The sequence below is a fragment of the Ixodes scapularis genome, unplaced genomic scaffold (assembly GCF_016920785.2).
Source record: "Ixodes scapularis isolate PalLabHiFi unplaced genomic scaffold, ASM1692078v2 PGA_scaffold3__209_contigs__length_174095766, whole genome shotgun sequence".
Taxonomy (NCBI): Eukaryota; Metazoa; Arthropoda; class Arachnida; order Ixodida; family Ixodidae; genus Ixodes; species Ixodes scapularis.
The window spans coordinates 115,350,378-115,494,556 of record NW_024609868.1 but is presented as its reverse complement, the minus strand read 5'-3'; the positions used below and the strand labels follow the sequence as shown (position 1 = coordinate 115,494,556).

General features: G+C 46.9%; 2 protein-coding genes across 2 annotated transcripts; both read left to right on the top strand.

The window, feature by feature from the left end:
- The first annotated feature begins 9,730 nt into the window (after nucleotides 1-9,730).
- Nucleotides 9,731-11,071, top strand: LOC121837271 (52 kDa repressor of the inhibitor of the protein kinase-like). Its single transcript, XM_042292855.1, has one exon. The coding sequence runs from the start codon at nucleotides 9,731-9,733 to the stop codon at nucleotides 11,069-11,071; it is 1,341 nt and encodes a 446-aa protein (XP_042148789.1).
- A 25,021-nt stretch (nucleotides 11,072-36,092) lies between these two features.
- Nucleotides 36,093-111,171, top strand: LOC120845349 (arylsulfatase B-like). Its single transcript, XM_042292854.1, has 9 exons — nucleotides 36,093-36,140; nucleotides 36,253-36,412; nucleotides 57,035-57,147; nucleotides 57,238-57,348; nucleotides 61,463-61,600; nucleotides 62,504-62,630; nucleotides 95,359-95,652; nucleotides 97,018-97,463; nucleotides 111,046-111,171. The coding sequence occupies exons 1-9, from the start codon at nucleotides 36,093-36,095 to the stop codon at nucleotides 111,169-111,171; spliced, it is 1,563 nt and encodes a 520-aa protein (XP_042148788.1).
- Nucleotides 111,172-144,179: the final 33,008 nt, after the last annotated feature.

Here is a 144,179-nt window from a genome sequence, read left to right as displayed (position 1 = left end):
CACACACTAATAACACGCAGAGTCGCTGCAACGGCAGATTTTGCGGTCACCATAGTCACGGGCTCACCGTCGTGACACTTAAATAGGCTCAAGCAGACTCGGGCAACCCTTGCGAATCCACTGCGACCGGTGTACGTAGCACCATTTTAGAACTTGGCGGTTAATGACGGCTTCGTTTACTTATTTGACAAAATGAAGGGCAGAAACCAGCATACTGCTCTGCGTTCTTGACAGAATATACTATGGACGCCCTGTGGTTGACATACAAAGGTTCACAATTTCAGGTAACTTATCGGGCTGCGTGGGCATGCGTGGTTGCACAAATACTGCTTATCAAACTGCACATTCGGCGTGTCTGAAAGAAAATAATAAAGAAGTCACAAAGCCTAGAGCAGCTTACGAAGAGAGGGTGGAACAACTTTCCTCCAGTCAGCCTCAAAAAGGAGCAAGACGTCTTGTTCCTTTCTGCTTCTCGGATCTGCTCGGCGGCGTTAGTGAAATGAATGAAAACACGCTGTTGCTATCTTTCTCCTCCCTTTTGTTTTAGAGTGTGCAGTCACAACCTGTGAAACGAAGAGCTCAATGCTGTATGCAGAAGACGCAGCTAGAGCGAGGACCTCGGCGTCTCTAGACGACATGTTGGCAGTGGCGAGGCACTTGCCAGGAACATACTGTACCATGAACCGGTAGCGAAGCAGCTGGATGCGGAACCGCTGGACGTGACGAGGCGTGAGGTCGATGTCGGTGGAGCCCAGCAACCGGACCAGCGGCTGGTGGTTGGTTTCGAAAAAAAAGCTCAGATTGTGCAGCTTTATGAACCTCTGGATGGCCCACAGGACTCCCAGCGCTTCCTTCTCGATTTTGCTGTACCGCTGTTCGGCGGTAGTCAGTGAGCGCAACACAAAGGCAACCGCTTGTCGCTCACCAGATGTTGCGCCCACAGAAGGACGGTACCCAGGCCGTACGAGCTGGTGCCTCCAGAAACGGTTGCTGAATATCCTGGGCTCTTTTAAGCCACGCTGGTGCTGGATACCACCATCTTTACTGAGTGGAAGGCTGAAGCTTAGCCAGTTCCAGGTCCAGACCGTGCCCTTGTTTAGGACGAGCGTGATTGGCGCAGTGGCGGTGGACAGGCACAGCAAGAAATATCCAATGTGGTTCAGCATTTCCAGGAGGCGCTGCATGCCCCGCGCGTCTGTCGGAGATCGCATACCCGTGATGGCGGGGTGCCTTGTCGGGGTTTGGTGCTATGCCGTTGGTGCTCAACACCACACCGAGAAACTTGAAGGAGACACCCCGAGGCGGCACTTGGAGGCATTCAGTATAACTCCTGCTTGCTGCAGCCTCTCCAGGGCAACTTGTAGTCCGTTGTCGGGTTTAGACCGGTCTCTGCCAAACACCAGGATGTTGCCTACCATGTTGACGCATCCTTTAATTCCCTCAAGAATCAGTGACATCGGGCTTAGGAACACCTTTGGGGCCGACTTAATTGCGAAGGGCAGGCAGCGATAATAGAATCGCCCGAAGGGTTAATGAACGTCATGTACACGTGGCAGCTTTTGAAGAGGTGCACCTGGCGAAACCCAGACATTGCGCCCAGTGTCGAAAAAATGGTAGGGCTTCCCGGAAACCCGAACGCCTGGTCGACAGTCGGCATTATATGCTGCTCTCGGACAATGACCTGGTTCAGCTTGATTAAGCCGACGCACAGTCGATAGCCTCCCGCTGCTTTGGGAGCTCCGACAAGGCCGGCGCACCATGCCGTAGCAGTCTCGACTACTAAGAAACGCCATTGTTTAAAGACAAGGACACGTCTCCTTTCTGCAATATTTCAATGCTGTTCAGCCTTCTTTTTCGGAGAGTACCCAAAGTGCGGCCAGCATGACATTGCATACAGACGACAGCAATATTGGCCATAGTATGATCGAAGTCACGGTCTAGATCAGCGTCAGAACATGACTATCTGCAGGCTAATCCGTTATACCATAGTCGCACAAACGGTTCCCTAAAACACTGAAATCTTAAATAGATTAGCAACCAGAGAGCATATGTCATCTTGCCGTGAAACACAGGGAGATTTGAGCGACCAGTCGCGTCTTCGTTCACAACCAGTTCCAGGATAGACAGCACTGTTTTAGCGATACTGATGATGCACAGAGACACGAACCAAGATGATCCTCAGATGATCGTCGGTTGACACTCGGACACATGGCAACATCGGGGACCAATCGCATAGTCGTTCATGACCACTTTCACAAACAGAGAGCAGTGCCTAAGCATGTTGGTTACGCGCAGGAAACAAAAACATGGCGATCAACGGTTGCCGCATTCGGAAAGAATGTAGTACATTAGGCGCATAGACAAGTAATCGGCATAAAAGTCAGTTATGCGGATTTCGCAGTCTCATTTGTCACAGGCAGGCAGCAGCTCTCGTGTTTTGAATGTCCTCGTATCGTCGGGCTTACAACTGCCTGAAACCACTCGCACGCTACTAATGACTGACGACTCTGAAGAAGAACTAGCTTTGATCTGTCATGACGGACATGACTTTGCGAGATGTGCTAAAGACGGAAACGAGTGCGATAACACCTGATATCGGAGGCCTCACCGAAACCGAAATGTGGAACACGTCCCACTAGGTGCGGCCTGCACGGTTTTTAATAAATATAATTTTGGCCTGCCAAATTTTTTAGTTGTGCACCCTTGGTCTAGCACTTCCCAGTAGATAATAGGGTTGGTAGGAGTCGTACCCATACTCCCAACGTACATTTCCATGAGTTTCCAGAGAGCTGCCAGGTGACGCAGTGTATATAAAGAACCACATATTCTGCCGTTCGCATTTAATCATTCTACCGGTAGTACCTTGTACTTGGTTATGCAAACGAAACAAAATAATTAAGGGCAAAAAATGCAGAGCAAGAAACGACAATAAGGGGGTTCCTCTTAAATCCTCTGAAGCCTACCAAACAAACTGGTTTGCGACTAGTTGGTATCTGCAAATTGGCCTATGATGGAGTGGCCTATTCTACGAGTTGTCTATCGACAAATTGGCCTTTTACCAACTGGCTTTCAGCAAGTTGGCCGGATACCACGACACACAGGCATGAGCGCTCACAGAAATATCCCCGGAGGGAGGAGAGGGGCAGGAGTAGAAATGAACACCCTCTCGTTTTCTTGCGTCTTTTCCAGAAGCAGAAAGCTGCAACTTCCACACACCCCTCCTTGCACCAACACCTCCGGGCGCCCTTGCACACTTGGGACGTCGGCGACCGTTCGCGCCTTCGTTCGCAACCAGGGATGGGCAAAATACATGCAAATATGTATCGAAATACAAATACAAAATACTTCGTCAAAAATGTATTTAATTACAGATCTAATTACATTTCCAAAAAAGGATTTAAGAACAAGATACAAATACAACCAAATGTATTTGGTCTCCTCCAAATACTTTTCCAAATACATTCCTCAAAATTTGCGTCAGCGACTTCAGGGCACCTGCAACGGGTTTTTGGGTATCTCAGTTTAATTTTGCATCACACACTCGGGAGTTAGTGTGCGAGGCTCTAGTAACGTAATAGAAATATAATCACAAAAAATGTAATCAGCTTGGACATAATAGCTGAAAAAAGTACAGAGCTTCAAGAAGCTCTTTTCGTCGATTATATTTTGGTATAGACCAACAAAGAACCGACGACCAAGACGCGCAGCACTAGCTAGAGAAATTTTTATTGTTGCAACTCGCACCAGTTACGAAAATCTGGACGACCCGCACATTCAGAATGTTCCAGGCAAAAATATGGATGGAAATCAGGCTGCAAAGCATCACAAGTTGTCACAGGCACTCATTTAGCCAGTCTGCCTGAGAACGTCGATTTCATCACTATATTCTTGCCCTGGATTAGCACCGTAATCACAAAGTCACTAAACGCTCGTGCTTGATTGAGAGACACTGTATTCGGTGCAGAACATATTTTCTTCCTGCTCTGGACAGTGACAATAAATTTGAGGGATGTATTTTCGCCCACAAAATTGTATTTAATTACAATTGTATTTGAAATACCCACGTTTTAGTATTTAAATACGCACGTCAAATACATTACCCAATTTGTAATTAAATACAAATGCAAAATACACAAAGTATTTGAAATACGTATTTCAAATACTTGTATTTAAAATACTGCCCATCCCTGTTCGCAACAGCAGCTCTGCTATCTGCAGCTCCAGAAACACAAAATTAATGTGATTGTCGGTTGACACGATAAGGGGTAACAAGAACGAACGGGCGCTTATGCACACAGAGAACGTCGGCGACCGTTCCCGTCTTCGTACACAACAGCAGCACGGCCATCTGCAGCTCCGGAAACACAGAATTAAGGTGATGGTCGGTTGGCAAACGGTAAGGGCTGACGATACCAAACGATGTACAGAAGACGCACCGATAAACCACACATCACAGTCGCTACACAGCGGTCGCGAGAACAAGGGACCTCAAAGGGCCACAACTCGCTTGCAGTCCTCGTAGCGTCACAGCGTTGTAGTCTTTGCACCGTTGGTTGCAGTGGTCGCAGCCAGGGTCAGGGCCCGGCAGTCGAGGCGGCCGAGGCAGCCGAGTTACGATATGTGGCCGAAGTGGCCGAAGCCCGCCGCCATCGCAGCTGATCGCAGCCGCCCAGTATACGTAGCAGCAGTGTCGGCATCGTTTCAGAGCTTAGCGGTTTATGACGGATGTTTAAACTTCTTTCTTTATGAATGTCAAAAACGCCACAGCAAAATAAACGATTGAAGGACCGACCTCGTCGTCTTGGCCCCTGCGTAAACGGCTTAGATTCAACCTGGCTGCCCAAATCTTGCTTATCAAACAGAGTGCTGATGAAGCTTGTAGCAATGATATTTGTATAGCTTTCCTTGGCGTCGGTGGATAATAAGGACTTTAATTTTCCTTTCATCGGTCTAGGTTTGTTTATGTGTGTTTTGCTAAATAAAAAAAAACTAAAAAAAACCCCGCTCCTTCAGGGATCGAACCTTTGACCACTTGGTCAGTAGTGCGATGTTTCACACCTGCGCCAACTGAACAAGGAGGAACTCGGCCTCCTCCTTTCATCTAAACTTCCGTTGCTTCCTTCTCTGGGCAACTTGTCCGCAACAAGGAGGAACAGTCGCTGTTACTACATTTCTCCTCCTTTTTTTTTTCTAAGAGTTTGTGAACTTAGGTATTTACCGAAGGTACAGGCCACTGCAACGCGATTGTAGTGTCCTTATTGGTGTGAGAAGGCACACCGCTTCCCTCAGCGTCCAATTACTATGCAGCCTGGAGCTCACTTGTGTTTACCTTTGTTCTACTACAAATAACACTATAATTGCCGAGTGTTAAAGGCCGCCTAATATTGATCCCACTTTTGCGAGGGAATTTCATTTAGCCCTCGTAAAGATCACTAACTGGTTCCCAAAAGCCAACATCTTGTTATTTTGGGACTTCAAAACTTTCCCAATATATGCTGGTCGAGTCTTACAACAACCGCATCACAAGACTCCAGTGAATTTCCGGAACTATGTTTGCTGTTTAACCTCACTCAAGTAGTTCAGAACCCTACCCGTTGTGAAAATATACTTGACCTTGTTCTTACATCCTCACCCGACCTTCTTCAGTCAGTTTGCTACAGCGATGCTTTCAGCGACCATGAGCTTTTAGCATCATGCTGTCCTTGCCAATCGCAGTCAAAATGACTGTTAAAAAGGTAATAGGAGACTTCAATAAACCTTATTTTGTACCAATAAATAACTACTTGATAACCTTTTCGAACTCGTATCAAATCGACTTTAGTTGAATTTATATAAAAATAAACTGAATGAGCTTATAAAAGTATTTGTGTCCACCGTCCGTATTCGAAGCGATGGTAGTCAGTCTTGGTACAATAAAACGCTTAAGTCACTCGACAATATAAAAATTACTCTTTCAAAAAGCAAATATCGCCAATTCTCCGAATAATTGGCAAAGGTGCCACGCCTCTCTTAAAGAATATACCAATCTGATCGGATCATCTAAAAGAAAACATCTCACCCAGGACGTGCCACTCATCCTTCAGAATAACCCAAAAACGTTTTGCAATCTAATTTCACAAAAAAAAACCAACAACCGCTTAGTTTAATCCATCAATGAGAGCGAAAATCCAAGTGACAAACAGCTATGTTCGGAGGTAATGAACAAATATTTCACTTCCAGATTTACAAATGAGGTTTTTTTAGATATACCCGAGTTGCCAACTTCCCCCTAAGACTCTATGCCCCATCTCAGTTCTTCGCCGGTGTTGCCACCCTAATCAAAGGGCTAAAACTTTCATCGCCCTCAGGACCAGATGATGTATCATTCGAGATACTAAAGAATACCTAGGCAATATCCAGTTCCATATTACACTTCATATTCTAGCAGTCACTGTCCAAAGGCTGCCTCCCGTCTGATTGGAAAGTGGGCAAGATTTCTCCGGCCCACAAAAGTGACAATAGCTCCATGCCCTCAAACTATGGTCCTAACTCACTAACCTCTATCCCATCGAAGCTTTTTGAACATATAATCACTCCCATTTAATGTCTTATCTTGACAGCAACGACTTCTTCTAGCAACACCAGCATAGATCTTGCAAATGTTATTCTTGCGAAACGCAACATTTTTAATTCACTCATGACCTTTACCGTAACCCTTTATCTCGCAGTGACACAGATGCCACACATTTGGACTTTTCCAAAGCATTTGACCGCGTTACTTTTCTTCGTTTAATTTCAAAAAATTTCCAGTATTCATCTAGATCCCCAAGTCCTCAAATGGATACGCTTATTTTTTACCTCGCGAGTTCAGTACACTGTCTTAAACAAGCATAAATCTAAACGTACTAATATCACGTCCGGTGTGCCCAAAGGAATAGTCCTTGGTACGCTTCCTTATTCAATATTCATTAATGATCTTCCGGACCATATTGCCTCTAACATAGGCATTTTCCCAGATGACTGCGTACTATATCGCGAAATCACCTCACCTAATGAATTAGGCTCTTCCTCAAAAGCAGGGGCGGATCCAGGGGGGGGGTCCTGGGGTCCGGACCCCCCCCCCCCCCCTTTTTTTTTTTTTTTTTTTTTTAGCTAGTTAGCTAAGCTCTTCGGACACCAGTGAAAAAGACGACGGTCCGTTTCTCAGCTTACGCGACCGCAACTATGGTTTCTTACCCAAGGGTCGTGCAAGCACGCTTGCACGACCCTTGGGTAAACAAAACCACGCGACACCTCCGTCCGCCGTTACGAAGTTTCAAATTTGGGCGAGGGGAGCAGCGGCGCCTTCCAAGGCCCAGGGCGCCGGCGAGGCGAGCGGGTCAGTTTAGAGTTTTGGTTTCAGACCGAAAACGGAACAAACAGAAATAATTATATCAAATAGATTACAATTGATTTTCATGGCGTGGTGAAAACGTTTTGTTGAAATTACTGTTAGCAAACAAAGCTTTTAATTTGTATTTTTATATTAATGAGAGCCCCCACCACCCAAGCGCGGCTGTCGGTGGCGACGTAGAGTTGCAGAGCCAGAGTATCGCGTCCCTTTTCCTTTCGCCGCCATCTCCGCATTGGCGGAGGAGTGGTCACGTGGGCAGAACTGGATCCGACCTTCGTGCGGGAAAGCGGCCTTCCAGAGCGCCGCGTTTTGGGGGCAACGTATTTTCCGCTTTGCGCTCGCAAAATATAGATCCTAGACCAAAATCGAACGAACCCAAAGCTTCCTAAATCATTGAACATTATGTGTATCAACTGGGTACAGTACAATCCCGTTTTTTGTAGCGCGAGCGATGTTTTGGGACATCCGTTTTCAAGGTATGCGGAGCAGACGACACGGTCGACGATCGCGTTCTTCGCGTCTGCGGCTCTCGCGGAGTGATACGCGATACCGATACGCGACCGGCACATCCGGCCATCTTGGCTAGTCGGCGAGCGCAATCGAGAGGGAAACAGGAAACGACGGGACAACGATCACGGCGCATACGCGGCTCGTCGCCGCACTATTTTCCTTCCGCAGCGCGCCGCAGCACGACAGCACGCCGCCTCGCGTCTGCGCCTTCGTGCCCCTGCAAAAACCGACCGTGGCTTCCCGCAGTGCTTGGCTCCAGAATGGCACCATTGCGGTACTCTGCTCCGCAAGCGGAGCATATACAGTTACTCTAGCGACGCTATACACAGCGCCACTGACAGTGGCGACGCTATTGTCAGCGCCGCGAAACTTGGACTGTGACCGGGGGTTGGCGCGTTGACTCGCCTCCGCAAGGGAGATCTGAGGCCCAACAGTTCGCAGACAGCTCCCCAGACGGCGCCAGTTACTCGAAGAGGTCCATTCTAAAAAGCTGTAAAAAGTCTCCGTCTCTGCACACGTCCAGACTCCAGCCTTCAGACACAGCTGCCGTACAAAAAGCAATGGGTCCTCGCGTCCACGGTGTATCTCTTCCAATAATGCATATTTTCGGATAGTCTTGTTTGAGTGTGTCCAGCTCCAGTGATGCAGCGTAAAGTGACGTCTTATTTTGCGCTAAGTGTCGGCAATTGTGAGGATTCCCAACTATCGAGTGCCTCAACCAGCCGTCTGGCGACTTCGGAGACAAGGCCCGACACACCGGACCAGTCCGAAGAACAGCTTTGGCCGGAACCACCGAAACGACAACGCACGGAGGTAGTTCCATCAAGTAAGGAAACATCCGTAGACTGTGGTTTTATTGCTGATGGGAGCGTGCCCTTGGTAGCGCTGGAAGGCACTGAAAAGCTTCACTACATCTCAAACCACTTCGTGCCTCCTTTGAACTACAGCGCATTTGTAAAGCAAACTGTTACAAAAGGAACAGCGAAAAGAGAAAAAACTTTGACATTTCAGCACTCGTGGCTGGAAAAATACCGATGGCTAGTGTACAGCCCCCACCTGCGTGGCGGGTTATGCAAATATTGTGTACTCTTCCCTCCCCGAGATCCACGTGTCGCCAAAGCGGGTGTTTTAGTCAGCAAGCCACTAAATAACTTGTCCAAGGCCGGTGGCAAAGATGGCTTTCTTGAATGCCATCAACGCCTTCGCTACCACAGCGATGCGATGGCTCAGGCTATGACGCTAAGGTCAAGTTTGGACAGGCCAGATGCCACTATTCCTGTCATGATCTCTAACAAAAACAAGGAGCTGTATGAAAAGAACTTGTGCATCCTTGAGGTGCTTGTGAAGGCTGTTCTACTTTGCGGACGACAAAATATCCCTCTTCGTGGCCATCGCGACGACGAGACGAATGCGTCAACCAACCGAGGCAATTTTATTGCCATTGTCAACTTAATAGCCGAGCATGACTCGCGCTTGAGGACGCACCTCGATACAGCAGCACGAAATGCGAAGGGCACATCAAAGACAACCCAGAATGACCTGATTGATGTCATAAAAACTCACATCCAAGCATCGATTGCTGAAAAGATAGCTGGCGAGTCGCGAGTGTTTTCAATAATCGCTGACGAGGTTACCGACCGGCACTCGAACCAAGAAATTTTGTGTGTCTGTTTACGTTATCTCGTCTTTGAGAACCAGCGAGTTCATATAAAGGAAAGCGTGATTGACTTCGTGCACATGGAGAGAACCACGGGGGCATCACTGGCTTCCTCAATCATCCGAAGCTTGGCTGCTTGCAACGTGGACATTACAAAAGCAAGGGGACAGTCGTATGATGGAGCGGCAGCGATGTCATCGTCCCGGGTTGGTGTCCAAGCTAGAATCAAAGAGGCGTCCCCAAAAGCTCTCTACACTCACTGCAGCAATCACAGGTTAAACCTAAGCATCGCAACAGCCTGCAAGATTCCGCAAGTGCGCCTCACCGTTGACGTCATCAATGAGGTGTTTTTCTTCTTTGACATGTCTCCGAAGAGGCAACGTTTCTTGGAACGAGTGCTAGAGGCATACGGTTCAGAACAAGCGAAGAGGAGGCTTTGCGGTTTGTGTCGCACAAGATGGGTAGAACGACACACAGCACTGGATACGTTTTATAACCTGTACCACTACGTGTGCCTCTGCTTAGAAGCTATGACTGTGCCCGACCAACACCGCCATGTTTACGCGCGAACTGACATCGAAGCTAGCACCGATGACTCACGTGACCTTCCGCCCGCCGAGCAGTGGTCCTGGGACCGCGACACCAAGATGAGGGCGGCCGGCCTACTCGTCAATCTGAAGTCATCGGATACGATCGTATCTTTTATGATTGTAAAAAATGCCCTGGAGGTCGTGAAGCCCCTTGCCACGAAGCTTCAGAAACGGGATCGGGACGTCATCGACGCGTATGGTATGATTGATTCTACCATCTCTAGACTTCGGGCGTTGCGGTGTGAAGTCGAGCAAGAGTTTAAATCGTGGTTCAACGACTCCGTCAAGCTGGCAGATCTTGTTGGGACCGAAATTCAAACTCCAAGAGTAGTTGCTCGTCAAGCTCACCGTTCGAACAATCCGTCCTCATCTCCAGAAGAGCATTACAGAACCAACACGGCAGTTCCTTTTATTGACCCCATGCTCCAAGAGATGGATACGCGATTTGCTCAGGAGGAAAGGGTAGGCAAGGCAATATTTTGCTTACTACCATCGTACATATTGAGTGATGGCCCGGACACTCTAGAGCGGTCTCTTCACGAAGAGCTTCTGTTCTGGGAAGAGGATCTCCCGTCTCCGTCATCGCTGCGGCACGAGCTCCAGGAGTGGTGTAGATTCTGGAGGACTCAGACTCTGCACAGCGTTCCTGAGGATCTTCGTGATACCTTGTGCAGCACCGACGGCGACGTGTTCCCGAACATTCGTCAGCTATTAATAATTGGATGCACGCTTCCCATTTCAAGCGCCGAGGCAGAGCGGAGTTTTTCTGCTCTACGAAGAGTCAAGTCCTACACGCGAAGCACAATGACAGAAGAACGTTTCACTGGACTTGCTCTAATGCATGTCCATCAAGACATTCCGATAGACACCAAAGCGATTTGTCTGGCGTTCATCAGAAAGCATCAGCGTCGGATGTTTAGTGCATGCGTGATGTACGACTGAAGTACGACAGCATTACCATAACAGAACTGTACATTGTTTCCATTAATCCCGTCATGTTTTTAATAAAACGCAAATATTCATTGTTCCTCTCTCAAAAAAGGCAAAGGTTTGATACAATTTATCACAACATAATTGTGGTCAATCTGTGTCGGCGCCTGTAGCACTTTCCCCAGCCAATAAGCATTTGATGGGTGAGGGAAGTAGGAGGAGAGGGGGGGGGGGGGGAGAGAGAGCAGGGAGTCATGCCCGGCTTCCGCGGTCGAATGATGGGTCTATCCCCCCCCCCCCTCCCCCTTTCCCGGGCGCTTGCTGGACCCCCCCCCCTTAAACAAAACCTGGATCCGCCCCTGAAAAGGACCGAATTTGCGTCACCAAGTTGTGTACTTACTGGTTAATGCCATTAAGCAAATCAAGGTGCAAATTAATTCGCTTTTTTTCGAAAGAGAGTCCCATTCTCGTTTCATTAGAAGCTGGATAACGAGATCATTGAAGAAGTAATCAAACTCAAGTATCTTGGTATGGTTCTAACTTCTGACATGTCGTGGATCAACCACATTTACGCCATCTTATCGTACGCAGCAAAGACCCTTGACTAGATCCGGCGCTGCCGAAGCGCTGCTCACTCGAAACTCAAGAAACTTAGGTACAAAGCTTTCATTCGGCCAAAATTCGAATACGGCACTACAATTTGGAATCCCCACTAAACGTATTTGATCACTCAACTTGAAGCAGTACAGAACCGAGCAGGCCGCTACATCTCATCAAAGTATACAGCTAGTGTGTCTACAAGAGAAGCAAACTTTAATTTCTCTACCCTTGTGTCACGCCAGAAGCTTTATGATTGTTATCTCGCTATTAGTGGTTTGTTCCTGCATACTCCCGCACGGTGGTCACCTGCCTCGCGCATCGACGCACCTTGCGCTACTTTTAAAACATAAAGCGGCTTTACTCAAACTCACGAACGTCCCTCGATTCTTGGAAAAGTGGCGCCATTCATTGTTGTGGAAACGCGTTAGTATACGCCGCCGCCGGCGGGCAAGTCCCTCTGCTCCGGGACGTCGCCGACTATCACGTCTGTTTGCTCCATTTCAGGAGCTTCCTTTCGGCTCTAAAAGTCACTTATTAATCTTCGTTTTCTGTTGCAGTTCAAACTAAGATGTACATGTAACGTTTAGAGACCACACGAAGCTTCCGGTACAGCGCAATGCGATGAACGAGGAAATGAAATGAAACCTGTTTCCTGTCTCACAGCTGGAAAGTATCGAATTAAACTAGAGCAAATGATGTCTCTTGGATGTTCGATTCGAGCTATGACGTTTTACGGTAGGTGTGAGAAATGTTTCTCGCTTTTTCAAAACGCGAAATTTCCTGGATACCTCAACATATTAACAATCAAGCCAATATGAGTAGCCTGAAGAGAAGTATTTGGCGGTAAGATATTTGTCTTTCCTTTGACGTCCGTTTAGGTAACGACATTGATGATCTTATATAAACGTGTAACGTTCGCAAATGATGCTCATCTGTGAATTTATAACCTCTATGTTTCGAGTTTTTTTAGACGACTTCGCGAACAGCAGCGCTAGTCAGATCTTTTTTGTCATTGGCCATTTTTTTTTAAAATATCTCTCAGTAAGGAACTTTCATAGGTAATAATGTAATGACCATAGCTCACACTCAACATGCTGGCAGTAATTTTTTTTTTCCGCAGAAACATAACAGCAACAATTTAGTTTGCCTCAGAGAGCGCATGATTTCTTACCTGTATATGAGCAATTTAGCCCCTGCGGCGCCACAGGTGCCCTGTGGTTCTTAACGCGAATGGCGCAAAATATATGTACAGAAAAAAGAAAACGCAAGCCGGTACGTTGATTGTTCGTTACTTTGCAATTAAAATCGAACTATTTGAAATTAAAAATACGAATTCGCACGTGCTGATGAATTTGACTTGCAGATTTCGTCAATGAAAGATGCAGAGACGCGAAGCATAAAAATAGTTCTGAAAAAAAAAAAAACTGTATTAATATTTGTATGTAAGTGTCTTCAATGCCTTCACAAATAATTTTTGATGTCTTAACATTCATTAAAAGCCTTCACGGTTGATTCCTGGTTCTCCAGGATGTTAGCTGGAATCTGCTCTATTAATTGCCCAGTTTTTTTTTTCCACGGAACTGAGTTGATAGTTGCTTTTCTCCTTATTGTACTTACTTTGTATTAATTTTTAATTCACAACAAAATGTCACACAACCGACATTATCCCACTCACGCTTATGATGCAGCCTCAAAATGGTTGTTGGTACTCCAGTAGTATAATTAGCTTGTTTTAGGCTAGGTCTTTTAGTGTGGCTCTAATGAAGCTCATTCTAAAGCAGAGGTCTCCAAACGTTTTGGCTTAGGGGCTGATCTACCGATCTGTCGCAGTCTTCAGGGCCGAAGATAAAAGAGTGATCACAAACGAAAAAAGAAGCTAAATTAATAAACCTTGGTAATTTTTAAACACACAAATAATGTTAGGTTATGAATTAAAAATCGTGTAAGGTGGATATGCTTCATTTTTTGAATATTTAGCTAAATATGACGATACACAACAATTGTAGCCCCCCCTCCCCCCCCCCCCCCCCCCCCCCCCAAAGAAAAAAAAAAAAAAATTTTTTTGTGATGCGAAGCGAATTGCGAGGATTCGCCTCACGACTTCGGTTCTCTTGATGAAGTTTTGCCTGCATTCCTAGAAGATATGTTCTTCTGTGGCTTCTACTTTGCAGTGCGCGCATTGAACCGCATCTGTATCATATGCGGAGTATGTGCTGTCTTTTCTCCGCCCAGTTGCCAGGGCCGATCTTTCTCTCTTGGAGCGCTCGTACTTAGCTTTCCTTTTGGAACCATGGCGGTGCCTGTGCGTAGCCTGCTAGGCAGACCTTATCCCAGCGGGAGTAGGTGCCTTCTGGCACAGGTTGCGGGTCATTCTTGTGGAGTGCTTGCGCTCTCTCCCGGCGTGCTCTCCGCTCAGCGTCCTTGAGTGCTGCTGGGTCTTGCATTTCTAAGGAGCGTGACAAAGGGCAACCGTGGCCAAGTTTATAAGCGGGCGACGAAAGAATTCCTCGTGCTGCAGCGTTTGCTACCTTGTTCTGAGGTATTTCCTGGTGGCCTGGTACCCACCTCTCTTGTACTTTGCCTTGTATGTTCGTGACTTTAGCCTTGATGGCCTTGAGAGTTTCGTTGCAGATGGATAAGTTTTTTCACTTCTCAAACGCCGATTTCGAGGCTGTGTATATGAGGCAGTCCTTTTGCGGATCGGCGTTATCCACGACCATAAGGATAGCCGTGACCTCTGCTCCTCTGGGGCGAAAGTTTCTTTCAGTTTGTAGACTACCAGATTCCCGTTGATGGTGGTGATCGTCGCTAGACCACTGGCTCCTGATGTTGCGGCGTAGGTGTAATTGAGAGCCTCGCCGCAGGGTTGGCCAGTATCGCGATACAAATGTATCGCGATAGTATTTTAGAAATACATTTCGTATCTGTATTTCTGTATCGCAATACATTTTTTTCACCGGTATCTGTATTCCTGTAACGAAATGGTTTGGAATGTTTCTTGGTATCGCGATACAATCAAGATGAAATGTAGTTCGTTACATTTCTTAAGAAATACTCCTCCCCCCTCTCCCTCAAAAAAAAATCCGGACGTTTCTTCTTTTTTTTTTTATTTTTACTTCTGAGGGCACGACGATCAAGGAGATGCTGGAGCATTCTTACTACGCTGACCAAGGTTCCTTCAGATTCTCCAAACTATTGTTCTATATGTCCTCTTCTCTCTTCTGAGAAGTGTTGCGTAGTCGGGGACTCGAACCAGGTGGCGTGCCAGGAGTGGAGTCAGTCATGATGTAGAAAACCTGAAACTGTGGTAAAAGAAGGGAAACTGTAAAGTTGTTTGTGGGCACGTAAAATAAAGATGTATTATTATTATTATTAATATTATTATTAGGAAGAAAGACAAGGGAAAGGAACGTCTCAAACTCGGCTGAGTTTGAGACGTTCTTTTCCCCTGTTTTTCTTCTTCGACCAAGTTTCCCTGCTTTTACCACAGTCACGGGATTTCTACATCATGATCAACTTCCACCAGCTCGGCTGCGCACTCTCTGTTTTTTCGGTGGAGTCAGAGCATCTTCTGCCGCAGGTCCTTAGGTAGATATTTCTTGAGCCATTGTTTGCTGGCATCCAACGCCGCTGCTAACCGTCTCTCTTGCCTTAGCCTACACAGTACACCCAGCCGGCCAAGCTAAGTCACAGTCCGTTGCAGCACGAGCCTGGTGGTGGTTGACTTGAAATAGTAAGATGACTCACTCAGTGAAGTTCAACAGATATTTGAATGCGGCTGCGGCTGCGCCCGTAATATTGCAAGGCTCAAGGATACGTCATCAGCCGACGTGAAAGTAATCCGCTGCTTTTGTGATCCGAAAGCCAGGAAGGAGGTCAGACGTGGCCTCGCTGTGCCGACCCAGACTTCGTACACCTGCGACTCGTCTCGAGCGCGCTGTTTCTCGGAGAGCTCGCACCTGTGCCGGCAATATCAGATCAGCACGAGGTCGCTATTTGGAATATGCAATACGAAACTTGAGGACTGCAATCCATGCTTCGATGGCGGAGGGTCGGCAGGAAGGACCTTCACAACGGGGATGCCCCCGCATCGTTTGTTGAACCGTGACAGAACATAAGACACGTGTTCCAGGATACTTCAGGTGGTCCACTATTCTCTAAAATTCCAAATGACGCTGCCTGCACGATCTTCAACGAGGTAACCTACAACGAAACTACGTATTGTCCTTTCATACAGCAGCGTGGTAAAGTTTTATGTTCAAGACCACACCTACAGATAAGGAATACCAATTCATTCCACCGTGACGTCATCTGATAAATGTTGACAGGGGCGTCCTTATTGTACAGGGGAGAAGTGACGCTTTGATGGGATTTAGTAGGACATAGAATTTATTTAGAGGTCGAAGTATTTTCGCATCCCTCGTCAGAGAGACAAGATGTCAGGTAAGGGACCGGGATCAGTCCTTGGTGGAACGTGTTTTTGAGCCCTTTGAAGACTCCTCGTCGTCCGAAATCACTACCTTCAAGGCAAAGTGCCAAGCCAACGGGAAAGTCATTTCAGGATCAAAAACTTCCACTTCCAACTTCAAGCTTCATCTCATTTGGCGACTCAAACAAATTTGAAAAATGTATTGCAGTATTAGTATTTCTGTATTTGTATTTCTGCCCTCGTTAAAATGTATTTCTTTATTTTGTATTTCCAAATACGTTTTGCCTCTATTTGAAATGTATTTCCGATACATATCGCGATACATTTTTGCAAATATACTTTAGTATCAGTATTTTCGCTACTATTTTGATGTATCCCAGTATTTGTATTTCCAAATACAATTTTGAGTACTTCTGCCCATCCCTGCCTCGCCGGAGTCTTCCTCCGACTACCCTTCTATGACGTGACTTCTTTCGCTAGTGTCCCAGTGTTTAGTGTGTTGTTTTCTCATGTTTTTCGGAATGAGTCTCGAGTATGTGATTCTGTGTCAATGTTGAGCCTACATGGCCTTTAATGTAGGTTAAAAATTAACTCTGCTTGAGCTCTGCAGCTATTTTCTTAAGTTTGTTAATGCCGGCAATTACTTCTAGATTGTCCACCTTGGTACACTACACACTTGTAGAACACGGTTATGACGCTGTTGTTGAGCCAATCTAGCCTACACTTGTGCTCTAGAAAATAGAAGGCGATTCGAGCCATATAGTTTTGGACACCAGTAGCGCCCCTACCAGTTTCCAGCGGACTTGCTCCTCGGCCCCTCCTGACTTCTTTGTGACCATGCCCATGTTGTTGATGGTGCTCTTCCAAAATTTCCTTGTTGTCTCGTACCACTTCCTGGCCCTGCCATCTTCTTGGAAAACCAAGCCAGAATTTTTACTTCCGGCGTCCTCTGGATAGTGTTCCCTGCTACCTCTAGTCGCATGGTGTCTCACTTCGCTCTTTTTTTTTATATGGACAATCATTGTGTAGTTTTTTTTTTTTTTGCGCAGTCATCTTCATGTTGATGCTTTCCAAAATATTGTAAATTGTATACAGTCCGTTTCATGGCCAGTTGTTCTTCCACTGTGCACCTCGCTGACCACAGTGAAATGTCGTCCGCGTAGATGCTGCAACCGAGGTGCTTCTGCTTGTCGGCTTTAAAGCTGATGTCCGCCATTGCCGTCTTAAAGGATGTCCATGATATTGTGCCACCTGCGGCACTCCTCTGGTGAGGCTTCGTCTGGCGCCCTCTGTGGTTCCCACTCGGATCGAGAAGGTTCGGTTGTTCCTGTAGGATCTGATGAAGCGGGAACAACTTCCTCGGAGGCCTCTGTTGATTGCACCTTAAATTACGGACCAGTGGGGAACGGAATCGAAGGCCGTTTTGGCGTCTATTTTATGAGTGTTTATGGTACGGTGTAGGAGGGTTGTCTGGAAAGCATGTCCTTGTGGATGAGAGCGATGGTGTCCTTAGTGCTGAGGCCGGGACGGAACCCATCTGGAATGTAAAAAGCTCGGGCGACTTGTTTGCTTAATTGTCCTCCAGCTGCCAGTTGATGATGGTAAGCACCATCCGTTCCATAATTTTCCACATGCTACATGTTAGTGATATTGGCCTGATATTTTGCAGCGAATGTAATAGCTTGCCGGGCTTCAGTATGGGAATAACTGATCAGTGTGTCCATTGTTGTGCGTTTTCCCCGCTCCCTCATATATTGTTGACGTCTTGGAACTCTTGTTGCTTACCTTTCTCTAGTGGGTTAAGTAGGGCAGTGAGAGTTACCTTATTTGGGCCCGATGTAGTCTCTTGCCTGGGTCAAGGCTTGGATCAGTTCTCCCATATTGAAGGAAGCGTCCTATGGGGGTTGCCTAATAAAACTCAGAACTGTCCACAAGCTCTCTTCCGTGGTGGTCTGGGGGAAACAACAAGGCTCCGGCGCTGTTGGCGAATTCTTTTTCTGTAATCCCTAGTTTGAGGGCAATGCTTTCGTCTGTCTCCTTTGCTTTATATTTGCTGGTTAAGCTCCGTAACGTCATTCGCCTCTTTAAGGCCGGTCTTCCTTCTGAAGCTCTGACAGATATTTTTTTTCTGTTTTGCTGTGTCAGTTGGATAGTGTATCGTTTAGGTTCAGTACTTGCAGCATGGAACTTGGCGCGCAGGACCTCCTGTACTTCATCTTTTCTCTTCAATAAGTTTGTTTTACCTGCAGGCAGCTCGTCGAGAGATTAAGTGTAGGTCAGGTTCCGGAGAGCCTGTCTCAATATTCAAAATCTCGGTAGAGATCTTCAGGGCTGTTGCGATGTTTTGTTGGATGCTTTGATCTGTCACTCCTCTCAAAGGCTTGTCAGAACAAATCCCATAGTATATAGTATAATTTTTGTGTCCCTCCGGTCAGGCTTTTTGGCCACTAGGGATTTTTTTTTTTGCATATTGGTCGCTACCCATGTCTTCTGAAAGAATTCTTTCGATGTGTTTTGATGTTGTGCGAGCAGAAGGCTAACTCGGGTGATGTTTTCTTTGTTTGCGAGCCAAATCTTGCGGTTGGTTCTGCCTTGTTGAGAAGTCGAAGTTTGGTTGCTTTGATGTTCTCTATGAGGCTTAGGTTTCTAGTGGTAGCGTACCGGTACGCCCAAGGTTTGTCCAAGCTTGAAAATTTACACCTACGATGGGTTGCTCCTTGCTGCGTTCTTGAGCTAGCTTGAAGATCCAACCCATGTTGTCCGCGTCTCTGTTGGCCGGTCTTAGGTAGGTTTCGGCTATAATGTATGATTTCGTCTTGAATTCTGATCCGTACCGCGATGACTTCTCGCGACTCTGTGCAAAACGCGAAATATCAAAGTGATTCTGTGCAACGGCCTCCCTGACAAACGCGACCGCTGCACCCCACGGCCGGGCTTGCACTAGCGTGCCCATTTTGTGGACGATGGTGGGGTGTTTGTATTTCCTATGTCCTGAGAGCTTGGGTTGTAGCATGCCAACCTTCTTCAGAATGATGACTATAGTAGTGTCAGCCGAGTGCAGCTCCAGGCTCCACCGTGGTAAGGAGGAACTAGCGCCACAAGGGGCTGGTGGCAGAAAAGCGAACTTACGTAGGGTGGGAGACGGAAGTTTCTCGATCTTGAAAGACGGCCAGATGGCGCCACCAATGTCGTTGGCGTGCGCCCTCCTAGCCTCCTCCTCCTTCCTCTTTTTTTTTCGGTTTGTTTGCTAGGTCGGTGCAGTGCTGGCCGCTGCGGGCGGCCGCCACGGCACCGGTCTAGCAGACAAGCCGCGCGCGATATACTTCACAACTGCGCTTCTCGCGATATTACCAGTGCAATAAAACAGAAACAACACGTTCATTGAAAAGTATTTTCTATTGAACACCGTTCAAATGAGTTGCGGTATTTCAAATACAACTCCCTGTAACGCCGAATTGGAGCGCAGCTCTTGAGGAGGAGGAGGGAAGGGCACTGGGGGGGGTTAAACTAACCAGGGGGGTCACGTGACCTTGGGGGTCACGTGACCCCCAATGCCGATGATGTCATCACTGACGTCACTGATGACGTCATCAGTGACGATGACGATGCGGGTACCGATGACGTCATTAGTGACGTCACTGATGACTTCACCAGTGATGATGACGATGACGATGCGATTGTCGGTGACGTCATCAGTGACATCGCTGATGACGTCATCAGTGATGATGACGATGCGGATGCCGGTGACGACATCAGTGACGTCACTGATGACGTCATCAGTGATGATGACGATGACGATGACGATGCGGATGTCGGTAACGTCATCAGTGATGATGACGATGACGATGCGGATGCCGGTGACGTCATCAGTGATGATGACGATGACGATGTGGATGCCGGTGACATCAGTGATGATGACGATGACGATGTGGATGCCGGTGACGTCATCAGTGATGATGACGATGACGATGTGGATGCCGGTGACGTCATCAGTGATGATGACGATGACGATGTGGATGCCGGTGACGTCATCAGTGATGATGACGATGACGATGTGGATGCCGGTGACGTCATCAGTGATGATGACGCTGACAATATGGATGCCGGTGACGTCATCAGTGATGATGACGATGATGATGTGGATGCCGGTGACGTCATCAGTGATGATGACGATGTGGATGCCGGTGACGTCATCAGTGATGATGACGATGACGATGCGGATGCCGGTGACGTCATCAGTGATGATGACGATGACGATGTGGATGCCGGTGACGTCATCAGTGATGACGATGACGATGTGGATGCCGATGACGTCATCAGTGATGATGACGATGACGATGTGGATGCCGGTGACGTCATCAGTGACGATGACGTCATCGGGGGGTCACGCGACATCGGCGGGGGTCACGTGACCTCGGGGGGTCACGTGACCTCGAGGAGGGGGTCACGTGACCTCAGGGGGGTCACGTGACTTCGGGGGGTCACGTGACCCCCCACGAGGTCACGTGACCCCGGTGGGGGGCTCGCGCGGTGCATTATGGGACATTTCCCATGATGCACCGCGCGGTTACGCCGACGGCGACGGCGACGGCGACGGCGACGGCGACGCCGCTCAAGCCGGAAACGGGCCCCTAAGAGCTGCGCTCTAACACGTATTTACAAACTCCGTTGGCAGTCCACCGCCCTCCAAGAGAAACCACGAACTGCAGTAGGCGGTAACAGCAGTAAACATTGTCAGATATGTAAAACGAAATTAATTAAACTGACAGAACATCATTTATCATCAAATTATCTAAATGGCTCTATAAACAACTCCCACAAACAAACATTCTGAATAGCGAAACAAACAAATCAAACAAATCAACACCAAAATAAAGCAAAAGGCTTGCAGGCGAGCTGTATACGAATAAACGATGCATAAACCATAAACAAACTCGCTAGTTGGCAACGCAAAGGAAAATAAAAACAACAACTAGTGTTTTGGAGTGACCATGTTTTTTGACTGTGGGTGAATTTCCGTACTCTATCTTAAGATATAAACACGAAGCTGTCAAATTCACTGAAGATTGCTCTGACAGCAACTCACCTGGAGGAACCAGTCCTTGGAGCAGCGGATTCGTAACACGAACGATGGGGCGTGCGTTTTCCCGCAAACGAATCTTCCTATAGCTTGCAAACGCGGTAGCGCCGAAGTTCACGCTGCGCCAACGACGCTGACGAAGGTTGCCCGTTGGCAGGCCGAGCAGGCTTCCAAAGTATTGGCGATTTGCATACACAATCCATTTCCATGCTCTAATGGAAACATCGAAGGTGATATAGTTCAATGGCTTCCAGTTTCGAACGCTGACAAAACTTTTGATATACAGGTTCACGTGCCATCTGTTGGAAGCCGGCAGAATGAGCACTCCCGAGTTCTTCTGAAGAATTGTTACATGACTTCGCCGCTCTGTAGACTCCGTAATACGCCGTCGTGAGTCGTTCAACACACTCGGCGCAATCTCTGTCAAATTAGAGACGTCTCTAATTATTATATGCGCACAACAGCGCAGCTCCGTCTTCCATACTACCGTATAAAATCTGCACTAATCAATTTCAGCAGGCGCGGAACGGTTTGAAATGCTAAAATAACGAGAGGCGCAAAAAAAAAAAAAAAAATAGACAAAAACGGTCGTTTGATTTCGCCCTCACTGAGAATTGGTCGGAAGGGCACAGAGTGCTTCAGTTTCGGTAGCGAAAATCATATACATGTCGCCAGCGCTCAAAATCACAGCGGCGAATATAAGCATAACAGTCTGGTGGGAGTCGATTAGGTAGATCAACGAATCTCTGCTCTTTGGATGGACCTACGAGAGAGAAGCCAGCGACGCGGCGCCAACTATCGGCCCAACGGGGAACTCCGTTAACTGCGTTCGGCTGATAGTGTTCTCTTAGAGACCTTCATACCCATGTTTGATTTCCGCTGCTTTCCTCTTAGTCCCACAAAATTCAGTTATAGGACACGGTTTGAGGTTGTTCTCTTGTTTACTTTTTTTCTGACTAGCACCCTGCAGAGTGAGTTAGGACGGTCTCGGCCAGGGAGTTAGCACTCTCGATCCGCTCGTGAATCATTGCTTTAATTTCGCGGATTTCGGGCTCGCTGGTTGGAAATCTTGCTTCTAATGCTGGATGGATTCCCAGCATGACGGGTTTCTCCAGGGTAAGCACGCCATGGTGTTTTCCGGCCGCTATGCATACGCAGGAGCAATTGCCGGTGGCTTGTTTCTCTTCCTTTCCCTCCTGAGACAGCCTAGGTCATGCCTGTTTGTCGTCCCTTCCACGGAGCTGTTTCTTGTTGCCCATCTTCGGTGGTGCGCTCTTTTCTGTCGGGGGTGGAATTGCTATTTTTGGACGTTTTCTGTCGATGGCTGGGTGTTTTCCACCACAATTCCTGCACTTCGTCGCCTGGTGCATTCTTCGTCCTCTTCGTGTTCGTGGCCACAGATCGCGCAGCAGCTCTTCTCGCTGGGGTACATGTCAGCGCGGTGTCCGATGCGATGGCAGTTAAAGAATATCATAGGTTAGGGCGGTACTCGTGCACCTTGCATGTCAGCATGCACCCGCGTACGTACCTTGGCATCGCTGTGCCCTCAAATGTGATCAGAACTGTCCTTTTATTAGGGCGGATGATGCGAGCGTTGAGGATATTGTGGGTCCCAGAGGTAAGACACTGCACGATTTTTCCATCGGTCTCAAATGGGTCGAGCTTAAAATAAGCGATGCCATGGCACTGGTTTGAGTCCTGCTCCTTCGCGGCCTGATATTCCATGGGTCCGTCTGGTGTGTGGGCGTTGGTGACTCGCATGAGCCTTTCGACTGCGGCAGGATCCGATGTCAGTGCAGCGATGGTGTTTGTCTTCATGTTGAATACGACCGCTATGTTTTTGGGGTGGGCCACACCGGCTTTGGCGGCAGCCACCTTGATCTGCTTGGCGGTGAAATCCTTTTCGTTTCTTCTGCACGTTGGCCAAAAGACGATCGGCTGTTTTCTAGGACTTGATCCAGCTGGAAGCGCCGCCCCACCGTTCCCGTTCTAACTGTCTCGAGGTTTCTGTGCTTTTGTCTTGCTGCTCACGTCCAGTAGTGGTTTCTATTCCCGCTCTCTGTTACTGTTGACGCTCTGCCGTGTGTCCAGTCGCCGATTGTTTGACTTGTTTCTTCTTGTACGAGACATGACATATTTCTGAAGTTCCAGCGATTTCGAAGACTTCAATCAACTCCCCTCTTTTTCTTGAGAGGCGGTTCCTGGTTCGCATGCCGCCTCACTCATAGCGTTGGCCCCGCAGTGCTGCTTCCTTTCATGGCTCTGTTCTTGCTTAAAAGCGTCAAGCGCGTTTAATCAAAGTTCTTGAAAGTCTCCCTCGTAAAGTATAATTCGTGCTTGTGTTGCATAAAATGCTCAAATTCTCCTTACTTGCTTATGAAGCTCGAAATTTTTCCTTTATGTGCATGGCAGCCTTGCAGAAAATCATTATCGCGTACTGTCAGAGCATAGGCTCCCACGCTGCTCGTCGCTTCCGGGGAGCCTGGGCTATGCTGCCTCAGGCCATCCGGTCCTCTCCGATTTCGGGTTTTCGGAAAGCTGTGGATGTCGAGTCCCTAGCTTCGCCCGCAGCGGTAACACCGGGCGGAGTTAGCGGCTGCTCAATGTGCGGTGCTGCTTTGACTTCCATCACCAAACTCTCTTGCCTCAGAGTCCTCAGCATGCGGGTGTTGTCTCCGGTTGGCGTGATCACGAACTGCTAGATTCCTCGATACTACCGGGTAAATAGGTGGGACGGACTTGCAGTCGCGGGAACCGTACAGTTTTGAAAACGTATACGTCGTCCGGCGGAGGAGCAGGCACCGTACACGCACACAACGAAACGATATGCGAATATTATCTGGTCGGAAGCGCATTTTGTTTGCATCACTAGAATGCTCCAGATGACTGGAGGATCTCGTTGTTTGTTCGAGCTTGGAAACTTCTAGATACCCTGGGGCTTACAAAAGCAGCTTGCATTGCTGCTTGAGTCAGTCGTCGTTCCTTTGCAGCTTAATGCTTTTGTTTTACTTTGTGTGTCTTGGCAAGAGTTCGCGGCATTAGACGTCCATTTTAGTTGTTTAATAATTAAGTTTATTCGTTTATTCATGGCAGTATGGCGAGATGACCCGCGTTAAAATGCAGTTTATCTCGTTCTTTCTGGTATCTTACGGGGCATTCGCGGGGTTCCTTCTGCGCGGTTTCGAGCGCTATTTCCAGAGCGCTCGAGATGAGGTTGTGGAGAGGAGGTGCGGTGGTCTCATCGGCTGGCTCTTCCCGATCGCTCCCCTCCCTCCTAGTGCTCCTAGCACTCTGTCTCGAGCCGTCTCGTGGTACGTGGACAGGGAACACGTGGTTTGGTTGACGATGGCGGCGGGAGTGGTCTGCTGTGCTTGAGAGAAGAGCGTGTTGGTTTGAGTCATGGATGAAGAAAGAATAAAACAATTGTTTGATTGAAAGTTGAAAGATGTGGTTGTGTTGTCCCTGTTTTAATTGTTTTATTCTTTCTTCATCCATGGTCTGCTGTGTTCTGCGGGGTACGGCGTGACGGCGATGGATATCTGGTTCTACAAAGTGATTGTGCGTTCCACGTTGCGAGGGTTACAACGAACGGAACGACATCCACATGGGAATGTGACGGGAAACCTCAACGTGGGAAGTGTACCCAGTGCTTTTACGAGATCGTTTATCTTAAGGCGGCTAAGCCGCAAAGGTGATGCTTACACAACATTCCGCCGAGAGCAAAATGCAGTTTATTAACCATTTTATATTTGCTTGTTCTGCCGTACGCATGACCACTATCGCACCACGTTCACTGTCGAAAACGTCATTAGTTGCCAACTATTTTCAAACCTTGGCCTTCGTTGCGTTCAGCGAAGATCTATGCGTACGCAGCTAAATGTTTTTTTTTTTTTAATACGTTGCGAGCATTATTTTGATCAATCGTCCATCGTACGCTCTAAAATACTTTTTTTTTATTTATTACCAATGCAAAAGACGTTTTACTTCTTTGACTGGTCCGGGAATGCCAAAGCGGTCCGAGCCTAGCAGTTGTGATTGGCTGAAATTGATCCTTAGAAGCCGTGGCGGCGTGGAGGGCGCGCTCTGATGAATCAAGGTCAGAGGAGAAAAGCGACCACCCAAATTCGCCATTCATTTGCGTATTCGGAACGCGTTCCGGCTACCTTCCTTTGCACACAATTATTTTTGCGCCGCTAGCGAAGCTTGGTTGCGGGTTGGGCTTCATTGAAAAGACGGTGGTCAGGCGCGGGCCCGTCGGAAGACTTCCGTGGGTGCCCGCGGGAGTAGGTTTGGAGAGCCCTCATCTAGGGGAGTAACTGTGATTGAAACTTTAAAATGTCTGGAAGTTTTTATTTTATTTTATTAACTTTAGAATAATATCTACTACCCATTTGGTTAACCTGAATCGCCTATAAAATTACGCCGCTGAAATGAAAAGATCGAGAGGATATGAAAGCTATCAGCCAGCAAGTATTAAAAGGAAACTCAATGGGTCTAGATACTTAAAGTGAGCGCTTCTTTCGTTGCACTGTGTGATATGTGAGTTGGAGATGCGTACACAGTTTCTTTAATATTCGCTTCTCGATCATAACGCCTTATGCTGGATCTCTTTCAGAGTGCTCGCCGTCATCCTTCTTCAAGCATCAGTGCCCACCTCGTGCAGATCGCCACCACCAAACATAATTTTCTTTTTATCCGATGATTTGGTTCGTACCCAAACTTTTTTTTCACTCAAGCTCGTAGTTTTTAAAACAAAATATGGTAAAAAATAAAGCGAGCTGCTAACATAAGGCAGTTTTCACCAGCTTTTAATCCTATCGACTTTCCTAGAAATCAGGATATATTTTTCATTGTGTGTTTTGTGGCTGCAACGATAAAAGTGTATTCAAGTGATCTAATTGGTTTAATAGGAAAAACAAAATTGCATGTTAGGACCTTCTTTGTTTCTTACATATCTAGCCTCTGGGTGGCGCCTTTAGTATCCTGTTTGCCATTAACTAAAACGCAAAAACAAAAAAAAAACCTGCCTACGTGATTTTAATTTTACGGTGTGATTTCATTGCATCCTATTTTGCAGTAGTTTGTGAATATTTTCTAATGCGTATTCAATAGATGTTGGCGATAATGTGGCGCTTCATTGATGGCGTGCGTAGGAAATGCCCAGCTCTATCGCATCAGCTTGGGCACTCTAATCCACACGAGTATTTAATATAAGGGACTAAAGTCTTGATTCGCAAATTTATTTGAGTACTAGTAAAGTTCTTTTCACCGCGCATAGTAGAATAGAGTAGAGACATCTAGAAATGATATTCAATTCCTTTCGAAGGTACTTCTGCATCGCATAATTTGTACCGACTTCAGTGAAAAAGTTTTGACTACTGTAGCGCAAATTTAGTTTTCCAAGGTCTTCTAATGCTAGCAACAGAGACAAAGAAAACAAAATCGCAGTGCTATTTTTTCAGTCTTAGCGCAATGAATGGCATTAATGTGGCGCATGCAACAATCTATCTTTTATGAAGAAAATGAAAGACGATTCCAAATATCTGGAATTCCCAACTAGAGCGCAGCTCTTGAGGAGGAAGAGGCGAGGGTATGGAGGGGAGGGTATGGTCTCCCTCCTCCTCTCATCTTGCCGCTGAATTTATTTTTGGATGACGTCAAAGATCAATACACTAAATAAATTTCCGTTAAATTTAGCGAAGAAACCGAATTGGCGTGTAGGTCTGTGACGTCCCAAATTGCAACTCTGCGAATTCAGCTTCCCCTCTAAATTTAGCGGTAACACTGACGTCACATTCCTTCAACACCAATTTAGTTTCGCCCTTAAATCTAGCAGAGAAACTGAATTTGTTCATAGGTGATGTGACACGAAGTCATGTGACGTCATTTTGCCGCTAAACGAAGCGGGGAAGCTGAGTTGGTGTGGAGATCACGTGACTTCAATTTCCCAGCAAAATTTAGCGGGGAAACTGTGGGAGGGGGGAGGGTATGGAGGAGGATGAGGGAAGGGTACGGAGGTCGAGGGAAAGGTATGGAGGAGCAGGGTGGCAGGGTAGGAGGAGGAGGACGGGAGTGTACGGAGGACGAGGATGGGAAGATACGGAGGACGAGGATGGGAGGATACGGAGAAGGTGGGCTCGAAGGAGTAAGAGGACACGGAAGAGGAGGAGGTTGCAGAACAAGTAGGCGAGGAGAGTCATCTATGTTTGTACATGTATATATTTCATTTTCAAATGGTTTAGCAAGGTATATTGCAAAATCAAAATACCTCAAGAGCAGCGCTCTAATTCCGTATTAGAGAGCTTTGTAACCGTCTTTAATTTTTTTTTGGACGGATTTTCGCTTTGGTATTGTTACACCGTTCGCGTTTGAGCGAGAAATGGTCTGTTTGAAAAAAGGAAAAAAAAAACAGGAATTTTTGAAATTGGTCGCGTCAAAGATGTTGTCTACATAAGTTCGTTTGATTGTGGGCTCTGCTGTGTGGGCCAGTGGGTTATTCTCTAAATGACCGCCTCTTGGAACATAAAAGAAACGTGAAAAATGTTTTTCTGTCGTCTGTACTATCCAATATATTGTTGAGTGTAAGGCGCGCTCGCCGTTGTGGAAATGTGCTCCAATCTTGCGCAAAGAAAGCGATTATTTCAAAAGAACCTTTAAGCTAAGCTTGAGCATGACCACAGAAATGGTGTGCGCTAGCCGCCTATAGCTTTGAAGGAACGCGTGAGAAATGTCCTTCGGTTGCAAGGTTTTTCTGTTTGTTGTCGAGGGATGGGTGGTGCAGTGTTGGACGAAATACTCGACTAAAGTATTTAAGATAGGTTACTACAGAAAGGCTTTAAAAAGGTATTAAGAGTGCTACTCAATATACTTTCCGTGCAGACTGACCCGAGTAGGCTATACAAATACTTCGAAAAATAAATCTATAACTTTCGTAGATATTTCAGCATTGCGTAATTTGCATTCCCAACTTCAGTTAATTTACAATTTTTTATCTGCAAGAAACAGAAACTAACAGAACAAAATCGCAGTGCTATGTTACGCATTGCAGCCCCATTACAAGGAGTAGCATCACTGGTGCATGCTACAAGATGAAATGTTTGAGATAAACGAGCCGAAAGAGGTTACTCTGTCTATAGTGTCAACGCTGAAATCCACACTTTCTTGTGAATTTATAATGTACCCCTTGGAGCGCTCTGTCCTGTCTATTCATTATTTCTGTGTTCGGCCTTTGCGCTAATTTTATGTACTATGCTTAACCAACTAGGCTATCAAATTATTTTGTTGGAGTCACTGTTTTACTAAGCGCCGAAGTCGCCATATCCGGAGTTAACGTGAAATAAAATTTAGATACGTAAAATATTCACTGAATAACAACGTATTATAGGCATGGCACTTGCTGCGCTTTCTTCGAGAGGGGTACGTCAAGCGCTGCATTCAGAAATGACTAAACATAAAGAAAAAGCACAGGGGACACAGAAAATCACTGCAGTCTCCATTGCGGTTGTAGATATCTTTATAATTTTTTACGTACTGAGCTGCAGGAGCCCATTTAGAGAGGCATGCAACTTCGGGAGGATTATTCGTCTGCATTTTGAGAAGTTATCCTGTTCCTGGCTTGTTTACTTCCTTGTTGGACCCTCTGTCCTCAGGAGAGCGTCAGGCTAGACCGGTTCTTGCCGTGCGATCAAACCTAGAATTTAAAAAACAAAACAAAAAAACATTGTATTGTTTTTTTCTGTCCTCTCGTCATTTCCTTTGATATGTTCATTTGTGAGCATTTCGAGTCTGCACCTTGTGGGGGACAATGAGCCGCGACGCACGTGGAGGGACGGCGCCATGGGCGAGGAAGAGAAGGAGGCTCGGGGCAGAGAGAGAACACAGACAGTTCCAAGGGCATTGACGAACGGAAGAGACGGTGCTCAGCAAGCCCAGGGAAGACCCGGACCACAAGGCCGCCTCGGCCCTCCGCAGCACCCGACTCACACATTTGAGTATCGATAAAGTATTCCTCCATGATAGCGCTCCCCGTGTGACTTCCTCGGAGCGAGTAGAGCTCGGCCTGATCGAGCGGTATTGATAGGCGACCCACAGTATTTGGCCCTGGCTTGTTACTTGTTCAGTGTTAATTACACTTCGCACTATGTTCTCAATGTGTTGAATTTGGGCTACGCTGTCCCGGTTGCTATTTCCGCATAACATTCTCGCGACAAATATTTTCAAAGCTCTCATATATTTAAGATAGTGGATACAAGTTACTGCGAAGTGTAATTAAGATAGCGTAGCAAATACCCTCGACCAAATGCATTTCCGAGATACCGAATCACTATCAAAAGCGATTGAAATACAGTATCCTGAGTAGAGTAATTTAGATAGGCACAAGTCTGTGGTGCAGTCTTTCTTTCGGTTCACATAGCCTAAGTGGGGATTGTTATGTCGGGCAGCTTGACGGCGGGTGCCAGCTGGTGCTATGGTATCTGGGTGTAGGTCAGTCTTTCTGGCACAGTTCCGCCACCTGTGCGGTGGCCTGTCTTTTTGATTTCCATCTTTCCTGCGTCTGTGGACGGCTATAAATTGATATTGTCTTTCGAATAAACTCAGTGACGTTTTAGATATTCCGTCGGATTGTCCGGTATTTTATTTCTACTTTTGTCAGGGTTTACGTTATAATGTTCTCTAACCAACCCACCCAGATTCTTCCACTCCTTGAAGTAGGTTATGTTGACAATTTCGTCGTAAGAAACGCAAAATCAAAAAGACTACAAATTACTTTTGCTTCTGATATATAACATATATAAACCAAGTTCGTACAAATTACATAGAGGTATCACATTCAGACTTCTAAGGAGAGGACAACAAGGGTGATCGCGTGCTATATTACATATAATACGCAATATTTCTAAAACACAAGTAATCAAATGTATTTGGAAATAAGGAGTAGAGGAGTAAGAATATAGTAATTAAGATGATTAAGATAGAATACGAAATGTTCCAGATAAAATGTATATTGAAGAGACCGAAACTCTACCAAAATTATTTGAAATAGAGTATTGCTGGTACCGTGTTAGAGATAGGTGCACGTAGGCTTCTGACTAAGAAAAATTTCGAAATGAATTCTGGGCAGGCTCTTAATGTTTGAAATCTATGTAGAATATTACCACTTTAGGTTTTCATAAGTCCGAAAGTTTCAGTTAAAGATAGGAGTGTCAAGTAGTTTCCTAGAATGATCATGGAGCATAGATTTGATTGGAGGAGCTCTTGTGGAGCCTTAATACAGACTGAAGAATCGGTTATCCAAAATATTTCGGTGGATTTGTGTCCGTTGAATGTCCGTCAACAGGTCTTACTTGAATATTCATAAATACTTAAAAATTATAAGTGCCAAAAAGAAGTAACAAACAGAGAGCATATAGAGCTTGATAATGGTTTGAATTATTCGGCAGGATTAGCATGACCTTAATTACGTAAACAATACACGGTACTTTCAACCTATACGAAAATGGTGTATGGTCGGCTATAGAAAACCTTTTGTATGGCCGGCTATAGAAAAACTTTTGTATGGCCGGCTATAGACAATTGGCCCAATTAGCTATAGCCGCTTCTATGGCTGTCTATAGCTTTTCCTATGGTCTCCCCTATGGTTGTCTATAGCTTTTTCAATAAAAATTTCTCTATCAAATTTTGTATGGTTTAGTCAATGAATGTCTTTAGAAGGGATATGCTATAGCCACCTATGGCTTTTCTTTTGGATCCTTTGGCCGTCTATAGCTTATTGTATGGTCAGCTATAAAGATCTCTATTGCTTACTCTATGGATCTTTTTAGACACCGTGCTACAGCTGCCTACGGCCTTTTTTGCGGTTTCTTTAGCCGCCTGTTGCTCTTTGTATGGTCCGCTATAGCTCATTTTATAGTTCGTCCTATGGTTCTTTATACCCATCGTGCTAAAGCTGCCTGTACCATTTACTATGGTTCCTTTAGCCGTATATAGCATTTTGTATGGTCTGCTATAGAGATCTCTATTGCTCACTCTATGGATATTTTTAGAGAGTGTGCTATCGCAGCCTATAGTTTTTCTATTGTTTCTTTAGCCGCCTATAGCTCTCTGTACGGTTTGCTATAGCTTCTTTTATACCTCGTCTTATGGGTCTCTTTACCATCGTGCTATACCTTCCTGTAGTCTTTTTTTTACCGCAATCGTATGAAATGCGAAACAAGTTATTTGTTGTCGCTGCACATCTTTAAAAAACCTTGTAATACGTGTCGAACTTCATAACCCAATTAAAAAAAGAGCTAACGCTTCAACAAAAAAAAGATAACAACAAAAAAACAAATGCACTCACCCATGTGTTTGCAGAAGCACAGGCAGACAGACACAAGGAATTGTTTTCGAACCTCCTAGTAGGTTACTATACTTCGTTTCAGCTTCGGTCCGAGCGCGGCCGATGTTATGAGCCGAAGGGTCAATAAAACAGCGTAAAAAGCGCAGCGTCATGGTGTCCTCTCAGCGCTTGATAGGACTAGCCGGCGGAGGAGCGCGCGGAGAGAAACGGCGAACACCGGTTGGTCCTATCAACTGCAGAGAGCACGCCATGACGTTGTGCCTTTTTCGCTGTTTGATTGGCCCTTCGGCTCATAACATCGGCCGCGCTCGGACCGAAGCTGAAACGAAGTATACACACAGCCCATTCTGTAGACAAGCACAAACTAAGCAATCTGTAATATGTGAAGAGGTACCACTGAGGCTATTATACAACTGAGAATATTGCAAAGCAAACGAGATCCAAAGGCCATTCCTGGGTAGTGTCTACTCTCCCGGCAGCCGGTCAAATCCCCCCCCCCCCCGCCCAAAATTCTACTGCCAGTAGCCACTTATTGGCGCTGCAATCAGTTCATCGAACGACGTTTCATCGACAGATCGTTTCATCAACACGTGATGTTTATAAACAATCCAAAATATGTTTTTTTTTTTTTTGTGATGGGTTGCTGCAGACTCGCCAAGAAGTGGCGTGAACGGGTGGGCTGGGTCGGTGAGCACGCGTCTCAGGAATACAGGCGCGACGAAATGTCCCTGCAGCGTGCAATTCGCGTAACGAGTGTCGACGAACCGTTAGTGTCGACTAAACGTGTGTCCAGGAAACGTGTATCCACCAAAAAGGTGTCCATGAAACGTGTTTTCACAAAACGCAGGGAGAATAAGAAAGTCAGTAATCTAACTGCAATTTTCACTTGATTTCAGACAGCTAATGGCAGGGGACTGTGGTAGAATTTCGGAGAAATTATTCTCCCAGCTGTCAGAAGATAGGCACTGCAAGGAGATAGACACTACAGAACGATCAATTGTCGCCGAGTAGGTTGCAGCGCACTTAGGTTGAAAATACCGGACTTGAAAGATGTAATCCGAGATATATGTCGACACGGGGATTGCAGAACAACCACTCAAACACAAAACTGAGAAGGAAGGGATCCGTAAAGATTCGCAACGATGTAGCACAAGCTGTCATTTGGCAAAGCAAACACTGAACGCATCACAAGAGTGTCTTGGGCTTCTTTGAAGAAATCGCTTGTTGCCGACTTACGGGCAGAACTTTTCGATCGAGATACCATTTACCATAAAAGCGAAATCCACAGCAGCCCCGCGGGCTGCACGGCACGCGAAACTAGGTCCGCATAGGGTGCCTGCATGTTTCCGCCGCTCCGCTGTTTAGGGTGGCGACGCCGACAAACCAGTGTTGCCTACCTCGTTACCATGGCAACCTCCGCTGTTTTCGTTGACCATTTTGTCACACCCGCCGGTAGTGCGCTCGGACTACGCCGCTAGTCCTCGTTAGGGCTAGGGAATGCTCACCGCTCTCGTTCCGACGGCGAGGTTTCGGCTTTCAATGCCGGTTTGTGGCGTTCCATTTTGTCGCGGGAACTCGCGTTTCGATAAAAGCAACGCACACTTCCTGCTCGCAACTGCGAAATATTAAACACCCGAATAAAGAGAGCGACGTAAATAAATAAGAGAGCGACAGCCACCACGACCGCCATCCCGCTGCGTTTCCGACTCCTCTTATGAACGAAAACAGAAGTGGCCTCACAGTTGTCAGTGTGTCGAGACTACAGAAACTCAACGTTGTGTACGTTTAGCGAAACTAAGAAGTGGGAAAAAATGGCGGTGGGAGAGGATCTGGGAAAGGGTAACAAGAAGTTGGCGCCACCCTAAAGCGGAGCGGAAACATGTAGGCACCCTAGGCCCGCAAGCAGGCATTCCGGGATTGGCAACGGCTCATCCTTCATCCTTCAAAAAACGTGATCACGCTCCTTCCGTTACATGCGCACAGAGAGTGGCGTCAAGCGATGAAAAGTCCACAGTTGATTGGTCCGCCGAGTGCGCACCTTCTACAAGGGTTTCAGCTTAGGGAGACAGAGAAAACAGAGGAGTTGAAAAGCAGAGCTCCTTCAAGGCCAAAACGAGGGTGCGATCACAAAGACTAATCTTCTGGTGCATACCAACAAGGAACACAACGAGAGAATGTGTCACTTATATCCTGTTGACAGTTCGACCCAAGGTTGATAGTGCAGTGGATGGTATATGAGGCCTTGGGCTTAAGGCAGGTGGTGCCGTGTTCAGCGTTATCACCTGCTTTGAGACTGTTGTCACGTGACCATAACCGGAGACACGATTGGCATCAAGCACGCATAGCGTGTACTCTGTGAGCAGGACAGCTCCATGAAGGCCAGCTTTTGGACTTCCAAAGATGCACTTTCCAGAAGTGACCCTAAACGGGGCAGGTATGAAGATATATTTTACGCCGTGTAACCCACATAATATTTTGAAATGAAGAATTAATGGCGAATACTTTTTTGTGCAGGATGTCCAGAAGTAAATAAATAAATAAATATATATATATATATATTTATTTATTTATTCTTTTTTACCAAGCACTTTCGAATTATGTGTCAATTGTTAGGTTCGCATTTTTTAACTTAAATTTTGGGAATCTTTGCATCGTTGTGGCATTTTTGATTGCATGGTGTAAGAAATTTTTGCCGTTATACGTTTTTCATCCGTGAGTTCAGTCAGAGCAACGACGGAGCAACCGCGAAGCGAGAGACAGCTGCGGCTCGATCTGGCTGTCCGCGTTCGCTCTGATAGAATGTGAGCATGGGACTCTCGAGCAGCGCTAGCTTGCTGATGATGCAGGACGCCGCTTGCCGTTGAGAATCTTTGCCCTGTGAATGCCGGCGAAAATGTTCCCGTGCTCTGCGTTGCCTAGGCTGCAGCGCCTGTCAGAGACCGCCCGCGCAGCATGGCAACCTGTCTGGAGCCTCTTGGCCATCTGCGACCGCCGACGATTTATCGTCGCGACTTGAATGGGAGCATTTTATGGACCCCGCGAACATGAAACACCGCGAACATGAAATCCCGCAAAGATGAACTCCCGCAAACATGATCCCCGTGAACATGATCCCCGCGAAGATGATCCCCGCGAACATGATTCCCGCGACGACCGACCGCCAGCGCTCGCAGACGGAAGGTTCCGGTGCTGTGCGAACGGTTGTTGGAGGACGCTGCGTAGGGTACACCGGGTGCTGGAACGGCTTCGCAACCATTCGAAGGGCAAAGGATTCGCGACGACAAAATAGCGTCGTGCATCTTCAGTAAGCTAACGCTGCTTTAGAGTCTCAAGCTTACATTTCCCAGAGCGAGCGCGGCCGGCCAGATTGAGGCGCAGTTGGCTCTCCCGTCGCGATTGCTACGTCGTTGCTCTACCTACACTGATGACATGTGCACCGGCATTCGAAACAGCCCTCTTCGAGACTTTATTCGAGTCCAATAGACGACTTTATAGCGCGATAGACCATCGTGACAAGAGTAGAGCTCACCTCCGTAGTGGCGTAAGCAGTGGCTTTATGTTCGTTGACGCCGCGTAAAGAACGACGAAATATACACAAAAAACATTAAATATATTTATTACAACAGCCAGAAAGAAATAAAAACATGACAGGAACACGGACAAAGTAGAAAGCGCGCTACGAAATACATATACTTACCAAATACACTGGAAAAGACAGATAATTAGAGATAAAAAACGGAAGACTGAGATGACGTCATCGCCGAAACAAGGCAATGCGCAGTGAAAGCGGCCGTAAAAACTGCAATAGTCCTATAGGCAGCTAAGGACGCTTTTGTGATCGCGGTGTATAGCCGCGGCGACGCACGCCCCGTTAACCTGGCTAAAGAAACTTCTCGCCCCGATAGAGCGCATGAATGACTGACTGTCTTCTACTTTCCTACATCCACAGTAAAAAAAGAACAAAAGAAAAAAAGGTCGCGGGCCTATAGTTTAAGAAATATAGAACACCATTGAGCCCGCTAAAAAAATTTAACGGTCGCGAGTCTATAGCTTGAGAGGCATACATACCTGTACAGCCGGCTAAAGCACATTGAAATGTCGGAGGGTATAGTCAGCTAAAGAAAATTAAATGGTGCAATTCTATAGATTTACGGACATACACTACTCTATTGTCGGCTAAAGCACATTCAAAGGTCGGAGGTTCATAGCTTTGGTGACGTAAAACGCTATAGGGTTCGCTAAAGAAAATTCAATGGTCGCGAGTCTATAAATTTACTGACATACATTACTCTATAGCCGGCTAAAGCACGTTCAATAGTCGCGGATTTATAGTATTAAGGATATACATATTTTTATACTTCGCTTAAGAATATCGAACTGTCGCGAGTCTATAGCCGCGTAGCCATAAGTTGTTCTACAGCCAGCTATAGAAATCGGTATGGTCTAGATTCTATAGCTTCGAAGACAGATTTTTCTGTAGGTGGCTATTGCGAGTTTTATGGTTTCTTATGGCTGACCACAGAGGACCATAGAAGGTGATAGCTCACCATAGGATTTTTCATAGACGTCCACAGACCATTTTCGTATGGGGAACTACCAAGGACAAACTTTTCGAAATCAACTCACAGCGCCTGTGCGTATTACGAGAGCAAACAATGGTTGAGCGCCTGAGACATGATTTACCCAGATACGCAATATGTTGAAATGTCAATAGCCTTAATAATCTGAAAATAATAATCACGCAGGGATGGGCGGACGCAAGCTTTCGCGGAAATCCCCAGATACCAACCCCAAACTTGGATGTTTTGGCATCATCGGGAGTTATCCTGAACAACTACTATGTGCAGCACCTCTGCACGCCTTCAAGAGGAGCTCTCATGACTGGCCTCTACCCCATACACACAGGTGGGAAATTACGCTGTATCGACCACACCGGCCGCGTGTTTTGGTTCCAGCTTTCTGATACAGTTGTCGTATAACTGTTTAATGCCGTCCGTCTTATGAGGTTTGAATTTGAGAGAGTTGAAATTTGTCAAAAAGTCCAACTTACTGCTTACGCAATTCGTTGTCAACGTGGCGTCATTGTCGTTCCCGCGCTGCCTTCTACCACGATTCTTGTGATTTTCCCGCTTTCTCTATTAATTCGTTCTTGCGCCTGACCCGTATTCCGTCTGAGACGAGCCTCTGCAGCGCGCTGTAACTGAAAGTCGCATTTTTCGAACCAGCAACGAACGTTCCGAGGTCTATATCATACGACGTGAAAGTTTGTTTGGTCGGACGGTTGTGCGCATGCGCCGGCACAACGGGGTATCGACCAAAGCCAAGACTCCCAAGAAGACGAGGTACACGCATGAGGTCATCGTTGGCAGACCTCCGTCCCGCCCCTAGCGGCGAACACATTGAAGCTTTACGAGAGCCGCCGCAATACTTTAACATATAACTTTAAAAATATGTGCATTTGTGTCTTAAGCGGAGTAAAACGTATTTTGCTCCGCAACAAAGCTTGCCGCTTTAAACGCCCATCTGACAAGGTTCATGCTTTAATTGCTCTCCTATGAACGAAATACTAGATATATTTATATTTTCTAATGAAAAACTATTATAGCTTGCAACTAATAAAAACGAAGCAATTAAAATGCGTTTTCCAAGAAAATCAAATTCGACCATGCTAGATGTTTGAAACGTTCCGTCATTCAAATGTATATAACAAATTGTATTTTCTACATATAATGTGGACTTTGTACTCATTACAAGAACTAGATTTGATCTGTTTAATGACTTAAAGATGATTAAAATATCTTAAATAAATAACACATAGAAAGTTGCCCTACTTTTCTGAAAATATTCAAAGGAAAACCGTTCGACATCGATTTTTTAAACAGACTAAAATATAAGTTATTAGCTATTAAGCTTCATAAATTCTACTTTAAAAGTGTCACAATTAGTTTTAGTGTTTTCTTTCGAGACATTAGAATATAGCTATCGGTGAAGCCTGCAATCCGGACCCGGTGCGAGAAACTTCAGTTTTCGCACGGCCACTTCAAAAACCAGAAACTAAAAAAAAAAAAAAAAATCCGCCAAGTGTGCCGTTTGACTTCTATTTTATATTAAGAATGCTCAAAGAATATTAAAAAAAAATCCACTTCCAAGACGGTGTTTGATTTGTGACGAAAACAGCCATAAATATTTTGCGCTGCCGTTTTCTGATGATGGCGCTAAATCGTTCCTATTGCGTTTCCGTGCAAAACGCGAGTGCGAAACGCTGTGTTTCAGGCTGACATTTCTCACCGGCAGGCTGATACAAAGCGCGAGATAACCTTGGACGTTTTATGGAATCTTATGTTGGATGGCGAGGGTTATCTAAGATTTTGTAGCCATATGCCATACTTGGATATTGGGGTCTTTTATCCAACGAAAATTTGTTGGACTCGTCATATAAACTCAGAATGGGGAATGTACGGAAACAACCAGTGGCGAGTCGTAATCCAAGATGGTGCACTGGATGTAACATTTTCAAAGCCGATTGCCGTGCTGTTCCATACACCATAGCAACCTAGTCAAGACGGAATCGCACAAGAGAATTGTGTAGGCGCAGGAAACATCTTTTATCTGATCACCAAGTCTTCTTAGCCACGACCTTTAACGGCTTCATATTTTTAAGGTATTTTTTCTAAAACACTTCAAGTGAAAAAAAAAGTAAACCTTTTGTCAAGGATCAAACCCACAAATTTGTGCTCATCTTTAAAGGGATTGTCCGGTCAAGTTTCGTATTTGAGAAAACAATTGAATATCATTGTTATTGGATCGAGACGCATCGTACGCGCAATATCTGAATTTCGTAAGCCCCTCTGCATGAGTAATTTAATTTATACTGCTCCAATCGCACTCTAGCGTAAACGGTGCTTTCCGTGGCAACATTGGAGCTCTGACGTCACACAACACAAAGCGAGTATTTCTGTCTCGTTAGTTTTGTCGTTTACCTGCAAGTGAATGCCTCATCCTGCTTCGTTTTTGTTGATGTGCTCGACTTGTTTCGTGGTTGGGTGAGATTTTTGTTGCGCGGTTGGGTGCCACAACCACTGGGCAGCACATGCGAGCCAAGACATGACGTTCCACACTTTTCCGCGAGGCGTGCAGTGACGAGCAAAATGGATCGTCGCCGTGCGTAGGGACTGGGTTCCCGTCAAGATCAAGATCCCGCTTATGCAGCAATCATCTCACAGAACAGAGCCACGAGCCGAGTTCAGCGGACAGAAGGCTCGTAAGCTGAGGTGTGTTGCCGTGCCAACGATATTAAACTACGTCCATACAGTCCTCGCCCAGATCGGATCAATCATTTTGTTTATGCAGCGAAACCGAAACCAACCGCTAGACCACCTGGAAACAATACCAGAAGTTCTATTTAGCACGCGTGCCGTCAAATTCTGTTTGACCCGCATGTGCAAATAGAGCGTGGCTACGATTCACCGAGCTCGTCCAAGTCAAGTGACGACATGCAGTTGAACGATTCGCCGGTTGCCTTCGACCCGCGGTCATCGCCTCTGAGGGAAAGACCCGCAGCCTCATCACCGATCCAGAGGAACCGCCAATATGTGTACCCAGATACTCTTCGTCTACCTAGTTGCCGCTTCAGAGGCGAAATCTGCATCCTTTGCTTTGCAAGCTCTCCTGATTCGTTCGGTGGCCGTCGCAGTTGTGCTTGCACGAAACGGCATACGTTGACTCGAAGCTTATGGCAGTTTTCGAGTAATATCCTGCTAAAAGGCGTGACTTTTTTTTGCACACACTTGGGAACTGCAAGAAAAGAACTTTATTTCAGTAGGGTACAGCCTAGGAGAGTGAATCTAAACCATCGATGTTTCGCGGACCCCTTGTGGATCGGCGGAGATGATGGAGGACCCCGTTCGTAGTGAGAGGAGAGAAAAGGTCTAGGTTAAATATAATAATCATTTATTAAATGATTATAACTAAGGGCTAGCGTGAAGTAGACCTCTCTTATTGACGTTCACACGAAAAAACTCGCCCGAAAACTAAAACATTTCTTTTCGACCTAAAAAAAAAGAACTTTTATTGTTGGACTTGACTGATGAGGCACAGCTTCAAGGACCCCCATCTGAGAACCACTGGCCTAGGAGACTATATAATTTGAAACAAAACACAAGACATCCATCGACCAACGCTTGTTATCCCGACCATCCGACAAACCTTTGCGTTTTGTGACGTCACGCAGCAGCTACGGATGTCAGTCATACACACTGGCGAAATTCGGGGTGCAGTTTCGTACATATGCTCATGAAAGGTTTAGTTAATAACGGGATGTCATATATAAAAAATAAAGATGTTGTTTGTCGAATTGAAGGCTCCCTCGACGTATCGGGTGCGAAAACTTAAGTACTTCCGGTTTCGACCGGACAATCCCTTTAACAGGCAACCGGGTGGCTTTCAGTTCGAGGTCTGCAATCAAAGGTAGCTTACAGGGCAAGGAAAACGGCACACAAACCGTTTCCTCTGGGGAAAACCTAAAATCATTTCCGTCGGCCAGACTAGCAACTTTATTTAGGGCTAACTGAAGCTGGCGTTCACAGGTGAAACTGTTACGAGAGGAACACGAGATTTGAAGATCGTCTATGTAAATTGAGTATGAGATGGAAGACGGGAGTGCAAATCCCGACTGGTGTGTGCAGGTGTTTACCGGCGGTCCGTATCTTCGGACCGTCTCACGGTGTTGTCACTGTCTGAAGGTGTTGGGAGAGCCTCCCACTCATAACGCAGTAGTCTGCTCCGGTGTCGACGAGTGCCGTCGCGTCGTGGCCGCCTATCATAACGTTTAGGTTATTCGGCACTGTTGCGCAAACATCGCATTGGGGCATTGCGGCGCTAGAGTGGGAGAACGTCGACGATCTTGGAGGATCTTGGCATCGTTCGTCTTCGGCAACACCACCTCCGGGCATTGCTGCGCCTAGATTTCCCGACGGAAAGCGATGGGTGACAGGCTGTCTCGGCGAGACCGGCGGAAGGGCCATGGCGAGCGTAAGGAAAACGGTGAACGGAATGCTTAGCGGAGAGACGACTCAGCAGGTGAGCGCCGAAGGTAGTTCTCGATATTCCGAGCCCGCTCTCCAAGACGTGATCGAGAGTCGTGGGGCCCAAATTAACCGCCGTAGGCCCAGCTGGCGGTAGGATCATCGACGGTAGATGTGGTCCGCTTCACCGCTGTGTTAGCAAAGCGTGCGTCGATCGGCCGCGCGCCACACATCCGTCTTCTTAGGCTCCGTTTGTTCAGTACGAACGAGCTGGGGCTGCCCTTCCCGGCTTCGGAAAGCCTTCGGCTCTGGGCGACGTCGCGGCTGCGTGAAGCACTGCCAGGCAGCTGGCGCCAGTCTTCGAGCTACTGCCGCGTAGGTCGGGGAAGGCTCATCGGGTGCTGCTACGCTAGTAGAAGCCTTAAATTTGAATGCCCGTTGAACTTCGTCGCGGACGACTTCGGCTATCGACAGCGAAGCAGGCTGGGGGGCAGCAGGCAGGATCTCCCATATTTGCTCCCGGATGATTTCGCAGATGTCCTGGATGTTGCAGCTGGACGGCGAGAGGGAAGCGAAGCCGGGAGGTCTCTGGTAGTGTGAGGCCCGTGCTTGAAGGGCAGGTTCGATGTTGGTGGCCTCAATGATGAAACCTTCGATGGTAGTAGGCGGGCTCTACACGAGGCTCTCGAAGATGTTTTATTTCACACCCCGCATTAGGACCTTCAGCTTCTTTTCTACGGGGGCGTCAGGATCCGCGCGGTTGCCCAGTCGAAGAACATTTTCGACAAAGCTAACGACGCTCTCGTTAGCGTCCTGAACCTTCGCTTGAGCAAGGCTTCGGCGCGTTCTCTGCGGTGTTGGTGAATGTTCTTCGTAACTTAGCCTTGAGAGCCTTCCAGGGGGTGATCAATGCTTCGTCGTTCTCGAACCAGTACCGCTTGGTTGCTTCCAAGGCGAAGTAAACATTCCGAAGACACTGTTCCGGTGTCCACCTGTTATGGCAAGCCACTCGTTCGTACTGTTGAACCCAGTCGTCGATGTCTTCGTGGCTTTTGCCGTGGAAGGGAGCCGGTGTCCGAGGAGCGACGGCAGGTAGACGACGGAAGAACGGCCGGGTATGCTGGGACATCATCGTCGTCTTGGTCTTCGAGTTCTCGGGTAAAAGTCCTAATTCCGGTGGCGGGCCTCGGTTGCGGTGACTTGATCGGGTCTTGGTCTGGTCTTTGTTGGGTTTGTTGTGCTTGGTGTCTAGAGGTACAGCAAGCCGACTACAAAACAGGACCAGCCAGGTTGAGTACGAGCCAGTCTCGCTTTTATTCCTCGTCTTCTACTTATATAGCTACAGGCGGTGCTTCTCTCTTGGAGCTGCTAGAACATCTTCCCCTTCAAATATCTAGTAACCTAGCCGGTCGGCAGGTTTCACAGCAAGCCCACTCCGCGTGGTTGGAAGGCCTGTAGTTGTTGTAGGCAAGGAAGCCGTAGATGTTGTAGACAAGGAAGCCGTAGATGTCGTAAGCAAGGAAGCCATGTTAATGGTAGCGAGGGGTGATCCGTCACGTGCGTATTGTTAATGTGACGTGGGAATGGGAATTGAAATCAAGTGTCCTCGATTTCTCCTCACAACTCCCTGGTCGGTCTCAACTATATATGAACGGGCCCTCCTGAAGGCTCGGTGACGTCACTACTTTGTCTTTGGTCTGAGGCCAACATGCGTTGTCCAATATGCAGTGGCTTAGGTGCGTGTAGTTCATGCCTTTTGTCAAAGTTTATTTTCTCTTTGTTCCTGCCCTGTTTCTCCCGATTATTAAGGAGATCGGGATACGGAGTCTGTATTTCGGCGAGATCCGTCCGTGGGTAGTGAAGTCCTTTTGCGTCTTCGAATCAGGAGCTCTGCGGGGCTGTAGCCGTTTTCCAGAGGTGTGGCTCGGTACGACTGAAGTGCGCGATAGGCGTCATCGGTCTTATTCATACTGCGCTTGATTATTTCGGCAGCAGACTCTGCAAAACCGCTACTTTGCGGAAACTTCGGGCTGGAAGTTTTGTGGTGGAAGCCCCAGTCTTGTGAAAACTTAAAAAATTCTGACGACTCGATGTTTTGGAACTGTGGGCCTTTGTCACTGAGCACAGTTTCTGGTGTGCCATGTCTGGCGAAGATAGATTTGAGGTGGCCGATTACGGATGTTGTTGGACAGGCTCGTGAGTGGCGCAACTTCTGGGAATCTAGAATAATAATCGGTGACAAACAAAAACCATTTTCTTGCTAAGTAAAACAGGTCCCTACCAACTGGTTGCCACGATTTTTCATGGAAAGGTTTTGTTATTAACGGCTCTTGTCTGCTGCTCGTTTTTTGGATGCACTAGTGACATTCTCGGACAAAGTTTTCGATTTCAGTCGATATGCCAGGCCACCAGACAAGTCCTGCGTGCGCGTGTGCGGCATTTAGTAATGCCTTGATGTCAGTTGGTGTATTTCACTGAAGATGTATTCTCTCGAGGATTGGGGTACAAGAATCCTTGAGCCTTTCATTAGAAGCCCCCCATTCAAAGAAATAACAGTTCCGCATTGACAAAAGTGATTACACGTTTGATCTACATTGCTCTTGATAGCAATGTAGATGTTTTGTGTTTTCAGTGCCCTGACTGCCATGAGCTTGCCTTCATCAGGGTGGACCCCAGTTTGGTCTATGATGTGGCCTAGGAACTTCACTCGGGTTGCCTCAAAAACGCACTTAGAGTCGTTCAGTGTGATTCCCACTTGTTGTAGCCTTGCAAGGACTTCTCTCAGTCTTTTGTTGTGTTCTTCCTTGGAAGAGCCGTAGGCGAGGATGTCGTTCGTGTTGCATACATGGCCCTCAATGCCGCTCAATAGCTGGCTGATCTTCTTCTGGTAAAACTCTGGTGCGAACGTGATACCAAATGGAAGCATTTTGAACTTGTACTTCCCGAAAGGAGTGATGAAGGTTGTCAGAATCTGTGGCTCTGGTGCTAGTTGAAACTGCCAGAAGCCGGAATTGGCGTCAAGCTTGGAGAAGAATCTCGCATTCCCCAGCTGTGCAAGAAAGTGATCCGTGGTAGGGCGATGATGAAGTTCTCTCTCAACTTACTTACTTGTTCAATGATGTGAAATCCACGCAAATTCGATAGCTTCCATTTGGTTTCCGCACCACTATCATAGCGGAACACCAGGGGCGGATCCAGACCTCCATTTTAGGGGGGGCGGTTCCTCGGTGTAAAACAGCGGGGGGGGGGGGGGGGTGTTTTTATTTTTTGTGGAGTTATCGTTTTTACTAAACTCTGATAACATAATATAGATCTTGAAAGCTTTTGTATCGGTTTACCTGTCGGGGATGAACTCTGAATAGTATCTAGAAAATTGTGGTAGCACTATCCTTTCTGAACACCATAACGGAAGGAATTTTTTAGTTCATAGGAAACGGGATTACTCCATTCGCGTGGCAGCGCGCTAGAAAGAGAAAAAGAAGTTTAACTACTGGGTATGAATGTTTGGTGCTACAGCGGCTGTGACATTTGCAGACAGTGTAACTTGATGGCTCAGATATCCCCGGCGGGCCTACAACTTTTGGGCTACTTTTGCTTGAATATTTATATATTCTCGTTACACCCACAGAGCATGTATGGAGAGCCAAACTTTGCCAACTATACGGAGGAAGCTCATGCAGCTAATGACCACGCGAAAAACGTTTTAATCTAAAACTCGGCTGTTCTTTGAGATTAAGCTTCGCGTTGTAGTTAGAACTTTATATTCAGTGCCAAAATGCAGAACGTTGTTTTAAAACATACTTTTCATTGTCGCCGGTTGCTTCAATGGAGCGAGTACGTTGCAACAAGCGACAAAATTGCCCGGCGGCTTCGACGCTGCTCGCGGCGTCAAAACCCTGTTGACGCAGCGAGCGAAACGAACGCTGCCAGGCAAGTTTGTCGGTTGTTCGCCGTATATTTGGAATGTCCAGAGCGCAGCACATGCGGCATTGCCAACCCAAACTCTTGTTTTCACGTGTTCTGGATGCAACTCGAGAGAACGAAAGCGAATAATTGTTGAATATTTTTGAAAGCATGTTGCAGTTCGGCAACTATAACTTTTAAATTTAGATGGATCCTTCCAAATTATATTGAATTGCACTTCGTCTGGATATTTTCTGTATGAAAGGAACACTTACTTGTTTCTGGGTAGTTAGCTCATTCGTCGCGGTCAAGAGGACAGGTGCAGAGATATAATGAGGCAGAGCGGTTGTCCGGTCGGCGAATCTCAACTGGGCTAAAGGCCGATCGCGACTGCAGCATGGATGTTTGGGAGTCGGTGTTCACTCGAACGGGCACAGGCACTGTCTATTTTTTTTATGTATAGTCGCATCTTTGAAAGGGCTCGTTTTCCCCAAGTCCCTAGTTAGGGAATTCGAAGCCGCAGTTGCAAACCAGCAAGCCCCGCCTCTGTTCCGTTCGACATACACATATTCGCTCCTGCAAAGCCGCGCGAAAGCCCTGCCATCAATCCACAGAAGCCGCGTTTAACTCGAAAAGTAAAGACGGTGCCAAGGGAAGACAAGGGGTAGCGGGCGCCTTTCCTAAAATATGTCCCGCCAGCCTAAGTTGAAACGGCATTGTATACAAAGAAATGCCCACGGCGTCGGCTTGAGGACCCCGTGTAAGCAGCCTCCAGCCTTTAGAGTGCTCGTACCGTTTATCTTTCTTTTATTAGCTTCCCGCCACGAGAAGTCGTACTGCAGGCAGTATGAAGCCCATTAGGGGAAACATCTCCCCCTTCTGGCGCTCGTCGGCTTCTTTCTGTATACCGCACTGCGGCGCTGATCCTCATTGAGGGGTAGAGGCGAGGACGAAAGCGGGCTTATGTTTAAGCCAAGGTCGTGGGGAAGTCTGGAGTGTCTTCAGGGGAAGCTCAGACCCAGACTACACTGTGCCCAGAGCATCACCTGGTTGTACAAGCTGCATCCCCCCCCCCCCCCCCCCGCCCCCGCTTCCTGGAACGTCTCATCCTGGTACGTCCCCTCCGCACTTCCCTTGGCAATGAGCACACACCTTTAGTGAGCCCGTGAGCGACAGCATCTCAAAGCAAGCCAAAAAAGACATGCCAAAAGACAAGCCCAGAACCAAGAAGAAACCATCAAACGAAAAGTGATGAAAAGGCGGCCGCTAGAGAGGAAGGATAATCCGCTGTGTATAGGATCGTACCCATGAGGAAGGCTGCTTGGCGTCCGCGTTTGGGAGCTTTCAGGGCACAAACTTTTCGCAGACAACCTCCAAAGAAAGTGAGAGAAAGGGGACTAGATATATTGAAGGTATTTTCCCCCCGTGCTTGACGTGCTAGCCTTTTTTGGAAGTGTGCCTGCAGTCGAGGACCCTGATATTTGGTGCGCCTCCCCACTGTGTCTCCACTTCGAAACTCCTGGCGCCGTCCCTGTCGGGAAGACGTACCGTGACTTTGACGGAGGTAAACCCCACTTTGGAAGCGCCCAGCAGGCGCGTCCACCCACCGCTGTTTTAGTCTTTTGTCCCTCGCGTCGACTGCTTACGCTGACGAAGAACCCTGGGGGGGGGGGGGTTGCCTGGCGAGGCGTTTGGGGGGGGGGCGATCGCCCCCACCGCCCCCCCCCCCCCTTGGATCCGCCACTGCGGAACACCAGTCGGTGGGTTCGTCTACCGGTCCCATAACGTCAAGCAGAATCCTGTTTTCGAGCTCTTTCTTTATTTCTTGCATGAGAAGTATTGGGATCCTTCTCAGGGAGGCTAAAGAAAAGGGCACAGCGTCTTGATTCAATCTTATCGTGTATGGCATGTTCACGCAACCAAGACCTGTAAAGAGCGAAGGTAACTCAGCTTTAGCGTTCACTGTATTGGAGTTTAAAAGGGACACGAGAAAGTCTCCCTTTTATTCCTCGCCTTCCACTTACACAGCTGCAGCCTGTGTGTCTCTCTAAGAGCTACTAGAGCAAGGTCCTCTGGGGCTTGGGGTCGGACTTGCACTGCGAGCCCTCGGAGAGGTGCGCTGAACGGGCATTGGCTACCCCGCACCTCCACCAATATATCACGAATGACGAGGTGACGAGCAAGAAATAACTGAGGAAACTGAAACATTTAATGGGGCGAACTTGTGCCCGAAAGAAAAAGGAAACAGAAGATAACAACAGAGCGTCGCGGACGGCTAAGTCGACGTAACAGCAGGATCGAGCGCTGGGGCGAAACTGACTCCGGCTCGTTAAGTGGAGGCCCTTATGTACACGCGTGGGCCTCTGGAACGTTTGAAGTAAAACATTCGGCGACTAGAACATTTAGACCTGGAATCAGCAACACAGTTCTAGAAATTACCAGAACATCACATTCCACAGTCAACAAATTGTGTACCTGCGGCCAGGACTGGAACCTTGGCTTTTTTCGTGGAAGGCAAGCGTGCTAACCGTTAGGCCGCGAGCGCGCTGCCTGCTTGGCCAGCGGCACTCGCGGCAATATGCGTGTTTTTTGCGGGGATCCAATCCTCGTCGCCATTGTGATGTACAAGTTAATTTGGGATAATGGAAGGATATATTTATTTATCTGTTTATGTAACAATCGACGGGTGTTACGGGAAGCGCCTTTTCTGGTCTGCGACCGCACCCAGTTTGTCGCTTCCAGATGTCACGTGTTTCTCTGTAGCTTGCCACTCGGCTTCCCCCTCCCGGTGCCTCGAGTTGCATCTGCCGTTGTTTGTGCTCAATAGATCGTGTTCGCTATGCACCACGAACACGCACGTAATACCACGCCAACACACAAAAACCAATTCGACTCACGAGGAAAATCTCAAGGTAGCTCAAAAGCTGCATTGACAGTTCGGGGGAAATTGCTGAGTATTTCCTCAGTCGAGTGGAGTTTTAAGTCGAATTTGATATATGAAGCGCAAAACCGTTGTCAACTGGAATTTGAGAGGGGTTTCAAGTCAAGCAGCCTTTGCACATGAACTAGTGCCGCCGAGGCGCGTTCCACAGATATCTCGGGCAGAAAGAAACAAGTGAAGGGCTAGCACTGTCAAATTCAGATTATACAAATAATACCCCACTGTATCCAAGCGCCACGAAACATGAATGAATGAATGAATGAATTTGGAGTTTTCTGGCGCAGCAGCAACATAGGCCATAGTGCGCCACACAAAGGGTGAGTAAATACCACGTCTAAAGGTTTATTACTGCACTAGATCAAAATATCAAATATCACTTAAAAAATGTAGTTTCAAGTCTATGTAAAATATTCATGTTTTCTAAAAAGATAAAAACTTGTGTGTACGTAATAAGCTGCTCGTCTCCAAGCAAAATGGCTAAGTGAAAAAATATTTGTTTTTTGAAGAAGATAGGAAAGTAGGAGCGGCGTTCATCATTAAATTGTGGACATACTAAAAGGATGTGAAGTACAATTAGGATTTCAGAGCAGTAGCCACACATCTGTGGGTCGTCGCTTCTTGGAAAATACGCATAAGTCAAGTGTGTATGGCCTATCATCAGTCGGCATAAGATGACCTCATAAAATTTTTCTGATCTCTGGCACTGCGCCATTAACTTAAAAGAGGCTTAGCTCTATGGAGTTTATTATGAGTATCCTAGTCCCACTCTACTTGCCAGGAATGTTTTATTTTATTTCGAAGTGTAGTTTTATAGTCTGTCACTGGGAGGGTGTGAATTGGAATGGGCCTCTTTACACATGCACCTGCGGCTCGGTCGGCTTCTTCGTTGACGTGTATTCCTGCATGGCAAAAGTGAATAGTGATGTTTTGCATTGTAGCGTTTGTTACTTTAGCACGAAGCAGAGAAACGAGGGGATGCTTCCAGGATGTTGCAGAGTTAAGGGCAAGAAAGGAACTGAGCGAGTCTGAAATATCACAGATAATCTGTATTTTTGCTTGATTTTTTCATCTACCATCAATAAGATTCCAAGAAGTTCAGCAGTAAATGCAGATGTATTGGCATTAATTCGTCTAACACGTTGAAAGGACTGCCCAACCGCAGCGCAGCCAGCATAGCAGTACCTTTTGTCCCATCAGTAAAAAACTTTTCTCCGTTTCGTAGTGACTAGCAATCTCAAAAAAAATCTTGCGTTATAGCACTGGCCGCGGGAACTTTCTTGTTGTATTTTTTCAAAGAGAGGTCGCGTGTTATTGCTGGGCAATCCGAATGAGCAAGTCTGTGTTTGGTTTTAATGACGGAATAGGCTACATCAAAACTTTAGGTCGCTGCGGCATCCTACATCCGAAGTGCGAAGGAAACCGTTAGGAATGACTTGTTTTAAAAGGCCTGGTCGTATTTTATGCTTTTAATAAAAGAAAAATTCGGATGCTGCGGAAAAGTATAGAGTCTTGAAAAGCACTGCGTGCTAAGATAAAACCTACCTTTATCAAGCGACCGCTCATTTGACTCGGCATACAAGCTGGGCACGGGGGTGTTCGGAAGGCACTGGTTGCCAGTCGGATCTTCTGGTGATGAATAGGGTCTAACATTTTGAGTGTAGAGGGTTTGGCAGGGCCGTAAATAGTGCCTCCATAATCCAACACTGAGCGAACACAGGCCCTGTAGATTCGCAAAAGGCAGACATGGTGGGAGCCTCAAGAACGGTGTGCAAGGACCTTAAGAAGATTCGACTTTCTCTAATATCTTAGTCTTAGTTCCTTTATATGTGTGTCATAAGTTAACTTACTATCGAATACTAGGCCTAAAAACTTATGCTCCGATTTAACAGGAATGGGTGTACCTTTAATGAAAAATAATGGCTCGAGAGACGTTCCTAGTTACATACAGCCACAGTCTTCTCGGCAGAAAACCGAACGCCATTCTGGTCAGCCCATCTACTTACCCTGCTTACCGTAGGCAGTACTTGACGCTCACTGATAGCAAAGTTACATGAGGAAAAACAACCCTGGACATCGTCGACGTAAAGAGAATGAGAGATCGCGGGCGAAATTACTTGAGATAGGGAATTTATTTTTATAATAAACAAAGTGACGCTCAAGCCACAGCCCTGCAGCACTCCATTTTTCTGAGGGAAAGGGTCGGAGATTGTAGCTCTTAGGCGTGCCTGAAAGCTACGATCCTGCAGAAAGTCAACAATGCAGTTGAACATTCCCTTCCTTATGCCCATCGAGATAAGGTCCTGGAGTATGCCGCATCGACAGGCGGTTTCGTAAGCTTTTTTAAAGGTCGAAAAATACAGACAGACAAAATTGCTTATTTATGAAAGCCTCGCGGACCGTCGTCCCAAGGCGTACCAGGTGGTCAACAGTAGGCCTGGCAGGGCGGAAACCACATTGAAATGTGTTTAGGAGTTTGTTTCGTTCTAACATGTAAATAAACCTACTGTTAACCAGCCGCTCAAAAGTTTTCCCTAGACATCTAGTAAGGGCGATTGGCCTGTAGCTCGTGGCTTTACTTCGGTTTTTATCTTGTTTTAAGATCGTGAAGACAATAGCCTGCTTCCAGGTGCTAGGAAATTTCTCTTTCGCCCAGATGATGTTAAAAAACTGGCGGACAATGACTAGAAAGATTTCAGGGAGATGCAAAAGCATGCTAGGGTGAATTGCGTCAAGTCCAGGGGATGTAGGCTTTGCTGCAGCCAGAGCTCGACGAAGCTCGACAAAGAAAAAAGGAGAATTATATTCTTTAGTGCAAAGTTCTGACCTACGAATCCGTGTTCTCTCGCGGTTTGACTTAAACTGTAGAAACTCTGGAGTGTAAATTTAAGAGCTAGTGACTTGTGCGAAGTGCCTACCCAGTGCGTTGGCTTGTTCATAACGATCAAAATGCCTCTCCATTGTCGTCTGGCACCAAGGGGATTGAGAAAGCATGGTAGTCACCATCCATTCAACCTACTCTGCCCCGGATAATCTTCGCTGGCGTGAAACTATTAATAGAAGATGCACACGAGCAAAATGACATCCCTTTTGACTGTTTCCTAATATAGCGGGCTTTTGCGCGGAATTGCTTAAATGCCAAGAGGTTTTTGGAAATGGGATACCTCATAAGTCTTGTCCAAGAACAGTTTTGGCGGCTTCAAGATTTTTCACACTCATCATCCCACAATGGTTTTTGACGTCTCAGCAGCTTGCCGGATGTCTGTGGGATCGACAAACCGGCTGCCTCAACAATTGCTGCTGTTATGAGAGCATTTCCTTCGTCCACAGAGGCCATTTGCGAAAGATTCAAGGAGGAAGGAATATCTGACTGAAAAAAGTCCCGATCTGTTGAAGTGATCTTCCAACGGGGAAGACGACAAGGAAGCCTGGGCAGGGCTTTTAGGGGAGCAAGATACACCGGAAAGTGGTCGCTTCCGTAAGGGTTATCCAATGCATTTCAATAAAATCTGTAAAAAGTGCAGCGGAACAAATAGTGAGGTCAATGCAAGAGAAAAAGTAATTCGCAGAACTAGAAAATGTTGACTCTCCAACATTTAGGACACATACTTCTCCGAGAGATAAAAACCGCGCCACAACTGAGCCTCGGCTGTCAGTTCATACATTGTCCCAGAGGGGGTTGTGTGCATCAAAATCGCCCATTAAAATGAAAGGTTCCGGTAGTTGATCGACTAAATTGGGCGAGTTCCAGGGTAAATGAAAGGGGGATATGTAAACGAAGCAGATTGTAAGCAGGCGATGCTGTAGCAACATCGCTGCGACGACGTCCAGAGGCGTGTCTAAGAGGACCACACAGGCAGGCGTGCCACTTTCTACAATAATAGAGACTTCCCCGGAAGCGCCAGAGGTGGTCACACGGTCCTTCCTCTAGACCTGATATGACCTAAGAAAGTTGCGGTTGGGCGGTTTAAGATAAATCTCTTATATGCAAAATGCAGAGAATTCATGCCTCTGTAACAAGAGCCTCACGTCTTCTATATCAAAAAAAAACTCTGCTGTTCCACTGCGTAATGAAGGCCATAATTTAAAAGAGTGATATCTAAAACGCCAAAAAATCAAAAATTAAGGAAAGCTTAAATACAAACAAGGAATATATGTTCAGGTCTTAAAATCAATCTTCAAACGAGGTGCTTTTTTTTAGTGGCACCTTTCTGTTCACTGCCGGATTCGCCAGTGGCAGGAAGGGAACACTCGGACCCTGACGTGGGCCTGTCCTCGTCGGACTTGAGCCCACCTTGATCCATTGGTTGGTCGATGGTTGTCGCCAATGGCTGACTCTTAGACGGCGCTGGCTTGCTTGGCAGGCCAGGGTTCCTCTGGGTACCAGAAGGACGGGGTGGCTTAACCGTCACCTGTGGGACAGGCAGTGGGAGGAGCAAGAATTACCAAGCCCCGCACCTTGCTGGGTATGGGCATGCCCACATCTTTCTTAGAGCTCGGAGGCGGTGTTTGCCTCACCGCTCCCGAAGTGGAGGGGGACCCTGACGGGACACGCAGGTCATGCGCAGATGTCTACGTCCCCGTGGAGACAATTGGTCGTGCAGGTCCCCTGTGCACAGCCTCTGAATACGAACCACGTAAGGCAAACAAGACCCCCTTTTTGCCTCGTGGAATGAAATGTTCTCTTGGACCTTCAGTGTAAGTATTTATTTTTCTTGCTTCCAGAGAGAGCAAGAACGAGAGTATGCAGTGTTAGGTTTACTGAGCACATGAGCAGGCGCGGAGAATGCGACGAAGCGAAGATATATTTGTTGGGAATGTGTGAGGTCTCCCGGAGCACACGAGTAGGCGCGGAGGATTCCAAGAAGCGGGTCCCGCGTGAGTTCGTTATCTGTTGTGTTTCTCCCCGCGCCTGGTCGTCGGCGACTTGTTAATGGAAGTCGGGACGAGAGGGGGACGCGCGTCCGCACTTCCTAATGTGCGCCGCCCGTTCGTAACCTCGGTCAGGGACTGCTCAAGCGGCTGTACTTCCGACGCGCTGAGTACGTTTTGTGTTTGTGTTTTGTTTCGCGTCCCCTTCCCAGATGTGAAGAGCCACTGACCAAGGGTTTCTGGTGGTGCCTTCGGGAGTCGGGTTCGCGGCCCGGGGGGTCTCACCTTCCAGTCGCTGACGGAGACTGCCGGGTCGCCGACATATATGTGTGTGCCTGTGTGTATGTGTGTTTCTGTGTGAGTCTTTTTGGAGTGCTTTTGTTGGTTTTATGAGTGGTCTCCTTGATTGGCCGCGAGAGGACCTTTTGTGATTGGTCGGTAAACCCGCGGGGCAATGAGGGAGCTTATATAAGCGACAGAAGAGGGGCCGAAGGGTCTCGGCCTAACAAAAGCGTCTTGTAACTTTCAACTGATTTGTCTTGTAAATATATTCATCCTTCTCATCATCGACCGTTGAGTCCCGTCCAGAAACCCTTCGTCGCTGCGATCTGGCGACCTGCCGCCTCCGGCTTTGAACATCATCACCGACGCAATCCTCACGGAAGGGAAACAAAAAGACTTCACTTGCAGCATGCTTTCCTTCGCAATGTTGGTTCATTCTCACAGTGATCTGCGAGATGCTCTTTGCTAGAGCACCTCCACACGTGTCAGATCCGCGACAGCTCCGCGAGCCGTGGCCGAATTGCTGGCACTTGAAGCAGAGCAGCGGGCTCGGTGTGTATGGCCGGACGCGGCAATGCAGGTAACCTGCCTTGACAGCTTGTGGAAGGCTGGTCGTTGCAAAAGTCAGTACAATATGTTTTGTTTTGTGTTCTATGCGATCACTTCGAAGTGTGATGCGCCGTACGGCGATCACACATTGGCTGGAAAGGCCCTCTACAATTTCTGTTTCTGAAGTTTCGAGCAAATAATCTTTGGAAATTACACCTTGTAGCGTATTTATTGTGAGGTGGGGGTTACGTTGACTTTGTAATCGGAGACTGAGTTCAATGCTAGAAGAGCATCACTCTGGATATTTGTGTGAATCTCTACGAGGAGGTCACCTGATGTCATCTTATTAGCCTGAAAAGTCTTTCCCACAACACCCTCTAGTGTTTTCGCGACAAGAAAAGGGACAGTTTACTTAGTGGTTTCTCAGTTTCGGAGTGCATCACCAAAAACTTACTATACTGCGCAGTAATTACTGCTGAAATATCAAGTGTGCGAGCTTCGGTGCGTACTCTTTTTAGACGCCAATCAAGGAAGGGTTTGTTGTGCAGACCCATAACGATGGGAAAGACAATTCTGTGCCCGGGTGCATCACCCGCCACGGAGCCCAACAAGGGGGTAGTTAATGTGCCATAGCAAGGAAGGCTTCGCTGACGCAATTGCTCTACCAGTGCTGTCCGGGCACTATACTCTGGTGTGGTCGCAGGGAAAGGTCCTGTTTCCCCTCAGGGTTGGCCCTTGGCGCCTAAGAAAATGAAAAAGGAGGGAAGAGAGTGTAGGAGAAAAGAAAAAGAGTTAGAAGGAATAGTGAAAGAACGAAGAAGAGTGTAGAAGAGGCGACTGACTGAATCATCCTAGTCGGGCCAAGCCAGGACACCCGTCTGCGAGAAGCAGGGGCCAAAGCGGTATATTGCCTCGACCGGGGTGCCCCGAAGCGTCCAAACGTACACTAAGCTCAGCTCAACCACCAGGATTCCCTTCTCCCCTGACACGGTTAAGCCACGCACAGTCAGGCGTGGGTGAGCAAACCTACACGGCTCGGGGTTCGTAGTGACCCCACTCACCAAGCATCTATTAAAGTAGGTGCCGCCTTTGTACACTCTTAGAAAAAAGGGGGCCAAAAGCAGGTAACAGACCGCCTTTACCACCCTCCTCCCGGCTAGAAGGGGGGGGGGGGGGGGGAGCGCTCCGCTTGTTACCTCCACAGGCGCAGCAGACACTAGGAATGCGTTGCTACAAGGTGAAGTTCGCCACGAAGGAGCAGCAACGAGGGAAATAATACCTTCCAGAGGATGCATCTGTTTGGGCGTTGGCAGAGCCTGGGCGCTGCGATTCGCTGTGGAAAGCCGCAACCGAGTTCGTTAATTGGTATCCTCGTATGACACGTCATTCTTCGCGCATGCGTAGGCGAGCGCCTGCCCGGTGCCGAGCGCGTTCCCCGCCGACGCTCCCCTCCAGTCATAACGGTCTTTCTTCTCGTACGTTCGACGGAAGCATCGCAGCTCAGGAACGTTCTTTATTCTTCTGTTCGGCTCAGTCTCTTCTTACGAAGTCACCGAAAGCACTGCATTGGCTTCAGTCGAAGATCCATGTCGTGTGCACCGTATGCAGGTAGGAAAATGTTCTGCCCAGGGCGACGCTTGGCTTCGGTTATGACAAACCCGGGAAGGCGAACCCCCTAGACAAAGGAGTGGCGGACATGTTTTCACGTTTGAAGGCGTCGAGCGTTCGAGGAAATTGTGTGGTGCGAACGAAGGCACGGTTTAGACCATCGACGCTCATAAAAAGCAAGAACTAGAATGACTGTCGCTTCCCCTAACGCATATTTAGAAGATTGACATATGCTAACCAGTGGCGTAGCCACGAGCTTTTCCCAATGTATGTGTGTGCGGGTGGAGGAAGGGGGAGAGCGGCTGCCCGGCGAACCGGGAGCAGGGCGGCCGGGCGAATAGACGCCTTGTGAATCGGGGGTCGTATTTTATTTTTAATGCCTTCTTGTGAAGGTTTACGAATTTTTTTATGTCGTCTGTTTAATGCTTTGTTTTGTCTGACATAAGTTGATGGTTGATTTCGAGAGTTGCAGAGGGGTAATGATATTGCTTTATAGTCACATTTTTGTGATTTCTAGAATCACAGCTTTTTGCTTTCTGCAGCATTGGCATACTTGATTTATTCTAGTCTACTTAATACTTGGCGCCTGAAAGCATTTGAGGGTTGTGGTTTTATGTTCACATAGATTTGTGCTTGCAAGGTTTAAATACAAGATGGATTTTGATGGCTTGCAGGGTTTAAATACAAGATGGTCAAAATTGATTTTTACAATTCATCTGAAGTGGGTTAGATCCTTTTGGCCCTCTCGCTAGTCGGTTGTAGCTCATTTGCAGCAGGATATACGACCCCTTTCTTCTTTCTATATTAGAAGAGCATATCCCAGAGTCTACTTTTATATACTCGAGCATTCATTCCACTACTGTGAATAGGACGGGCATAGTGTACTGCTGTGCTTGAGTGGCAACGCACTAGCCATTACTAGTCATGTCTTGGTTTCTATTGCTTTTTGCATAATGTGTGATAATTAATGTATGTTATATCACAGTGCGTTCACTTTGATACTGGTTTGTACAAGACTCCGTCATTTGAGCTCACCCTGATCAAGCTTCGCTTTTCCAAGCAGTGTTCAAAGCATTCACTTTTATTTGCCGGATATACGCTAATTGTTTATGCACCTTTTTGTGATTATTTTATTGACTCTCACGGACTAAAGTCCCGAAAGTGTTGTTCCAAAGGCCTTTATTGCGCTTATAACTTTTATAAGATGTCTAGTCGTGCTATTGATTCTTATTCCATTTTGTTGGTGACAGCCGCAATAAAACATTGTCATTTACTTTCAGTACTAGTGCCGTCTTCATCTACTATAAGCGTCACTCTTGAAGCATGTACTATCACACCCACAAAGGGTCATAGTACCTTCCTTTAGGGGGGAAAAGAGATTCCATCAAGTGTACACTGAGCCTGCAATAAGGTGGTGAACTGGATCAGTTGGTTGATGTGATGGGGAAAACAGCTCAGAAAGCGCGGACTATTCGTTAATCGTAGTCCGCGTTTTTTTAGCTATTTTCCTCATCGTGTACATATCACCCTAAAGTTGATCATAGTTCCCTCCATAAGGGGGAAAAATTAAAACTAGGGGCGTTTACAATTGCCCCGTAAATGGGCCAACTGTTGTCTCTATATGGAGCGAAAACCAGCATCCCAAAGCAGGTGCTGTTGACCCCAAAAGGAGGGAAAAGCAGCCCTCTCACATATGTCGTCTTACCTCTCAAGGGGTTGAAGTTTCCTCCTAAAGGAGGTGAAAGCTGACCTTGAAAGTATGCACTTCGAACACTAAAAGGAACTAAGGTTCCCTCCAAAAGGCGGCAATGTTGCACTCTAACCCTGGGGGTAAGTTTGCATCCTCGTTGAAGGGGGTAACGTTACCTCCAAAAGGGGTTGCCCTGTGTGCAAGTCGGTTACCCCCTCAAGGAGGGTACTACAGTGCCTTTATTTTTTTTAAGAGTGTACTGGTATAGTGACCCGCGTGGCTGGGGTCCGTGGTGACGCTACTCACCAAGCACCTACCACCAAATGTGCAGACGCGCCCTGGAGACGGCACTCTCCAAAAACCTGCTTTCACAGGTGCCCCCTGCTGGGGCCACGACACATGATATGTTGCATTGATGTAAAGGTCTGGAAGGCTATCCCATCGCCATGTGTTGGTTTAGAGTGACATTAACCAAAGGTAAGGTTTCCTACTAAGCATAGATCTGAGGAAATACCTTTCTGTCTTCTGTTTTTCTAGTTATATTCATGTCTAACATCTCAATTACATGAACCGACTAGTGTTGATGTTCCACGAAGGTTTGTCGACTGCTAATTTATCGCCAAAATTCCATGAATCATAACCAATGATCTCACCGTACACAGGTTTGCAGCATGGTATTCATCACGTGGCGGAACCATGGGGCTTGTCGCCCAATTTCACCATCATGCCTCAGTACCTGAGTGAGCTCGGCTACATAAGTCACATTATTGGAAAAGTAACTTTACTTCTTTTTGTATTTTGCGTCTTTCTCAATCGTTGCAGGAATGGCAATAGAAGAAATGTGTAATGTTTACTTTGTTTGCAGTGGCATCTAGGATATTACAAGAAAATTTACACGCCAACGTACAGGGGATTTGATTCCTTCTATGGCTTCTACAACAATGGTGAAGACTATTACAGGCACGAAATCTACTTGGTGAGCACAGCCGCACTAGATACGTAACGTATCTGAAAGTGGTGGGCAGCCACAGAGTTACCTATAGCTCAGAGCAGGCACGTAGCCATGATTTGTTCACGAGGAGAGGGGAAGAGGCAAAATAATTTCTTGCTCTCTAGGTGCTCTCTGCCAGCACCAGTGTTAATTATATGCTGTACATTTAAGCATATTGGGGTCAAATTCTCACAATTGAAGTGTACCTGTAAAATTTATGATACCGAGTGAGATCATCCAGTATGCCTCATTGTAATTACCTTTTCTACAAATGCACATGTTAGCTTTTTAAATTGCTTATCTATTCACGAATTCCCAGTATCTCCACTCGAAAATAGATAAATCAGGTATCAAATCATTACAACCAAAAACAAGCGAATCCCCGATTATTCAGCGCATACCTTTGCACTTTAGAAAAAGGCCTGTCTACTTCAGTGTTGATACTTGTCGCTTGCTGGCTCTCGAGCAATTGCTGGCTCCGTCCTCGTTCATGCCCCTCTTGTCGCAACGTTTTGCCTTCCGTCACGGAACATCTCGTAGACAAGGTTGTCGCACTACGAACTTTGCACACTTGCGGGATTGCAAGGAGAGTCTGCTTTTAAAACTAACACTTGTCTTACCAGAGGTATAAAAGGAGAGACTTTGGGGCACGAGGGGATACAGGATTAGCCACTCGACTCATCTCAAAGGTCTGAAAAGATCACGTTGGCGAACTTCAAACACACGTGCACACCCTTGCCCCACGGAGATGACTGCGCGGCGCCATTCACAAGCAAGGGTCATGGGGGCCCTATAACAAATACAGAAGTTGTTGTGGGGGAGACTGGAATTTCTAATTTTTGACTTGCATCTGTTGCGCTACGCCGTAAAGTGCACCCTGTACTACGGGCGCTTCCGTTTGGCACCGTAAAAAGGTACGAAGATGAGCCCAGTGGAGTGCGCTGCTCATGTTCAAGTCCTTTCCCTATTCTTTTTTTAAAGGGTGATGACCCAATTGAATTTTTGTTCGGGGGGGGGGGGGGGGGGAGGGCTAGCCCAGACGACACCCCCTCTGGTTACGTACCTGGCTCAGAGGGTCAGTGTCGCAAAAGACAGCACACGAAATCCTGTCTAGGATTTGAAGCCTTTTTTTCTCAAATATTGTTTATGGCTGTGGCTACGCGACGGACAGATCGGGTTAAGGATATTCGTTGACGATGTTTATTGACCCATGATTAGGTAATGGTAGCGTTGGTCAGTCCCATTTTGTGTCCACCTCGCGAGTATGCTGGTCCCTATTATATAACCACTGTGATGCGACGATATTGCGCCACCGGCGGGTCCCGGCGTGATTGGTGGTGGCAGTTGGCCTCGATCAAGAGGAGGTTGAGCAGCCTCTGTAAGTTTATGTCGTCGCAGCAGCAGCTCTGCTTGTCGTTAAAAGACGAGGAATACGAAGACCCATTTACGTTGCTAGCTTTGGCCGATGTTCGAAAGCTTTGGTTCCGGGTCTTCGAAGAGGTCTCTGTCGATCCATGTTGTTTCTGACCGTCCCTGAAAGTGCGCCGTGATTCGAGCACGTTCTCGTCGGGGTAAACATGTCAGTATTTATAGCGGCTTCAGAATGTAATCTCAGCGTGCGCTTGTAGTAAAAAAGGAGAAATAACAGCATCAAATGTTGACAAATTCACATTTAGCAGCCACACCACCAATAAAAGCCTTGCAAAACGGCTCTGCAGTTATCTTATTATGATTATTAATTGGGACATTCACCACTTATTCCACCATGGTACCGCTCGAGTAAAAAAAAGGCCAGTTTAAGCATGAGGATTATAATCTCTGTCGAAGGGGAACAAGGGGGACAAAGGGCATACACAAATCTCCAAACACAGCTAGGCGACTGGTGCGCGACCAAACCGCACCTGCAGTCACCTAGCTGTATTTGGAGAATTGTGTTTGTTTTTTGTCCCTATTATTCCCCCTCTCCAGGGATTATTATTGCCATACTTGTCCAGCTCGCTCGCACATTTGTATTAATTTTATTAACATGATAACCTTAATATGCAGGTCGTTCACCTTTGTTGGTGTTAGACAGGTGGCAGCTGATAAAACCCGTTTGCTCTACTGACGTCTAACTCCTTTTTAGCCCAGTTGGTAGAACGCTCCACTGGAAATAAAGAGATCCCTGGTTCGTAAACAGAATCAGGCGTATTTTTTCGGTCGCGCAGCAGTCACTTAGCTGTGTTTGAAGACTTATGTACGTCCTTTGTCCTTCTTGTTCCCCTTCTTCAGTGATTATATAGTCACCCTTGTACTGCTCGCATGCACCTTTGCTTCAATTGCATTATCATCGCTTCAAACATATCGCAAATACCCTCTTTAATCTGTTCGACAAGGTGCGTCCTATAAATACTGAAAGACCTCCCCAGGGTTACTATATCTACTTTACTTTCGGAATACATTCTAGTATGCTGGTTTGCTTGGGTAGTAAGCCTACAGTGCCAGTCTTCCCCTAACGGTGCAGACACCACTTGTTCTAGAGAACACATACGAATCGCGCTGTCTATGCGGTTTCGCTTAGGCTCTACGCCGAGGAAGAGGGCCACTACCCACGCATTAAGACACCGGATTCGCCAGCACAGCAGAGACGGCTCTCTGCGCTGTTTTGAGAAATGCTTACATCGATAGAAGAAGGCAGTCACTCCACCCTGTTCAAAGAGGAAAATCGCGAGGCTGTGCGCAACCAGACATTCCAACTACACAAGAGCTGTCGGTCACAAGGTCATAGGAGTTTCGCGAAGTAAGATCTATTGATATGTAGAGTATTTGGCTGCCATGTCACTCTAAAATCAACTCTGATGTGCTTTCGCTTTAAAGAAACTACGGCAACGTTTACATGGACCAAAAAGACTGTAACGAGGAGGCGGTGATGTTCAAGTGCTGTGATGCAAGCAGACGACGAGCCGCCACGACGTCACGCTTCTTAGAATCACATGAACCACAGTCATTGTTACATAGTTGCGCTTCCTGTTCCGCGACGTCACCCCGAAATTTTGGCTTTCAGCAATCAAAACCGAAGTCCCTTAGTAAAAATAACGCAATAAGTAATTTTCTACAGCACTAATATAATTAGATCTGCTAACTAATGATGATGCCATACTAAGCCTCTAGGGTAAGAGGCAACTCAAAACATTGAGGTCGTTACTTCTTTAAGTTTAATGCATTGGGTTTGCATTATAAGATTAAGTCTCCGATCAACGAGGACTTTGAAAGGTGTAAAAGAAGTTGAAGTAAGCTTCGGTTAACGCCTAATGTAAAATAAGGTATAAGTCTATTAAAATATCAGTTTCTAAACGCAAAATTGCTGACAAATTAACAACAAAAAAACAACATCCGAATTTTACACAAAAAAAATGCGAAACCAAAAATGTATTAAAATAAAGAGAAAACTCATGAAACTCCTTAAATATAAGGTGCTTGACAGCTTCTCTTTAAGAAGACGCATCATGAGCTTAATAAAAAGGGGGAACGTTCAACCTAGCCCTCATGAGGGACGCGATATTTCGAGGTGTCTTTGGCCAACTTTGCGTGGGTGATTATGAAGATGGCCTTTGATTTAGGTGGATGATAAAGCGCCGAGGGACCAATTGATGTCTTCTGGCGTAGTTTGAATGCTCCATAATTCTAAGATTCTTTGTCGGTTGTTATTCTCAATGTTGATTGATGATGCGGGTGTTCTTTAAGTTGGCGAGGTGCGGTGGCCCTTGATGGCGGAACGTCCAGCGACCGCGCTGAGCTCAAAATTGAAATTTCGAGCGTCTGGTTCTGGCAGATTCTTTCCCGAAAGTTCTTGATCAGAACTCCTTAAGTTCTCGCTTTAGAGGTCCATCTTTCGGTTGTGGCATTAGGCATCCAAGTGTTAATGTTGGCTTGTGGGCAATTTGGATCCCTTCTCTAGCCAGAAAAACGTGCTCCCTCTTTCTGGCATGTGCAAAAGAGAGGTCCGCCTTGCCCCAGTCTGAAACGCCTCAGTCAAATGTTCACGTTCAAATCATTGGCTTAGCACGTTTATAGCTTGGTTCGTTAACTTTACCAGCTGCTCTAAGCATTTGTGTTTCAGGAATATAAAAACGAAAGCTTCGTTGGGCTAGACTTTTGGGATGACACAACGCCCGTTCGTGACAAAGGGGGCGTTTACTCAACAAGGCTATACACGAAGAGAGCGATTTCCCTGATCAAGGATCACGATAAAAACAAGGTAAGTCGCGTTTTATCGCACCATTTCTACACACGGTGATCCGAATGCAGTTAATTCTCGTTAAAGGGAAGCCGGGAAAATTCTTGAAAAAAAAGTTTAGAAATAAATTTCATTATGTTGTTCTTTTGTGTGTTTGAAGATCACAAGCATATGACTCGAACGTGAAAGTAAAAGTGTAAAGAACAAAACAAAACCCACTAGGTGTGACGTCATCACCAGAGGTATCAACTGGCTTGCGACTGTATTTCCTCAACTTGATTTTGTGGAAACGCGTGCAGCATTTTGACTGCTCGAAAAGGCTTGTAGAACGCGCGAAAATGGGGAGATCACTGTATAATACGCCAGATTATGATGCGTCCTAATTATCTCGGCTGCACACTTTCGCTCTTGACGATTCTCTCCTCCCACCGAAGAGGCCGGGGAGAAGGAGCTTCAGCACTGCTTTGAAAGCGTTGTTGTGGAGCATCAATCTAAAATATCACCTTTATATTTGTGATCCTGGAGGTCAAAATGAAGACGACATTAGTGGATTTTTTCTTGCAAATATAGAACTTGCGTGTTGTCCCCCTTTTTCGTCCGTCGTCTCTGGTTTTCAAAAATCTGTAAACGCTTTAGCTTTTTTTTTTCACTGCTCAAAACTCAGTTGGTTCATACATTTTTAGTATTGGAGTGTACTAAAATATTTTCGACTTTAAACACTGGTATTTAAGCGAATTAGACATACTGTTACGGTGAAAGATGCTTTCTTTACAGATGATTAAAGGGGGTTGTAGGAGAAGGAAGAGGTGGGTGCTTCGAGCAGGAGGGATCGAGAGATCGGGCACTTCTTCCTTTTTTTCCTGCCTGGTTGCCCGTCTTCGTTTTCTTTATCTTGGTTAGAATATTTTCTTCTTTGTTTTACAGCCCTTATTCTTGTACATGCCACACCAGGCCGTCAACGGTGGGGACTCCGAGTTTGGGTACAAAACTCCCGCGTCCGCCATGGAACATTTTCCCTACATTCAAGACTTGAACAGGACCATGCTTGCAGGTGAATATAGGCCTAAATATAGTGCCTTTCCGTATATTTTTTAATGCCCGGGTCGAATTAGTACACACTCATATCTTCCAATTCCCGAGTGTAATTTTTTAATATTAACGTATAGTTGAGGGAGTCCTTGTTGAATGGTAGAAAATCCCCTTTTCTTCTCCTAACTGAGTGTCCTCTTTTTTTTTTTCGCTGTTCCTTCCTAAGAGTCTGTCCGTCCCGGGAAGCAACGATGCAGTCACCGCATGAAAAATAGAGTTTTCGGTTGCCGACATGAGCGGGGAGAGTCCAGTGTTTTGCTCATTTAGGTATAACTTTGTATTTACTGGACGCGATATGTGTGAGGTCCCCGCCGCTTGCTTATTTTGAAAGGCACGCAATAGCTTTAAAGTATTTGCCCTGTTTACTGTGTACATCTAAGATGACTTCAAAGGAGCACAGATACCCTTGCTTAAACAACATCCCAGAGGTTCCTCTTTTTAACGTGAAACATGTTTATGCTGGGTTTTCATATCAGGCGGAGCCACAAAAAGCGTAACCGGAAGTTAGTGGAGTTGTCACCGCTAACTCAACTAATTCTATTAACACAAGCTCTAAATAAGTCTATATCTAGCTCTATCTACCTCTAACTAACCCAAACTATCTCTAACTCTAACTAACTCTAACTAGCTCTAACTTTAATTCTAACACTAACTCACCACTAACGCTACTCCTATTACTTCGAATAGACTTACTGGTAAAGGTTTTGCATGACTTCCGGTTCTCTTAGATTTGGTAGTATTTAGCGCATTAGGCAAGTGATACATGGAGCAACATACTGCCGAGCATAAGCTCTCAGCCACTACCAGAACTTTTCGGATCCGTCCATCTTTTAACCGAAACAACAGGTCATGACCAGTGACTATAAGACTTTGATATGATGGTCTTTGAAGCATTTCGCCAACTTTCGTTTTGATCTATTTTCCCTTTGCCATAAAAATATGGCTTGGTTTCTTCTGACATATCGCCTCGGAACGCATTTGTAAAAATGTGTTTATTTATTGAAGGACACCAACAGCAACCTGCTTTCCTGGTGGTACATCACAACACATACGAACAAAATTGTATGGCAAATTGCTCGGCCATTGTAGGAGGTCGGTGAAACGTTCTTAAATCACAAACGTTTATCGATACTCTGACCCCAGGTCCACAGTGTTTGGGGAATGACAAGTCGCGGCCGGTCAGGTGTCAATTTTTCCGCTAGCGGGTAAACTGAATTTGAGTCTGGATCGCGTGACGCTAATTTTTCCGCTAAATCTAGCGGGCAAACTGCACTTAAGTATAGGTCCCGTGACATCATGTAACGTGACGTTAATTTTTCTAATAAATATAGCGGAGAAACGCTTAAAAAAACTGTCGTCGCAGCTCACGTGGTGCAAAAGGCCTGGGTGTTCTCGTTGACAGGTCGCAAACCACGATGGGGCCTTCTGGAAAGCTTACATCGCGCCTTATTAGTGACGTCGATGAATTTCGAAGACCATGCATGCTATTCTTGCTATGAGGTCTGTAGACGGGCCAAAAATGTCCAAGTTTAGAGCAGAAGAAGTTCGATTGATGACGTTGTCAATCCGGCTGAGAACGTCACCGTGGACGTTGTCAACTTCTTTGACGTGACGAATCTCAGTTGTGATTTCGGCCAGGAAGGCTAGCTGGCCAATTTTACCTGGTGTGTAATGAGACCTGGAATTTCAGATGGTGTAAGTTAGAGGCTTTTGTTTAGTCCATAGGGTAAATGGCCGTCTCTCCAAGAAATGCCGAAACTGTCGCACAGCCAAGTAGGCAGCCAATAGCTCACATCCGAAAGCGCTGTCGCGTGTTAGCGGTTGCTCGCGCTTGTTGGAAAAAGAAACCAATCGGCCGCCACTCTCCGTCGACCTATTGTTGAAGCACCGCTCCTACGGCTGTGCGAGATGCGTCAGTCATCAGCGATGTTGAGGCGTCATGCTTAGGATGTACTAGCATTGCTGCTTCTGCAAGTGAGTTCTTCACCTCGCCGAAAGCGCGTTCTGCATCTTCGTTCCAAGGAAGGGACGACGTTTGTCGTTCCTGTCTTGTTAGGAGCATCTCGAGATGCTCGAGCAGTTCTGCGAAGTTCACAACGAAGCTTCGGTAACAAATTACCGAACCGGGAAACTGTCGAAGCTTGGTGTTTGAGGTCGCTCTCGGAAAATCTTAGATGGCTAGTAGCTTCGAAGGCAATAGACAAATGCACGAGACGTCGAGACGATGACCAAGGAAGTCCGATTTCGGAACCCCGAACACGTTTTTCGCGCCTTTAACGACAATGCTGTGGCAGCGTAGTCGTTCGAAGAGGAGGTCTAAGCGGGTCGTGTGATCTCCATGTGCCTTGCTGGATATGAGCAAATCGTCTACGTATGCGAAGACGAAAGGTAACCCTGGCATTAAAGCGTCCATGAACCGTTGGAATGACTCAGCCGTGTTTTTGGGGACGAAGGCCATGCGGAGAAATTAAAAAAGTCCAAACGGTGTTGTGATCGCTGTTTTCGGGATGTCTTCGGCCGCGCAAATTTGGTGGTAGACCGGTGTCAGATCAATCTTTGAGAAGATCTTCGTGCCTTGAAGGCTCGCCGTGAATTACTGGATGTTGGGTACAGCGTATTTGTCCGGTACAGGTTTTTTATGAAGGGCAATATAATCGCAACATGACCGCCAGTTTCCACCTTTCTTCGACACCATGTGCAACAGACACGCCCAGCTGCTAGGCGAGGGTAAGACGATGCCAACCTCTGTAGTCAGTTACAGGTTAAGAAAAGTTTTCGAGGGAAAGACGACTCGAGAGGAGGAAGCAGACGGAACGCTGAAGAGAGTCGTGGTATTTCCTCTTCTCCTCTCCAGCATTCCGTGAGCTTCCTCCTCCCCAGCCCTCCTTTCCCTTGGAAACGTTTCTTAATGTGTAACTGACCATAACGTGTCCTCAAACTCTTGGCGAGCATTGCAGAGTTTCTCTGGGGCAAGATGGCAGGGCCGACAGTAAACAGGTGGTCTTGACGTCAGGATATGGTGGTGTAGGTTGCGCGAGACTGGTTTTGTTCCATCAGGTGAGAAAGTAAGGCTCGGAAAATTACTCAGCGAGGTCTTGAACGTTTTTTCCTGATCGTGCAGGCAGAGGTGTAGACTGAATCGCCGTCCTTGGGAGACCATGGATGGAAAGTTGCGTGGTAGGAAGAGGAAGAAAGGGAAGGAAGGAAGACAAAGAAGTTAACCTGGGGTATTTTGTCCCGGTTTGCTACTTTGTTTGGGGGGAGGGGGATGAGGGGATTAAAGGAGAGAAAAAAGAACAGAAAGATAAAATAATATTTAAAAAACATCGTAAGAGCTACAAAGTTTGAACACTGTAACAATGCGCTATTCACTAACAATGAATGTCATCTTCTTAAGCAAAAGTCCAGGCGTGTTGTTTTTTTAAGAATCTAACAAGTGTTATTGTAGCCTTGGCTTCTTTGTGTTGTTTGTCCCAACTACCAAGCAGGTTGTCACGGAGAAAGGTCGGTTGTATCGGCATGCTAGCGTGCTTTTGAGTTGTGTCCTTTCTGCGCCGTAGATGACACAATCATAGAAAATGTGATGAATTGTTTCAATGGAGTCACAACTTGGGCACTTAGGTGTTGTGACCTAAGTGGTAGAGTCTATCAATTGCCTGCTTCTAACAGCCACGAGGAGCTTGTAGTGGTTGAGAAAGTCCGCGCCGAAAATTCCTTGACTTACACCGGCCACTAGGGAAATCCACCAGAATACCCACTGGAAGCCGAGGTTAGGGGTGATTGCCCGTTTTCGGTATACAGGGATTGTGCTGTTGGGTACTGGGTGCAGAAAATAGATCGGTGTTAAAGGACGGTCGGTACGCGTTGTTGGAACTGCGCTGATCTACGCTCCGGTGTCGACAAGGTAACGGTTCTTGCTGACTCGGTCACTCACGTAGAACAGGCGACTTTCGTCGAGGCCCTCACCACTCGTGGTCTCTATACGTCGGGCGGCCTGCTTCCCTGCCATGAACAGGGGTGGAGGCAATGACGGGCGTTGGCTCCGAAGCGGCGGTGGTAGTAGCAGGCTCTTGAAGGGCTCGGTGACCACTTGTTGTTGCCGCGTGTCTGACGAGACGCCGGACGTCTGCGACGTGACTGATGAGGGGGGGGGGGGGGGGGGGGAGGGCAAGCCATTGTGTAGCTGTACCAAATAATTTACTAGGGGGAATACATTCCACTCTGCTCATTTGCATTAGACAGAACGCCTACAGCGCCGAGTCCAGCCCTGACGGATCGGAGGTCCGCGTCAATCCACGCGCAAGTGCACGCGGACGTTCGCGGTGGCCGCGGCGGTGTTGTCTCCGATTCCACCTAAAGGCCGGTTCAGACACTTGCGTTTGAGTGCGTTTGACTGCGTTGCGTCGAGTACCGAAAGCGAGTCACCGGAACATCTGTGCTTCGTACGAGGCGTGGAATCCAATTCAAGGAATCACCTTGGCACGCGATATAAGCAGCAGTTAAGTCCTGGTTTCTCGCAGCCGCAACACAGTCAAACGCAGTCAAACGCAACTGTCTGAACCAGGCTTAAAGCCCCTTCATGTTTCAAAAGTAGCGCAAGGTGCGTCGATGCACGAGGCACGTGCAACGTGCGATTCTTATGAACATCATGGCGGCACAGCGCAGCAAAGTATTTATCGCGCCACTGAGCTAGAGTTTAGACGCCATGTTGTTCTTAGAAGTGGCGCGCGGCACATGTCTCGCGTATTTCCGCAACAATGAATTTGGTATGTAGAACATCAATATCATCGATAGCGGAGACCTCCCCGACGATAGATGGCTCTCGCCAAGCTCAGAAAACCTGTCCGCGCCGAGGCTATTGTATTTGAGAGGAGTGGAATGTATTCCCCCTGGTAAAGTATTTGGCTGCACTCTCGGGAAAAAGGTGTCTATTCTTACACCCCTTGAGCCATATTGTCACGAATGACGAGTTACGAGGCGGCGCATGACTGAGTAAACTGAACGTTTAATAGGGCGAACTTGTGCCAGAAATAAAATGAAAAAGAAAGATAACAGAGCGTCGCGGACGTCGAAGGCGGCGAAGCAGCAGGATCGAACGCTGAGGCGAAACTGAGTCCGGCTGGCCACGCGGAGCCCCTTTTGTACACGCATGGTATTTCTTGAACAATCGGCGCGGAAGGTTTGGCATGTACGACATTCTAACCTCGAATCTGCAACACGGTTCTCGAATTCACCAGAACATTACGTGAGAGTCAACAAAAATGCGTACCCGCGGCCAGGAATCGAACCCTGGCTTACGGCGTGGAAGGCACGCGCGATAACCGTTAGGCCACGAGCGCGCTGCCTACTTAGTCAGCTGCGCTCGTGGCATTATTCCCCCCTTCAAAAGGTGCATCGTTCCGATGCAGCAAAAAGCGAAAACACAAGTGCACAACAAAAGGATAGCAGAGTCGCGAGCCACAGCTAGTTCACATATCACTCTTTGACGAGAGTTCGAAGAGAGTTCAAAGTTGTATCGTTCGTAATACGGCTTGAGCCGGACGACGTGCACCACCTCGGGTCGTGGCTGGCGTCTTGAAGATGGGCGCGTTCCGTCGGGTAGAACTTGGTAGTTCAGATCGGCGAGGCGTCAGATGATCGTTAGGGTCCTAAATAGCGTTTGAGAAGCTTCTCGCAGTGACCGCGGCGCCGTTACTGGTGTCCAAACCCATACCCGGTCTCGGAATTGAAAGCGGACGTCCCGGCGACGAAGTTTATACCGGCGTGCGTCGAATCGTTGCTGATCTTGAAACTTGATTCTTGCCGGTTGACGAGCTTCCTCCACGCGCTGGGAGATCAGCGGAGCGTCCTCGTTGCCATCAACAGTTGGCACGTGAGGCTGCATGGCGTCCAGCATCGTGGTAACCGTTCGGCCGTATACCAGTTGGAACGGCGTCGTTCCTGTGGTTTCTTCTACCGCTGTCTTGTACGCAAATGTAATGTACGGCAACACCTCGTCCCACGTCTTGTGCTCTACGTCGACGTACATGGAGACCATGTCGGCGATGGTCTTGTTCAGCCGCTCTTTTAGCCCGTTTGTGTGTGGGTGATAAGCGGTGGTTCGTCGATAGCTAGTGTGACTGAGCCGAAGTACCTCTTGAGTCAGCTGTGCCAGGAAAGATGACCCTCTATCTGTGATCAGCACTTCAGGTGCATCGTGTCGAGGGAGAATGGATTCGACAAAAAGCTTGGCGACTTCCACCATTGTTCCCGATGGAAGGGCTTTTATCTCGGCATATCGTGTAAGATAATCGGTCGCGACGATAATCCACCGGTTTACTTGCGTCGATGTTGGGAACGGCCCAAGCAAATCCATTCTGACCTGCTGGAAGGGCGTAGTCAGGGCAGATATCCGATGCAGGAGTCCTGCTGACTTTGTCGGAGGCTTCTTACGTCGTTGGGCACTCATGGCACGACCCTGTGTAAAGATGAATTGTTTTCGGAAGTCTCGGCCAGTAGTACTTGTCACGAATCCGGGCGAGCGTCTTGCTGTAGCCAAGGTGTCCAGACGTCGGGTCGTCGTGGCATGCTTGAAAAATTTCTTCTCGCAGGCTGGCAGGCACAACCAGCAGCGTGGCAGGGTTGCTGGTTCCGAAGTTCTTCTTGAAGTGCACGCCTCGCCGCAGAACGAAGCTTGACAGTCTCGGGCCAAGACTCGCGGAACGGAACTTCCTTGACCTTCGAGGTGGTCGATCACGGCGCGAAGTTCCGGGTCGTCTCGTTGAAGTGCTCCCATGTCGGTATCTGTAACAGCTCCGAGGAAACGGGCGTCATCGACGTCGTCAGTGTTGTCGGGAGGAGATTCGACTGGGCAGTCGAAGACTCCAGCGAGAGAGGCGTCCTGACGGGTCCTCGAGGTTTGCGAGCCAACAGAGGGCTATGTGGTTTGTGACAAAGCGGAACGGGAGCCCGTACAGGTACGGTCGGAACTTGGTTAACGCCCAGATGACAGCGAGGCATTCCTTGTCGGTCGTTGAGTATTTTTTCTCTGCAGTGTACAGTGCCCGGCTTCCGTAACCGATCACCCTCTCTGGTCCATCTTGCCTTTGGACGAGTACCGCGCCGAGTCCGGCGTTGCTGGCGTCCGTGTGAACTTCCGTTTCCGCTGATGTATCGAAGTGTCCGAGAATAGGGTGGCGACTGGAGTCTTTCCTTCAGTTCGTTGAACAACTGTTCTTGCTCCTCCCCCCACTGGAAGTTCACTTCGTCCTTCGTCAGATGCGTGAGCGGTGCAGAAATCTTGGCGAAATCGCGAACGAAACGTCTGTGGTAAGCGCATAGTCCAAGAAATCTTCTTACGGCTTTCTTGTCTGATGGCTTGGGAAATTCGGCAGCAGCGGATGTCTTTGCAGGATTAGTGCTTACACCCTGAGCGCTCACGACATGACCCAGGAATGTAAGCCCGCCGTGAGCGAACCAGCATTTCGACGGCTTTAGTGTCAGTCCAGCATTCTGGATAGCCTGTAGCACGGCTCGCAAACGTCTCAGGTGCTCGTCGAAGTCGCTTGCGAATACTACGACGTCGTCGAGATAGACGAGGCAGCTTTCTCATTTCAAGCCGGAAAGAACGGTGTCCATTACGCGCTGGAACGTCGCCGGTGTTGCGCAAAGTCCGAACGGCATCACTTTAAATTCGTGCAGTCCTTCCGGCGTGACAAAAGCAGTCTTCTCACGATCCCGTTCGTCGACCTCGATCTGCAAGTACCCACTCTTCAGGTTCATCGACTAAAAGTATCGGACATGGCGCAGCCGGTCCAGACTGCCGTCGATGCGTGGCAGCGGGTAGACGTTCTCTTTCGTTACGGTGTTTAGTCGACGATAGCTCACGCAGAACCGAAGAGTCCCGTCTTTCTTTTTCACCAGGACTACCGATGAAGCCCACGGACTCTTTTAGGGCTGGACGGTGTCGTCGTCGAGCATTTCTTGGACCTGCTTTTGGATGACTTCTCTCTCTTTCACAGATACACGATGCGGCGACCGATGAACAGGAAGGGCGTCGTCTTCAGTAACAATTCTGGGTTTCGCAACGGTCGTTTGGCGCACCTTTGACGACGTGGAGAAGCACTCATTGGACTCGGCTAGAAGGTCACTGAGTTGTTGTCATTGTCGCCTTCGAACTGCGAAGGCGGCGTTGTCTTGGGTCGCAACAAAGAGAGGTCTTCTAATATTCCGGCAATTGCGACTGAGTCCGGGAGTTCTTCGGCGTAACCCGAGGTGGTGCGTTTCGTAAGGTGCCGAGCCTCTTGTCGGACGTTTGTTACGGGTGCAACAGAGTGTTCGTTTTGGAGCTCCGCGATGCCTCTTGTGACGCCGATACCTCTTTCTAGAAGCAATTGCAGGCTTCCCTCAAGCAGAACGTCGTCGCAGAAATCCCAATCGATCCCGACGGGTATGAAGACACTCGACCGCGGCGGTAAGCTCACGTGGTTTGCGAGGAATCGTACTGCGGATGACGTCGCTCTGTGTTCTTCATGCAGTGGAGCAGGTTTTTCGTAGCGTCAGCCGCTTTGCTCCGAGGTCGATGACGGCGCCATACTCGCAGAGAAAGTTCATTACGAGGATAAAGTCCCTCGCACAGTCTTGCAGAACGACGAACTTGACAGGGCACGTCTCCCCATGGATCTCGACGCGAGCAGTGCGGATCCCGACTGGTGTGATGAGATGTCCGCCGGCGGTTCGTATCTGCGGTCCGTCCCACGACGTCATAACTTTCCGAAGGGGACGAGAGAGTCTCCCACTCAAAACGGAATAGTCTGCTTCGGTGTCGACGAGCACCGTCGCGTCGTGGCCGTCGATGGTAATGTTGAGGTTATTCGACAGAGTTGCAGAAACGTCGCTTCGGGGCGTTGCGGCGTTAGATTGGGAGAGCTCCGACGATCTTGGAGGATCTTGGCATCGTTCGTCCTCGGCAACACCATCTCCCGGCATTGCCGCGCCTAGTTTTTGTTATAACTTCGCCTCGGTGGTCGTCGACCGAGATCCAGACAAAAGACACCCGGCTTCGATCGCACCCGCGTTTTAACCGTCACGGGGCGTTTATTTGTAAGACAAAGAAGAAAAAGACCAAAACACGCGACGCCCTTCTAGTGGAGGTAAATCAGTTACTACATTTCCCCACACTAATCCAAAACACACGTTACATAGTACAACAGCAACACTTCAACTTGGTCTGCCAACCAGGTAATAAGTAAGCCTGTCGGGTTGCCTACTTATTCGCGCGCTGTGCCTTAGAAAAGGAGCGGGCACACCAGGTTCGTCATCGAAGTGGTTCTCAGGCTCCGAGTTCGAGTCATCTGAATCCGTGGATGCTGCCGGCTCACTGCGGTCCACTGGCGAGCTCCGTTCTGTATCAATTCCATTTTGGGATCTTGGCCTCAGGTGATCACAGTGTACAAAACGAATCCTATTAAAGACTTGCACCAAGTATGTAAGAGCACTAATTTTCTTCGTCACCTTTCCTCTTGCACATCCCGTTTCCTCCCCTCTCACGTTTCGCACCTACACATTGTCTCTGACATTGAACTCCCTCGGCCCTGCCTGTTGGGTGTCAACGGTCTTCTTGGCTTCATTTTGTTTTTCTCGCCGAAAAGAAGCAGAACCGGGTTTCAACAAGGCAAGACGTGTCCGTGGCAAGTGCCTATAAAGAGCTCTGCCGGCGTCTTCCCAGTTACTACGTGGGGAGTTGTTCTGTACTCGAACAAAACGTTTGACAGCTTCAGCTGCATGCTCCTCTTTCCCCCCCGCTCCCTGTCCTCCAGCACCCGTTTCAGAAGGGACTTCTTCACCGTCTGAACTGCGCGCTCGGCAAGTCCATTGGATGCCGGGTGGTAAGGAGGAGTTGTGGTGTGCAAGATTCCATTTTCACGCATGAAGGATCTGAACTCTTCAGACACCAGCTGTGGTCCATTATATGTGACCACTTCTTCTGGCAACCCGAATTGCGAGAATATCATCTGCAGCTTTTCGATGGTGTGCCAAGAGGTCGTAGACGACATTAGAATGGCTTCCAGCCATTTTGGGTGGTCATCAACTAGGATCAGTATGTTCGATTGATCTTCCTGTGCGAAATCTAAGTGCACGCGTTCGAAGATCCTAGTAGCCAACGGCCAATGTTGGACCGGAGCACGGGGGCAGTTGTTCTGCGTTGCTTGACAGACGTCGCACGTTTGCACCAGATTCTCAATGGCAGCGTCTAATCCGTTCCACCAGACATGCTGTCTCGCCAGCATCTTCATTTTACATGCTCCTGGGTACCCTTCGTGTAGAAGGCGGTTGATGACGTCATGCAATGCTTTTGGGATGACCACTCTCGTGCTCCATACCAAGCATTCCTGGTCGGACAACGCTTCTCTTTGCTGGAAGAAGGGAATTAAGTCCGGATCGTCTACTTTCTTAGACCATCCTCGTTTCGTGAGTTCGATGACCCGAGGTAGTAGGGGATCCTTTTTAGTCTCTTTCTGCACTGTCCAGCTTGTGACCGGAACATGATCGAGCGGCGAAAAGTAGTTAACCTGGTCACAGTCTTCTGTTTTCGCGGGAAGGGGGAGCCTTGAAAGGGCGTCGGCGCGACTAATGCTCGTACCCTTCGCGAAAATGATCACAAACTCGTACACAGCTAACCGAAGTCGCCATCTCTGAATACGTGCAGCTGCCGTGCCGGTTTACTTCTGCCCTTGCTTCAATAGTGTGGTGAGAGGGTAGTGGTCAGTGACCAGTGTGAATCTTGTACCGAAAAGATACATCTGAAACTTCTTGACAGCGAATACGATGGCAAGCGCTTCTTTTTCTACTTGAGAGTAGTTTTGTTCGGCCGTCGTCAATGTTCTTGAAGCGTATTCAACCGGTCCGTAAACTCCCTTGCTCACTTCATGAGCCAAAACTGAAACCTACACCATAATTAGAAGCATCACAGGTCAACCTAACAGGCTTACTTGGACAGTACAAGGTCAAGACATCAGCACTACATAGCTCTTTAGCTTTCCTCGCACACTCATCACATTCTTTTGACCACAACCATTCAGCCCCTTTTTCTAGCAAGTCGTACAGAAGCCGCAGCAATGCTGCCAAGTCTGCCAGAAACTTGGCGTAGAAGTTTAACATCCTTAGAATACTGCGGAGCTCACGTACATTTGTAGTAGGCGGAGCGCTTTTGATTGCTTCCACCTTGTCGGGGCAAGGCCGGAGCCCGTGTTTGTCAAGCATATACCCAAGGTACTTCACTTCGCCCACAAAAAACTTGCTCTATTCCAGGTTTAAGCTAACACAATGCTTGGCAAGTCGTTCTAACACGCGTTTCACATTGTCGAAACATTCATCATGGTTCCTGCCTCCAATCAACATATAGTCAATGTAACATGCAACCTTCGGCAACCCAAGCAAAATCTTATCCATAGTAGCCTGAAAAATAGCTGGAGCGCTCGACACGCCATACGGCAACCGCGAAAACTCGAAAAGGCCGAGGTCAGTGTTTACTGTCAAGGCTTTCCTTGCGTTGCTATCAAGTTTCAGTTGCAAATACGCAGCGCGCAGGTCAAGAACCGTGAACACGCGGCATTCCGTGAACGTTGCGGACAACTCGTCCACCATTGGCAAGGGGTAGAGTTCCGTGCGCAAGTTCAGATTTACTGCGACACTGTAATCGCCACAGATACGAATCTTTCCTCCGGGCTTCGGTACAATGACTAGCAGAGTTGCCCAGTCACTCGTCTTCTCAGGAGACAAGATACCATCGTCAATCATACTCCTCAACTTGCAATCAACAGCGTCCCTAAACGCAAAGGGAACGGTACGATGCTTGCAGAACGCTGGCTGAGCATTATCCTCGAAAACAAGGCTTGCCGTGAATCCTGTTATTGCTCCGGATTCTTTCTTAAACACCGATGGAAACAACACTTTCAATGTTTCAAGAGATTTCCCTTCTGTTGTAACTGCGAAAACTGACCTCCTGTCCAGCTTTACTTGCTGCAGTCAGTTTCTACCAAGCAGCGTTGGTAGCCGCACATTGCCGTTTCTCATGGGCAGCACATGTTTCCCATGACCGCAAGCTATCTCGACGTCGGATACACCGACAACGTTAACGTTTTCCCCGGTGTACGTACGCAAGCTGAGCTCACACCGTTTTAGCACTCCTCGAGGTAGAATCTTTCGATATGCCTCTTCTGGCATAAAGGTATCTGCAGAGCCCGTATCAACCTCACACTCTACCTCGTGACCTGCTATTTCCAACGTAGTCGTAACCGGTGGCGCTCCCGTGACTACGTTACAACGCACAATGCACACGTCTCCGGGACCCACATTAGGCCGGCTCTTTGGCTTACCCCTGGTCTGTTCTCCTCTGAACATTCTTTTGATGTGTCCTTTTCCGCACTTGAAGCACTTCGCTTTAAGGAATGGACACTTACAAGGCTCATGCACAGAAGAACCACATCGAGAGCAGACAGTTCCTGGCTGTCGCTACTGTTCCTTGTCTTGTCTGTCCCACAACCGATGCACGTCGGTGGTATCCGGACCGCCCTGTCTCTGCAGCTCTTTACTCTGTTCTGTAGTCAGTTCCCTTGCCAGTGCCACCTTGTAGACGTCCCCGAATTCGGAACTGCCATCCATCTCAAGAAGCGGTCGCTCAATCTCGGCATCGAGGCAACCAGCGACAAACCGGTCTCGAAGAGCAGTGTCGAGGAATTCACCAAAGTCACAAGTCATGGCCAGCTTCTTGAGGGCAATCACAAAGTCTGCCAGGCTTTCGCCGTCCTTCTAGTACCTCCGGTGGAATTTCGTCCGCTCCGCTATGGTAGACTTGGCGGGCGAGAAGTGGTTCTTGAGTACACATGTCAATTCTGACAAGCTCTTGGAAATCGGAAGCGCGGGCACGAGCAGTTCTTTAAAGAGTGCGATATGCATTTGTCCAGAGGAAGTTTAAAAACGTTGCCGCCGCATCCTCTGGTTTCTTCGGCTCTCTCTCGGCGGTGTTGGTTGAGAAATGTTGCCTTCAGCTGGCTCTTGAAAACGTCCCACGATGTCAATGAAGACGTACCAGTACCTGGCAATCCGCTCGAGCGAGAAATACACGTTTTGCAGCCGTTGCTCGTTGGTCCAGCCATTATGGCGGGCGACGCGTTTGAATTGGTCGATCCAATCTTCGACGTCTTCATGGATTTCGCCGTGGAACGGAGGAGCCGTCTGTGGTGCGACGGGCAGGTAGATGACAGTAGAAGCGGGCTGCGTCTTCGACTGGTATGCCATTGTCGACCTCGTTGGCTGCATAGTCCTGGGTGGTAGAAGCCCGTATTCCGGGTGTAGACGTTGGGTGCGGCGACTTGATCGAGTCTCGATCTGGTCTTCGTTGGGTCCTCGGGAGCTTGGGCTTGGACTTGTACTGCGGGAACTCGGAGGGCTGCGCTGCACAGACATGCGGTACCCCGTACCTCCACCAAAATGTTACGAACGACGAGTGACGAGGGAACGAATGACTGAGTAAGCTGAAGGTTTAATGGGGCGAACTTGTGCCCAGAAATAAAAGGAAAAAGAAAGATAAGAACAGAGCGTCGTAGGCGTCGAAGGCGGCGAAGCAGCAGGGTCGAACGCTGAGGCGAAACTGAGTCCGGCTGGCCACGCGGAGCCCCTTTTGTACGCGCGTGGGCTTCTGGAACAATCGGCGTGGAAGGTTCGGCATGCACAACATTCTGACCACGAATCAGCAACACGGTTCTCGAATTTATCAGAACATTACATTAGAGTCAACAAAAATCCGTACCCCTGGCAAGGAATCGAACCCTGCCTTTCGGCGTGGAAGGCACGCGCAATAACTGTCAGGCCACGAGCGCTTTTTTATTTTTCTTTAATGCCGGTTTGGTACAGTCACAAAACAAAGCTCTACAAAAAGTTAAAACATTGATGTCCGCCGTTCAACAGCGAACATAACATGGCAAAAAGGGTTTTAATTGTGCCGGTCTTTCCAGCACAGTTACCCAATCGGGCCCACAGGTCTGGGCCTTCCGCACCTCTACCACTTGATGCGTTATGTCATAAAAATATTCGTGCACCTGTCTTACATTAACGTCTGCACGTCGCACGGCCATGCGGGATTTCCAAAAACTATGGAGCCCCAAAGTCCTCCGGAACGGACAGGCCGAAAAAGGCTCATTCGGCTTGTCCACTCCCAGGTCGACCCCTAGATGAAAAATGCAAAATTCGATCCAGTTGTTGGACATTAACGCGCGAACAGTGCAAAACCTGCAAAACGTACCAGAGCTTGCTGAAAAAAAAAAATTACAAGCCGGGCCACGTGCAAATATCGACAAGTCCTTACCTTTCCATCTCTCAGCTATGTCGCGCAGCTCGACTGCCTGCCCTCTCCAATAAGGGTCGCTATCACGGTAGTTGGCAAGTGGAACTCGTAGGTACTTTGTAGGCGCTGTGACCCAGCTGATATTTTCAAATACACTAGGCACAAAGTCCCACTCTCCATGCCAGAAACCGAGACATTTTTGCCAGTTTACCGAACTGCCACTATATTTGCTAAAAAGTTTTACTGCCTTTACTGCCTCACTGATGCTATTGTTATCCACACAGAAAATGGCAATGTCATCAGCATACGCCAGACAACGTACTTCACACGACTGTAGTTGAAAACCACGACTGAGTGGGCTCTTTAGTATACTCATACAAAATGATTCAATGAAAATACAGAAGAGAAGGAGTGACAAAGGGCACCCTTAGCGCACCGCACGATGGACAGAAATACGTTCAGATACAGATTCGTTAATAATCAGATTAGTGGTGCACCCTTTGTATGCCATGCGTACACCCTCGAGAATAACAGAACCGACCTTCACATGCTCCAAGATGGCAAAAAGAAGTTCGTGTGACACCCGGTCAAAAGCTTTCTCAGGTCTATCTGGAGTAGCGCCACGACACGTTGCATGTATTCACAGCACTCGTGCACACACCTAGCGACATGAACATTCGTCAAGATTGAGCGCCCTTTTATTCCGCACGTCTGGTGGGGTCCAACTGTATCTTTTACTACCAACTGCAAACGCCTCGCCAATATTTTCATAAATATTTTATAATCTACATTTGTCAAATAAATGGGACGGTAGGCCGATACTTGCCTCCTTTTAACTACGTCATTGGTTTTCGGAATTAAAACTGTATGTGAACAAGAAAAGGATAGGGGAAGAATTTCCTGTTCATAAGCTTCGCAAAATAGCTGGCACAGCAGGGGGCTGATCTCACTCGTAAAAGCCTTATTGAAGGCCGCACTTAGACCATCTGGGCCCGGCGACTTCCCTGGATTCAATTCGTCGATTGCCCGCTCGACCTCACCCACGGTGATTTCTGCTTGTAAACCTGATGCTACTTTGTTTTCTAAACGCGACAATAAACCCAGATACTCACTTCTAAACGTATCAAGGTCGACTGGCCGATAAAAAAAAAAGAGCTTTATAAAAATAAAAAAAAACGCTTTCTATTTCTGCTTAGTCACTAGTCAGTGCCCCGCAACACTCAATTTCCCCTATCACGTTGCGGCTAGCATACTTCTTTTCCATTCCGAGTGCCCTTTTTGGTTGGCGCTTCACCCCTCAACATCTTTCCCGCTCGCGCCCATATCAGTGCTCCGTGATACCGTTCTTTGTCGATGGCTTCAAGTTGCGCTTTTACCGAGCCGATATCATCTTTAAACAACCCAGGCCGTCCGGCTCTCTTCGCCAAGCAAAATCTTAAGAGTGTTACGCAGCATTTCTTCTCGTTTTCTTTCGCAATCCTGGATCGCGCTTCCCCTTTCCTTAGCTCTCATTTTAACATCCTGCTTAAAAAGGTCCCATTTTGAAGCATAGCTAAGTTCATCACATTCATTGAACTTTTCCAAGCAATCCTTGACTGCTTCAACGAACGTTTAATCATCTAAAAGTTTACTATTCAGCTTCCACAGCTCCCAACAAAAAGATTTTCTCTTTTTCCTGACTCTACTACCCAGCGTGAAAGACACTAGACAATGGTCGTTAAAAGAGACAGGCATGGCAGTGTAGTTAGAGCAAACAGACATCAACTCTGACGAAATATAAAACCTATCCAAACGTGCATGGCTATGTCCCTGAAAATGGGTGAATCGGACATTTACCGTGTCCCGGTGTCACCTACATCTTCCAACCTATACTCGTTGACGATTTCATTTAAAATACTCGTATCGTATCTCTGAAAGACGTAGTGCTTGCTTTGTTTTGCGCAGAACATACACAGTTGAAATCGCCGAGAATTATTATTATATGGTCACTATCACAATAGATACGAATTAACTAAAAAAACAGTTTTCTTTCTTCTGCTTGTTATGCGGATAAACGCAAATGATACGCCACGCTACACTCGAAAAAAAAAGGTCACAGACAATCAACCGGCCGGAGTGACAGGTCGTAACTGTTTGAACCGCTGCACCCAAACTCTGCCGTAAAAGCAAAAGACACCCAGCCGACGTTCCTACAGCGTGGCTGACGCATACATCGTAGCGTGCCCTGAAGGGCGCCACCATACGCTCGGTCTGTTCCGCGCACTCTGCCTTGGTCTCTTGCAAGGATGCAATGTTAAGATCCTGATCTACGACCAGACGATATAACTGCCGTTGCCTTCTACGGTCCGCGAGACCTCGAACGTTGAGGGTCGCCAGTCTTACGGGTCTTTCAATAGAGCCCATTATCTAGCGGGACCAGACCATGCGTACGGCTCTTACCTACATAGGTCGTCGCGTTAAAGGGCAGTCGGCTGATACGGTGGTTCACTGAGGCAGCTTTTCGCGGCCCTTCGGGGACGAAGAATGCGGCTGTCTCTCTACGCCCTTCCATCCCGCCACCATCCTCCAATTGCGCTCCAGCTTGCGTAGCCTTCGTTCCTGGGAGGCCTCCGTGACATCTTCGAGTGGGCGCTTTGCAGTACCCGCCTCGACGTCCATTTCATTGCTGGTGGAGCCCTCTTCAGGAACCGGAGTCGTGCTTACCTCGTTGCTCTCTCGCGGGGTCGCCGACTGGTGCGAACCTCTGGTGCAAGACGCGGAACCACAGTAACAGGCCGCTCCGGTGACGAGGCGCTCATTACCGCGGGGCCGGCACCGGTCCCGCCAACCGTCCCCTTTGGCTGCACGACTGCAGTTTCCGCAGGCGCTGCCGCTCTCTCCGCCTCCTCTTCGTCCGTGCGGTGTTCATCCGTCTCGTCGCTCACACCTCGTCCCGCGACCCGGGCGTACGAGCGGGCGCAGTCGGCCCGCTCGTGCCCATAGCCACGGCACTCGCTGCACCGGGGTGTCCGGCAGTCCCAACAAATGTGGCCCTTCGTGCCGCACCGCAGATACAGGGTGTCACAAAAGAAAATTTACACGGTCTTTTTTACCGCAAAACTAAACTAGGCATCGCCGAACGCTCATTCTCCGCCCAAAGGTAGAGCTAGAGGTCACAACCAGATGCCAAAGTTTCAGCCCGATCCGATAACTTAATCAAACGTTATAAGTGGTTTTCTGAAAATTTCAATGGGAAAATGGCGGCCGACGGAGTTTTCAAACACATGGGGCTCTATTGCACCAGAAACCGAAAACAGGCAAAAATGGGCTCCATTTTCCCATTGAACTTTTCAGAAAATCACTTATAACTTTTGATTAAGTTATCGGATCGGGTTGAAACTTTGGCATCTGGTTGTGACCTCTAGCTCTACCTTTGGACGGAGAATGAGCGTTCGGCGATGCATAGTTTATTTTTGCGGTAAAAAAGACCGTGTAAATTTTCTTTTGTGACACCCTGTAGATCGGTGCCCTCCCAGGCACGACCACCAGCACCGTGCCACCGCCGAGCCGAAGCTGATGGGGCAGACGGTCGATGCCAACCCCCTCCCGCAGGACCAGGCGCAGAATCCTGGTGGTGAACTCGACGCCTTCGAAGCCTGGCACCCTGCACCGCTCGTGTGCCACCTCTTTAACGTCTCCGAAGGCGGAGAAAGCTCGGTGAATGGCGTCGTTTGTGACGCCAAAAGACACCCAGTGCAGCTCGATCTTCAGCTCCTGGCGGAAAGGGTCCACGATGACGCACGTGCGTCTCTTGACGGTGCGCCGCCCCGTCTCGAGCAGCTTCTGCTTGGCCGCCTCAGTCCGAAGATCAAGCAGCCAGGCATGGGACATCTGATAAGCCCCAAGCCTGACCACTTCCCCGAGCACGCCGGCATCAAACTGCGGTTGGCGAAAATAATCTGTACGGTACGGACGACAAGCGATGTCGCCGTGCAGTACGACTGCACACTTCATCGTTTCACCTGATGGCAGCGAAGGCAGTAGCATCCGATAATCCTCAGATCCAGAAGTAACCGAGTCACCGCGGCCTGCGAAGGCCGTTATCACCGCTCCGGGGGAGCTCATCGATTACACGTCCGATGCGCTTGAAAGCCGGAAGTGGAATGTCAGGCCACGAGGGCGCTGCCTGCTTAGTCGGCTGCGCTCGTGGCAATATACGACACGCCGAAACTTCAGTTCGACGTACAGCGTGCTGACGTCGAACCGGCGCTACCACCTTTCACGAGCGGCCTGATAGCCAAGTGATACATCTTATTAAAATAGCTAATGTACGTGTTACTGAGTACTAAAAAGTAATCCGTGTTTTTTGGCCCTAATGCAAAACCTCAGTGTTCTTTTTTTTTTGTGGTCTTTATAGGTGCTTTAGTTGTTTATTGAGGTATACATCAACGTTCTCAAGCCCCTCGTAAATGTTGGGGCCGTCTGTTCGACGTCAGTCCGCTGTACGTCGAACTGAAGTTTGGGGTGTCGTATATGGGACAAGGGGTGTAAGAATATACCGTTTTTTTTTTTTTTTTTTCTTAAGTGTGCGACAACCATCAACTCTAAGCGTTCTCAAAGCTGTTCGATATTGGCCTGGGGAGACTGGCTGTTGGCGGCTAATCCAGAGTCCAGGGCTGTTGGTTGCTGTGGAGCCACGGTAACATTCGCGATGGATCGAGTGGTCGCCTCCATCACTGCGTCGGCCAGCCTGGCAAGTGCGGTGAGGTCCGTTCTTGTTGCCGTCGCCAAAACCATCTGAACATTGAAAAGAAGGCTTTGCAAGAACGGCTGGCGGAGGAGTACGTCATCCAGATTGTTGACGCGCTCTCCAACAAGCTGGGTCACGCGTCGCAGCAATTGGCTTGGACTCCGGTCGCCAAGCTTTTCCGCCGAGAGAAGCTGCTGCAGGCGAAGCGTTCCAAAATATCGGTGCGCTGGAGCAGAGCAGTTTTCGGTTGGTCATACAAGTGTTGGTGGAGATGGATTTCCCAGAACGTCGTAGACTTCGTCGGCCATCGAAAACGTCAAAACGACGTGGTGGTAGTTCCGACCTTGTGTGGTGACCCCCGTGAGGTGGAATTGTGTTTCCGCTTGCCGGAACCAGACTCGCGCATTGCTGTCCCGGTAGCCAAGAACTAGCCAAGTTCAGACAAGCCGTTGTTGACCTCGACGCTCAGATAGTGAAGTGGACGCTCAGCGATCCCTTGGTTGTTCTGACGACGCTTGGTGCATGCTTGGCCCTGAGATTATAACCGGGAGCTTTGGTAGATCGTTTTCAAAGGACCGACACAGATAAGGGTGCGCGCTTCAGAGCACGCATCGAAGTGGCGGCGCGAGCTCCCACTGCAAATAGCGTGGCCTGAGAACACTCTCTACGAAAACTCTCCAATAACTTTTTGTCGAGCGAAGCGAGCAGTGACCGCGCGTTGTGCGGACTGTTTGGAACTCTAGATTGGAGCCCTGTCGCATCGGTAGCAAACGGCATTGGGAGAGTAGTGCGGCTGTAACTGAAACGGCATTCGAGTTTGTGTGTATTGATAACCGGTTACCACAGCAGACGGACTTTATTGTGCGGAAAGAGACGGTGGTTTTATGAGATCAGGTGCGTACTTGGGCTCTTTCGCAGTGCTTTACATAGGGCCCAGCGTAAACAAAGAGAGTTCAAAACAGCTAACGAAGATGACTGAGTTCCTTTAGCGCCTAAGATTTTGACGAGCCTTATATAAAACCATGTTGTATTTTTTTTTTAGCAATCCAACGGCTGCGGTTTGATTCTGGGACACGAGGCTGAAGTATAACAATGCATAGAGTTATTACAACGTACGCTAGAGGTTCAACTGCTGATAGTGTGCCGCGGCAAATCGACGCATACATCAACCAGTCAAAACTTTTCTTCTGGTAATGCTTTTTTTTTTTGTGGGAAAAAGTGACTGAATTTTCTTTCTGCGCTGCTTATAAGAGCAAATGTCACTAATTATTTCTTAGTACCAGGAAGATTGGAACATTTCTCAGTCACACAGACGAAATATTTTGTAAGTTACGGCGTTTTTATGCTAAATTCGTGGCATGAATAGCAGGGCCAAACTGCTTCGTATATGTATTTATGCGAACTGTAGGACACTGTTCGTGCGAACACGGCGTCGTCGCTTTCCAGCATGGGGATACACGAGGCAAACAAAAAAGAGGATGTGTGAAAAACCATGAGAGGCGGTAAGAACTACGCAGCAATACTGAATAAGTAACTCCTTCTGCATGCAGACGATCGAAATTAATTGAAAGCCACATAATTTACTCGATTTGCAATAAATAAGTAACCCTTTATTCCCTCCGCTCATGAGCATGTGCGAAGATACTTATTCTCTGTTCAAAACATCACCCGCACGCTAGGAATTTTTGAAAATAGGGAGAAGCAAGAGAACAGGTGCCCGACCAATGCTGCCTGACATGGGAAATAATAAATAGACACAGCTTTCATAGCCCACGTACTTTATTCTTTCCGTCTAAAATGATTTTTAACCCCTTGTAAAGATGCGCGACGGAGTCAGTTTTATCTATTGACAAGACTGACATATTTTCAATATATAAGCACCACCGAAATGCTGGCGGACCTTGAACACACTCTGTTGTTTTTTGTTTTTTTTTCGATTGTTATTTTGGTTAGAATCGTCCCTCGTTTTTACATGCCTACCATACAACAGAGGTTTTGGCCTGAAATATAGCAGACGTTAACATCGTTCATTGGTAAATAAAAAACGTATAACTAAAGCAAGTACACTTTTACAGTGTTAATAACGGTACATCCTATTAGGTACGACCCAATAAAGTAAAACCTATCTATGTTATTTTACGTCAAAGAGATAAAATGCATGCGCGTTTTCCCATATTAATGCACAAGAGCACCTCAAAAGTAGAGTGCTTCCTATCTGGTGCAATTTTCCTCACAGAAGTCGCATAGACACTAGCACCGGTTAAACCTCTAGCGTACAGTAAAATAACCCTATTTAACACTGCCGCCCGTTTTACTCGATCAGAGATACACCGGGGAGGCGACAAGTGCAAGCTCCTTGTATTCGACAAGACCTCGGGTGCTTGAGCGCTCGTAGAGCGGCATCACCATGCAGTCTTCGCTATCCGGTCCCTCCTGTTTGAGAGTGACGTTAACCTCCATTCAGTTCGATTTTGGTAGCCGCGAGAGCGGGAGCGACATCTAATAAAATGAGCTCACGAAGTGTCCGGCGCATGCGTGAGGCCGCAATAACTTTAGTTTACAAGAGGCAGGCGGCAGTGCCTGAGACGGCTCGTGCCGTGTCGAGCTCCTCATGCGCAGAGCTCCAGCGAGGTTCGGGCACCTGCAGAAAAACTTAAGTTCACTCAATGCATTGCGGCAAAGGTGGCGTGGTCAAACTGGATGGTGAAAGCGGTCTCCAAGATAGCGTTAGTAAACGGTTAATCTGCTAACGCGAGCGAAGAACGCGGTTTGTCTGCTACGAAGCGTCCTTCGCCGACGGAAATAAAATAATAAAAAGACAGTATACGTCGTTTGCTAACAGATCGGAAAAAATGAAAAATGTATAAGAAATAAATGCAAAAAAAGAGAAAATAAAAAAAAAGGAAAAGGAATACTAACAAAAAAACTTTACGATCACAGTTCTTCCTGTGCGTCAATGGTTAATGTTCGGGCATTCGGTATCTGTTGCGGCTCCGCTGCCGCCTTGAACTTCTCCTGGGGTCCTGGCTTGGAGTCTCGTTTCTAGGGGCTTCTCTTGTGGGAACAGGGAAGCTCTGTTTTCTGGGCTGTTTGGGCGGTCTAGGGATCGGGATCATTGGCTCCGGCTGAGGCGGCGATGCGCGCAGGTGCTCTCTCGTTCGCGTTAACACGCGCCCGTCGTCAGTCACGATCACATAAGAGCGAGGGGACCCGGCTCGATTTATGACGACTGCTGGAGACCACGTGTGTGCGATAGTGTCAAAAGTGGACAGCTGCTGACCCTCGTGCAGTTCTGGAACGGCCCTTGTTTTGTTGTAGTACGTTCGTTGCTTGTTCCGGATCACCTGTATTCGGCGTCGCATTTCGCTGGGCTCTACGATGGCTGGCTGCAGGCAGCAGTCGGGAACCGTAAGTAACGTCCGTGTCTGATCACCCATAAATCTTTGCACTGGAGACATCAGCAGTTGATCTCATGGGCTGTTGCCGCATTCAAGGAGGGCGCTACACAAGTCAAGTGTGTTGGAGCCGCACTCCGTCAGCAGTTTATGTGTCTCTTGTACGGCGCGCTCTGCCATTCCATTGGAGCGGGGGTGGTGAACGAATGACGTCATGTGGGTGATTCGGAATTTACTCACGAAGTCCTTGAAATCTCGGCTATTGAAGGGGGGTCTATTGTCGCTGCACAGTGTCGTTGGCAATTCTTGCATGGCGAAGACCTTTGCACAGACGGAGACCACTGAAAATGCCGTGAACTGTCGAAGTTCCTTCATTTGGCAGAAAAAAAGAGTAAAAATCAACTATGACTAGAAAGGTACGGCCGCCATTCTAGACCAGGTCTACGCCCACCACCTGCCACGGGAGGCTTGCCAGGTCATGGCTCAAAAAATGTAGCTTTGCGTATGCTTCCTACAAACTTCAAACGAGTTCGCGAGAACCTCGACATTCGCTTGACATGGTCGGCCAATACATCACTTCTCTGGCGCGCGTCTTCATCTTTGCTTCACCCCCATGTCCTGCATGCAAAATTTTAAAAACTTCCATTCTCCTTGTCACTGGGTTCACCACCTTGTGACTCCTGAAGACAAGAATGTCTTGTACGTGCATTTCTTCTCTGTAGTTCCAATACGGTCCAACTTCGTATGGGACTTCGCGTTTCTCAGCCGGCCAAGAAGTCGATGCCTACTCACGAAGCTGCTTGACCGCCGTGTCGTTTTCCGTCGCGTGCAAGATGTCCGCCAGTCGTGCATTTGAAATCGGTAAGGTGGACACGACGTTAACTTGAAATTGTTCGGTTTCATCTTTCAGCATTATCTTGGTTGTAAACCTTAAAAGCGCGTCTGCGAGGGAAAGTTCTGTCCCTGGCTTGTACTTTACTGTGATGGGGTATCTCTGCAGCACATGCCTCATTCTTTGTAGGCGCAGGGGACAAACACAGAGGGTTTTCTAAAAATTTCTTCCAGTGGCTTATGATTGGATTCAACGGTCACACATGGGTGCCCCAAGTAGGCGATGGGGTATCCATTCGGAATAATCAGTGCTCGTATGCAACTTTGGCTGGCATCTACTCAAAACGTGATTGGCTTGCCTTGTTCAAACTTCTGGAGCACTGGTGCCTATATAAGACATTTCTTCAGCGCTTCAAAACTGCATTGCTGGCGTTCAGTTCCCCACCCGAGCAATTTCCTTATTTAGTAGTTCGCGGAGGGGCGCCGAGAGCGCTGGCATGTTTGGTATATACCTGGCCACAAAGTTAGTCATGCCAAGAAAAACTTGGAGTTCTTTACTTGTAGTTCCTTACGCGTACGGCGAGTATGTCCTCGACCCGTCCGAGATCTAGGCACAACCCCGAGTCGTCAGAATATATCCTAAGTATCGCACAAGAACCTGCAAGAAACAACACTTTTTTAGATTGAACTCCAGGTCGTGCTGCGCGCAGCGATGCAGCAAACTCTTCAGACTCTCGTCGTGTTCTTGGTTTGTAGTCCCCCAAACTAGGATATCATCCATAGCGACAGCCACATTCTTCAGTCGTTCTAGAACTGCATTGCATTGCATGTTGCAAAACTTCCGGTGCCATTGAAATCCCGAACGAAATGCGGAGAAACGTGTACATGCCATAGGGAGTACTCATGGTACAGATGTAGGAACTTGCTTCTGTAACTTTATTTGCTAGAAGCCGGATGGCGCGTCTGAGGTTGAAAAGAACTTGGCGTCGTGCAGACGTGGAGATACCTCCTCTAACGTTGGCATAGGGTAATGTTCACGCAGTTGTGATCTATTGAGGTCAGAGGGGTCCGAGCAAATTTAAACCTTCTCGTTTTCTTTACGACAACAACCATGTAACTAGACAATTCGTTTATAGCGACAGGCTCAGCTTCCATGTGGTCCCGCTAGGTCTTGGCTTTGTCCTGGAGGGCCACATGCCCTCGTCTGCCAGCTTTCACGACGCCCTTGGCTCCTGGTTGTAGTTTCATGTCGTAAACCACATCCTTTAGCTGGCCGGGCCCTTGGAAAACGGCTTCAAAGGGACGAGCCGCTACGTAGAGTTCCATACCGGTCACACCTGCAACGTGGATTACAAGTCCTGGGTGTTCTGCTACGCTGCCGCTAAGGGTGACGGGACCTCTTGGCGCACAACGAAGAATTCAACTTGACGCTTCTTGCCTTCGTACTGCAGGGGCCCTAAACTCGTGAGACACAAAGTTGGAGCCGAAAGTTGGCGGAGCGCGCCGATTGGATGTTGGCGACAAAAACGCCGAGTCATCGTCGTGATAGTCCAATCGGTGCGCTCCGCCAACTTTCGGCTCCGACTTTGTGTCTCACGAGTTTAGGGCCCCAGGTCGAGGCAAACTTTTTCTGAAGTACTCTATGAGTGGCCGGAGAATGTGTTTAGGATGACTCTTCATTTTCTGGTTGGCTGTGTCATGAGCTGGCATAGTGTTGCCTTCGAGAAGTGAGGCCAACGGGTGTAACCGTTGGCCTCACTTTGTGCATGGGGGGAGGGGGGACTTTTACGTATTTTTTGGCAAATCTGCATCAAGAAGCACTTCTTTTCCTCCGGCGCCGTCTTCAATTATGTTCCGAATTGGAGTTCAGTTACGCCATGCGTAACAATGCCATAATATACCACCGGCTTAACCTTCCGTTCACGCCACGCCATCCATCGGTCGGGCCAAAAACATCTGTAACATCGCTCAATCCTAGTGGTGCCTAGAATGGCGAATCAAATTATTTTGTCAGTCAGTAGGTAGCGCGATGAGCATCGAACGAGTCAAGTGTAACACACTAATAAGGATCGGATTCGCCGTAAAGTTCAGTATTCGTTGGCCATACCAGCCGCATCAGCGATGAAAACAAGTTCACGTGTTATTTTTAGAGTAATTTATAGGAGCTGAGCACGCGAAAACATTTTTTGACTATGCTAGGGCTGGAATTGATTCAGTCAACAATGAACTTTGTCGTTTTCTAGAGGACTACATAGGTTGTTTTGCTGAGCGCTCAGTTGATGATAACTGGTGTTTATTTACAGAAAAAGTTATGTCACTGATGAAAGCAGCATGCTCCCTTTCGGGTGGTATCTTCTTCACCAGAATCTCCATGATACAGCGTGACACTGAAAAAGCTGTCAAATAAAAGGAACGATTATTTCGCGCTGCAAGGCTATCGGACATTGTACAACGCTGGGAAGCCCACCATGTTGCGGCTAACGTATAAAGAAAGCTGTCAAAGAGGCAAAATTACATTAATTTAACAGTACGCTGCCGTCAGTGTTACTTAACAATCCGCGTCAATTTTGGAAAATTATTAGCCCACTTTCTAGTCCTGTCATAGTACTTAGGGACACCCATAGAGAGGAGGTGCCCAGTGAACTGTGTTCTTTTGTGTTAAATGATGTGTTTGTTAGATCCTTTTCATGCACAGTAACCTCAGATTGTCCGGTATTTAGAACTTATAATTTTTTGCCCGTCTTTTTTGTTATCATAGACTGTGAACGTATATCTAACATTATCGAAAACCTTAAAACCAATACGGCAGCAGGAATTGAAAATATTAATGCTTAGTTTTTTTTAAAAACAGTATTATGTACCAATGCGTTACCTTATCTAAATCATTTTCGCAATCACTGGAACAAGGAAAATTACCAAAAGATTTGAAGGTGGGGAAGGTGATCCCTCTCTACAAAAGGGTGGGTGGGGGGGGGGGGGGGAATAAGCATAACGTCTTTAAACTTTCGTGCCATTTCTTTAACGAGCATTCCTTGTAAAATACTTGAGTGCATCATTTATACTAACATTTTCAATTGTCTATTACTCAAACTCCTTTTCTAACTGAGTGCAACATGGATTTCGAAGGTTTTGTTCATGTGAAACTCAAGTCCTAACCTTTACTCATGACCTTCATATAACACTTGACCGGGGTTCCAGGAATGACTGCATATTTCTTGATTTATCAAAAGCGTTCGACAAGGTTCCTTGCGCGCTGCTTCTTCATAAACTCCGTAAACTTAACATAGATATTAAAATAATCTCTTGGATAGAATTGTTTCTATCAGACCGTTACCAATAGGTACACGCTAACGGAACTAATTCTTCAACCTCACGTGTCAAGTCCGGTATCCCACAAGGTTCCGTATTAGGTCCATTTTTATTTCTTATATATACTAATGATCTTCCCACGCTTGTACCCTCTTCTATCAGCCTATTTGCTATTGACGGTGTGATTTATAAGGAAATCATTAACGACTCTGACATATCTGCTCTTCAGACCAATATTAACAACGTCAGCCGCTGGTGCGATTATTGGCTTATGGAACTTAGCACCTTTAATTGTAGATCCATGAGAGTGTCCCATCAAAATAACACTTGTCCCTACTACTCTACTAATAAATCCACCTTACTTTCTGTGTCAGCCTATAAACACTTCGGTGTTCATATACTAAATACATCTTCCTGGAACATCCATGTCGATTATATCACTAACAACGCTATTCGGTTATTAGGCTATCTCAGAAGAAACTTTTCCCTTGCCCCTGCTTCACCCAAACTTCTCGTATACAAAGCTTTAGTGCGCACCAAACTTGAATGTGCAGGCTCTATCTGGAACCTTGGCATATGCCTAGCATCATCCATTGAATCCATTCAAAATCACTCTGCACGTTTTATAGTTTCTAACTACCGCCATACAGCAAGCGTCACATCCATGAAAGCGCCTCTATATTTGCCCAACCTCTCCTTTCGTAGAAAAATTGCTCGCCTCTGCTTATTTCACAAGATTTATCACTGTAACCCAGCACTTCGAACCTCATTATTTTCCGAGCCATCATACATATCGCCGTGTACCTATCATCTACTAAAGGTAGGAATCCAATACTGCATCACCTCCACCTTTTATGCCTCCTTCCTACCCCTGGCCCCCGTCGACTGGAATCGCCTTCCGGCATCCGTAGTCTCACTTACTGACGCTGCTGATTTTAAAACCGCCATAACTGATGATCTTAGTAACGCTCCATAGCGATTTTTTTACCTAGTGTTTTGTTTTTTAGCGTTTTGTTTTCATTGTTCAATTTATATGGATGTATAATTCCACTGCTCTCTGTAATGCCTTCGGGCCCTGAGAGTATAATAAATGAAATGAAATTAAATATGATAAACGACGGATACTGTGGCAGGCGTCGATCCTGTACCTCTAGTCGTCAGGACAGGAACGCCCCTGCGGTAACTAATGCGACCACGACCTAGTTGCACATTTATTTTTAACAAAATACAGTAGCATGTCTCTGAAGATTTGTAATTACCACTCATCAAGGGCCCATCGGGTAAAATTAAAAAAAAAAGATGGAGTATGATGTTGTTTTTTAATTGCCACACAAGTATCGCAAAACTTTGACTTTTTCGATTTTGACGAAATTTCTGGGTGCAGTGCAGGAACCATTTTCAACAGTATAACAGTATTTAATTTTCCGAACGTTCACAAAGCATAAAACGCTCTACACAAAAAGTTTCAGCTTTATTATATAAATGTAAAGGCACTTAAAACTTTGCCGAAAAATGGTCTCATTATACAAGTTTTGGTCTAGAAGCCCAGTCTCATATTATTTCGCTTGAAATATATGCTCATATAAGTTAACTTTAACTAGTTCTGGCAGGGCGGTATGCGCGCATTAAGCATAAATATTTCGATAATGTACAAAGCTTCATTCTTTATTCCAACGGCCTTCAAATTTGCGTCATCGCTTAGTTGGGAAAATCGTTTTTCTCAACCTCGTCTCTAATACAATTTCTTTACGTATACAAATAAGCGTCTTGCAAAAGTGACGTCTGTCCCGTTGTGTGGACAGGTTTCGCTACCTCAGATAAACAATTTATTGAAAACAAAAAATAGGCATGACACCACCATGACCGTCCTTCTCTGCACACACCCTTATATGGCTACGGACTCCGCATTGGTTTAAATAGGTTTTCTTCTCATTTCTCGTTTTGTCGGAACGAAGTACTTTTGTTCGGTAGTAACCACTTCATAAGATATATAGTTGTGGACAACGCGCGCGTCGCACATGCCAGAGAAGGCCCTGTCCTCGCCTGGTTGCCAGTGATACCACCATACGGCTCTTGGATAAGCGGATAGAGGTAGCCTGTCGCGGACCTTGTTTTTTGTGATTCTTCGTGGGAGATATGCTAGTTTTGAAAGTCGTTCCCTGGGTTTGTTGTGTCATGTTGATTTTGGCACATGAGCTATTTGTTACACACAGCATCGTCATTGACCTCAGTTTTGCGCCTCAACGTCACCAAGAACATCATTATGAATGCGTTGAAGCGAAGTCCAAGCCAGTGTCCGTCGAAATCAGAGCCCATGCCGAGCAGAAAGCCCAAGCGTGAATTTACAATGACAAAAGCGCACATATGTCTACTAGTTGGTTTATTTCTGATCAGTTTCGTCATCTGCCCTGCGGAGACGCTGACAAAAGAGGCTACTGGAGCGTGCGCCACTATATCAAGAATAGATTCCGGTAATCCTGGTACGCTTTTTGTCGCGGGTGACGCGTGGTCAGTGGCTGACGAAACGGGGCGGCTTAAGAAATAGCGGTCTGAATGTCCGCTTCTTTCGTAATTTGACTGCCTCCAACAAAAAGCTGCTCTGGATGACGAAGACAAAGGCTTGTGAACAAGGGTACGCGTTTATATGGCAGGAAAACAGAACGGTGTTTGTACGAAAGGCGGAAGGCCAGCGCGTTATTAAGATTGAATCCGAGGATGATCTCGGCAAAATAATGTAAAATGGCTGACATAACATTCATGCCCCTTTACTGCAGCCAGGATACATTTAAACAGCTTCTGCAAGATAACGTATCGTTTCTTAAAAGACATTTTTCTATTTGTCATTTGAATGCTAGGAGTATTGTAAATAAACATGATGATGTTGCTATGTTTTTTAACTCTCTGAGTTACAGTTTCGACGTCTTGGATTTCACGGAAACTTGGGTCTCTAATACATGTGATCAGGTTAGTTTGGGGGCTATAAGAGCGAAGGCGTATTCAGATCTAATAAAAAAGGAGGGGGCGTTTCACTGTATTTTCGTAAAAGCATAGGGTATACTCGCATGTAACTAGGGACTACGAATCGATTGTTGCCATACGTGAAGGATCCGTAGTGGCTGCTCTATATCGTCCACCTTCTGGGGCGATATTCGAATTTATGAATTACGTAGTTAAACTTTTCGAGCATATTACCTCACTGAATTTAAGAATTATACTAATAGGGGACTTTAATATTGATCTGTCGGGCTCGCATCCGCTCTGCCGACAGTTCCTTGATACTATTGAATCGTTCGGGTGCAGTAACGTAATTACTGCGCCAACAAGAATAACTCGGGATAGTGCAACCATAATCGATTTATGTATCACAAGTGACCTTCCGAGTGAAACAATCTCTGGAATCTTTTCCTGTCCAGTCAGTAATCACTTACCTATATTTTGCATCCTTCCTCTTTAACGAAAACGAATAGACAAAAAGCACTCCGTAGCTGTCACAACTTGTAGGAGTATCAATGCTGCCAATATAACTAAGTTCTATAACCTTCTGTCAAAGATTAATTGGGATGACTTATACAGTGAAACCGATCCAAGTATATGCTACGACATTTTCATAACTAGGATTAAAGAATATTATGACGAAGCGTTTCCCTTGCGAAATGTTAGAAAACAGAAAAAAATAAGAAAACCATGGATCACTCATGATATGTAGAGAAGAATAAAACGGCGAGATGAACTCTATGATACTTTTATCAAAACAAGAGATGAGTCGGTGTTACGCGAATATAAAAAGATAAGGAATAAGCTAAACGCAGACATTAGGAAAGCACGCAAGCAGTATTACGGCGATAAATTCGCGTCCGTTTATAATGATCCTAAAAAAGTATGGAACACTGTGAGGTGTCTTACTTCCCAGTCCCACAACATACTTCCAAATGAACTGGTAATTGATGGTATCTCATATTCGAATTCCTTCCTTGCTAACAAGTTTCACTTCTTAAGTTGCAGCGCCTGCCCCACGACATCCGTATCAAGTAATAGCTTTGAGCCTTATATGTCGCCAGCTGCAAATGCAAATTCAGTTTTCCTCTGCCCTGTGACGGAGGCAGAGATAACGAGACTCCTCCAGAATTTAAGTAATAACACAGCGGCCGGATCAGATGACATAAAAGCGGCTCCGATTAAGGCAATTAGGCACTTTATAAGCTCCCCTCTAGAACATATCTGTAACACATCGTTATTGACTGGTATATTTCCGGAAAAAATGAAACTTGCCAGAGTTTGCGTTATACATAAAGGTGGCCCACGCAATAATATAAACAACTATAGGCCGATTTCTGTGCTACCTTTATTCTCAAAACTTCTAGAGCAGGTAATCAACGTTAGGCTTTCTAGTTACCTTGAAAAAAAATAACAAAATTGTAAAGCAACAGTATGGCTTCCAGAAAAACAAATCCACGGAAAAAGCCTCGCTATATATCAAAGATAAGCTAATTAATAGTTTTGAAACTCAATTATATACAGTAGGAATTTTTTGGGGATTTTCGCGAGGCATTTTATTCGATTAAACATGACATTCTTCTAAAAAAGCTGACGCACTATGGCATAAGGGGCATCACTTGGAACCTAATTCATAGCTATTTATCTGGACGATCACAATATGTAAAAATCAATGAGTATGAATCGCAACTAATGAAAAAAAATTATGGTGTGCCTCAGGGGTCAATTCTGGGACCATTACTTTTTTGTTGTACATAAATGACATAGTAAACATTCCGCAAACTCCAGATATTATACTTTATGCAGACGACACCAATGTGTTTTTTTACTGATAAGGATCTTAGTGTAATAGAAGGTTTATCAAACATTTGGTTACGCGAACTTGCGCTGTGGCTAGAGTCTAGTCAAATAGAATTGAATATTAACACAACAAAATATGTTATCTTCAAGCTTGTGCATAAGCAACTCTGTAGTAACTTCTCGGTACAATTTAGAAACTCAGAATTAGAAAGAGTGTCCTCCTTAAGATGTTTAGGTGTCTGGTTCGAAGAAACCTTAAGCTGGACAGATCACATCAATCATATTCGCTCTAGCATATCCAGATCTATTGGAATCTTTTATAAACTTAAACATCTCCTTCCCTGTTGGCTTAAGTGCCAACTCTACTACAGTCTTGTGCAATCTCATTTACATTATTGCTTACTAGTTTGGGGAACTACAACAAAAACAAATCTAGACAGACTATTCGGCCTACAAAAAAACGCTGTTCGTTGCATCGAAAACCTTCACTATACCGATCATTCGGCCCCATATTTTGTCAAATACCGAATTTTAAATATCCATCAGCTCTTTCTTTTAAAACTAGCGATGATAATTATATATAGTATAGCAGTGTCCAAAATGAATATTGTGACATCTACCACCCTAAAACAACACAATATAATTTAAGAAATGAAATATACACAAAGCCCAAAATACGGACGAATTATGGCTCCCAAGTTCTAGCGTATAAAATACCACAGCTTTTGAACGATCATCCAAGTGTTTTTGAATTAATGAGGAATGCTACTTCCCTTCTTGCCTTCAAAGGTAACATGAAACGTTATATTTTACAAAAGGAAATTGCGTTTTGGTTATGCATTGGGTTGAATAGCGTATAATCAGCTCTGATCATCGTTATTTGTGTTAATTCGCTTGAAAGCTCATTGCTCCTGCCAGTTTGACTTCAATAATTCATTATTCTGTAGAAGAATTGTTTCGTTTTTCGTTTCGCACAGTGACACATTGTTTGATAAGATATACTGTCGTATTTTCTTGTGTTCATTTCTAGTCTGTTTTGATTCTTTGCTGAGCAATGTACAGGGTGGTGGGGCCTCGTCAGGTAAATCTGTTTAATTTTTGCTCTCCACCTGAGACTCAAGGAGTTCAAATAAAGATTATTATTAGTATTATTATAAGACTTTATCTGGTCGATCGCATCGCGGTGTTCGCCATGTTGCGTGTCCACACCTATATACACGTATCTTACACCGTGATATTAACTCAACTTTGCCAAAATCTCGTTTAGTTCATGATATGCAGCAAGAATTAAAGAGGTGGTTCTTTGAAGGGGCTGTCTACGAGATGGACCAATCAATCGGTCTGGTTATTGAGGCACTCCACAAAAGGAATATGCTGGAAAACAGCATCGTCATCTTCAGCACCGACAACGGAGGCCTTCCCACGGGTCTTGGATCCAACTACGGTTTCAACTGGCCTCTGAGGGGCTTCAAGGCTACCTTGTGGGAAGGAGGCGTGCGGGGAGCCGCTTTTATCTGGAGCCCTCTGTTGCGGAGGTCAGGTCGCATCTCGAGCCAGATGATGCACATTACCGACTGGTTGCCCACTCTGTATTCTGCAGCCGGTAAGTTTGATTTTCGACGAAAGCCTCTCTCATTACGCGAAGAAACGTCGGCGTTGTCCCCGAAAGATTGCCATAAATGTACGTGATCAAGCATTTGCCTGAGAAATAAAACACAAAGAAAAGCAGAACAACGCAGATGCTTCGTCACGTAAGCCGGCAAGCTTCTCCGTGTCTGCGCAGTGGGGAGCCTGGTGTCACCGTTGGAGCGAAAGCAAGACGTGCCTCGCTGCTTGTGGGAATGCGCTGCGTGAAGGAATGCTTGCGCATTCCTACACGTAAGCAGTTTTAAGTATCTTCGGCGAGTTTTTTGTTGGAGTTCTTGAAACAATATGGAAGTAGTAGTCAAACAAGGGATGAGATCGGATGGGGTCAAAGCGCAAAAAATAGAAAGCAAATCTAGGCGTTTAAATATCCGTACAGAGCGCATTTCTTCCTACTTACCATATCTGTAGTTTTTATTGTACTACTGATTTTCGGTTGTGAGAAAACGTTTTCCTTTAAAGTTTGAGTTTAAGACGCCATCTTCTTTTCTGTCACAGCTATCTTAGGTCCCACCCGGTAGCAGGGTTTGGCGTGCACTTCATTGTATTAGTTTCATGGAGGCTAAAACTAAATATCAATGGCTGGTTTAAACCCAGCGAAATTGGCTGTGTAAAAACAAAACTACCTTCGCAACATGGCGCCCCTCGTGTTGAAAGTGTGCGTGGCGATTAAGGGTAATAGCCAATGAGAGATTGGCCCTTTTACTAGAAAGTTGTGTTCTCATATTTTTGTTCCCTCACTGATTCATTTTATTTAATTCCCTAAACGCGATAGCCATATTTGTTGTATATAGTAAAGACGAGTTAGGAGATAACATTAAAATTTACAAACAAATGAAATAACCGGAACGCAAAATGAATGGCCACAAAGTTTGCGAAGAGGCGTCAGTTGCCAAAAACAGTTGTAAAAAAAGGAAAATCATCAAGCTTCATAATTTTATTTTAGCTTGACATTTCACGAATCTTTTGTGTAGTAAGAATGTCTTTTTTGCGAAGCATTTTCCTTTACTTCATACAATTCCAGTTCAAAGGACATGAAGTTTAAATAATAGCAATAGAGAAATCAAATTGGATCATTTCGGAATATTTCACAATCCGTGCATTGCCACGGGAAATGTTTTAAGTGCATGTGCTGTTGCTAACTTCAAAAATTATATGCTGCGCTATCCAAGTCGCACTTGCAAAAACGCAGCTCTGTAAACAACTTTACTTGGAAGAAAAGTGTTCAGCAGCAAGGTCATGACAATAAACGTCTTTAAAGTTATCCTCACGCTAGCGTTCCTTTAAGGAACCTCTAATATCTTTGATATTTTCATCCTTTCAGGAGGAGATGTGTCAAGGCTAGGTGTCATTGACGGAATAGACATGTGGGAAGCGCTTTGTGAGGACCTGCCTTCTCCGCGCCATGAGATCCTTCTCAACATTGACTCGGCCGCTAATTCCTCGGCGTTAATCGTGGGAAATCGTAAGGTGTTTCTCACCTCCACCTTCCCTGACGAATTAAGATATCATCGCAGCGAAGTTCCAGGAGGCACACGACCCGTTGAAGGCCTGGACGAAATGATGCTGAAGTCTCGCACCGGAACAGTGCTCAGGGACTTCTACAAGGTTGAGAAACTGTCAATTAGGCCTAATTGGCGTCAAGAGGTAGTGGTGAACTGCTCTCAGTACAACCCGGGAAGCAATTTCGTCGCCAACAGTTCCCCCTACTACTTCGACATTCAACGGGATCCCTGTGAGCTTGAAAATTTGGCAGCTGTCAATGCGACGGTAAGATAAGTCATAAGGAATGTAAAAAAATAGACGGCGAATGGACTGCCGTGGACTTACGCCTTATGCAGTATACAACGCAGCTGATTTCTTACTCATTTATTTGATGCGTTTCTCTGCCATATCTTTAAAAAATTAGGTTTTGTTCCGATTTTATTTTAAATGTTTATATATGCGAGCCTGTTATGAGCGTAATCTAAGTTATATTAGATAAATAATACAAAAAGAAGTGGCACAATTTGTTATATACATATTTTAATCAGGAAAAATACATTATGTCTTACACGAAGGCTAAGCTAATTGAAGTGTCTGGAAAGGAAGAGTTAGAGAAAAACATAGGGCAAGGTGTGATCTGCTTAGCAGACCATCCGGCCTGGAATGCTCTCTGTTTTTTTCCATAAAAGAGCATTTTGGAATACGCCAGACATACTTCTCTTTAAAATTTTAAACCTTTCGCTTTAAACACAGGGATTGAACAGGGTGTCTTCCTGTAGAACGTACAAAGCCATAACATACTAAAATTAAGCGAATTGTAAGCGCCAAGGGAGATGCTGTTGTTAATTCCTGCATTAATGTGGCGATTTGGGCACGTTGGTACATGATCGTAGACAGGCACCGAAAAACACAAGGACAGGAAAGGACGTAAACACAGTAAGCGCCAGTGTTTACGTCTGTTCTTGTCCTTGTGTTTTTCGGCGCCTGTCTATGAACGATGTTGAATCCTCGTCACGAAATGATTTGTTCCGAGCGTGATCTTCAGTACCCGTCTGCTGCACATTTATCTGCTTAGGACTCATATAATCAGTGGCGTAGCCAGGATCTTATTTCGGAGGGCGGGGGGGGGGGGGGGGGGGGGGTTACAGCTTCCTCCTCCCGCTCCAAGATACTGACCCCCCGACACTGTCTTTTTGTCTCCGCGTCAAGACGAGTGCTCAAAGCGAACAGTTAGCTTCATTCGCCAAGAGCATTCCGTTTTCTTTAGCTTACTTTGAGATAGCTGCGACACCCTGGATATGCTTTGAAAGACGATTTCTTCTACTAACGTAGATTAATTTGACGACGTTGCAAGCGGGGACCGCTTTTCAGGTCTTGACCGTAGAGTGAAGCCACGGCTTGCGAGTCCCGCAATATAAAATGAAAGGTGGAGAGGGTGACTTTTCCATTTCTTTTTTATTAAGGGCAAAAGGGGAACAGTTTGCGAAAAAATGCGCCAGGAATTCACAACCTTTGTCGGTCCATACTGCGCCTTAGCCGTTAAGGCATTGCACCGGACTGAGAGAGCTTGCGGGTTGAATTACCGCTCCTGGCCCAATTTCGCGACAGCTCTTTTCCTTTCGGCTCTCTTTTTGCGTCGCGCAAAAAAATATTACCCTCCCCTCCAGTCCTCATTTTCTTTGTTACTCGTGGCTGTACTTGTCAATCATCACCCTTCTTATTAGACTATATACACTGCAATATCCACGAACCACATAAAAAAGAATTGATTTCGCTAGGTGGTGTACAGCGAAAGGAACTCCGATCGCCGTCGGCAAGCAAACTAGAGGCGCGTGTCTGTGAGTGCATGTGCGCGGGCCATGGGGGAAGCTCCGCCGGAGCAGATCCCGCGCCCGTGCGTGCGTTACTGCGCGGAAAGGTACGCTGCTCTTCGGCGTGCTAACTTTCGCGCTAATGCTTCGGCCAATCAGACTCTGTCTTTGGATCTTCGGATTTTTGGGTATGGCTTTGTTTCTCCCGCTGTCGCTCCTCCTTTCCTGTCCGGAGCCGCTGGAGAGGCATCTGGAGAGGGCTCCAGGCTTTTTAGATCCAACGGACGCACCGCTCATCGCAGCTTCGGTAGAGATTCTAAACCACTCTGTGCTGACGCAAGGTTCTTCAAGGATGGCTTCAGCGAAGCGGCCAAAGGTAATGCTGGACCATTTTTTCAGAAGAGAAAGTGGTTCTGCTACTCTCGATGCTCCTACGTCCACAGCAGAAATAATGACCCACAAAGCAGCGTGTCCTAAATCCACCTTTTGCGATGACGTCGTGGGCGAGGCACGCAATGTTTCCAATAATGACATTGGACTGTGCGTCCTGACCGGTCCAAAACGTCAGAAGATCAAGGACGACGAGAAAAGGCGCTGATTGCTCATGAACCCCTGGAAGCCTGGCAGGAAGTATTGTTTCCCTACACTGGGAAAACTCAAGCCGAAATTCCAGACTCAATGGACAGAAGAGTACCCCTGGTTGGTATACTCGAGGTGCCAAGGTTTGTGTCCTCTTTGGGCAGGAATGTTCGGGAAAAGGGAGCCACGAGAAACTCGGCGGCTCGGTGCTCACTTCCTTTGTGAGTTGAACGAGTGCATTAGAGACCTTCAAAGCATACAGCGAGTCCAAACACAACAAGACGGCCGATCTCGACGCCGACAAATTAATACAAGCCGTGGAAGGAGAGTCAGTCAGAAGAAATATGAAATTTTCTGCACGGCGTGCAGAGGCACACCAACCAGAAGAAGCTAATGCCAATTATAAAAGTATTATTTTGCGGGAGGCAAGGCATAGCGATAAGAGGACACCGTGACGCCGGACCGCTCGCTCTGGAGAACCCTCTCGAAAATTACGGCAACTCTCTTTCATTGGTGTGCTTGAAAATTCGCAGCGGGGACGACCGCCCCAGAGATCACCTGGAGACAGCACCAGGAAACACGGCGTACCTGAGCCCACAAATACAAAACGATATCTCGCTGGCGAGCAGCACGCTGGTTCAGCAGACTATCGTAAGTCGAGTAAAAAGTGCGAAGTGCTTCTCTTTGCTTGCGGACAAAACAACAGACATTTTGGTTAAGAAATCTTAATAATATTGTTTGTACTTCATTTCCAACTAAAGAGCTCTCCGGCACGCATCTCTTAAACAATGTAGAACTACCGACTGAAATTGCTCTAGCGAAAGCCATCAGGAAAGTTTGGTGCAGCACGAGTCACGCAAGATATAGCACTTATAATTTTTAAGTAAAAAAGTAGCCAACGGTCAGTGCAGGAGGGTACGTAGTAGGTAAGGGCGACGACGAAAAATACAAAAAAAAAAAAGCTTTCAAATATTCCCGGGTTTTTTGCTTGCTTCGCTGTAAACTAAGTCCAAAAGCGATGAAACGGCATGTCTTCCCTCTAGGCGTACGGTCCGATACCCAACAGTGGACACTGTTACAACCGCCATATTCCGCCGAGGAACGTATCCTTTGCCGGTTACCAGTGACGAGTCGGTGGGCATTCAATGCTCAGCTTCCACCGGCGTAGAGAACGAGAAAGAGCCCCGAATACAAGGCAAAGTCAAATGCAGGGCAAAGTAACTAAACTTCTGGCCATGTTACGAAAATCGACAACACAAGGGAATAAATTAAGAACCTACAACGTGAATACAAACGAGAGAGATTAACAAAACGCCTTTGAGACTCGCTACGAAAGCAAGTTCACGAAGTCCAATATTCACCGGGACCCGTGCAATGGTCCGCAATCTCCTCCCAATGAGTCTTCTGAGGTCCGAAGGGGCGACGCCGTCGAAAGCATTTTGACGCGCTGGTCACAGCACAGCCCCGGCAGTCGTCGTGCTTGCCCGGTCGAAACGCGTTGGCCGCGTAGTCTTCCGCGCCCAACGCGTTTCGAGCACGAGATTTGCGAGACGCCCGCAGCTCCTATTCTCGCGGCGCCTTCGTCGCCGCCGCCACGGTGAAGCTCTTCGTCGCTACCCCGGTGGAAGACAACACATTTTTTCCTCACGTGGTTGCAGAAGGAGGCGGAAGAGAGTGAAATCCGCATGCAGCGGGTTTTGTTTTTACTTTACGGTCAGCGCACCGAAGGCTACGTTAGCTCCTCGGTGCACGATCTTTTTCGTTGTCTTCGTCGACGGCGCGCCGATCGTTTTCTCGAGATAGCTATAAGATGACGCAATTCTACCAGCTGGGTGGCAGGGGCTTGCTGTACAGAATGCTCGGTAGCTACTAGAGTCATTATATGCATTTCAGTGTAAACATTGAAAGAAAGCGTAAGTCTGTTGTAAATCTTGTAAAATTGACGATGGGGTACGCTTTTCTGGAACCGAGCAGATGTCTGTCTGTGTGCGGTACCTGCTGGACGACAAGCTACAAAAAGACTTCCTGGCATTCGTAGAGGTGACAAATCTGCCTGGACAAAAACTCTCTTCGACCCTTATGGCGTTTCTTAGGGACAAAGGTTTCGACGCCACCTATTTGTGCGGCCGAGGATATGATGGTGTGGCCAAAATGTCCGGCCGCCTAACGGGGTCCACTGTGATCCAACGGGAGCACCCCGCGGAGCTCTCCATATGCACTGCGCAAATCACTCGCTCAACGTGGCGCTTTGGTGTTCGTGCAGTGTCGTCAAGATGCGTAACGCGTTGAGTGTGGTGCAGGAAGTCTGTGTGTTATTTAGAAGATCTGCTCGTAGGTCAGCAATGCTCAAGGAAAATATGAGGGAGCTGCACCCTGAAACGACGAAGCGGCGACTTTTAGCGCTGTGTAAAACCCGTTGAGTTTAACGCCACGAGGCCGTTCAAACATTTGTCAAGCTCTACGAAGCTGTTGTGTTGTCACTTGAGATTCTGCAGCATAACGCTGGTGGTGACGAGGCGTCTGCAAATGCCCATCAATTACTGGCATGTATTGTGACGCCAACGTTTATTGTCAGCAATAACATCATCGCGGAGGTGCTTTTCGTTGACGTTGTCGCTCTCCAGGCAGCTCCAAACAACCACGCTCGACGTAAGCGGCGCCATCAGTCATGTCGATAACGTCGAGGCCGCTGTGCAAGAGCTACGTCAATCCTGCTTTTCCGCGGTAGTCCAAGCCACCGTAAGCATGGCCGAGGCAGCAAATGTGGAGATTCGAATGCTGCGAATCACGAGCCGGCAGCGCGTCCGCCAGAACAGTCCGGCTACCGACGCGGAGGACTATTTTAAACTTTCACTTTTCCTTCCCTTCGTGAATCACGTGATCACCCAGTTAGACGAACGGTTGAAAAAGCAGCAGAGCAGTTTGGAATTGCTTTCTTCTCCTTTACCAGAAAAACCCTCTTGCGTTGTCGATCCTCCTGACGCTGAGCTGGTTTCAGCCGTGTGCTTGAGCCTTGTTTCGATTTCGGAAATGCAAGGGGAACTGCTTGTATGGGCGGCTAAGTGCAGGAGGACGAAAAACAAAACGCCCGCCAGATGTGCGTCACAGGCTGTCGCACTTTTCCGGAGGTTTTGTTTCCAAACGTTCACCGTCTCCTTAAAATTCTCGCAACTTTGCCTGTAACTACAACAGAAGCGGAGCGCTCGTTCTCCTCTCTGCGTCACTTGAAGACGTATTTGAGGTCTTCGACTTCAAACCACGGATTGCTAGAACTGGCTCTCCTGAATGTGCATCGAAACATTGAGGTCCGTGAACTGTTGTTCAATCTTCAAAAATCAAGTTTAGGGGTTTTCACACGCCGAACAAAGGCTTGGCCGAATAGGACCTCCACGGATTAGCTTAGACCACCAGGGATTTTTACCGTACGGTGAAATGCTGTACACACTGTCCATTTTGGTTTTACCCAGGTGAATCGAACCTGCGACGTCGTGTCAAATACGTCATTCGATGTAACGACTGTATACAGCATCTGTAAATTATGATATAGAATTACGCCCTGTCCAAAGCAGTGATAGCTGTTCAAGACCTTATATTTAATTAATTTCTAATCATTTGTATTGATAGTACTTATTTTTTTATTTCACATATAGTGCATTGAGTGCATGTATATTTTTTTCACATATTCATTTATTTATTTGAGAATACTGCTGGCCAACTTTTGAGGGCCAAGGCATGATAAGACAACATCAGAAACCATCAATGAGTCGAATGAACACAACAATTAACAAGTGGCTTAGTAATTGGTGACAAAAAATGTATCAACTGCACTCGCAAATAAAGCGGTAGAGGCAATCGGGGTCACACTTGGGGGTAACTCATTCCACTCGCAAACAGAACGAGGAAAAAAGGAGTATTTAAAAACATACCTTTACAGCTGAACTCAAGCAGCAAATCTGGTGCTTCTGCCTCGCATCCCGACTCGCGTTATACTGCAAATAATCATCAAACTTTAAACCAGCTTTATAATAAGTTATATTATGAAAAAATCTCAAACGCTTTACTTTCCTTCGACATGATAGTATAGACACTCTGGAGGCGGTGTACAACGGCGACACGTCTGAATCTTTGCCGTGTCGGCTGTAAATGAACCTAAGAGGTTTTCTTTAAGGCCTTCCAATTGGTCAATCAGCGATTGCGAGTGCGGGTCCCATACAGTGTCAGCATATTCCAGCAAAGGACGAATCAGCCATTTATAGGCGGTCAGCTTTGTCGCAGGAGTGCAGTGACACATTTTCCTACGTAGCGACCCCAGTTTACTTGAAGCTTTTGTAATAATCTGTTCAGTATGACTATCCTAACTTAAGATGGAAGTGATAGTAACACCCAGACACTTGTATTCATTACCTACTTCTAAGGCATTTGAATAAATCGAAAATAAAAAAGATAGGCACTTTCTTTAGCGCAACGTACATCTTCACATATTTCTTGACATTCGGATTCCTTCGCCATTTTTGATTCCACAAAGAAATCGATTTAACACTCTCTCCTAAGCATTCTTGGTTAGATACACAAGATATATTTGAAAACAATACACAATCATCAGCAAAAAAGTCGGTACTGTATCGAGGGATTATCAACTCGCAGTTCATTGATAAAAAAAAAAAGAGTCACGGTCCGAGTACCGAGCCCTGGGGCATTCCAGAAAGAAACGGTAACTTTTTTGATTCAGCATTGCCCACACACACAAACTGTTTACGATTTGTACGGTACGACTCTATGAACATCAGTAGGCGATCGTTGCCGAACACTTGCTTCAATTGACGCAGTAATTTGCGATGCGAAACCCTCTTGAATACCTTTGAAAATTTTAAGAAGACAGTGTCTACTTGACCATTGTTATCAATCACTCAACCAAAATTGTAGACCGAATAAAGCAGTTGTGTCATTGTCGAAAAGCCTATTCGGAGCCCGTATTGATAATTTACTAAGAGTGTTTCATGTCAGTAACGATTCAAGAACGTTACTACATGTACTCAACATTGACACTAGTCTGTTATTGCAAACACTTTATTTTCTCAACTTTTAGATATATGGACCAACCTTGACTACTTTCCAAACTTGAGGCACGTCACAAGTTTTTAAACTGCGAGAGTTAATGCCGTAAATAAACGTGGAACACCATTCAGCGTACCCTCGTAAGAAAGCGTTAGGAATTCTATTTTACTAGAATGGAAAGTTGAGCTAGTTGGTAATAATCCATACTGAAAAACAGCGCGAATAACACACGGACAGCGCCTCGTCCTGTGTGTTCTCTTCTCTTTGTTCGTGTGTTATGCACGTTGTTTTTTTAATAAGGAATTCCATTTGGGCCACTCGACTTTCCAGTGTCTTATTGCAAAAGACTGCTAAAAGTACCGCTTGTAGAAACCAGAAAGTCACTGATTCCACAACTGTCATCATTAAATGAAGGTAGCATACAGTTATCAAAGGTGGAGACAGAAGAGAAAAAATAATTAAGCTCACTTGCGATGCTCGCTTCATCGGAAAACGTCTGCCCGCTGTGAATAAGCTCCTTAATCATCATCACACTTTCTTTTTTGTTATATTAGCCTAGAACTTTCTTGAATTTTCTATGAGGGAGTTGTGCATCGTGACATTAAAGCATTGATATTCAGATGTGCGCACAAGGGTGCCTAGCTCTTGGCGAAGAGGAGGAAGCATTAATTTTGAATTTGGTAGGAACCTATCTACTCGTTTTATCTTGCGTTTTAAATATAAAACGTTGCGCGTCACCCATGGATTGTGCCTGTTCCTTTTTGCCGGTCGCTCTGGAATAAACTTATCAATTCATGTAAGGATGACTTGCTTAAAAAAGAGCCAAAGCTTATCTACTGAGTCCGGGTTCGCATTGTAGAACACAGGAAATCTGTCTAGAGCTACCTCCAAGAAATCTATAATATCGATATCATTCACCCTGTTGAAATCACGATAAAATTTTGCTTCAATTTTATTTTGCGCATGCTGCGGTGCAGATAGGTCACATACGACTACTGCATGGTCAGATATGCCATCCGCGATTGATACATCAAGAATACTGATTGTAACAACTTCAGATGAAAGTACGAGATCAAGCAAGGATTCCCTACCATTTGACACACGTGTGGCACTCTTGACCTCTTGACTTAAATTATTACTAAAGGAAATATCAACAGGAAGCCTAGACTGATTGGATACCCCATTGATCATCACGCAATTCCAATCTGTATCTGGCATATTAAAATTATCGGCCATTACTATACGTGAAGATTGCTTGGTTTTAGTTAGAAGAAACACGAATAAGCTCTGTAGGACATCAATACTGGCCTGAGGACATCTATAGTATACTGCTCCTACAAGTATTCATTGGCAACCAAAGCGTATAGAGGCTAAGAATATTTCACAGTCCTGGCGCTATTCCAGACTGTTACTTCAATAAATTATCCTTTTGCTGCATTCATTTCTGCTTGGAGTGCGCGATTTACCATGCTCCCGGGAGGAAAGGGGGGGGGGGGGGTTGTAACTTTTCAATGGTATATTTTTTACCGTTTATGAACTCGCCAAGGAAGGCTCGTAGCCCCGTCAAATTGTTGAAAACTAAGTTTTACTTCGGACTCCAGTATCATCATGTTAAACGAGTTGAAAACTGAATAACACATTACAATATAATTTTATATGGAACGCAAACACAGATAATTCAACAATGTAATTTTAAATATTGATGTCGGTGCGCTAGCGCGGACGGGCACGTACCCTAAATACGTTGCTGAGGAATTGGTGTCTGTAGAACTTCGAAAAGATATCATTTCAAAACTTCCTTGCTCCAAGAACCGTTTAAGGTATTTCTATAATGTGACTATAGAAATGTTATTTACGTTCAAAACGTAATATTTTTCTTTTATACTGAATAACTTTTAAGCAAAGCTTTAACTTGTACCGCAGTCAGACCGGCTCGGTTGAAAAGCTGGAAAGGGTTCGGCCGTGCAACCACTACAAGCGCGGCATGGTTACGGATTGGTAACAAGTTCAAACTGCTGGCTCCACCTACACGTTGGCAAAGCTCTGATCTTTTTAATGTCAAGAAGCAAAACAAACAGCTGACCGTCTCGTCGGTCCTCTCATCGACCGAGCATGTTGTTACTTTTAGGCAATCTGGTTTCTATGGCACAACGCATTTCTTTAGAGCAAAGCTGAATGTGTCCCGGCGATGAGGGGCCGGGGAAATGGGAGGGGGGATACTGAGATGCTAGAGCTGTGGTGGGAGGTAGGGGGGGTTGCGTGAGGACTTCAGAACTGGTAAAAACGGAGAGCGCTAAGAGGCCCGCGTCGCGCGAAAGAGGAGTAAAAAGAGTGCGCTCTGGGCGCCTCTCCTTAGCTCTGCCGTGTGATCCCTTGATGCAAAAAATGGATATACGACGACTGGTTCAATGAGCACAAAGCTTCCACCGCACTGTCAACTTAAGGCTGGTATAGCTACTAATAGGTACTGTTGGCCCGAGCCGCCCGAGCTGCTCAAACGAGTCGGAAGTTGACTGCGAAAGAACACTCAATCGCCACACGTCGGCGATACTGTAGCCCTGCGCGGACAACAGTTTGATTATCCGCGTCCGTTCCGCATCCGCAGACTTTGTATCCGTATCCGAGCCGCATCCGCAAAATGTTGAACCACATCCGACTCAGTCCAGGCATTCATTGTATATCATAACATCAAGCGTGAGTGAAGAACAAAAATACTAATAGCACTTTTTAGGTTGTTTGCTTATCTTTGCACAAAGAAATCGTCTGATCTCCATACAAAGGGGATGTCATTTTATCATTATCAGTTTCATTGCATTCATATTAAAAGCGATCAGCCTTCCCGAGGCACTGCGCGTCGAAGGTAAAATGATCTCAGTTATGTGACCGTCCTCGGAGTCTGCGACACTGCCCAGAAGAAGCGTACAAAAAGGATATATATTTTTTTCTACTTTGTAACATATATTTTATGCAGACGCGTACTTTTGAAACATAAAATTTAAGAAGGCGTTCTAAATTAGGGCATTTTGGTTCTGTCAAACAATTGAAAAGTAAGAGAGATTGATATTCGTTCGGCTACGACGCCCTGGCGTCGTAGTTGGACGGATATGAACTATCAGACTTTTTGACTAGGACTCTGAGCATACAAAAAAGAAACACACAGGCAGTTTATGGGCTGCCTATGTACGTGCGCTGCTGATTCTGAAGCTTTACGAACCGTGGCGCCACAAGGTCGCGCTCGCGGTCGAGGCACTTTTGTTCTTGGAATCATGGCCACACTACTTTGCGGAAAGGGGGAGGTTTCTTCTACTTTGTCGTGACTTCTACGTTTGAGGTTTTCCTTGCCTGGAGAAAATTTTCGCTCTTTCTTACCAATGAACTAGCTTTCTCGAGACGATTAAAGCCCTGCATTCTTTACTTTTTCTATAGATAACATTTTTGGAGAGAGGCAACGCTTTGGCTGAAGCGACCTTCAGTGAGAGTCAGATCTTTCCTAGGATTCCTATCGTTTCTTCGAAGCGCGTTTTGTAAAAAAACGTTTTGCGAACAAATTTTCATGAACATAAATTTCGTGGACACACGCTTTGTCGACGCTGTGCGTTTTGTGGGCACATGCGGCTAAGATGTTTTGTCGACAACGCATTTCTTCACTAAGCCGCTAAAAGCTAGCGTGCGATTCACTAAGACGTGCTTAACCAAACCGTGCCCTCCTCCCCCCTGTAATCCAGGCGAGACGCAAAAAGTTTGTTTCAAAAATAGCAGGGTTGTGTGCGACGAAACGTCTTAGGTTTTTGGGTGCAAAAACACGAGAAGCTTTTCGAACATGTCGCATGTTGACGAAACGATCTGTACATGGAACGTCAGTCGGCGAACTGAATGCCACAGGGCAGAAATTTAGATCAGGATCCGCTAATATCCGCATTAACAGCCCCTGACATCCGCATCCCATCAGCAATCCGTCAAAATTTGTCTAATTTTTATCCGCATCCGCCCGTTTGCTTCCGAAATCCGCGGGTAATCCGAGGATATGCAGGGCCCGATACAGCACGCGAAATTCCAGATGTGAAGTACGGAAGCAATACGAAAGATGCTCGCTTTTTTTAGTATGTCAAAATGGTGAAAAGGGAGGCAGGAGACCCGATTGGTACGGGTTGAAAGCGGTCTCAGGCTTCTTAGTCGACCCCTCCCCCTCTTGGCTACGCCACTGAATATAGTAAGTAGCGAAACATATTGAAACATTACGATACACTGCTAACCGCGCTGACTTCATCCGAGAGTTGTGACTGTGATCAGCAAGTATCGAGCTTTTCCTAGGCAGACGCGCATCTTCATGCACTGATATATTACGTATATTCTTTACTGAGTTACATTTAATATATTCACCGCGGGCTAGCGTCGAGAGCATCCCCAAAAAACGTTTGCAAAATTTTTGACAAAAAAAAAAAAAAAAGAAAAAACTGGGCCTCCCCACACGCAGTTTCCGCCAAATTGTAGCCCTTCCGGCCAGGACCGGAGGCCAATTTGTTATAAGCAGCCGTTATCTTATCACATGTTTTAGGTGGTTTTTAAAAGTTTCAATAGCAAAATGCGGCCCGTACCCGGTCGTTGAGGCCATTCCATGCATTCCTGGGCTTCGACGGCCGTCATGTTTCCTATGCTTTTGTAGACTGAGGGAGGGAAGGAGATGAGAGCGCACGGGGATCTCAAAATGCCGAGCTCTGGTTGGACTGATTTGTTGACAGACCTGACGCTAATGACTTTCGTCGTCACTGCACTCATCGAACGTGCTCGAATGCGAGAGCCAAACGTCGGACGCCGGCGTTCTGACGCCTTTGACGCGTGCAGTGGAGATAAAGGCAGCTAGCTTTAGGTTCGCACATTAATCATACCAACAAAGAACTCGGCGTTCTGAGATCCCCCCATGCGCTGCCGTCTCCTTCTCTTCTTCAGTTTCTCGGCGCATTGGTAAATGTTGAAAGTAGCTTAATCATACAGAAAACAGCAAGCATTGAAGCTGAAATATGGTCCGGACCATTAGAGCCACATTTGTACGGAAATTGAGCTTTAGGCGATGCGTAGTTTGTTTCAGAGCGGAGCTCTTAGGCGCCCGTTTCCGGCTTGAGCAGCGTTGCCGTCGCCGTCGCCGTCGGCGTAACCGTGAGGTCACGTGACCCCCGTGAGGTCACGAGGGTCCCGTAACGTCACGATTACGCCGACGACGACGGCGACGCCTTCGCCACTTGTAGGGAAGGGTAGCAGGCAGTATGAGAAGGTGAGGAGGGGGAGAAGGGGTATACTAGGGTATACCTTCCCCTCAGTACCCTTCCCTCCTCCTCCTCAAGAGCTGCGCTCTAATTCGGCGTTACAAGGAGTTGTGAACGGCTTTCATTTTTTTTTTCAGTGAAGCTAACTCTGTATAGTGTTTTGTGTTTTTTTTTTTTTTTTCGGGGGCACTCTGGGCATTTTGCGACAGAATTTTCGCTCACACGGCATCGGTGTTTTTAGAATTTTACATTGAAAAGAAGTTTATACCGCTTATGGCTATTCCCAAATGTGCGCTTTCTATCGATGTTGTGCCCGTTACAAATTACCGTTACTTTCAATCCCTAACGAACATCAGTTTGGTTTCATTTAAGATTTTCTGGGTTCGGCAGCGCTAAACCGCAGCTACAGACTTCGACAGGAATTAAACTTTTGCACAAAATGCTTACTATAATTGTATGCTTAATTTGTGAAATATGATGGATATAGCGGGGTCCCGATGGGGCCTTGTCTCTTTAAACAAAGCACAAAACGTGATTAATTATACTCAAACGTGGTGAGCAATGACTTAAGTAGTTTATGGACAACAACATAAATAGTAACGAAATTACTTTACACAATGAGCGTTTCAGATTTAAACCAGCACGCTAGTTTTGTAAAGAAGAAAGAAACTAAAGTAATGCGCTACCACTGACGTCTCTACTTGTAATACGTTCCCGCCACACCAGTTGTTTAGAATAATAATATTACTGTATGTATGTTTGTACAGCTGGGAGTTAGTCAACCTCATTCGGCGTCTTGTGTTTTAGCTATAGATAAAAAAAACTACCAACTGGAGTACATCTGTTAGCCTGGTGTCTTTTAGGTGCACACCACGGAGTAGTGATACACGATTGCATGCCGGTACGGAGCTCATGCAAATCCAAATGGGCGAGACTGGGCATTGAACCCAGACTTTTTGTAGGAGGAGCTGTCGCTACACGTCCGCCGACTTGACTAACCCCCTATATTTCAGATCACGTATGAAATCACGTATAAAATGAAATTTCAAATCCCGGTTCCCTTTAGCAGGTCCTCCTGCTAAAGGAAGCCAAAATTTATATGAGGTCCTCTGTTGTCGTTTCGAGGAGTGTACAAACCCTTACGCATATGTGTTTTTGCAGGAAGTTGATGAGCTAAGGAAGAAGTTAGCAACCTACGAAGCAACCATGATTCCCCCCGCCAACAAACCGATGGATCCTAGAGGTCTGCCGAAATACAACCACGGATTGTGGGCGCCTTGGGAATGACATCCTTTTTCTTCTTTTTTTTTTACGAAGATGCAAGAAGCAAACTTCCCAATAACGTGATAATGTGCACTTTTTTTATTTGTGTCCTTGCCGTTGCTTTTGTAATAACGTTATTGAACTGAAATATTCGTTGATTTTTTTCTATTCTTAATGCACGAAATATACAATAAATTGTTCATCATGACAGTCGAGTTTTTGTTGGCAAGAAGGAATATTTTTATAACACGTGTACTGAACACTTCTTACTGTACTAATTTGTGCTGGATATACTTTTGGTCGCTTGGCGTTTTAATATTTTAGTATTAAGAGGAGCACTATCCTATTGACAAAGGTCATTTGAAATTGAAACGGGTTAAAAACCAATCGACCCGTTCGGATCAAGCGTGATTACGGGATACGGGTACCCGTTTAAAGCGTTTCCCGTTAAATGCGGTACCCGCTTGATATGGGCGCCCGTTCGACATGGCACGTGCCCACGGATTTGAACGGGCCCTTTGAATACTCGGGCAGGTTATTTGTTAGCCTAAATGAGTACCGTCCGGAAGGTTGAATATATCAAACCAATTTAAGACGTATCAAATTTGATTAATCTATAAAAGCGTGGGCAAAACCCGCAAAGAAAATGTCCTCGCGCAGGTGTCTGCAAATAGGCGGGATAACAAACCTAAAATATTATTCTCAAATCTCATAGAAGTTATTACATCCAGCTCATTTCGTCGACAAGTAGAAACGTGCGAGCGATCTGTGAAATGTGAAGAAGTTTTACTAAGCTTTCATACAGCTTCGATTATTGCAAAACAAGAATCGGGGTAATTCTAAGCGATATTGTATATTCCCCTGGGAGCTGGTAAAATAATTTCCTCAAACTTCTAGTGGCAGATGCCTCTCACTGGGGGTGAAAATCAGTTCATCGAACGAGGTTATATTGACAGACAGTTTAATTGACACTGTTTCATTGACAGATTGTTTTATAGACAGCTATGATTAGCGTTCTCTTTTTTGGTAACAAGTCACCCCAGACTCTTGCCGCAAATGGCATGTAGGGCGGACCAGGTGAGTTAACATTTTTGTAATGAACCGTCGCAGAGTGTCGCCGCGGAACTGCGTGGACAGGTCGGCCGGCCGGGGATACGCACGCGAAAAAATGTTCCTCCAACGTGCACTTCGCGTAACGAGTGTTTGTGATATGTTAGTGTCAAAGAAACGTTTCGATAAAACCTGTATTCGCGAAGTTTTCTATGAAATGTGTCTCCATAAAATTCAGGGAGAATGAGAAAGTTACAAGCTGCATTCTACCGGCAGCTGTCTAATGATTTCAGCCAGCTAATGGGAGACAACTGCCGGAAGAAATACGGGGAAATTATTCTCCCGCGGCCGTGAAAATAGGGGCTGCCTAATTATATAGATAATCCGGATTACTTTCCGTAAAAGAACTTTCATTCATTGCCAAAAATAAGGTTGCCGTGCACTTCAGGTAAAGTAAAGCGTACTTCAAAGATGTAATCCGAAATATATATCGACATGGGCACTGCGGAACAACCACAAATACATAGAAACAAGAAGAAAAGGCTCGGGAACGATTCAGCACGATGTTCCACAAGCTGTCATTTGCCGAACCGAACCACCACAAGAACCTCTGACTTGTTTCAAGAAATCGCTTGTTGCCGACATACGCGCAGGACTTTTCGATTGCTGATAGTTTTGGTACACTTCGAATACGTTGTCACGTTGCCAGTGAAATACACACAGAGTTTCCAGGTAGTTTCTAGCTCAAACTGTCAAATGCCGGACGATCTAGCCCAAATGTAGCCATAATTAAGATATGTACTTAGCCCACAACATTAGGAGCTCGAATATAAAAGCTTAAGGCGAAGCACAGCGTCGGCATCTCTACGTTTTATGTGCAGCCTGCAAAGATCTATGGCATCTGGAAATGTATTGAAAACGTTTTATTTTAAATATTAATAAGTCGAAAATTTTTCACACCCGTTTTTACGGTCATGTAGTTATGAAACACTCCCTCGTGCTCAGTTGACTCCCCTCCTACATGATTTCCTTGTTCCTACAGGCAAAAAAGTAGTTAGCAGGGCTGACGTCCTTACAGCACTTGTTATTCCCAAGGCAAGCGTAGTTTGCATAGAAGATGTTTTAAAGAATTTGAAGGTACATCCTGTTTCTTAGGTCTGACTTTATGAGGTACAAATGACTGAATACTCTCTCCACGGCGGAATTCGACATGGGCAGAGTCAAGAGCGCGGTGGAAAGCCCGGACAGCAAGGAAAACATGACTCCTCCCGCGCTTCGAAGTTGGCCTTGTTCGGATTATTCATTGTTCTAAATCTGGTGTCCAATGTTATGGCTCATTGGGCTTTAAGAAACTTCCATGTTTCGCGGAAATGCCTCCTTTGATATATTCAGTATATCTCGAGTAATCTGACAACATAAAAGTGCTAGATGTCTTGAGTTGCCTTTAGTGTTATTTCTCCTTGAAAAAGGTGCCTCCCGTAGAAAGATGATAAGAAACTCTAAGAAATGAGACGCCAGTAGAAAGGCGAAAGGACTTCGGAGCATAAGATAAACCACAATGAATACAAAAACGATGTCTTCGGAGCTGAATCTAGGTCACGGTAGCTTATTTGAGTTAATAGGATCTTGCGTCACGCCCACGGATCTTACATCTTGAAAGGGGGAATCCGCAAAGGTTGGACTGATGCTCTTGTTCATGCTGAAGTGAATTTGTAAAACTACTCTAAATTAAGAAAAAGAAAACATTGCCGCGTTAGGATTTGAAATAGCCTCAAAAAAGCCACATAGCCACCCAACAAATGTCGGCGCCAAACGCAGTACAAAGTGGCAAAATTTGGCTATTCATATCCCAACCTGGTAACCGTTGTTGCACGGATTCCCCATAAGACGCAGCTAAGAGTTGAAGGCGAGGGAAAGCAAGGCTGGGGAGGAGGAAGCAGATGAATTGCTGGAAAGGAGAGGAGGAAACATCCCCCTCCCTCCAGCATTCCGCCTGCCTCCTCCTCCCCAGCCTGCAAAGAAGGCTCTCCTTCAAGGTCGGAAGGGAGTGCGCTCACAAGAACCTTAACTTCAAGGAGCATCCCGAAAATGAAACAGCGATATGATTTGGCACATATATCTTTTTGTGAGTTCGTCCCAAAATTAATAGTGCAGTGGATGCCATGTGAGTGGCCTACCAAGCAGCGGCCTTCGGGCAGGTGCCGTTCGCTCTCTTACCACCGGCTTGGACTCTATAGCCACGTGACCGTAACCAGAGACACGATTCTCCTTGAATACGCATAGCGTCCAATCTGCTGGCAATACCAAGTAAACCGGACAGCTGCACGAAGGCTAGCTTTTGGAGTTGAACCGTTGATGAAAGACGCAGTGTAAGGTAAGCCGAGCGTTTGAACGGCTTCGCGGGCGCTCGAAGTGCAAAATATTTTCGAAGACAAAGCAGCGTCTTGTCTCTTCAGCAAGCTAACAGTGCTAGAGAGCGCCGCACTCACATTTCAGCAGAGCGACCACGCTCGGCTAAATCCTGGCGCAGTCGGCTCTCGCGTGGCGATAGCTACGTCGTCGCTCATGCCTACACTGGTGCCATGTGCACTGACATTCAAAACAGCTTTCTCGAGACTGCATGCGGATGAAACAGGAATGCCCGTGTGCCGCCTCTCTCCACTTCAGTATCAAACGGGTTCACCGCTCAACGGGGGAGCCGTTTTGTTAAATCTTTGCTGTTTGACGGTCACCGGTCATCTGCTTGTACAAAATGGCCACCCATTTCAACAAAGGGGCGACCCGCCTGCTCAGACGAGTGACCCGTGTGCGCAAAGGATTGACCCGTTTGACCAAACAAGTAACCCATTCGCCCAAACGAGTGGCCCGTTCGCCTAGATGGGCGTCCGGTATGCTCAAACGGGTGACCGTTACGACTCAGAGAGGTGACCCGATTGGCAAACGTGCGACCGGTAGGGCTAGAGTGTTGTCGGTATGAACCCACTTACGTTAGTACAGGAGCTAAATTATATTTTTAGTAGGGTGAGAAAATAACGATCTAATAAATCGGCGTGTCTTACAAAATAAGTAAACAATATATATATATATATATATTCTTTTTTTTAATTTGCAAACTTTGGGAGAAGTCAAGGTAGCTAGCTGCCTTCACAGTTGGCATTTTTTTTTACAGAGGTATGTTAGCTCCCTCTTAAAAACCCCGCATAAATATCTCGTGGGTTTGTATAAATTTTATACGAGCCTATTGAATACAGGAACCTCTACACGTATACGGGACCCACATTCACAAGAACAGGATTGGGTATAGCTGTATAGGATCTGTATCTGCATTCAGGATCCCGTATAGCTATATAGAATTTGTATACACCTACAGCTCCCATCTATATACTGAGACATTGTGGTCGGTTTGCCTTGATGCGTACCCGACCTGGAGGAATAATACGGAACCAGCGGTTTCAAAAAAAAGAAAATACATTTAAATGAACATGGACGAGACGATCAATACACTAACATCGTTACCGGCAGCGCTTGAGTCCGGACAGCAACTATTTGCGCGCCGCTTATTTATTTTATCAAGGCAGCGCGCGGGATGTGGGCGTGGCCACCTTGAATTCGCCGCCAGGCGGGGAAGTCCGTCGCCTGTGCACCGTCGTCTGGCAGCAACTGGGCTGGGGAGCCACAAAAGTGCCCACACTCCCCCCCTCCCCTCCCCTCTCACATTTCGTCCGACATGTTGATCATCATTGTGGGCGTCAGCGGGTGCATGGCGCTGCTGATCGGACTGGCGTAGCAGGTGCGGTCGGAGTCGCTGACGAGTACGATGGCCCGTTCGAGATCACCCTTGCCGAGTCTTGATGTGCACAATGCGTTCAACGTCCGCCGTCTCTCCATAGCAAGCAGGCAACAGCCAGGCCGGGCCAGCAGAGTGAGAGCCCACGGTTCTACCCTATCTTGTGGTAAATCGGTAAAGGGCGAACGATAAGCCCACATTACGTGCCGACAGCTTTGATCTGCGCTACGTATACGAGCTCAACGCACGCATATTGGAGGATGACGCAGCTAAAAGCTTTATACTTTTTTCGCAGTAAAAGAGTACTCCGGTGATATGTAGTCACGTTCCGATTGACCCGCCGGGGCCGTAGGTTCCTCCGGACTACACAGTATTTCTTGCTTCAGACAGTAGGTTAAGCGGCGCCACCGGAGTAATAACTCACGTTTGAACAATGCAGCCGCCACTCCCATGCATACCCAATATTTGTTGCTTACGTCGCTAGACAGCGCCAAATCAAACAGCGTTAGAGGTTGCCTATGAAGTACTGTCCTGCTAGCGACGGTACAATGTGGCCGTCCATTGCATCGACGGCATAGGCCGTTTCGTTGGGGCCGTCCTGTAGAGGGTGGCCGCGGTTTTTTGGTGCTTGGTGGCCCGGTTCACCACGAGCGCGGCCGCCCTGTCGTTCTGATGGCGGAGAGTGCTGACGGTGTTGTCCACGAGGCATCTTCCTGGAGAAACAAGGAAGCAGACGACATGGGTGTTTAGTAGAAAGTTGAGCCTGACTTTATCTTCTCACCCCTTCCAGAAAGGTTGAAATAACGGATCTAAGGTCTGCACACAACCGTTTCCACCCCCCCCCCCCCCCCCGGCCCTTCTCTTGAAAAAAGAGCAGATCCGTGGAAGCAGAAAACTATCCCCCAAAATGCGAGAAAAGCGAAAGAGAGGAGACAAAAAAAAAGGTTCCTCTCTTCTTGGCGTTACCAAAGTCACACGTTATACCGCCGCCGTGGAGACGGGGAGGCCTCTTGAACGGGACTGGAGTTAGTGCCGTTCCGGTCCTGCGAGAGATCATCGTCTTCCGCTTGAAAAAATTGTTTAAGGTTGGTGACATGAGCCGGTCCAGTTTCTTCACTAGTCACAGTGAACTAGTTTGTGAGTGGTGAGCACCTTGCATGCACGCGAAATGGACATTTTCACCCTTTCAACGAGGGAGGCTGGAAGCCTCGAGCAGCATCACTCATTAAGTGAGTACGCCGCAGTACAACATCTCGCCCTTCTAACTGCAGGTCACGTCGTCCCCGGTTCTACTGCTCCCACTGCTACACTCGGGTGACGTCGACATTTTCTTTGCGACGCTCGAAGGTTGGCGAGGCAAGGCTTCGCCTCTACGCGTCTTGGAGAAGGCTTCGCCCCTGCGATTAGTAGGGGGAGGGCTTCGCGTAGAGGAAAGGCCTCTCACCTGCGGGAAGTTCGCAGGTCCCCTGCAAAGTTCACGTGGGGGCGAAGCCTTTCTTTAGACTATGTAGAATGGCGGCTGTTAATAAGCGGAAACGCGAGCTCCTTGGCGAAATTCAATTGGTCAGGAGTGGGAGACGTTGACTGATTACCGGTCGTACAGGTGGCAAATGCTAGCTACGGCGCTTTCCCGTCCTTGTCCTTGTGGCGCTCGGTTTAGGCCACTAACATCATCTTAAGGTTCTGATTTACCCTTTCCATGATGTTTGCTTGTTGGTGGTATGGGGAAGTTTTTTTCTGTTTAATACCCATCACCGCGCATGCGTCCACGAACACCTTACTCGTTAGGTACGAGGCATTATCGCTTATATGTTGTAATTGAAAGTCGAACCTAGCCAATATTTCAAGCAGGCAGTCCCAGATTTTTTGCGACTTTTGCTTTTGCAAGAGAAATAATTCAACCCACTTCCTGAAGTGGGCGGTTACCACAAGCAAGTACGGATATCGCCGGGGACTACGTGGGAAGGGGCCCATGACATCACTGCAACAAATCTGCGAAGCACAAGCAAGTCCTCCATTTCGTTTGCGTTTCTGCTGATATTATTATTTTTCTTGAAAATTTCGAACTTCTCACTATACTGCGCTAACAGCAGTCATCTGTCGCCTTTTGGAGGACTGCCAGTACCACTTTCGAACTGCCGTCAAAGAAAATGTCGAAACCTGGCCTGAACAATTGCACCGCCTCTCCGAACATCTCTGACCCGAAGACTACGTGCGCAAAAATACACCGAGGCATGAGCGAATTTGAAAACGACATGCAAAACAGTGAGGACGACGATACCACCCCATTTACACTGGTATCTCCTAGAAGAGATCGAGCAACAGGAATCCCAACTATGTTCAAGGATACCAATCCGATAGCATCATTTTGGCTGGTAATCCCTAAGAACCTGGCCACAGAGATATACGACGTAGCCCAAGAAAAGCTACTAGCCCACCATTTTACAAAAGATGGCAGCGTAGTCGTGAACGTGTCATCTCTGACATCAGCCAACAAACTTTTCGCCATCACAGCAGTCGCTGGAATTCCATCTACACGTAGTGTTCCCGCATCGTGCTCCAGAAGCGTCGGCAAAATGACAGGAGTGCCACGAGAATACACAGATGAGCAGCTGTTGGAGTACTTGAAAGACTCCGGAGATAAAACTGTCCGTCTGCAAGCATCGTACATTCGAAATGACGATGAAACTATAACAGTCAAGCCATACGAGAGTATCATCCTCACATTTCCACCTGACAAACCAATGACAACAGAGATGTTTTTCGGCTTTACGAGCCACCATGTACAAAAGTACTTCGGAATCGCTATGCAATGCTTCCGTTGTCAGAAGCATGTGTCAGAAGCATTTGTGCGGGGGGCTCTCTCGCCGCCTTCGGAAAGTTACGACGTCGTGGGACTGACCGCAGATACGAACCGCCGGCGGACATCTCATCACACCTGTTGGCACGTGCACTGCACGCGCCGAGATCCACGGTGAGACTTGCCTTGTCAAGTTAGTCGTTCTGCAAGACTGTTCGAAGGACGTTATCCTCGAAATGGACTTTCTTTGCGAGTGTGGCGCCGTCATCGACCTCGGAGAAAACCGGCTGACACTACGAAAACCTGCACCACCACGGGAGGAACCCAAAGCGACGTCATCCGCGGTTCGAGTCCTTAGAAATCACGTGAACTTTCCGCCGCGGTCGAGGTTTTCGTACCCGTCGGGACCGATGATGCTTTCTGCGGCGACGTTCTGCTCGAGGGAAGCCTCCAGTTGCTTCTCGGAAGAGGGATCGGCGTCGCAAGAGGCATCGCGGAGCTCCAAGACGGACACACTGTTGCACTCTTAACAAAATTTCAACAGGAGGCTCAGCACCTTACGAAAGGCACCGCCGTGGGTCACGCCGAGGAACTCGCGGACTCAGCCGCAATCGCCGGAATAGCAGAAGACCTCTCTTCGTGGCCACACGAGACAACCCCGCATTCGCAGTTTGAAATCGATCCAGTCCTGCCTACCCCACAACGACGACAACTCAGTGACCTTCTCGCCGAGTTCAATGAGTGCTTCTCCAAGTCGTCAAATGTGCGCCAAACGGCGGTTGCGAAATATCGAATTATTACTGATGACGACGCGCTTCCTGTTCATCGGTCGCCGTATTGTGTCTCTGTGAAAGAGAGAGAAGTCATACAGAAGCAGGTTCAAGAAATTCTCGACGACGACATCGTTCAGCCCTCAAACAGTCCGTGGGCCTCACCGGTAGTCTTGGTGAAAAAGAAAGACGGGGACTCTTCGGTTCTGCGTGGACTATCGTCGACTAAACGCCGTAAGAAAAAAGGACGTCTACCCGCTGCCACGCATCGACGACACTCTGGACCGGCTGCGCCACGCCCGATACTTTTCGTCGACAGACCTGAAGAGTGGGTACCATACCTCAGCATTCTCACTCATGAGTGCGATCACTCACGCTCACCGTCAGATTTGAGGTGATCGTGAGTGAGGACGCGAGTCTGGAAAAATTCTGAGTGTGACTGTGATCGTGAGTTATGTGAACTCATGAGTGGGAGGGTGAGTCCTGAGAACTCATGAGCGTGAATCTGATCGTGAGTGTGATATGAGTCTTGAGAACTCATGAATGTGAGTGTAGGTGTGAGTCCTGCGAAATCATGAGCGTGAGTTTGATCGTGAGTTTAATCGTGAGTGTGATCGTGAGCTCTGAAAACTCTTGAGTGTGAGTTTGGGTCCTGAGAACTCATGAGTTTGAGTGTGAGTTCTGAAAACTGATGAGCGTGAGTGCGAGCCTGAATTCTAAGGACTCATGAGTGTGAGTGTGAGCTTGAGCTCTAAGTGAAGTACTTAGGAGCGTGAATTTTGAGATCTCTTGAGTGTGATACTGAATTTTAAGGCTCATGAGCATGAAACTGAATTAATACGTGAGCCTTAGGATGGATATGAGTCCGGTGATTGCATTAGTCTGCGTGATGATGTGAGTCTGCGGACCATGGCCATCATGAGTCGCAATGAGCGCTGGTATTATTTTGGCTGGGTTGGTCAAGTGAGCTCCCAGGCCATCTCAGTGGGCGAGTCGCATCTACTACGCGGTGCTCAGGGTTGGTTTGGTTGTCGCTCACCTGCTCCTCCTCTATGTGAACGCGCTGGGTCCTGTGGAAGGCGGAGCAGGAAGGGGGAGGGAGGGGTGCTTGCTCTGGCAGGCTCCTCCTTCCCAGCGCCCTCCGCAATGTCTCCACCAGCTGTGGAGGGCAGAGGGGGTATGGGGCAAGGGGGGGGGGGGGTTCGCTTTCGTTTCTCCTCGGCGTTCTATCCTCGCTTCACGGCAGATGGCGAGACGCCAGCGGACTGGTGGCGCCTCGATGCGGCGCGGTAATGTTGGAGTTGGAGAAGCGCTCCTAGTTAGAGCTCCCTTTTCTGTGGCATAGGAAGGCTCGTGTGGATTTCGGCTCCTGTTGCTAAGTTGATGCCGGTAGGCATAGCGTTTTATGATTGCGTCAACTATAACGTTCGCACGGTTGCGATAAAATTAAGTGACTCGCATGATACTCATCAGTACCCAGTCGCACAAATAATTTTATCTTTCCGCACACCTCCCTGCACCTTCCGCAGATGAGTCATCACTCAGGAAGTGCAACAATGGCGGTGTCATGATCGATCAAAGCTTCGAGTGAGATCTTTCATATTATGCGATATTATGCTTTTCTGCATCATTCGGGGCAGGATGGCCCAAGTACATGATAGCCAGCCGGCGTCACGAGTGTGCTGCATTCAGCGCCACAAGCGGAGGTGTCTCTGTTAATGGGGCAGCCAGTCTGCCCTTCGGACCGTGGCGAGCGGCGGCAACCCCAATTTCAGTAGTCCCCGTGTGCACGTGCGCGCCATGTCCCTGGTTTTTTTATGGGGTTCTTTAAGACCATCGGAGCCTTTATAGGTCGAAGTGTTTAGAGCATATTATAGATTGTCATTGGGACACCAGTTTGAGTTGTCTTCACCACTTGTGGGGTTGCTCTATAATAACCGGCGCCCGATCGGTCTCTGCTTCGCTCGTCTAGTCGCAGTCGGAGTCCGTGTCCCCGCCTGCGGATCGTCCTTCCCACTCCAGCGCTGTATAGGCTAGGTGTTCCGGGCTCTCACAGCCCGAGTCTCACTGCGGAACAACTCCTGCATTGTCATGGCCTAGGCCGGTATGGCCAGGGTCGCCGTTTCCGCCATTCATGATCCGAATCTCGCTATACTCTGTTTCACCTTATGGTGTACCGCAGGAAAGGCTACAAGCGCGAGCTCCTTGCTCTATGGCACATCTCGGCGCACCAAGCTCTCGTGCGTTAAGAGTAGCTCCCAACGCTTTGAGCTCGCGCTTCTAGCCTCGTCCGCAGCACAACATCAGGTGAAACGGAGTATAGGAAGTATTCACTGGACGCCATATTTGTGGGTGCTGTTTAAAGCGCATGCTCAGAACGAGCTCACATCAATAATAGGCTGCTAAGACCGGCACTCTTGATGGCGCGGAAGGCACTTTCCAAAAGGACTGTGGATCCCTCAGAATTCGCGCACACAGATCTGACCGCAGTGAATACTCCCTAGGGAGTATTCTCTGGCGGTCATATCTGTGTGCGCGAATTCTGAGCGCGTGCTGATGGCGAGCTTCCACAGTTCTTTTGCAACGTGCATTCCGCACCATCAAGATTGCCGGTCTTAGCAACCTATTAATGTGAATTCGTTCTGAGCATGCGCTCTAAACAGCACCCACGAATATGGCGTCCAGTGAATACTCCCTATAGTGGAATGCTCCTGGGATCGCCATGGGCCAGACCAGCCAGAAGGGCTCTATCGCTCCTGCCCGTCCCCAGCCTCGTGCAGCACGCTCTTCCTCTTTCCTCAACGGCGTGCCCCTGCTCGCGCCTTGCTCGACCGTCCTCTTCTTCTCCCGACGCCCCCACGACACTAGAATAAAATGTGGATAATTAGAAGCAACCTCTGCATGTTGTACACAAGCCTGGTGTAAAAAGGCGACAGGCAACAAAGTGTACGTGTGAGAAGGATATTTACGCTTCGCCCGAGCTTTTTCTAAAGAAAAAAAAATGAAAGCCGTTTACAACTCCCTGTAACGCCGAATTAGAGCGCAGCTCTTGAGGAGGAGGAGGGAAGGGTACTGAGGGTCACGTGACCTCGGCGGGGGCCACGGGCCCCCTAGGTCACGTGATCCCCAGAAACATTTTTCCGCTAGATTTAGCGGGGAAATTTTCCGCTAAATCTAACGGGTAAGTATTTCCGCTAGCGGGGAAAATTTTCCGTTAGATTTAGCGGGAAAATTTTTCCGCTAAAACCGGGGAAGGTTTTTGGCTAGATTTAGCGATGAAATTTTTCCGCTAGCTTTAGCGGGAAAATTTTTCCACTAAATTTAGCCGGGAAATTTTTCCGCTAAAGTTAGCGGGGAAATTTTTCCGCTAGATTTAGAGCGGAAATTTTTACCGCTAGATTTAGCGGGGAAATTTTTCCGCTAAATTTAGCAGTGAAATTTTTTTCCGCTAGATGCAGCGGGAAAATTTTTCCGCTAAATTTAGTAGAGAAATTTTTCCCGCTAGATTTAGCGGGGAAATTGTTTTCGCTAAATTTAGCGGGGAAGTTTTTCCGCTAGATTTAGCAGGGAAATTTTTCTGCTAAATTTAACGGGGAAATTTTTCCGCTAGATTTAGCGGGGAAATTTTTCCGCTAGAATTAGTGGGGAAATTTTTTCCGCTAGATTTAGCGGGGAAACTTACCCATGATGCACCGCGCGGTTACGCCGACGGCGACACCGCTCAAGCCGGAAACGCTCGCCTAAGAGCTGCGCTCTAAAAAACTTTTGCATCTTGTTTTCTGCACGCCGTCACATTTGTTTCCCGACTCAGCATTAAATTTGGTAGCCAAAGCAAACCAAATTTTGTTGTATGAAAATCCACTGTTTGAAAATTCGCAGGTTTCGAAGGCTTTAGTTGCTACCGCGCGTGCCGAACGGCGCGCGCGGTCGCAACCAAATGCACGCCTAGACTACGAGTGCCGGAACAATCCGACGGGCAACACGTTTGAAGACTTGATCGCCTGATTCTCGACGTCACAGCGAAGCAACAATCGGCCCGACTCTTCCTACCGTATTTCTTTATGTGGTTGTCTTAGAGACTCGTAAAACACCTTGTATAAATATGTTATTTTGCCCAGTAGTTTGCAAAACGAGTTTGTTAGACCACTTTCCAAACCTGCACATTTACTTTCGTTCACTTCAACAATTATTGTAAAATTCACATACTTGATGCGTCGCACCGCAGTAATCTACTTTGTCGCCGTGTCACTTCCCAAGATATCGAAGGGAAGCGCTTAAGTTTGACGTTTGAGTCGCCTTCGCGACTGTGGCAGTCTTTCACGCAGCAGATGCGACTTTTATTTTGGGGGAAAACTCCAGGAGTAGGCGAGATGTCACAGGAACCCGGTGAGGTCATAGAGACGTGAAGTTGAGACTTGTTTTTACGAAAAACGGTTCCAAAAATGCTCACGCCGGTCCGAAATGCCACGTTCACGCGTGGTTTCTAAATGCGCCCGCCTGCAGTCTCCACGACCCGTGAAACATTGGCCTACCCCATTTGTTTTATTTTGCAGCCGGTAGATGGCGCAACATCTGCGAAAGTGCATTGCCGGTTGCCTATACGCACACCATTAAGCCCGTTTCAGTATGACTTAGCAAACTGTGGAAGGTACGACTCAGTGGGCGATTTGAGCGTCGCATATAGACAGGTGGCATCTACAGGTTTTCCCGCTCATTTTAATCCAAACGACGACCAATTTAATCCCGGGGTCTCTCAATTTAATCCAAGCGCCATTCAATTTAATCCAAACGCCGTTTAATTTAATCCAAGCGCCAAACAATTTAATCCCGGGGTCAGTCAATTTAAACCACACTATATATATGCACTTATTGTGTTCACTCGTCGTGTTTCGCTTACACATTTGGTAACTTAGAAAAATTCTTTATACAGTTAGAGTTTTTGGCGGGCAATCGATATTTTGATCACTAATGTGATTACTTTGAGTTACTAGTCCCACTATTGACGAAGCTTAATTGATATGTTTACTCTTTTTAGAGCACAGCTTTTAGGCACCCATTTCCGGTTTGAGCGGCTTCTGCGGCGGCGCCGCCGTCGGCGTATCCACGCGGTGCATGATGGCTAAGTTCCCCCCCCCTAAATTTAGCGGAAAATTTTTCCCGCTAAATCTAGCAGAAAATTTTCCCCGCCATTGTAGCGGAAAAAGTTTCCCGCTAAATTTAGCGGAAGATTTTCCCCGCTAAATATAACGGAAACTTTTCTTTGCTATATTTAATGGGAAATTTTCCCTGCTAAATCTAGCGGAAAATTTTTCTAGCTAGATTTAGCGGAAACTTTGCCCCGCCAAACCTAGTGAAAAATTTTCCCCGCTAAATTTAGTGGAACATTTTCTCCGCTAAATCTAGCGGAAAGCTTTTATCTTGATATTTAGTGGAAAACCTTCCCCGCTAAATCTAGCGGAAAATGTTTCCCGCTATATTTAGCGGAACATTTTCCCCGCTAAAAACATTTGCCCCACTAAGTCTAGCGGAAGTTTTTGCCCGCCAAATCTAGCGGAAAAGCTTTCCCGCTAAGTTTAGCGAAAAATGTTCCCCGCTAAATCTAGCGAAAAAGTTTTCCCGCTATATTTAGCGGAAAATTTGCCCCGCTAAATCTAGCAGAAAAATTTAACAGCTAGATTTAGCGGAAAAGTTGCCCAACTAAGTCTAGCGGAAAATTTTCCCCGCCAAATCTAGCAAAAACCTTTCCCTGCTAAATCTAGCGGAAAATGTTCCCCGCTATAATTAGCGGAAAATTTTCCCCACTAGATCTAGCGGAAAGCTTTTCCCGGTATATTTAGCGGAAGACTTTCCCCGCTAAATCTAGCGGAAAATGTTTCCCGCTATATTTAGAGGAAAATTTTCCCCGCTAAATCGGAAAATATTTCTAGCTAGATTTAGCGGAACATTTGCCCCGCCAAATCTAGTAAAAAATTTTTCCCGCTAATTAAATTTAGCGAAAATTTTCTCCGGTAAATCTAGCGGAAAACTTTTATCTGTATTAGTGAAAAACTTTCCCCGCTAAATCTAGCGGAAACTGTTTCCCGCTATATTTAGCGGAAAATTTTTCCCGCTCAATCTAGAAGAAAAATTTCACAGCTAGATAAAGCGGAATATTTGCCCCACCAAGTCTAGCAGAATTTTTTGCCCGCCAAATCTAGCGGAAACGTTTTCCCGCTAAGTTTAGCGAAAAATAGGGGGTTTTCGTAGATCGTTTTCGCCGTCCCGCAAGGCCCTCCGCAACCCGCTGCGATAGCGGAAACTCCACAGCCAAGGCTATCGGCGCGCAGGCGCAGTAGCGACTTCTTCGTTGCGGAACGCTTAGCGGTGGGGGCAGCGCGGTCTACGAAAACTCCCTAATGTTCCTCGATAAATATAGCGGAAAATTTTCTCCGCTATATTTAGCGGAAAAATTTCCCCGCTAAATTTAGCAGAAATTTTTCCCAGCTAGGTTTAGCGGGAAATTTGCCCCGCTAAGTCTAGCGATAAATTTCCCGCCAAAACTTTCCCCGCTAATCTATAATCTATATTCTATAAAAAATAAGCTAGCAGAAAATATTTCCTGCTAAATTAGCGGAAAATTTTTCCCGCTAAACTTAGCAGAAAACTTTTCCCGCTAAATCTAGCCGAAAATTTTCCCATGTAGCGGAATGTTTTCCCTGCTAAATCTAGCGAAAAATGTTTGCTGTTATATTTAGCAAATAATTTTCCCCGCTCAATTTAACGGGGAAAATTTTCCGCTAAATTTAGCCGGAAACATTTTCCACTAGATTTAGCGGGTAAAAATTTCCAATAAAAGCGGGCAAACTTTTCCGCTAGATTTAGCAGGGAAAATTTTTCGCTAAATTTAGCGAGGAAATATTCCCGCTAAATTTAGCTGGAAAACTTTTCGGCTAGATTTAGCGGAAAAATGTTTCCGCTAAATTTAGCGAAGTAAATTTTACGCTGGAATTAGCGGGTAAAATTTTCCGCTAAATGCTAAATCTACCTAGTAACATTTTTTGCTAAATTTAGTGGGGAACATTTTCTGCTAGATTTAGCTGGAAAATGTTTCGCTAGATTTAGCAGAAGAAATTTTCCGCTAAACATAGCGGGGAAAAAATTACCGCTAGATTTAGCGGGGAAATTTTTTCATTAAATTTAGCAAGGAAATATTGCCCCTAAATTTTGCAAGAAAGACTTTCCGCCAGATTTAGCCGATAATTTTTTCCGCTAAATTTAGCGGAGTAAATTTTACACTAGATTTAGGGCTGAAAATTTTCCACTAGACTTAGCAAGGCAACATTTCCGCTGAATCTAGCTGAGAAAAGTTTCCACTAAATTTAGCGGGGAAAACTTTCCGCTAAATATAGCGTAAAAATTTTTTTTCTAAAGTTAGCGGGGAAAATGTTTCTCTAGATTTAGCGGGGGAGATTTTTCGCTAGACAGCGGGGTGAATTTTCCGCTGAATCTAGCTGGGAAGATTTTCCGCTAGATTTAGCGGGGGAAATTTTCCGCTAAATGTAGCGAGGAAATTTTTCCGCTAGATTTAGCGGGGAAAATTTTCCGCTCAATCTAGCTGGGAAGATTTTCCGCTAAATGTAGCTGGGAAGATTTTCCGCTAAATATAACGGGGAAAATTTTTCGCTAGACATAGCGAGGAAAAGTTTCCGCTAAATTTTGCGGGAAAATTTTTCGCCAGATTTAGCGGGGGAAATCTTCCGCTAGACACCGTGGCAAATTTTCCGCTTAATCTAGCTTGTAAGATTTTCCGCTAAATTTAGCGGGGAAATTTTCCGCTAGATTTAGCGGGGAAAATTTTCCGCTAAATTTTGCGGGAAAATTTTTGGCTAGATTTAGCGGGGGAGATCTTCCGCTAGCCAGCGTGGCAAGTTTTCCGCTTCATCTTTCTAGTAAAATGTTCCACTAAATTTAGCGGGGAACATTTTCTGCTAGATTTAGCAGGGAAAAGTTTCCACTAAATTTTGCGGGGAAAATTATCCGCTAGATTTAGCGGGGAAAATTATCCGCTAATTTTTGCGGGGAAACTTTTCCGCTAGATTTAGAGGTGAAAATTTTTCGCTAAATATAGCGGGGAAAAATTTCCGCTGAACTTTGCGGGGAAATTTTTCCGACAGATTTAGCGGGGAGAATTTCCCGCTAGATTTAGCTCGGCAAATTTTCTGCTTAATCTAGCTAGTAAGATTTTCCGCTAAATCTAGCGGGCAAAACGTTTCCGCTAGATATTTTTCCGCTAAATTTAGTGGAGGAATTTACCAATCATGCACCGCGTGGTTACGCCGACGGCGACGGCGACACCGATGCCGACGCCCCTCAAGCCGGAAAAGGGGGCTAAAAGCTGTGCTCTGAAAATAGCAAACATATATCAATTAAGCCTCGTCAGTAGTAGGAGTAGTAACTCAAAGTAATTACATTAGTGATCAAATTATCAATTGCCTGCCGAAAATTCTAATTGTATAAACAATTGTTCCAAGTTACCAAAAGTGTCAGCGAAACACGATCACTCAACACAATAAGTGCATATATATATGTGGATTAAATTGACTGACCCTGGGATTAAATTGTGAGGCGCTTGGATTAAATTGTATGGCGCTTGGATTAAATTGAGTGACCCCGGGATTAAATTGGTCGTCGCTTGGATTAAAATGAGCGGGAAAACCTAGAATGGATGACTGCGAGACGCTGTCAAGTTTCCCACTCCAATGAATTTACTGGCTCATCGGGATCCGCAGAATTTGCCGTGTGCCGTGCGCCTGCTTGCACTGAGAAGTAGATGACGGCGGCGCGCCGCGCCGCAACGTCGCGGCGCCTGCCCCACGGCCAAGGTTGGGTTGCCGGCGCTCCGGCTGGACGCGACTCCGAGGCGCCAATTGACTCCGTACGTGTGACATCATGGGTCCAAACAAACCGTTGCTAGGGTCGTTGTTATGGACAAATACATGTGGCTAGGATTCGCTACGAAAGCCCGACCGTTCAAAAATCAGGAGTAGGATTTATACTTCCTAAAATCGCAGATATAGAAAGCTTGAATGTCATATATGTTTCGACAGAAGTGTGCCGGTAATCGCTTGTTTCTGAAATATTTACGACTGCAGCTTCCGGCCCTCAAGATGCCCGCAGCAGACGACGAATGCAAGAATGCCGTCCGCCACACGCCCGCCGGCCAAGCCGGCGTCTGAATAGGGTGAATAAAGACGAGATTCTAATATGGCATTTGTTCCAAATATGATGAGTTTATGGTTAAATTATATGAAAAATGGTTTATCGAAAGTCCGGGCGTCGATCGAGATGACCGTTTGCTAAAGGATTGCAATGCACCCGTGAGAAAAGCACTTTGGGCGATCGGTAAGTTTGTTGTCCTGTGCTTGTCCTCTGTGATTCATTCTTTCAATTTTATATATGTCCCCAATTTTGTTTGCGGACTCGCGCTATGGGAGGGTGCTTCTACCTGGTGGTAACCATCGCGTGGAGAAAGATTCTTGCAGTTTCCTCAGATTTCCGCAAATCCCTAAAACGCGAAAGAACTGGATAAAAAACATAAGGTGAGTTTATTACAGATTGTACTCTCGTCGCTGGTTCGATGGAGACCTTCACCGAAAGAGCACACCCACTAAATTTAATGCATAAAAACGAATATGAAATTCCGATAGACATGCAAATTTTTAATAACCTGACAACCTCAATAATAATAATAACAAACGACTAACCTCGACGGCGTACGATTTGTTTCTCATGCTGACCTGCACTACACCGGTAATGCACTTCAGGTCGTCGTCGTAACTGATCTGCATCACGTGGTTTGATTTTACATAATTTTCGCCCCTCTGAACTAAGCTGGGTTCTTCCCAGAAAAAAAAAACGCATATTGCGGAGACCTCTGCGGCCATGGCGATGCACTTGCTTGTGTTGCTCGAATGAAGACGCCGGCTGCAACAGAGGCCAGCAAATCTATCGTGTCGTCTGCTACCAAAGCAAAACGGAGTGGAATACTTCAGAAATGGCTTTCATCGTTGCAATACGACGCTGAGATGACAAGAACATCTTCATAATCAGATATCAAGAAGTTAGGTTCCTTATAAAAGGTATTTACTTACCTAAAAGCGAAAATCTAGCCTCGTGTGGAGTCTCCATGTATTAGTCCATAGCAACGCCCCTAGCAACGGTCTGTTTGAACCCAGACGCCATGTTGCGACGTCATCACTTACGGGGTCAATCGCCCCCAGGCATGCGGTTTAGAGAAGCTCGTTTTAACGAACGCCGGTTTACCGACCCCCGTTTATCGAATGCCTTTACAAAGAACCCAGTTTAGAGAAAATGGCGATGAGCCTCCTTTGAGAGAATTCGGCCGCCGCGAAGCTACGTGTACTGGTAAATCAGGTGAGTTAACATTTTTGTACTGAGCCGCCGCAGACTGCCGCCGCGAAGCGGCGGAAGCGCAGCGGGGGGCATGGATTAACACGCGCATTAGTGATACACACGAGAAGTATTAAAGCATTTTTTTTAAGCGTCCCGTTTTTGATAAACGACGTTTCTCTAAACTGAGGCTCTGTTTTTTCTAAACCGTGCTTCGATAAAACGTGCCCATTCTCTAAAACGTGCTTCGATTAAATGGCATTCGATCAACCGCAGTAAACCCCCGATTTCCCGGGCTTCGCGGGCTTCGTGCAGGACGCTGTACTCCCCTTGCCCGTTGTTTACTCGTGTTCCGTTTTTACGTTATTATGGTTGAATGCATAGGTACACAAAGTAAGGTAAGAATTTCTTGTAAAACCAAAATAATATATTTGATCATCAACTTTTTACAATTCAATTCTAAAACACTTCTTATCGCTTGAAGGCCTATGATGCATATCGCGATTATTCAAGCCCGTAATGAATATTTACCATTGTGTAGCCGAGTGCAGGATTGATCAGCGGGTCGTTGGAGTGCGCTACTGCGTTGAATGAACACTTGTTAACAGAGCGACAGAGAATCTGTCTCAAACCGATGGTCACAGAAACGCCGCGGGTTTTATAATTATGTAACAAAAATTATGTTTTTTTTTCACAAATTGGTGACTAAATGACTAGAGAGACCGTTTTTCATAATTTCCTCTGAGTTATGAATAAAAATACCACTCAACTTCAACTTTGCTACAACTTCAATTTTGCTACAACTTCAACTTCCCGATTGTGCTGCGAATTTCCGGGAACTAAATGCGCGAAATAGTGCTAAATATTGTATTTAAAAACACCGCCCAGTTCAATATTGATATGGGCGGACATAGTGCCCGAGCGAAGTTTTGCGGTCGCAAAGCTGTGACACTTCATGTCGTACAAGCACGCACACTTAGAGGGACCATGAAGACACCTTCGATATTTTATTTTACTATTGGAATGCGTTCCAGGCAATGTTGACAAAGTCATAACCTGTAGTGACTCTTGTGTGCCGATCAAATCGCTTAAATAGACCCCGCGAGTATTTCTACTCGTGGATATACCTCGAAAAGGCGGGAAGACCGATTTTCCGTGACGTTCAAGCGTAACATCACAGTAGGCTCGTTAATTCTGGTTCACACATCTGCGTTCCGAGCTACAGGAACGACAGAAACGACACGAACGATATGACACAGGGACAACCGCGACAACCGTGACACATGATTGCTTGATAAGGCTGCTCATTGCGTTATCTGTCACGCTCTGTAATGCGAACAGAATCGTCCCGATGCCATGTCGATCGTGCTGTTTGTGTCGTTTCTGTCGCTCGGAACACAGGTGTGTAAACCGGACTTGAGGTAATAGAGCGACCTCTCCGCCAGTTTCGCTACGACTCCTTGGCGCAATGCATTGCGGGCATGCCTTGGCAAACCTCACTCATGAGGGCCCTTACTCACCCTCACTTACCCTCATCTTCACAGATGAGGTGAGGGTGAGTGAGGGCCGTGAGGGCTGTGAGGACCGTGAGTGCGTCAGGGCCGTGAGGGCGGTGAGTATGTGAGGGGTGAAAGGGCCATGAGTGCGTGAGGGGCTTGAGGGCGGCGAGTGGCGTGAGGGCCATGAGTGTGTGAGGGGTATGAGGGCCGTGAGGGCCATGAGTGTGTGAGTGACGTGAGGGTGGTGAGCGTGTGAGTGGCATGAGGGGTGTGAGTGCCGTGAGGACGGTGAGTGCGTGAAGGGTGTGAGGGCCATGAGTGACTGAGGGGCGTGACGGCGGTGAGTGCGTGAGGCCCCCTTCGGACGGAGCAACTTTCTCAGCAATTTCGGTGTTGCTGGCTTTCCCTAGATCGACACGAATTGCTGAGATCAGGTCCAATCGAAACAAGTGAGCAACTCGGAGCAATTCGAAGACGTTTGAAGCGGTTGCTTCCAATCAGCGATGCGATATTTTAACATGATACCTTGTGGCGTTGATGATGACAACAGAAGACTCGGTTCTGGTTTGAAATTGATCGTTTTTTGGAAATAAACTGTTTCAGAAAAAATGCATTATTATTTTAACGAGATTTAAATGCATAAAAACATGTTTATAGCGCGTAAGTGTGTGTCTAAATAGTGCAAAAAAGAATTCATGATGATGATGGCAAATTGCAGCAATTGGTTGCTGCGTGTGAACGCGGTCGTTGTTGGTGCTGCGACGTCAAGTTTCTGGGCGAAATTGCCCCATCTGAAGCGGGCCTGACTGGCGTGAGGGCCATGAGCCCGTGAATGGCATGAGGGGTATCGTATAAGTGTGTGAGGGTCGTGAGGGCGGTGAGTGCGTGAGGACTGTGAGTGCGTGAGGGGCGTGAGGGCCATGAGTGAGTGAGGGGTGTGAGGGCGGTGAGGGGCGTGAGGAATATGAGTGTGTGAGGGCCGTGAGGGCGGTGAGTTCGTGAGGGGCGTGAGGGCCATGAGTGCATGAGTGGCGTGAGGGCCGTGAGGTTCAGTGAGGGTGAGTGAAGGGCTGAAGTAGAGTGTGACTGTGAGGATGAGGGTAAGTGAGGGGCTGAAGGTGAGTGTAGCTGTGAGTTTGAGGGTGAGTGAAGAGCTTAGGTGAGTGTGGCTGTGAGGTTGAGGGGGAGTAAGGGCGACCTAAAATGCCGACCTCTATTTGCGGGAACTGTAGTCTTTTCGCACAAGGGTCAACGAGAGCCACTGTATATCGCAGCGTAGCTGGTAGATTAAAGACACGACGCAAAAATATCTAGATGCACGACGCCAGAAGCGCCGACGGGGATCTCCATTGTGGGCCTGGGAGGTTGCCATGGTGACAGTGCTGCTATCGACGCTGGGCGGCAACCTTTTATGTCTAGTTTCGCCGATGTCTTCATCCGTTCATTGAAAGGTGGCAAAATACGTTTTGTGTTTGCCCGATCCCCCAAAGGTCGTCCTGGTGGTTATTTCCCCCGGCCCGGCGATAGCTGCAGGGGTGTATAAGGAAAGAAATTGAGTATTTCAGTGGAGAAGCAAAGCATTTTTTTAGGCTAGGTGGCGAAAGCTACCGCACTTTACACAGGCTCCAGCCGTTATCATCCATCCATACATGTCCGGGTCTTTCGGTTGTTATGGAAACTGAGCCAGCTCAGCTCGTTTCTATGGTACCGCGTGTGACCAATCGCGGTGAGAGGTGGCACAGGGAAAAGCGTGGCGCTACTCTGGCTGCTGCGCTGCCATATACAGTGACTCTAGGGTCAACGCCGCTGTAGGCTTGCGCGTGTCTATCACGAGCCGTCCCGTGTACCGCTGCCTCCCGTGAAGTACAACTATGGCTGCGTCACGCACACTCCAGACGGCTGCCTCCCGTGAAGTACAACTATGGCTGCGTCACGCACACTCCAGACGGTTGGTGAGATCGGTCTATTGGTCAAAGTAGTCAAAGCGAACGGCGAGCTCTCGTTTTCTTTATTTGTCGGGGGGTGCTTACAGATATTGCGTTTTTCTGGTAGATAACAATAAACTATTGGTATGTCGGGCCTGAAATGGGCTGTACAGTACACACGGATGAGTACTGTTGAATACTATATAAGTAGGATTACGCTTCCAGCGAGAGCTCGAGCACTTAAATTCGGTCAGCTGCCTAATGAAAACGACGACGACGTAGACGATAGATCTCCGCCAGCTCCGAGTCTACAAGCTACAACAATGTAAAAACCAACGTTTCTGGACCAAGCTCAGTTTCACAGCTCCGCCTGCGACGTGGACTCAGTGGCGGTCACGAGAACTAACAGCGCTGCAGTCGAGTCTTGCTTCTGGATTGTCCAGCCCAGGGGTGGCCAAGTTGTGGCTCGCGAGCCGCATGCGGCTCTTCGCGTGCCAAAATGCGGCTTCCTCTTCTCCCCCTCCTCCCACCCCGCCACCCCCCCGGTCACACGAGCACTTCCGCCAAAAGAGACATCGAACGCGTTTTAAATCGAAAGACAGGTTGCGGTTTGGTAGTCTTGTGCTAGTGCTACCTTACGTACAGTTAAACTGCTTTTGACTGGGATAGATTGAAAGTAGTTCTAGTTTCGTTTATTGCTCTGGACAAGTTTGCCCCTCCCCCTCCCCCTCCCCCCCCCCCCCCCCGCGGCTCTTAGAAGTTTCGTGGTTTTGTTTGCGGCTCTTAGGCCGAGTCAGCCTGGCCACCCCTGGTCTAGCCCGCCAAGTTTGAATAGCAAAACTTGAGCTTGGACGAGTTGTTGATTCATACTAACACTTGACAGCGCAAGAAAACAAACGCACACAAAAATAAATTTCAAAGACTCAAAGAAGAACACTCACAATGCGCTGACTCTGATCTCTCTGGTATATTACACTTCATCTTCATCATCCTGTTTTTGCTTTTACACATGGAAGTAAAAAAAAGGAAGAAAATAGAAATAAAAGGAAGCTCTCACCGCGGTGGTAGCAGACAGCGCGCGAGACAAGGAAGAAAGATCCGACTGCAGCGCCGCTAGTTCTCGTAACCGCCACCTGCACTGTTAGCGAAAATGTAATATTACGCCTGTTTACACCCCATTTTCACTCGCTAGCATATTTTTACACGCTCTGCTAGTGATAAATCGTCAAAAAATTACTTGGGGTAGTAAAAATTGGTGTTTCGGTTTCGGTTTACACGACTAGGCGTGTAAGCAACACTGAAAACACCCCAGCCCAACACCCAACGTTACTAAAACACTCAGTTGGGAATCTCCCATAGAGACAGCTTTGAAAAAGTGGCCCCAAACTGTCTCCGAGCACCGAGCTAATGACGAACACAACGACACCATTTCTCCCGCAGCGGCCACTCGAGGAACTGCACGTGACTTCTATTTTGGCGTTAAGAACAGATATAGCGGTAGAGGTTACAGGGGTGTCACCCCCGTCTCCCCGGCGGACGCGCCGCGTTAAGCTACCGAAGTTAAAATGCACCTAGGGCGGGACGTGCTACCTGAAAGGCCCGCTGAGGCATGGTTGTATAAAAACAATATTAATTGTGCCGCAAAACCCTGCAAACTAAAGATTTTAAAAACATAACGCACCCCCCTTTTGGTACTAAACTCCAATAAATTTCATACAAAAAGAGTCTTTTCCGTTTGTTTTACCCAAAAAACAGGCTTTCTAAAAGCTCAAGGTGACCACAGTACAGACAAATGATAAAGAGTGGCGCTGTTGTCGCATTTAGCTCGGTCTTGGTGGACGCCAGCGACCCAGGTTTCGACGGCGAGTTTCCCAACTCAGTGTTTTAGTAACGTTGCCAACACCCCAAAACGTTGAGCGCCATGTTGCTTCTGCCTCGAAGCGGTACGGCGGACGTAGCAGTCGAAGGTGAGTGTTTTATTTTTTTTTATTAAGTTTGTATAGAATGTAGCACGTCTCAGATTTTTATTACGTGCCGTTCAAGAACGTTAGATTTGCTTTGAGCAAGCCGGCTCAGGCGTTAAGCCCGATTCACACAACCGGCGTTTAGCCACCCCGTTGATTGGAAACGACTCGACTGCTCGCCGGTTCTTTTGCGCGAGCTTTCGCTCGGGCGCTGTGAACCCTATGAACTGTGAAGCTGCAGAGAGCGGAAACCGAAAACACCGTCGCATAAGAGTGGCGAAGCCGCGATCCTGCGCTGATCGTTGTCCCGCCGCTCTTGCTGGCAATATCGACACTTCGCTGCTGGGTGTCTCGTATTTCGACGTTTTAGAGAAACTTGGCAAGCGCGAGGAGTCTCTATGTCGTTTTCTCCGTCGCCTGCGTGGAGGAAACACGGTGGCGATAGAAACATATGCTCATGCAGTCAGTCAACTTGAACAATCCCCCTGTTCCCTCAATGCTATCGCATTCTTTAACTGCGTTTGTGACAACAACGTTTCCCCAGTGTGAAAGCTTTCAGTCACAACGGTCTACAAACTGGGTTGTGCATTGCATGTAGCCCTGAGGGAATTCTTCGCCGGAGACACCAGCACATTAGTTTTATTGGTAAGGTGACCGGCCACTAACGTGTTTGGCAAATGAAGCGATCACGGGTAAGTAGAAATGCAAACAATGTTGAATGAATATTAAGGTGGTTGTAGCCAGAGCCTGCCAGTTGAAATTCCTAAACATTAGCCTTTAACAGTATAGTCTGCGGTAACTTCTTTTTGCACTTGGGATTGCAATTTTAAACACAAAGCCACTCCACATAGCTGTCGAAAATCGTGTAAACAACAGCAGTCATCGTCCCCGGTTCGGATGAGCGAAGCCTTAGCTTGATGAAAAGAATGGCGGTCTATGCTTCTTGGTTGTTTCAATCACAACCTCGCACAGCTGAACATACAAACAAATCAAGGGAATATATCCCACACTGGCTTGCAAATCACAGCACACAAGCAGGGTACATAGCAGAGCAGAAAACACTGGCAATGAGCACACGGAGGCATGCAGCTTCCTTTTTTTTCCCTCGGCGAATGATTGGTTTGCTGCAGCATTCCGTAAGCACGTCGACATTCAAAAGTTGAGCCTGATCTGTCTTGCAGTGCCTTGTGGAACGGCAAGTATCGCCCACCATGCCACAAGGCACTGCAGGACTCGCAAATGTGTGAACAGTGCTTTGCAATAAAGGCCATGATCGGGCAGCAGGTGCCCATCTAAAGATATTTAATATTGATTGGCATTGAACTAAGCTTTGGGCTTCATCACGTAGCAAGCATGGGTGAGGTGTAATTCAAGAACAATTAATGTTCGACGAGTTCAATACTTTGTGGTGCTTTCCCATCTGTTTCGGTGTCACGGAGTGGGGTTCAAATTAATAAAAATAATTCAATGATCCACTCTGAGGATAAACGAGAAATTACGGGTAAAGAACAAAATAGCTAAGTTCGACCCTTGACTAGCGCTAGGTCCACGCCTGGTGTATAATCAGTAGAGAAAGACGATGGCATAGGGGGGATAAGCAAACAAAAGATTAGATTTAATAAAGTGAAAAACTAAGCTGTTCACGGCAATAGAGCACTCAACACAAACCACACTCCAGCTCAAAGCTATGGAGCCCTGCAAGCCAGAAACTAATACTAAAAAGACTCGACGCTCATAAAACCGGAAGAAGCCAACAAAACAGTGACGAAAACCCGACACTAACAACGATAGCAAACCGAGATGGAACTCGAATGTTACCGCTACACACATGGGATAATCCCCCAAAACAGTCGCGACAGAAAGTAGCACTGTGTAAAAATCTTCCCAACATTCAACAACTCATATTTCAGAGCCAGAGATTGAAGTAGACAAGTCCTAGAAAACCAGGCTTAGCTTTCCGGTAGGTGCTGAGTCCAGAGCAGTCCGTAGTCTGGAGTTGTCGGCCGAAGAACAGCGTCTCGGAGTCCGGCGGTCCGGTTAGAAGCTTGATGAGGTCGACACCGCGCACCACACAGCCACTCACGCTTCAGCACAACAAACTCAAACACTTGCCCGACAGGCAGGGCAGAAGCCAAAAATTACACGTTCCAGGACTCATCTGCAGGGAGTAACCGCGTCGAGCAGCGACCCGGCCAGCTCTGGGGTTCGACTACCTTCTTTGTTCCTGAACCCCCTTTTATAGGCTCGTCCACCGACCAACCTCCCGTTTCCCCGCCTTTCGGGTCAGTCAACTTTCAAGAAAAACAAAGCTACACAGCAGCGACCCAAATGGCAAAACCTATTACATATTTCAGACAACCAAACATATGTGCCCATCCATTCGAGTCCAAAAACATCAATTATTGCCGATACATAGAACACGACAGGCGGCAGACTGAGCAAAGCCGCCGCCTTCAAAAAGCGCGCTAGCCAGCGTAAACATCTTTGTATCCCGGCGGCGCCCCCGCATGTCAAATCGGCACCATACGCGAGCCAGCATACGCACCCCTCCGTCCGCGAGGTCAAAGCCACAAACTGTGACCTGGGATGATCTACGTCGCCCGTTAACAAAAACCCATTTCGCAAACGAGCAAATTCGTTAGGGACTTAGAAAGGAACTATAATGGGACGAACTGAGATTAAAAGTGGCACCACACTCCCCCTTTTTGACCGTACCAACACTTAAAGTGGTCCAAAAAAAAGATCATAAAAGTATTTAAAAAAATGAAGAGAAGCCTGAATTTGTGACACCCGGTTTTTTCCATCCTGTGTTTTTTTTGTGCTTTTTCTATTACGAAGCAAGACATTATTCCAGCCGTAGGCACCAGATGTAATTCCCGTCTGCGATCATAAGATTATAGAATCCTAACGGCCGGCAGCTAAGTGTCAATTACATCCGGCTTGTGCATACAGTGCAACATCTTTTGCTATTCAGCCGATCATCATTTTACAGCCTGGGTATCTGTTCTTGTAAACGACAGTAGTGCTACATGTTAAACGGCTCTAAAGCGATAGAGCAAACTCACATCTCATTATCTTTTAGCTGAATAAACTGTTTGTTTGGTTATGCTTGTTATCCAATCTTTGTTTTAAATTTAATTTTCTCATATAAACAGATTACATTATAAAAAAAAATCTTTTTATAGTACGGAGGTGTCCATATTAAGAAGACATGACTGTATCATCTTTGAAAATAGTTTGCCACAGCCAGTGTTATAATATGTATTGATTTTTTATGCAGTGCCTGCCTTTCCTTGCCCCTTGTGAGGACGACTGAGAAAGCGACTTTGCGCCACAACGACGGATGGCAAGTATCCCAAGTGTCGGCACCTATAGTGGTCATGTGCTATGTGTTCGCAGCATTGTAGGCCGACCGTGGAGCACTTTCAAAAGGAAACTTTCGCCGTGTGCACAGTATGACCGTGTACAATACGGGGCACGTACAGTCAGAAGAATTATGAGAGGGAACATGCGGGCGCGTGTCACTTGGTACAGGCAGAGCAGCCTAGCAAGTGTCATGCTTGTGCACTGAGGGGCCCTGGTTTGAAGAGCCGAGGCAGAAGTTTCAGCGGCGGTGTCAACGCCCTGGCGGCTTGTCGCCGAAGCAGAAACGGGGTTAGCTAGCTTTGCTCGCTGCTGGCTTTGTGTAGTGTGTGTAGACCGGGAACGTAGGCTTATGAACTTCGGCAACAAGAATACTACACGGCTTTGGTGTTTTGGTATGAGCAACAAACGTGACACTATCTGCTATGACTAGCTACGACCACCCACCGCAGCGGTGAAGGCATCGAAGAAGCAGAACCTGTGTATTACGCCGTTGCCGTAACCCAACAGTGCTCATTTGTCATGGAGGGCTTTCCGCCCAGAGACTTTGCTCGTCACAGAGTGTTATTTCCCGTGTTTCTCTTTGTGTGCTCAATGGCTGGACGGGCCTCATACAGCAGTTCTTCAGGCTCAAAGGTGACTAAAAGTTGAGGGTGGATGGACTTGCAGCAATCCCCTCGGTTGGTGCGTGTGACAGAACCTTTGTACGTCATCATCGGGAGGATACTGTTGTAAGTTAGCAAGTTGTCCAATTGTATGTTCATTATGCTAATATTTGAAAAAGCTTGTTTAAAAGGATGCTGGACCAAAATTTGGATTTCATAAAATAAGGCCGCGGAAGCTTTGAATGGGGGCTCTACAAACTGAAACATCACTCATACATTAATATCTCAAACGGATGGCCGTATTCTTGGAAAGGAAAGGGCGCAATCAAACAAGAAATGTGACATCGTACTTCTCCTGGTACACTTTAGAATGAGGGGAAGCGGCCTCGCTTCTCTCATTCCCGCTTCGGTTCACCTGCTTAAGGGGATGAAGCCTAGAGGAGAGGGAATGAGAATCGCGACATCACATGTCTCGTTGGCCTTGTTGAATCCCACATGTTTCCAAAAATACGGCCATCCGTTAGAAATAATGCTCTATGTGTGATGTCTTGGGGGTTTTGCAGCGTCCCGCCTACCGCCCCAGTGTTGTTTTGCAAGCTTCGAATTTCGGTTAAGCATACCTTTTAATATGAATAATTGTGTCATCAGAATGTTAGAACATGTCAGTTCTACACAGCTACTCTCAAACATTTTCGAGTGGTCTCGCCTGCCAGATTCAGGCGAGACCGCTCGAACATGTACATAGACATGTAGACATAAAAACATGTACATGTTTTTATGTCTACAGCACAAATAGTTCCTATCATGCACTGTTAATAGCTGTCAATTGACAGACTGGGTAAAAGAGTGAGCACAAACAAGTCCAACTACCAACAATGCCGTCCATGGCCAATCTTGGACACCATGTCTTACGTTATGTGGCCTCAGCGGTCTTTGTATAGTTCTTTTCATTGTTGCCGGTAGAGCAGCTACCGATAGGGGGGGTTGCGAGGACGTCAACTTTGAAATGCAGTTTCTTCACATAATGTTTGCCTTTTGGAAAGTTTCTACACATATACCTTGAAGTCGCTATTGTACGGATGAAACAACTTTGTAAAAGTGTCTATGAAAACTTTGGCAGTGTTCTCTTTAACGTGCCTGACTTACAACAAGGCTGTCCAACTTGAGAAATTTCACTGGTGGGAAGCTTATTTTCATATAAGAATGGTGTACTTCTTCACGGCGCTGTATGTATGCGACAGAAACTCCAGATGTGTTCAATAAAAGTAGCATTTGCTAATAGTATCTGATGCACTAGGTTGTATTTGTTTTGAACGCTTGCTACGTTTAGGCTATAAAAAATAGTCTAAATTTTATGCCGACAAGCTTATTGAAAAAGAAGTGTTCGGTCTGAATAAAAGATTCCAGAAATTACACTAGAATAAATTGCTACTTGGGGTAGCAAAAATGGTGTTTTACAGTCGACTCTCATTATTTCAAACTCCAGGGCCCGTTTGCTCGAAGCGCTAACCGCGGCTGAAGTTAGCCGCAGTACCTAGGAGAGGGATTTTCAAATCACGTGACTGGCTCGGTAGGGATGCGGGGAAGCGTGGCGGTGCCCCGGTGAGTGAGCGCCGCGCGCTTTGAAACTAACATGTCGTTTTAGCTGCAATATCGGGCGCGTTAGTCAGCAACGAATGGTGCAGGAGGCTTTCGCTTTGCCTTACCTCACTTCATCACAAAGCAGGAGCAAGGCTCTCGCCGCATTTTTTAGATAGTCTTTCGACTCTGGCCATTTGTAAGCCTAAATGAATGCGGTAATTGTCGGCTTGGCAACATCTTTGGAAAGCGGATTGTCTTGACTCAATCGGTCGGGTATTGATTGCACACAAAAGCAGACAGCATCCCTATAGACGTTTTTCTAAATTACCCAAGTATAGAGAAGAACGCTGGAAGTATAATTCTGCGGTCCGCGCGCACTGGCCTTCCTCTTATAAAAGATTCGAAGTAAATAATCATAATAAAAATTTGACCAATGCACGTGCAAGACAAAATTTGTTTTAGACTTTTTGCTTTAGAACAGTTACTACTTCAGACGCCAGCACGTGCAACGCGTGTAACTACACTTGTAGCATGCACCTTGGTGCTTGGGAAATTTAGAGAAAGGTCTTATATGGTCTATTGGGACGCTGTCTGCTTTTGTGTGCTATTAATACCCGGCCGATTGAGTCAAGGCAATCCACTTTCCAGAGACATTGCCATGCTAACATTGATCGCGTTCATTTAGGCTTAGGAATGGCCAGAATCGAAAGACTATCTAAAAAATGCGGCAAGGTCATATGCTCATGCTTTGCGATTCAAATGAGGTAAGGCAAAGCGAAAGCCTCTGGCACCATTCATTGCTCACTAACGCGCCCAATATTGCAGCTACAACGACATGTTAGTTTCAAAGCGAGCGGCGCTCACTCACCGGGGCACCGCCATGTTTCCCTGCATCCCCGCCGAGCCAGTCACGTGATTTCAAAATCCCTCTCCCAGGTACTGCGGCTAACTTTAGCCGAAGTTAGCGCTTGAGTAAACGGGCCCTGGAAGCCACACACTTTAGTTTGAAATATCAGAAGATTGAATTATCAAAATTCATCTAAATATTGTCACGAATAAAAACATACTTATTTATTAAACTTAAAATCAGTGTGTAATGCGCCGAACTTGTGCTGAGAAACATAAATTAACAAAGACCTTTGATGGTGTCGAAAGGACAACTGCCTCAAGCAGCCATGCGAAGGTACTTTTGTAAGCGCGTGGGTATCTAGAAGTTTCTGAGCTCGAACAAAAAAAATTTAGTCATCTCATCATTCCAGTCACGCAAACAAAAGAAAGAAGGACATGCGCTGGCGGGGTCAGCGGCATGTGAGTCGATCACGCTGCTGACTCGGCTATTTGCACGTGGCATTACTCCCCTCTTGTGAAAGACTCATCGTCTTTATGCAACACAAAATTAACAGCTTAAACAAGACTAGGTCAAAATACAGAGTCATGTAAATAGCAGATTTTCATAGTCCTACCGAGCATACCTAGTTCAGTTGAGTCGGAAGACGTAAATCGCCTACAGATCGCAGAGGGCAGCGTGACAATGTTGATGTGCCATTGGCCAACGACTTACAACTTAGGTCTCATGTAGCGAATAACCTTGAGGTCGAAGCACCACTTTAACAGTTCCTTGCTGCGACGATGAATTGGTGTTTAGATTCACAGTGGGTAGCCAGGCTGAAACTCGGTGTCGTGGCGACAAAGATTGTAGCAGTCATCGTCAGGAAGTTGTGGCTTGCATCAAAATGCGACCAAGCTGGCAAACTTCCTCCGTTCGTTGAGTGACATACCAGGCGTCGTCGTCCTGTTCGTCTTCGTGACAGATACCACACTTGCCGTAGGTACCGTCGTCGGGTTCATCATCAAGGTCGCCGTCAGGTTTGTAGTCGTGGTTGTCGTTAAAGGGCAACTCCGGACCATACTTTCAATTTTGGGATTATGACTGTTTTTAGTGCAGTCAGCGTCCCTGAATTGCAAGGTGTAATTTTTTCCTCGTTACTGTGCGTAGTTTTAAAGATATGGACGCCTCAAAGTTTTGTTTGGGGCACGGCCAACAAAACCGAAACTAGCCGCTCGAGGCCCTGGCAGCACTAGAAATCGGCCGCTATGTGAACGTGACGTCAGGATCGTTCTCGTTCAACGAGTATGCAGGCCGAGCAGCAGGTACTTCTGTTGCGTAGCCATCTAAAGGTAGGAGGTAAGCTGATTTTATTTTAATTCTGTATACGTGGTAGTTATCCAGCATATGTAGGAAGAGTTAGTGCGTATACCCAAAAGCTAGCGACTGGAAAACCTGTAAACTCGTACAGTGCCGTACTCGGCGGCCGCTGCCACCGTGCGTGCACCATGCCATACTTGTCGCTAGTATACCCAAAAGGTAGCGACTGGAAAACGAGTGAACTCGTTCAGTACCGTACTCAGCGGCTGTCGCCGTGTGTGCGGTCTTCCGTACTCTGTTGCGAGGCCTAAATTGTCATCGGGACTCCGTGGATGGAGCGGCGTTGCTCTACGACGCGCTGCCAGTGAAGTACAGTACTGGGGGCCCTCTCGCTTTCGCGCTACGGGTCAGTAACAGACACGAAGCTTTGAGGCTTTCCGGCACGGGCTGCTGCGTTAGAGCTGTACATGTCTGTTTTTGCATTCTTTTTTCCTTGGGCGCGTAAAAGCCAAAGTCCACTCGTTGAACAGCATTTACCCACACCTTCTTCAATTTCTGGTATGTTGGAAACTTGTGAAAACGCACCTCCGGGTTGTGCAGCGGGTTGTTTGAGCAGCCCACAGCACTACAAGTTCTACTCGGCATCCTTCGAGGAACAGCTGGGCAGTCTTGGGTGCTACGAGTTGCTCGCTAAAACCAGTCTTTGAGTCCTCACAAGCAAATAAACAAAAGGCTACACCGAAGCTACACGGGCTACAGATAAAAGCAACGGCTAAAATGACAATCACAAGTACAAGTAGCGGTGGTAGTGGCTCAAAGAAGCGCACTCCGCGTAACGCTTGGAGGAAAAAGAGAGAACGATACTGACGTCTCGGCCCAATGTTGCTTTACTGATCGGCAACCCGCTAGCCGCCCGCTAAGGTGCAGCGGCTCGCGGCGGGTCACATTTTTATTAACGGCATTAGTTGAGAATGCAGCATCCCATGGACGTAATATTTTGGCTGGGGTCGTATTTTGTGTCACTACAGCGATACCAGTAATTTCTTTAATTTCGAGTTTTGGCCGGAGTTGCCCTTTAAAGTCATCGTCCGGATTGTCCTTGGATAACTGTCAAAGCCGTAGTCGGGATCGTCTGCCATGAAATTGTTTGAGC

Excerpts from the sequence above, each read along its gene's own strand:
- LOC121837271 (XM_042292855.1), top strand. The coding sequence starts at position 9,731 with ATGTCATCGTCCCGGGTTGGTGTCCAAGCTAGAATCAAAGAGGCGTCC.
- LOC120845349 (XM_042292854.1), top strand. The coding sequence starts at position 36,093 with ATGGGGAACTACCAAGGACAAACTTTTCGAAATCAACTCACAGCGCCT. Across the intron at positions 57,148-57,237 it reads TAAGTCACATTATTGGAAAA|TGGCATCTAGGATATTACAA; the intron begins GTAACTTTACTT and ends CTTTGTTTGCAG. Across the intron at positions 61,601-62,503 it reads AGGATCACGATAAAAACAAG|CCCTTATTCTTGTACATGCC; the intron begins GTAAGTCGCGTT and ends TTTGTTTTACAG.